This window comes from Pseudonaja textilis, chromosome 1 (genome assembly GCF_049901715.1).
Source record: "Pseudonaja textilis isolate UNSWEBS1 chromosome 1, rPseTex1.2, whole genome shotgun sequence".
Lineage (NCBI taxonomy): Eukaryota > Metazoa > Chordata > Lepidosauria > Squamata > Elapidae > Pseudonaja > Pseudonaja textilis.
Window position 1 is genome coordinate 126,681,579 of NC_141990.1, and position 123,649 is coordinate 126,805,227.

General features: G+C 39.8%; 1 protein-coding gene across 2 annotated transcripts; it reads right to left on the bottom strand.

The window, feature by feature from the left end:
• Positions 1-32,641: 32,641 nt before the first annotated feature.
• On the bottom strand, positions 32,642-115,449 carry MYOM2 (myomesin 2). 2 transcript variants are annotated; one of them, XM_087916417.1, is made up of 37 exons: positions 115,359-115,449; positions 104,209-104,342; positions 102,502-102,633; positions 99,418-99,559; positions 98,512-98,669; positions 97,421-97,513; positions 89,496-89,584; positions 89,355-89,405; positions 86,565-86,729; positions 85,250-85,411; positions 82,618-82,759; positions 81,709-81,908; positions 80,007-80,054; positions 77,732-77,859; positions 74,576-74,759; positions 71,881-72,055; positions 70,903-71,024; positions 69,439-69,626; positions 67,978-68,104; positions 64,344-64,522; positions 62,282-62,396; positions 60,874-61,030; positions 60,665-60,771; positions 59,264-59,308; positions 58,468-58,604; positions 54,984-55,128; positions 54,819-54,878; positions 52,263-52,330; positions 50,950-51,063; positions 48,478-48,565; positions 45,652-45,690; positions 43,642-43,747; positions 40,481-40,644; positions 40,136-40,172; positions 40,004-40,026; positions 34,660-34,715; positions 32,642-33,598 (listed from the first exon to the last, which is right to left on the bottom strand). In XM_087916417.1, the coding sequence occupies exons 2-37, from the start codon at positions 104,313-104,315 to the stop codon at positions 33,290-33,292; spliced, it is 4,362 nt and encodes a 1,453-aa protein (XP_087772543.1). In that variant the 5' UTR covers positions 104,316-104,342; positions 115,359-115,449; the 3' UTR covers positions 32,642-33,289. The 2 variants fall into 2 exon arrangements, with proteins under 2 accessions (XP_087772543.1, XP_087772548.1); XM_087916422.1 differs by having other exon boundaries at positions 115,355-115,444.
• Between the last annotated feature and the right edge of the window lie 8,200 nt (positions 115,450-123,649).

Consider the following 123,649-nt stretch of genomic DNA (forward strand, 5'->3'; position numbering starts at 1 on the left):
CCACTTGGGCGAGGTTGAGATCTTTTCTGGCCAGCAAACGCCTCTGTAGTTTTAAGTCTTTGACTCCACATACGAGTTGATCGAGTAACATGTCGTCCAGGTAATTTTTGAACTCGCAGTGGAGAGCTGCTGTCCTCAGGGCGGCCGTGTATTGATTTATGGATTCCCCATCTGCTTGCTTCCTCATCCAGAAGGCAAAACGCCTCGCGATCTGTGAAGGTTTAGTGGAATAATGATTTGAAAGTGTTTCCAGCAGCTCTGGCCATGGAACGCTCTTGATTTCTCATAGGAGGGCTGTTGCGGTATCGAAGACTGCAGCTCCGCAGTAGCTGAGGAAATATGACTTAATTCGGTGTTCCGCTGCGTCAGCCAGACCGATGGCATCAATATAGTGATTGAACCGGTTTCTATAAGAGTCCCACTTCTCTTCATCCGGTTTAAAGGGCGGAAATGCTGGGTTAGCGTTCATATTGGCGCCTCAGACAAGGGTAGACTGCCCTCTCTCTCTGGGTATACGAGGCCCAATACGTGCTCACGTGAGCGCAGGTGGCTGTGGCTGCAGCGGTTCACCTGGCTCAATGACTTCAGCTCTGTGCTAGTGAGCGTTAGAGGCTCTTGCTGTAACGCTGTGACTATCAGCAATCTTTTGAATCTCGCGCTCCCGGAAAGCGTTGGCGGATGCACTGACAGAGATTCAAATTTCGCGCTCTCTGGGCGCGTGGGTGGCTGCGGACACAGCGCCGGGCTTCGTTGAGTTTCGAATTCAAGCGACAGCAGTTTGAATTCCGCGCTCTTTTCCGAGCGGGCGGCTGTAGCTTCAGCGCCTGACTTCACTCTCTCTCTGTAGCTTTCTGTGCGAGCGGCTACAGACGCTTCACTTTCACTCAGCTAACTAGCGAACTGACCGAGCTCTCTGCTTCGCGGCTGCGGTTCAGTTGCCTATCGTGATTTCAGCTCAATGGAATGCTTCTGGTTAGCGATCCCACCTTCGTCGCCAGTGTTATAAGTTAAAGGAATGAGAGGCTAAACCAGAGCATTCACAAGTAAAGGCTTTATTCAACTGAATAAAGGGCTGTCGCGTCTGCATACTAACAAGCAGACATGCTCAGCGAACAGCGGCTGGCTCGACCTAGCAGCCAGCTTTTATAGCCGGCTGTCGAAGGGAGCCAGCCAATGGGAGCTGTAAACGCCCCCGCAGTATGGACTGACTTGATTGGGAACTTTGGTCAGTTCCAAGGACATAACAATCCAGATCATCATTGTCCCAAAGGTCCTTTTGCAAAAGGCAACTGGACTTTCTTGGTTTTCCTTGAAGACATTTTGCTTCTCATCCAAGAAGCTTCTTCAGTTCTGAAAGAACGGAGTTTACTATTATCATTAAAGTTTTGGCCCTGAAGCTTCTTGTCTTAAACCTCTCCATTCTGGCTCTGGAATCTGCTACACCAACATCTTAGTTTGTACAAAGCAACAAGGTGCAGCATTCTTACTTAATCCCTACAAAGGACTTTTATTTTCTGGGCATACCTGCAAGTTATATCTACAATGGAAATGAAATTCTTTTGAAATAAAGAGTTGTCTGAATGAAATTGCAGTAGATCCCCCTGAAGCAGTAGTACATTCTGAATGTGTTATTAGCTACACAATTCAACAAAGTTTAGAAAATGATGGTGGGAGGAGAAATTCCATTTGCTCAGTTACATCACTCTCCTGTTGAAATAACTGTATTACAGGATGTTTTCATAAAATGGGGGAAAAGTCATTCCTCATAGATGTTAACAAGCTCTTAAATGTAGATATTGTATTAATACCGTACTTATCTATGCTTGTAGCAAAAGTGAGACATGCTTTATTTTCTCAGGAAAAGTGGCGTAATTTCTACTCCACATTTCCTTTGCATTATATTGGTGCCACCTTTGTTCAATGAAAGGTTCAAATAATCAAATTTCCTATTGAAAGTGAAGTATAGTCCAGAATGTTTATTTGCATCCTTCCTTTTCTATAACCATCATTCTTTGTTATCAAAACTGGCTGGTTCCAAGTTTTTCAGTGCCCCGAGCATAAGCTTTTAAAAGTCTCTCAGAAGACCTTATTTATCATTTTTTTAAAAAAATTATATGGCTATCCAGCTCAGTCTCAGTGACTCGGGGCCACTTATACATTTCAAAACCCAATGTAAAAACAATAAAAAGCAATAATGACTCTCCCCAGTGACAACAATCAAATGAGCCATTTGATGGGCTCCATCCCATTCTGGGGTGCCCAGGCCTGTTTGCAAAACCAGGTTTTTATGTTTATATTGTGAGGTACAACTTGTATATATTTCAGTCTTCATTTATTTCCATGTTGTCATTGAGATGGGTTAGAATTATGCCTGTTCTGTCCTAGACTTTCCCAAAAAACCACTAAGCAAACTCTGTGTCCCAGCAAAACCTCTTTTATTAAATGAATGTGAATTTACTGCATTCACATTCAGCCAATGGCCTGGCAAACCGTCTTGCAAAGGTATAATTATTAGCTCAGACCTTATCTATCTTGGAAAGCTGCCCCGTAAATATTTCCACACACAGTGCTGACAAGTAAGGGCTGGCCACAGAATCTCTAGGTTACACAGACAGATCTTTTTGAGGCTGGAATGAATGAACAAACAAATTGTTTCCTGCAAAAGCCCCCTCCCATTTCGCTCTTTTAATCCTTATTGGGAGGGCATTCATCATCCACCTGTGGCCTTACTCCCATGTCAACCCTGAGTTCTTATTTGTTCCTTCTTTTTGAAAGCTCTGCGCATGCACAGGCTGGGAACCAGTTCCAGAAGCTCCTCCGCCTCACTGCTGTCTGAGCCCGAAGGCAGCCGATGACTGCCATCCTGCCCTGGCCCCATCTCTGCCTCTGACATCCTCACCTTCCTCAGCCTCCAGGACTGCCCCAGGTTCCTCCCCAACCTCCTTGCTGTCCAACTCTGCCGCCAGCTCCGCCAGACGCCGGCAGGCCACAACAATGCCGAGGACAGAAGGTCAGTAATGACACAGATGATAGTTGTTCTGTCATTTGTGGTTGTTCATAATTTCTGGAGCATTGGAAGACTAATCAAAAATGTTAGTTTGGCCAGCTCAGCACCTTTTACCATCTTCACCAACCAATCTTTCATTTTAGGTATCCAAATCTTTCCATCTTTGTGCATATAATAATCTTGCTGCAGTTATCATATGCAAAAAAAAAAAAAACCACAATTTTCCATGACTTTTTTTTTTTACAATTCTGTGCTCATCAAAAAGTCATCTGGTCTCAATTATATATTAATTTTTAAAACTTTCTGAATCTGTGTGTTTGAAAATATTTGAATCCAAATATTTCTTTCTTTTTTACACACCCATAATAACATTCCCCTTCTTGTTCTTCATATTTCCATCATGTACTTGAAGTGCCTTTATATGTGTTAGGAAAATTCTCTTGTGACATAAAACAATATATTGTTCTGTAAACTTCTCTCTAAGATTATAACATGGTGTAAATTTCAGTCCTTTCAACCACATATTTTCCCATTGTTCCCTATATTGTAACCAAAAATTTTAGCTCATTTTATCATACATTCTTTCATTTGTTCTGTTTCAAATATCAATAGATGTTTTAGCAATTACATGGTCATCATTTGTAGATAATTCCATTTCAAACTCAGTTTTACAATATTCAAAACCATAACCTTTTTTGTCAGGTTCTTTATTATTACAATGACCTGACATCTATTAATTAAGCACCAAGTCATATATACTTATTTCTTCTTTTCTCCTTCAGCAAAAATTTCCAAGTATGAATTTAGCAATAAAATTAAAGATGTAGATACCTGTAGTAAAATAGTACTCAAATATCACCTTCATACATACATGAATACACATATATTTGTTACCTTTGTATGCCATCTAAATCTAAACAAACTATTAAAACACCACAATGACCACAAAGGTAAATATTGCCAAGGTTATGATTTTCTGAGATGTAATATATAACTGTGAAAGTTGGACCATCAGAAAGGCCAAACCAAATAAAAATTGATGCCTTTCAATTGTGGTGCTTGAGAAAATTGCTGAAAATTCCTTGGAACACAAGAAGAACAAATCATTCAATTTCAATTGAAGGAAAACCACAAATGAGAAAACAAAGAAATCCAGAAGGCCCAGTGGAAGTACTAATAAAAGAAGCTAAAACCTTGGTACTTTAGACATACCATGTTAAGCAAAGAGCCATTGGAGAAGACCTGATACTTGCTAGCATATAGGCAAGCAGAAAAGAGTTTACAGGAAACTTATAATTGATAGGTCCATGAAAAGTTGGAAACAGCTGAATCACACTAACAATGCTATCTACAACAGAAAACTGTCGGATGGATTCTAACAAGATTTTTTTAATAGCCAATATTTCTACCAGCTATCACTACTACCAAAGACTGACTAACTGACTGACTGACTTACTTACTTACTCATCATTCATTCATTCATTCATTCGTTCGTTCATTCATTCATTCATTCATTCATACACTGCCTGTCTCACTATCCAAAGTGACTCTAGGCAGCTTATAATATAATATGGTTTGGAAGCCCAAACAAACCATATTGATGTAAGAATTTCAAAAATGTCTCTTCCAGGTAACCTGGATCTACAATTAATTGCATCCTAGGTTGACCTTTGAAGCACATTAGCTAGCTTGAATCATCCAGAGGGGCAGCTCCTGAATTAGCGGGATTTGCCTAGCACAACTGACACCAAGAGAAGAGGTAAAAGCTTGATACAATAATAGACCCACAACAACCATTTGCTTTACTTAATCCCCTTCACAAAGACAATGTGGATAGGCTGCTTAAATAGCATCTATTTGGGACATAGTGCCTCAGACATTTGCTATAACTATTATAAGCAATTTGTAACTTTTTAAAAAATATTTAATAACCTGACATCCCCAAAAAGGTAATCATCCAATCTCTTTTTAAACAGTTCCAGTGTAGGAAAGTCCACTTCCTTCTAAGACACAGGTGTCGAACTCAATTGCATCAAGGGCCAGATTGTGATGTATCGCAATGTTTTTTGCCTCTGCAGAGCCAGGGTGGGCCGGGCCTGCACATGATGCATCCAGCCCATGAGTCACCAGTTTGACAGGCCTGTTCTAAGAAAATCTGTTCTACAACATACAAAATAAAGTTACAGTAACTGGGCATGGCTAGTCTAGTAAAGAGAAGAACCAGGGGAGACATGATAGCAGTTTTCCAATATTTGAGAGGCTGCCACAGGGAGGAAGGGGTCAAGCTATTTTCCAAGGCATCTGAAGGCTAGACAAGGAATAATGGATGGAAACTGAACAAGGAGAGATTCAACCTGGAAATAAGGAGAAATTTTCTGACTGTGAGAACAATCAACCAATGGAACAGCTTGCCTTCGGAAGTTGTGGGACCGTCATCACTTGAGACTTTCAAGAAGACATTGGACTGCCATTTGTCAGAAATGGTGTAGGGTCTCCCGCTTGGGTGGGTGTTGGACTAGATAACCTATAAGGTCCCTTCCAGCTCTGAATATCTGTTATTCTATTTGACACTGATTGTTAGGAAATGTTCCCTAATATTCAAAGAAAATGTACTTTGTTGTAATTTAAATTTGCTGTTTCTTGGCCCATCTTCTGGAACAACTGGGAGCAATTCTGCCCTTCCTCTACATGATGGTCCTTCATATATTAAAAAATAATGACCTTCCTGTTATATTTTCCAGGCTAAATATACCAGAAACCTTCAACTATTCCTCATAGGGGATTTTTCCCCTAGGCTTCAATTTATTTTGATTGTTCTTTTTTGGGGCAATCCTTCTAATTTGTCAATATTCTTCCTAGAATGCAGTACCCAGAATTGAAAACAATATTTTATATGCCTTATTACTGCAGAGTAGAAAGGAAGAATAACAGATTAACCAAGTTGAAAATCTGTTATCAATCAACTAATTGACCTATCACCTGTCTACTGTAAAAAAAAAAAAAAGCAGTTCATACGTAATCCCAAAAACAAGTTAATTGTCAAAGCCCTTTGATAATGAATTTGGGATATCACATTACCCTAGAATATTTTATGTGCAAGGGCTATTAGTTGACCTCCTTTGGAGTAGAAAAACTTCAGTATCATGCCCGCTGTGTGTTGAGTGATTGCTAAAACAGCTAAATACATTTTCCGTACAAGAGACTTAGGAAAGATGATGACTAAAGCTTGAAATTAGATTTCTTTGTCACTACATGTCAGGGAACATATGTGTCTGTCATTCTGGGAGAGTTGCATTGGTGTTCTATTTATGTTTCTCCAAATATTAATTTCTGGCTAGGGGCACTGAAATAGCAAAGCACGAAACAGGAAGTCGATCAACCAAATCGGCATGCAGGACACAAACCTCCACACAACACACAGTTGGCATTTGGGAGGTGTGAGCATTGGCCCATCTTCAGCCATCTGCAACTTACACATACCTACCAACCCTTTTGCAGGCTAAGTGTTATGACCCAAGGTTGGCGCATAAGCAACATGTGCTAGGCAGAGGCTTATCTACCTTTACTCAACCACTATCCCCTGCAAATCCCCACAATCCAGCAATTCCTGGTCCATTCACAAAGTCTCTGTACACAGTTTGCACATACAGTCAAAGAACAAGGCTCGAACACATATGCATGCAACTGCTTAGTGCAGCTTCCCAGCAATGGAAGTCCAAGGGAGCCACACCGCTTCGGGAACAAGACAGGATCTCAAACTCGGCAAAGTTCACAATGAATGCTTTGGAACTTCATGGCATGGAGAGACCACTGGGAGCAAAAAAGGAACAGAGTCACATTGCCGTTAGCCCATTGACATCAAGGCAAAGAATCAAACATCCATCAACAACAGGGAAGATTCTGGAGCAAATTTTTTCTTGGAACTGTGGGGAGTGTTGCCACGAAATACAACATTTATTCCTGACAAAAGTTCTTCCCCACAGTGTCTCCTTATATGCTACTCTCCTGGTGATCCACATAAGGAGAGGCAGGGCACCCTCCTCCCAAGTAGTTGGCTCACCCTGTTCTGAGTCTGCCTCCTCTCTATTCTCTGCACTTGGGGATCAGGTGAGGGAAGCATTTGCTTGTCTCCAGAGCTCTGTCCCTCCTCTGATCTCCTGCCTGCCCTTTCCATCTCCTCCCCACTTCCTCAGTCAATCTGCACCCTCTCTTCCTCCCCACCCACTCTTCCGAGGCCCAAGGGACCTGGGGCTGCCTCATCCCCAGCTTGTCTTTGCTTTAGATCTGTGGAGGACGTAAATGAGAAGATCGCTCATAAAGTTGTTGTTTTTTCATCATTGTCGCAACTCCATCCAGTTGCTGTACAAGGCAGTTGTCAAATAAGGACTGCCATAGGAGACTTTATTGAATATTTTGATTAAGTCAAGAGGTTTACCTCTGATTATAAAGAAGGAGCTCAGGTTGATTTGGAATGAATACATTATACATTGCTGAATTGCCTTGATTGGATAGTTTAGGTATTGCTTCATAGTTTTGCTTAGGTACATTTTACTCTTATTGGCCTCAATAAATACATGTTACATACATTATTTATATGTCTGTATTTTTGTATTTACAGATTCACAAATATAAGTATTTATATCTATGTCTTATATTTGGACTTATATGGTTTTGGAGTAGGGGTGGATCTAGTCCATTATCACACTATTAGAATCAGTTTTTCCATGAATAAAGGAGCTGAAATAGTTTGACTTGAAAAGATTATACAAAAGCTGCTTCCAGAATATGCTAAATTTTGCTGATAAATCAACAGTTTGACTCACTATTAAGAAGCTTTGGACATAACATCATCCACACTCCTACGTTAACATTAATTTAGGAGGATGATAGCAGCAGTTTAAGAACTTAAAAAAAAACTTTCTATGCCACATGCTATCAGTATATTAAAGCCAAGTTCTAAACCAAATAAATCATCTGGGATACAATTCAATATTAATTGGACTTGGACTAATTGATCTCCATGTCTTTTCTGAGAAATAAAACAAGCTCTTTGTGTCTCCCTCGAAATGAAAAATGCATAGCTCCATTTTAATGACATTTTAAACATTTCCATTTAAGAAAAGATGAAGTATTAATCTAGTATGTAGCTGCTCTTCTGCAAAAGCAAAAATATAGGCCAACAAATCATGATTTAGAAAGGCAAGCTCTTTTATTCTTCTGTAGCTGTAGATTGGCAAAGAAATGGGGAACATCAGGAGTCCACTTTGCATAATCAGCAGCTGAACATTTTTTTTAGCATTTTGTAATTTTTACTGATTTCATTGAAAATAGGCCAACTTAACCTCAACTAGCCATTGTAATTTCTCAGCCAATACAAGCTTGGATAAGCCCTTTGGCAGCTGATACTAGTTTTACATTTTGGAAGCATGTTGAGGGATGCAAAGAAATGAGGCTGATACTAATAAAGAAGAATATTTGTAGCTCAGGGTTGAAATAGTGCTCTCGGGGCTTGGTTATTTTCTTGTAGACATTTAATTACCCAAACTAGGTAACATCATCAGTGCTATGAAGCTGGATTGTTTTCCTGGATTCGGGAAAGGAGTGTTAGGAATTTTATTAATGAAACAAAGAAAAAACAGTGCCTGTTGTCTAATTCCAAGTATAAGCAACTGGTCATAACCAGCAACTGTGGTTTCTAAATAAGGACATACATTGTTGCCCGCCTCAACGTATTATTCAGTCAGTTCTTGTACAATTCTTGGCACAATGGTCAGAATGCAGTACTGCATCCAAACTCTGCCCACTGCCAGGAGTTTGATCCTGACCAGCCTCAAGGTTGACTCAGCCTTTCATCCTTCCAAAGTCGTAAATTGTTGGGAGAAATAGGCTGACTCTGTAAACTACTTAAAGAGTACTGTAAAGCATTATGGAGCAGCATATAAGTCTAAGTGCTATCGCTAGTGCTATATTGGGTTATGGTTAGAGACATGTGGGTATGTGCAGTAAGGTTCATCTAAAAGATATAAAAACATGAAAATTTATAGTAATGAGATTAATCAATAATTCTACATCTTTTGTTGTTGCCTACATGATAGTCGACCTCACAGGCAGAACTTCCTTGCTCGATGAGGGAAAAAATCTGCATTTCAATGCATGCCACTTGTTCAAATCGATGGATGTTTTTCAGAACCAAGGATGGTCTGGGACCTGCTATATCTAAGCTACTGATGCACAGAAACAAAGAGAGGAAGAGTTCTGGAGTTCCTGTAGGCAGGGTTTATGTGCGAAATGTTATTGTTTCCTTGGCATCAACTTTGCAAGAATATCTGCAGGATGAGACACGGGTTTCTGCTCCATTCATTTTTCAATCTCACATCTTTTAATTGGATCAATGCAGGTAGACCACAACTGAGCCCCAAATTTCCACTGCTAAGTTAGATAGTCATTAAGTGAATGTTATCTCATTTTACAACCTTTCTTGCCCCAGCTGTTAAAGTGATTCACTGCAGTTGTTAAGTTAGTAACAGGGTTATCAAATGAATCTGGCTTCCCCATTGATTTTCCCCATTGATCACATGACCCCAGGACACTGCAACCATCATAAATGGAGGTCAATCGATAAGCATCAGAATTTTAATCACGTGCAACGGTCAGGTGAAAAATGGACATCACTCACCTTTTTTCAGTCCCATTGGAACTTTGAACAGTCTCAGAGATCCAGACCTAAACCACAATTAGGATACCACTTGCTCCAGGTTCCAAATGATTTATTAGGCCAGATTCTCAGCACACAGTGAGTTCCATCAACAAAATGGAATAAAGTTGGTGCTGGGAACTTTTGCCTCCCGGCTCCCTTTGAATGCTGGAGCTGCACCCTTCTGCACACTGGAGCCACAAACCATCCGGGAGACCCAGTCAGCTGATCACCAGGACACCAGCAGACTTGATCAGCTGATCGTCAGCCAACTGGTAGTCCATCGGGATCAGCTGTTCATTGGCCAACTCTGTGTCGCTCACCGCTTGCAGCCTCCAGTGAAGGTCTTCCCACTACCCACCTCCTGTGCTGGGGTCCCTCCCCCAGGTATGGCAAACCCCGGAGCAAGGTTTGACACAGTCACTAAACAAATAGTAGTAAGCCAAGGACTACCAGAAAATAAAGGAGGTTACAAAGTTGTACTTGGTTTATTTTTTGTCTGATCTTCATTAAGGTGTGCTAAATCTTAAACATTAAATAACCTGACAGCATACAGTTTCAAGGATGAAATGTCATAGAGTACTATGTTCATATAAGAACAAGCTTTTCTAAAAAAAAAAATCCACCCTGAAACAAAATATCTGAAGTAATTTACTATGTCTTCTATGGTGTGATACAGAAGATTGGATCCGAAGTGAGATGTAACAGTTTTGCCAGAGATATAATTCTCTTGAATTTCTTCTTTTTTATTTCTTTCCAACATGTATAGAGACTTCAAACACAGATGAGAAACCATTCCAATGTATTAAACCTGTCAAAGAGAAGAACACCAAGAATTCAAACTTTGAGGAAAGGAAACATCCAAATGTATGGATTGTAGAAATCAGCCCTGAAAGAAATATCTGCGGTATCATATAGGTTTGGTAAAAAATAATAATGCCTGCCCAACTCAGAACACTGGATTGTGGCATCGCTAAGAAATCTTTGGGCACAAGTGAAAAACATAAACAAAAAACCTGATATGCCTGATATTGGTAAGAAATGTAATATTATTCCTTCATGAAACAATGAAAATTGTCAAGGAAGAAAGGGAGGGAGGGAGGGAGAGAGGGAGAGAGGGAAGGAAGGAGGGAGGAAGGAAGGAAGGAAGGAAGGAAGGAAGGAAGGAAGGAAGGAAAGTTCTGAGTAATCCAAATCAAATTTGGAAGCCAGAGGCATTTGTGGGTGGATTATTAAAGAAGTCAAGAAAGCCTTGTGGATTAACTCCTGCCCCCTTTTAATGTATATGATACATGTAAAAAAGAGGCAAAGCTTCAATTATGCAGTCATAGCTTTACTTCTTAATTCCCCATTTCCACCCCACAGACACCCCTGCTTGAAACATAAAGGCCGCTCCTCAGAACCAACTTCCTTGGTTTTTCCCCTGGCTTCTATGTTTTGGAATCCTGAAAAATTGTGCATGCTCTTAAGCTATGGGAGACATAGGAGGTATGGTTAAAAAACAAAACATGTTAAATTATTACTAAGATACAAAAATGTTTGAACACGAATCAATTTTAAAGATGGTAATTATTTTCATATCTAATTTACTAAAGAGAGGGAAGGAAGGAAGGAAGGAAGGAAGGAAGGAAGGAAGGAAGGAAGGAAGGAAGGAAGGATTCCACATCTCATTGGAGCTCAAACTTGTTTGAGGAAGAGGAGGAGAACTTCAATCTCTTTTTTTCCACCACAATACTTTGAGCAGCATTTTGCTTACCTGTAAAAAGGCTCAGACAGATCCTGCTCCTTACCCTCTGACAGCGTTCAGACTAACGATCCCATTTTGGCATAATGAAATCTCCAAGGGTTTTGGTCCTTCAGAAATTTTCCATACCAGAGCAGGCCAAAAGAAATATTTTCTTAGCTGAAACTTCAAAAATTGCCTGCTTAAACAACTACTGCAGCTCAGTATATCAGGTTTTAAAGAGAGGCAGGCTGACATAAACTTTCTGAAGCTCCATATCGTTCCAGTAAATTGTAGTTGTGCCAGATCCTAAGGGGTTTTATATCTCTGCCATAAACAATATGGATTTTTAAAAAAACACAGAGGAAACCTTTCTTGAAGGGTTTGTCCTTCCCTTTTCTCCCCATTTTGCAGTTCAGTGCTGGCCTTCTCAAAGCTGATGTGTCCAGATGCAGTCATTGCTTCTTCCTGTTCTTTTTTCCTAGGTGAATTTCGGCAAGTTTGTTGTAGCAATTATCCTCAGAAGATAAAGGTGCAAGTTAAGATCTTGAAATATACTGGGAAACCTGCAAAAACATACACTGCTCTGACAGAAAACTGCACTACTATAAATAATACTTATCATCAAAACACAGACATCTGAACAGCCTGCCTTATAATGTGATCAGACAGAGAGGACTGAAGGGAGGAAGCTGTTTTTGTGCTGAAGGAAGATTTCTGTAATAACATTGGGCTTTTTCATAAAACATTATTTGCAGATGAATAGGCCTTGATACTGCTGAAGGGACTTTCTTGGATCAGGATTTCACAATTAATGCAAAATTAGCTCTTGGACTTCCCCAGGCAAAGCAGAAGGCCGGTTCAAAGGAATGGGGGGGAGAGAGAGAGCTGGCCAATATATTTATCACAACGGGTGGATCATTATATGGCACTGAAAGCAGGATGTCTCAGAGGAACTGATAATCTTCGGAGAAAAATGTGCTTTATCATTTCCACTGGCAGTGGAAAATAACAAAACAACAGCACCAAACGTGCCGTTCCAGATGTGTTGGATTATAACAACCAAGAGCCCCAGCCATCAAGGCCAGTGACAATATCTGATTCCTCTTCCTTCCAGCTGTATCCATTCAAGCTGCTCCAGATAAGATTACAGTACAATATTAAAAATGTATCATAAGTGGTCCTTAAAAAAAAACACCTTATAATCTTGAGTGCCATCTACTGGTCGAAAGATAGGATATCAATCTTAGAAGGATGCAAACTTAGAAGGTGCCTGTGTATTTTTGTTCTCTGTTTTTCCAATCCCTTTTTCCTTATTTGGATATGTCTTTTTTTAATATTATAATCTTAAGAATAGAGACTTGGCTTTCTTTTTTTAAAAAAAATGATTAGTTAGTCGGAGGTCTTTCCAGCTAAGGGGTGGCTAACATACAACAGGTTCACAATCCTATATGAACCCAAGAAAATACATATACATGCACACACACACACACACACACACACACACACACAAACTCTCAGGCAGAGGAAGACTAGAGAAAGAATTCCTAATCATTCAGACACTATCCCGTGATCATTCTGTTTCTTGCACACTCACTACATAAAAATGTATTAATTGAAATGTGATTTCGGTGATTGGTTGATTGATTAATTGATTGATCATGTGCCATCTAGTAAACGTTGATTATTTGCAATCACACTGATATATTTTATCCAAGATTATCTGTCCCCACTTTGAGCTTTCAGATCTATTGATGGTAGAGAGATGGTATCAAGGTAGATTGATACTGGCTCGAATTAATAATCAGAGGGGACAATTTTGAATTAAACTAAGGATTGATAAAATTGCAAATATGACAGATAAAGGTAATTTGGGAAATGAATATAGAAATGAGATGAGAATTTTAAATAATATTGTAAAATAAGATAAGAGAATACTCTAATTAATGAAATAAGTTATAATATGAATTGGAATTGGATAAGTTTAATACTTAATATTACTAAGGTTAATGTGATATGAAATTGAACAAACAAAATGAATAGGTACATGAATAGGTCATGTTTGTATTGTATTGAAACCTGGAACCATACTGCTTGCCAAATGAGATTTTTTTTATTTTTATTTTAAAAAAGAAAAATTGAGGAGGAAATTGAACAATGAAATTATTAGGTATGTCTAACTGATAAGGTGGATGGCATTAGGAGAGAGTATTCAAATGCTGAAAATAAGCAAGGAACGATTTTGACTTAATTTGAATGTAGATATTAAGAGATTATTAAACTTGCTTATACTAAAATGCATGATATATTGATGCCACACAGTTAATGCATTGTTGTGTATGTGTAGATTGAAATAAAACACTTTTATTAAAAACAAAAAGATCTATCAATGGTGCACTCCTTCACCACTGTAATTATAATTAATGCTATCAGGCGCAAGTGACCAGGAACAGGAGTTTAGTTCAAAAAACTTCAAGTTTATTCCATGCTACCTATAGACAATAGCAATAGCAATAGACTTATATAGCAATAGCACTCAGACTTATATGCCGCTTTATAGTGCTTTTATAGCCTTCTCTAAACAGTTTACAGAGTCAGCCTATTGCCCCCAACAATTTGAGTCCTCATTTTACCCACCTCAGAAGGATGGAAGGCTGAGTCAATCTTGAGTCTGGTGAGTCTGGTCAATGTGCCAAATTGCAGGCAGCCAGCAGGCAGCAGAAGTAGCTTGCAGTACTGTACTCTAACTACTGCACCACCAAGGCTCTAGACAAGAATCTGTTTTACTAACAGTCAAGGCAATAGAGGGGCTGGACTTAGGTCTCTTATGGGAGCATAGCAACTCCAAACTGATAACATGCTTGACCCCACCCTTGAACTCAGCCTGGTCATTTCCTACACATCAACCTTGCTACTAGTCATCCACTTCTTCTCTTTCCTCCCACTTCCCAAAGGAGGTGGGATTTTGCCTAATGTGTTCAGAACGTGATCATTTTAATCTGGTGCTTTGTTCCTCAAGTGAGAACTCTGTTAATTTGTTCCATCATCCATTTGTTTTATTTTCGTGGCTACCCATAGCAACAATGATGGTGCTGTAAAATCGAACCCATGGACCATTCCACTCCAAATGTTGCAATTGTTAGAATTTAGGAAGAAACAACAGTCCCCACAGTTGAAGATCTCCTGAGATCGCCTGAGATCTAATCCTAGGTGCATCCACTAGAACAAGAAAATGGAAGTTGGGCACATGTTTGAGGGAAGACCATTTACAGGACCGTTCTAGGAAGTGCTAGAAAAGAAGGCTCTATAGTTCAAAATGGTTAAAGTTACTAGGCACATTTTGTCTTAAAATTTTAGAAAGACTGCTGAGCCATCTTGCTAAAGTGCTTAATCTAAGTACGGTGAGACCCAAGATTCTAATCTGATGGTCTTCTGCAGATCATTAAGATTAAACAAGTTTAGAAATTTGTCACGTCACAAATCTTTCCTTAAAAAAAAAAACCAGACTGTAAAGGAGAATAAATGAAATTGTTTCACTTTCACCCCTCTACTTGATTCTCTCCCGCATGCTGCGATCTTATCTTCAGAACGTATCAGTGAAGGAAGTTTGACAACTGAGCTCTGACCCACAAGGAGAAAGGAGAATAAGGCTGTAAAATAAAAAAAAATAAAAACGTGAGCCACCAGGACATTTGATGAGAAAATATGAAGGAGGAGTTGATTGACATGATTGCTTTTCTTGAGAGCTAGTCATTGCTTTGAAAGCACGCTGGACATTGTAAACTGGAACAAATGTATGAAAAAAAAATACAGAATAACAGAATTGGAAGGGACATCTTAGGTCTTCTAGTCCACCCCCGTTTCAGATAAATAGTTGTCCAATCTCTTTTTAAAAACCTCCCATGATGGAGCTCTCACAATTTCTGAAGGCAAGCCATTCTACCAATTGATTGTTCTCACTGACAGGAAATTTATTCTTATTTTTAGGTTGGTTCTCTCTTTGATTAGTTTCCATCCATTTATCCTTATCCCGCCTTCAGAGGCTTTGGAGATAAATTGAAGCAGGAAGAATTCTGATTCCCCTTCAACACATCAACACTTTAACTGTATAAGCATAGGAACAATTGTCACTGTTTTTTTTTTTCTTATAGTGTTTTCTCTGCCCTCTCTCCACAACCTCAAAATCAGCGTATATTTCATCCTAGTTATCTTATTAAAAACAAGTGTTGCACTTGAGATATTACTTGAGATATTACTCTGGTAATATTGTAGTACTTACTAACTACAGCATACTAAAACATTGATATCCATTTCATGTATTAATAATCATGTTTATACTTATATCTGTTATCTAATACATGCATGACAAACAAATAAATAAAAATGAATAACATAAATAAATAAAATGAAGCCTTGGAGAAAGACCTGAGTCTTCCATTCCTGGGCCAACATTTTTACCACAGAACAAAGCTGGCTCTCTTATTTATTTATTTTCCCAATGGCTTCGGTGGGCAAGCTTAGTGATAAAATGGTGGCATGGGTGAAAGCAAGATGATATTTTGAATTCGGTGACCCCATTTTTTTTTTCATCAACAGGAGGATTTTTTTTTCCCCAGAAATCAATGCATTGTTTCCTGCCAAAATTCAGAGGGAAGTTGCATTGCTATTTTGCAGTGCTGTGTGGCTAAAAATCAGCAGCGTGATATTTGAGAACTCCATGAAGAATACAGCATAAACTGAATAACAAGAGTAATAGAGTTAGAAAGGACCTTGACGGTCTTCTAATAGAGGAAAACCTGGCTATAAGTTGCCTATTCCATTCTAAATCTAACACCCAAAAGACATAGTGGGTGGCTTCCCTGAGCAATGTTGAACCTCGGCTACCATATACAGTACCTACCCTCATGTCTCGATGGTGGGAAAGTTTTTCATTTGTATTGACATGAAAAGAGGCAGCTTCAATCAGATGTTTTCCAATTCAAGATGTCTGACATACACCAACATTGATAATTATGCTAATTAGCACAAAGTAATTTGCTCTGTAATCATGCCAACAAATGCTGGAAGAATAGAAAGGGCAGCACATTTGCCTAGATAAAGAGGGTTTTATTTATGAGTTTGCAGCCTAAAGATAAAAGCATGTCATTAAAGCTGTATATCATATCATTGTTTTGTCTGGCACGTTGTAGCAAGTAAATGATCCCACACATATAATCAAGAGGGTTCCCTGGAAAACCAATATGGGTATAAATGAATGCTTCATTATGAGAGTTTATTTTCTTTTATAAGAGCTGGCAAATTCAATTACAGTCCATTTTATAATTTGGATATGTTGTGATATCTTGAGATTTAGAGGAAGGAAAAAGGGGAAGGGAAGGAAAAAAGGAAAGGGGAGGAGAGGAGAGGAGAGGAGAGGAGAGGAAAGGAAAGGAAAGGAAAGGAAAGGAAAGGAAAGTGTTGGCCTATATATTTTCTTAGGTATAGATCAGGCTTCTTCAGCTTGGTACTATCCGAGTCCAGGAACTTTTGGGTTACAGCTTGCAGAAATCTGATATAAATGCATCTAAATTTAAAGTCCCAAGAGAAGAGAATATTTGGAGCTCAGGGCTGAAGTGTGCTTGATGCTCTCTGAACTTGATTGTTTTCTTGCAGACATTTCATTTTCAAACTAGTTAATGTCATCAGTGCAAGTGGGGAGCAGGGTTTGTTCTCTTTTTATATATTGGTGCTTTGCTCTATTTGAAGTTTGCAGAAATAAAGAATACCAATATCATCATTTTAAACTGCTCTGTGGATACAGTGGTATTCACAGTGAAGTCTTGAATCGCAAAGCCTTTTAAACATGTCCTTACATATGCAAAAGTCAGAAAGAACCTTCCCTGTGTTGGAAGTTAAAACCCACCCCTCTCCTAGAAAAATGCAATATTTTAGTATATATTAAAAAGGCAGAATATTTCCACTAAAAGAGAAGTAGAAACTCAGATAGGCAGAAACTCAGCCCCCCTATCTTTGCTAATGGGCCATTAAGGTCTGGGGCAGTCTATTCTACATAACAAAGATCTACCTCCTTCAGGTAGACCTATAATAGGAATCCCAAAGCCCTTTCATTGTATCATCACCCAGCAAGAGTCAACCAAGCCTGGGGCTCAAAAGACAACCTACCAAGTTACCCCTGCATGGCTCCATGTGAGTCTGACAACCAATTAGACCACAAGCTCAAATTCAAAGCCCAACAGAGGGCATAAAACCTCAGCACGCTCAGCATCTCTTCCCTTGTTTTCACCCAAGATCTTCAAGCCATGTGGTCCTGTTCATCAATAAACTTTCTTTCTAAGCAACTTCCATGATTCCAGTGTCTTTTTCCCAACTTAGAATTGAACCCAGAAGGATATTTCTTCCAACATCTAATTAGACCTTGCAATTACATTTTTTTTCCTTCTGTTCAATCATATCTGATTCTTGGACTCTGCCTGGACAAGTCCCTGAAGTTTTCTTGACAAGGCTTTTCAGAAGTGATTTGCCATTGCTTCCTTCCTGGGGCTAAGATAAAGTGACTGGCTCAGGTCACCCAATTTGTTTTGTGCCCAAGGTGGGACTAGAACTCACAGCCTCCCAGTTTCTAACCTGATGTTTTAACCACTACACCAAACTCATTCTGAGTGATTACATAATGGAAAGCGAGTTGTTTCATCTCTTCCTCTGACCGGTATTCTCCCATAAAGGCATGAAGACAGAATGAAATATCTGACATTGGACAGCGGGACTTTGCATATTGGAATCCCACTGAAGCAGTACATATGTATACAGTATACATGTATACAGGTAGTCCTTGAATTACAATCATTTGTTTAGCAACCTTTCGAAAATTACAAAGGCACTGGGAGAAAAAGGGACTTATGACTATTTTTCACTCTTGTGGCTATTGCAGCTTCTCTGTGGTCATGTAATCAAAATCCGAATGCTTGACATGTATTTATGACAGTTGCACTGTCTCAGGGTCAGCTTTTCCTAACCTTTCTGACAGGCAGAGATCAACAGGGAAGCCAGATTCAGCCGTGTTGCTAATTTAACTACTGCAGTGCTTTACATAACAACAGTGGCAGCAAAGGTCATAAAACTTAACAATGATCTTGCTTAGCAATGAAAATGTTGGGCTCCGTTGTAGTGGTAAGTCGAAGACTACCTTTATCTGTATCAGGTTTGGGGAAATTCCTTGGTCCAATCGCTATTGCTCTCAACATTGTTTACTCTGTATAAGAAGCACTTTCTAATCCCTGGTTAGAGTTTTCAGAATGGAATAGAATGGAGTGGAATGGAGTGGAGTAGAGTAGAATAGAAACAGGAACAGAAACACGAACACAAACAGGAACAGAAACAGAAACAGAAACAGAAACAGAACAGAACAGAAAAGAATAGGAGTAGAAAAGAAACAGAAACAGAACAGAACAGAATAGGAGTAGAAAAGAAACAGAAACAGAACAGAACAGAAAAGAATAAGAGTAGAAAAGAAACAGAAACAGAAACAGAACAGAACAGAACAGAATAGGAGTAGAAAAGAAACAGAACAGAACAGAACAGAATAGGAGTAGAAAAGAAACAGAACAGAACAGAACAGAATAGGAGTAGAAAAGAAACAAAAACAGAACAGAACAGAAAAGAATAAGAGTAGAAAAGAAACAGAAACAGAAACAGAACAGAACAGAATAGGAGTAGAAAAGAAATAGAAACAGAACAGAACAGAATAGAATTAGAGTAGAAAAGAAACAGAAACAGAACAGAACAGAATAGGAGTAGAAAAGAAATAGAAACAGAACAGAACAGAATAGAATTAGAGTAGAAAAGAAACAGAAACAGAACAGAACAGAATAGGAGTAGAAAAGAAACAGAAACAGAACAGAACAGAAAAGAATAAGAGTAGAAAAGAAACAGAAACAGAACAGAACAGAAAAGAATAAGAGTAGAAAAGAAACAGAAACAGAACAGAACAGAACAGAATAGGAGTAGAAAAGAAACAGAAACAGAACAGAACAGAACAGAACAGAAAAGAATAGGAGTAGAAAAGAAACAGAAACAGAACAGAACAGAAAAGAATAGGAGTAGAAAAGAAACAGAACAGAACAGAAAAGAATAGGAGTAGAAAAGAAACAGAACAGAACAGAACAGAATAGGAGTAGAAAAGAAACAGAAACAGAACAGAACAGAATAGAATTAGAGTAGAAAAGAAACAGAAACAGAACAGAACAGAATTGGAGTAGAAAAGAAACAGAAACAGAACAGAACAGAATAGAATTAGAGTAGAAAAGAAACAGAAACAGAACAGAAAAGAATAGGAGTAGAAAAGAAACAGAAACAGAACAGAACAGAACAGAATTAGAGTAGAAAAGAAACAGAACAGAACAGAACAGAATAGAATAACAGAATTGGAAGGGACCTTGGAGGTCTTCTAATCCAACACGCAGGAAACCCTGTACCATTTCAGACAAATTCTTCTTAAAAACTTCCAGCGTTGGAGCATTCATGAGTTCTGGAGGCAAGTGGTGATGCCTAGTGCCACATTCTCATCATTTTCTCTCCTCCAGTCTTCCTTTCCTTCCCATCTTCCGACAGTGGAAGAGATCAATTTACCATACGCAGTGAGTGGTCAGGCAAGATAGCAATCACATGTCCCAGTGACTAAAATGGTAAGTGGATTTCTTTCTATCTGTCTTTTTAAAAAAGGAACATTCTTGATGACTCCTGCGAAAGGAAAGATACTCGGCAAATACTCCACGCTGTGAAGATTTTTGTCTCCTAATTCCAAAGAGTGTGAAGTGAACTCACGGACGAAGATTTGTTTCAAAAGAACTTCTTAGATTTTGGTTGATATGGGAATCAAAAGTTAACTGATGATTGTAGAAATATAATGCAGGTAGTCCTTGACTTATGAATATAATGGACCCCAAAGTTTCTGCTGTTAAGCAAAGCAGGTGTGAATTGAGCCGTGCCCCATTTTACGACCTTTTTTGCCACAATTGTTAAGTGAATCGCTGCAGGTGCTAAGTGAATCGTGTGATTTTGTTTTTTAGACAAACCTGGCTTCCCCCATTGGCTTTGCTTGTCAGAAGCTAGCTGGGAAGTTTACAGGAGGTGATCATGTGATCAGTGCTATTGTCCTAAATACAAAACAGTTGCGAAGCACCTGAATTTTGGGGCAATGGTCATAAGTATGAAAAACTGTCATAAGTCACTTTTTCCAGTGTTGTTGCAACTTCAAATGGTCATTACATGAATGGTGGTAATTTGAGAACTACTTGTAGTAATATTCATTTTTGGAGAGAATTCGTATTTAGCTTTTAACACTTACTAGAGCCATGGTGTGGCAGTGGTTTAAGTTCAAAAGTACAGGCCAATTCTGCCAACTGACAGCAGCTCGATCCTGACTAGCTCAAAGTTGACTCAGCCTTCTATCCTTCCAAGGTCAGTAAAATGAAGAGCCAGATTGTTGGGGAAAATAGGCTGACTCTGTAAACAACTTAGAGAGGGATATAAAGCTCTATGAAGCAGTATATAAGTCTAAGTGCTATTGCTATTGCTATTGTTATTTCCCAGTGTACAAAGGTTATGTACTATTGAGACTAAACTGTTATATTCCGCAGCTTGGTGAAACCATATTCATCTAAATCTTTTTTAAATCAAGCCACCCACATGGAATGCTATCCTCCCGGAGTTAGTTGGCCCTAACTTTGCTGTTTTTTCACAAGGCCCTTTGTTGTGCTGGCACAGTGGTTAGAGTGCAGTACTGCAAGCTATTTCTTCCAGCTGCCAGCAGTTAGGCTGATGTATTTGTACACATCAGAATTCTTTCCATTAGTGAATCTCCTAATGGTGGTGCAGTGGTTAGAGTGCAGTATTGCAGGCTAGTTCTGCAAACTGCCAGCAGTTCGATTCTCACTGGCTCAAGGTTAACTCAGCCTTCCAGCCTTCCAAGGTCAAGTAAAATGAGGACCCAGATTGTTGGGGGCAATATGCTGACTCTTTAAACCACTTAGAGAGGGCTCTAAAGCACTGTGAAGTGGTATATAAGTCTAACTGCTATTGCTACTACTTAGTACTATTTGCCAGTAAGCACAGGGATCTAGAAATGTGGTAAAGCCAGTGAAGCAGCTGAATGGATTGTTTTGATGAATGGGAATATCTCAGCTGTGAGTTTTATATATTTTGTGATGGCTTTTTTGTATATTTTTCCTATTGTTTTGAAATTGTTTTTAGATTTGTTTTAATTATTCGTAGCTGCCCAAAGCCATATATATGAAATGACTGCATGAATCTGAATAATACGTACATCTGTGTGTGTGTGTGTGTGTGTGTGTGTGTGTGTGTGTAGGGGTGGGATTCTACAGGTTCGCACCTATTCGCTAGAACCGGTTGTTAACATTGTAAGTAGTTCAGAGAACTGGTTGTTAGAAGAAATTACTGGCCTAATCCTGTAAGGAAGGCAGGAAGGAAACATTCTGGTGTTGCTTACAGACACTGCCTCTCCGTTAAACCTTAATACATTCTTGGCAGGACTAGACTTCCTGTCAAAGGAACCTCTCTGGAGTTTTCTTTCCCTCTTTTGCCAGTACTTTGCTTGTGTGGAATGTCCATTCAAAGTTACAATGGCACTGAAAAAAGCGACTTATGACCATTTTTCACACTTAAGACTGTTGCAGCATCCCCAGTCTTAAGATGCCAGGCGTGGAGATGCGTGCCTCAATGTGAGTGATACTGAGTTGGCCATGCCCAGCCAGTCACATGATGACCAAGCCACGCCTACCAACTAAGCCACACCCACAGAACTGGTTGTTAAAAAATTTGAATCCCACCCCTGTGTGTGTGTGTGTGTATATATATATATATATATATGGTATTCTGCTTTGCCACCCAGATGAAACCTAGCTTCCTAATAAATGATAGCCAGCCATTCACCCAAAGCCAAGCCGCGCTAAAAGCCCCCAATACAAAATTCCAGTTTTGCCAAGTTCACAGATTTTGAGTATACCACTGCTGCAATAGTTGTAAGCATGAGGACCAGTTGTAAGTCATTTTCTTCAGTGCTGTTGTAACTTTGAATGGCTGTTAAACAAATGATGGTGAATTGAGGACTACCTGAACTTCCAAGTCCAAGTCCACAAAGTCTCCAAGTTTGGCATGTAAATGTCTAAAGAGATTCTTTGTCTTTCAGGTCATGGTTGTTCCAAAGGTGCTTTTTCAAGAGGCAACTGGACATTCTTGTTTTTCTTTGAAGGCATTTCACTTCTCATTCAAGAAGCTTCTTCAACTCTGACTGGATGGAGGGGAATGGAAGAATTTATATTCCTTGCAGATGGCTGGTCATTTGCATTCTTTTATGGGGTCATTGATGCCAGTTGGAGGTTTTTCTGTATCATCAGTTGTGCAAATGTGTGTGGAGCCTTTTTGGAACTGTTGAAAGGATTGTGTTGTAGACTGGAAATAGATGATGTCATATCCTTAATCCTTCCACTCTCTGCCATCCAGTCAGAGCTGAAGGAGCTTCTTGGATGAGAAGCAAAAAGTATTCAAAGAAAAACCAGGAAGTCCAGTTGCCTCTTGAAAAAGTTCCTTTGGGATGGTTGGGCATGTAAAGCAATAGTTTACATTTCTGTTTCTTATGGCCAGTTGCAACGGCTGCATTGGGAGCTGCTTTACGGCCATCCTCACTGGAAAATAGAGCATCACATAGGTAATGCCTTATGGACTGCATTTTGCATTTCACTGAGTGAAGTCATCATCCAGGCGCTTTGTCAAAAACAAAAACAAAAGACTTCTCATCTCCTGGAAGCTATAATTTTCTGGCAGAAGTATAATGCTTTTAATAATCTCCCATTCCCCAAATGACACGTTTGCATCAAAACGACCGGAATGAAAAGAATTGGATTGTTTTTCCTGAAGCTTTCTTCTGTAACTTTGTTCTTTCGATGCCACCTAGAGGTCTCACACTCACAAGTTTTGGAAATATTCACTTTATTTTCTCCATGTACTTTCTTCTTCTTCTTCTTCTTCTTCTTCTTCTTCTTCTTCTTCTTCTTCTTCTTCTTCTTCTTCTTCTTCTTCTTCTTCTTCTTCTTCTTCTTCTTCTTCTTCTTCTTCTTCTTCTTCTCCTCCTCCTCCTCCTCCTCCTCCTCCTCTCCTTCTCTTTCTCTCCTCTTCTCTCTCCTCCTCCTTCTCTCTCCTTCTCCCTCTCCTTCTCCTCCTTCCCCTACCTCCTCCTCCTTCTTTGAATTCTCTGAAAAAGTTGATTACATAACCCCAGGATCCTGAACCATCATAAATACATGCCAGTTACCAAGCATCTGAATTTCTATCACATGATCATGGGGAATGCAGCAATGGCCGTCCTTGTCCATTTTGTCCATACAGTGTGTGATTTTATCCACTGTTGTGAGCCAGCCTTCACAAGTAGCAAGAAGACATTAACTCAAGAGTAAAACAACCCCCCTTTTTATAACAGGGCAGTAACAGTCTTTTAATCAAACGTAAGTAGTCCCAATAAACCTGGGTTTAGCCAAGAAATCCTAATTGCTTGCTGTATACTAGAAACGAATGGTTTTCCATGACAAAAGGCCACTCACAAATGCCTCCTATTTATTTCCCAGGCAGGGAGAGGCTGGCTATCGTCTGTGTCTGCTTCTCCCTGAGAGCCAGCTTATTGTTTTCCTTTGCTCTCCTCTCTTTTCTTCTCTGTGCATACATGCATCTGAGATGGGCCCCACTCAGCTCAGGCCCCAAAGACGGCTGCCTGTCCACCTGGGGGAGGACAGAAGGTCCCGGCTCTGTCTCTGTCTCTGATGCAGTTTCCTTATCAGAGCCTTCCAAAGGCTCCAAAGCTGGCCCAGGCTCTCCCTCAACCTGTGGTGCTATTCTACCAGTTCGGCCTGGTTCTGGCATACTGGTAGCGCCAAAGATCAGTGGAGACTGAAATGGTTCTCTCTGAGGAGCTGCTGTTGGGCCCACCTGCCTGGCCGGGCTCCCATACTGACCTTTTATTCCCTGCTTTTGAAGTGCAGCTGCTTTGTGCGGCACAGCAGATTGCTGCATGTCAGCTGCTGAAGCTACAGGGAGAGTTCAGGAGTGCAGGAGGTGAGTAGGAAAACCTCTGTGCATGTGCAAAGTGCACATTTGGCACACACACGCGCACCCACCAAGCCACACCCACCGAAACGTTGATAACCTACTTTGCAACCCACCACTGTCCTTAACCTCCTCCTCGTCTGACTTTGCAGCTAGCTCTGCTGGCAGCCAATGGGCCACAATACCCACTTCAGTCCTGTCGAACTACATGCTTCCTAAATCCCAAACATTTTAGCTTTTGTTCATAGAGACATTTTGGTTGCCATCTTGCCTCTTTTATAGTAATAGAAAAGAAACATTATTTAATATACCACTAGAGACTACAGGCAGTCCTCAACCTGCAACCACAATTGAGCCCAAACTTTCTCCTCCTAATTTCTGTTCATGTGACCGTGGGGATGCCAAAATAGCTGTAAGTATGAAAAGTGATTGTGTGTCACTTTTTCCAGTGCTGTTGTAACTTCAACCGGTCCCTGAACAAACTGTTTGTAAGTCAAGGACTACCTGTAATCAGGCTATTACGGTATGCCTTCTCTGCGCACAAACCTTGTTTTAAAAGAAATCCAAATAAAATAGTTTCCCTGAATTCTAAGGGGGTGCGGGGTAATCTAAGTGGCTACTATAAAAATCTTCAACCTTTTGAAAATAACATTCCGGCATGTACTAATTTCTTTACTTCAGCAAAAGATTAAATGTCATCATAAATTCTTTCCCTTGTACCTGAAAGGTAATGGCTGAAGTTTACTTAGTTCACTAAAATGGGCTAGCTAACAAGATGAGTTTAACCTTGTCTTCAGGGGCCCAAGGACACTTCTCAAAGGCTGCTAGAATGCAAATTGTTGTAGTTGAGCAATGAGAGGCTAGACCAGGGCATGGATGCAACAAGACTTTATTGTAGCAATAAAGGACTGAACGTGTTAGCTCTGCCTGGAGCAGGCTCCCAGCGATCAGCAACTGGCCGGACCCTGCAGCTGGCTTTTATAGCCGGCTGTCGAGGGCGGCCAGCCAATGAGGGGCAGCAAACGCCCCCGCAGCATGAACGGACCTGGGTGGGGACTTTGGCAAGTTCCAGGGACATAACACCCCTTCCCCCCAGATGCGAACACGCATAGTCACTTAAATAAGCGGGCGGTCTGTGCTGGCGCCCCGAGCATCGTAACTCCGGTGGGTTACTAAGTGTCTCAGAGTTCAAGGAACCCGGTGGGGTTGGTGATGGGGTGCAGCCTCGCTCTGAGGGTTGCACAGGCACCGGTGTAGTGCTTCTGGTTGGTGATGTCGTGGCCCCGTCTACTGGTGCCGGTGGTGGACCCATCGGGCAGTCCCGGTCTACTGCCAGCTCCTCTGGTCCGGATGGCGGTGGTGTAGAGGCTCTGGCATGGTCTACAACGGGAGCTTGGTGTAGCACCTGAGGATCGACTTGAGCCCCCGATCCGACGCTGGTGAAGGTACGCTGTCGCTTCCTTAGCTGGTCCAGGTGTCTTCTCCAGATGCGGCCGTCTTCCAGCTGGACTCGGTACGACCGGGGGCCGGTGATGGCTACTATCACTCCTGGAATCCACAGTGGGTCTCCGGCATAGTTCCTCGCAAATACATGTTCCTGCAAGACAAAATCTCTGACCCCCGTCACTGAAGCAAGAGGGGTGTCAGGGCAATAGTGAGGGTGGAGCCTATCCAACACAGTTCTTAGGCGCCTACCCATTAGAAGTTCAGCAGGGGATTTGTTGGTGACCATGCAAGGGGTCGAGTGTTGACTAAGCAAGAAACGGGAGAGTCTGTGATGCCAATCTTCTTTGCTGAATCTGGCCAATGCTTCTTTTGTGGACCTCACGGCTCGCTCTGCCAGTCCATTGCTGGCAGGATGGAAGGGGCCGTGAAGATATGTCGGATGCCAAGATTTGTGGTGAAACGGCTAAATTCTGTTGAGGCAAACTGGGGGCCGTTATCCGAAACAATGGTATCTGGTAGCCCATGTGTTACGAATAGGCGAGTTAGAGCCTTGGTAACTGCTAGCGTGGTGGTCGTGGATAGTTGGGCCACGTCAATCCATTTTGAGTATGAATCTACGACCACCAAAAAGGTTTTGCCGTGTATTGGACCCGCTAAGTCAATGTGTAGCCTTGACCAAGGTGCGTTGGCGCTCTCCCACTTTGTGGGGGTGGTGACTGGAGGGGAAGGTCTGGATTCCTGGCAGGGTTGGCATGAGCTTACCCACTTGACGATGTCGTCGTCCAAGCCAGGCCACCAGACGTAGCTCCGTGCCAACGCCTTCATCCGGACGATGCCCGGGTGGCCCTCGTGTAGTGCCTCTAAGACTGGTGTGCGTAGTGAGGCCGGAATAACAACCCGGGTGCCCCACAACAGGCAGCCCTGTATGCTAGACAGCTCCTGTTGACGGGTCTTAAAAGGTGTGAATTCGGCTGCGAGGTTAGGGCCCGGCCACCCCCTCCTCACCCAGTCCAGTACCTGGGCGATGGTTTTGTCCGTCTTGGATTTGGTGGCGATGTCGAGAGCGGTGACAGGAAGGTCGAGCTCGGTGACATCGAAGATGGCATGGACCGGGGCCGGGTCTTCTGCTGGAGCTGGCAGGGGGCAGCGGCTGAGGGCGTCTGCGTGGCTTAACGTTTTTCCTGTGCGGTGGATGAGCTTGTACGAGTAAGCCGCCAGGAATAAAGTCCACCTCATCATTCTGGGAGACAACACTTGGGGAGTCTGCTTGTCTCCGGAAAGAAGACCCAGGAGAGGCTTGTGGTCCGTGATTAGCTCAAAGTTGTGGCCAAATAGGAATTCATGAAATTTCTTAACCGCGGCCACTGCGGCTAAAGCCTCCTTGTCTATCTGAGTATAGTTGCGCTCTGTTGCTGAGAGCATTCTGGAAAAGAAGGCGATCGGTGCCTCAGAGCCGTTGGGTAGTCTATGGCTTAATACGGCGCCAATCCCAAAAAGGGATGCATCCGCGGCTAGTACCAGTGGAAGGTGTGGGTCAAATTGAATAAGGACTGCGTCAGATGTGAGCAGTGATTTGACTGCGCGAAAAGCGGTGTCTTCCTTGTGTCCCCAGTGCCAGGGTGCTTTTTTATCTAAGAGCCTGTGTAGAGGCTCTGCTACCGATGCTTTGTGAGGTAGAAATGATGCATAAAAGTTCAATAATCCCAAAAAGGCTTGTAGCTCGGCTTTAGTGGTTGGCGTGGGTGCCTCATGAATTGCCTTGACCTTGGACTCTAGGGGGTGGATGCCTGAGGCATCAATTCTATAGCCCAGAAAGTCCACCTGTCTAGTGGCAATGGCACATTTTTCCTTTTTTAATTTGAGGCCATGCTGTCTGAACCTGTCTAACACTGCTCTGACTCTCTGGAAAAGTTGGGGTCTGTCCCTGGCTGAGACCAATATGTCGTCGAAGTAGGGTACTACGCCAGGGAGGCCCTGTAGTATACGCTCCATGAGGGATTGGAAGATGCCAGGGGCCACACTTACGCCAAATTGGAGACGCTTGCACCGGAAGGCACCCCTGTGGGTCACAATGGTCTGCAGTTCGGCTGTCTGGTTGTCAACAGGGAACTGCTGATACGCTTGTGACATGTCCAATTTGGCAAAAATGTTGCCAGGCTCAAAGGTATGCAATAAATGTTGAATGACCGGGACTGGGTACGTGCTAACTTGTAGAAAGCAGTTGATTGTTGTTTTGTAATCTGAACAAATTCTCAGGCTGCCGTCCTTTTTAAGGGGTGTGACAATTGGCGTTTCCCATTTGGCGAAGTCTGTCGGCTCAATGACCCCTTGCTTTAATAATTTATTGAGTTCTGCGTCCAGTTTAGGCCGAATGGCGAATGGGACTCTACGCGGTTTCAGCCTGACTGGAACCGCTTGGGGATCAACTGCAAATGAGATGGGGGTACCCTTATAACACCCCAACTCATTGCTGAATATGTCTGAGTAGTCAGTAAATAAGGAGTCAGTGTCAGAAGCTGAGACAGCATGGACTCCTGTTAACCCTAGGCCAAGGTGGGGGGACCAATCAAGCCCCAGAAGACTGGGGAGGTTGCCGTTAACTACCACTAGAGGCAGGTGGCCTTTAAAAGCTTTAAAATTAACAAGGAACTTGCCTTTGCCGAGCACTGGAATGTCTTTTCCCTGATAATCCCTCAAGGAGATCTGGCACTTCTGGAGCTGGTTTCTGGATAGTCTGGGCTGGATTTTCTTGAGGGTGCTCCAAGAGATGATTGAGAGCGCTGACCCCGTGTCAACCTCCATACGACAAGGTTTACCTTCTAATAAAATGGAAAGTGTTATTTTACTAATAGAGTGACAGGTGTGGTTAGCATGGTAGCAAGTGTGACAATTTAGTACTTGCCTTTGAGGCCCAGAATGGGAAAAGGAAGGAACCTTTTGTGCTGAGTTGTGCGCAGCCTGGCAGACTCTGGCGATGTGGCCTTTTTTGTGGCAATGGTTACAGATGGCACCCTTGAATTTGCATGTAGCTCTCGAGTGAGGTCCGCCACAGGATAGGCACAGGATGATGTGTTTGGGTGCACTGTTGGTTTCTTGCCTGACTCCTGCCTGTGGTTGTTTGGCGTGGGTGAGGCGGTGGATGTCTGTTTGGTCACTAGGGTCGTCTTCGTTGACTACCTCTTCTGAATGAACTGTGGCGCAGCTTTGTTTGGGAATGGGACCTTGAATTTCAGTGGCTGACTGGGTTGCCAGCTCTGCTGCCAAGGCTTCCTCGACGGCCTGGGATAGATTGAGGTCCTTCTTGGCGAGTAGTCGCCTTTGGAGGTGAAGGTCCTTGATCCCGCAGACAAGCTGGTCGAGGAGCATGTCATCAAGATAGTTCCCGAACCCGCAGTGGAGGGCTGCAGTCCTCAAGGCGGCCATATATTGGTTGATGGTTTCTTTTTCCGCTTGCTTCCTCATCCGGAAGGTGAAACGCCTCGCGATTTGTGATGGTCTGGGGGAGTAATGATTGGTGAGAATCTCTAGCAATTCTGCCCAGGGAACATTCTTTAACTCACGTGGAGCGACGAGTGCTGTGGCTGTATCAAAAACGATGGCTCCGCAATAACTGAGGAAGAATGACCTTTTTCTGTGCTCCCCAGCATCAGCCAGACCGATAGCGTCGATATAGTGGTTAAAACGATTCTTGTATGACTCCCATTTTTCTTCTTCCGGCGTGAACGGTGGGAAGGCTGGGTTGGAGTTCATGATGAGGACTCCTGCGCGTTATGCTGTTGAGAAATCTCTCTGGGATAACAAATGGCACTCGTGTTCTCGTCAGGCTAGTGACTACAGCTCTGGAGTGGCTCCACAGAACCTCTCTGCTCTCTCTCTGGGCTGCAATTGTGGCTAAGCTGCAACGGCTGTTGGCAGCGTTTTGATTTTCGCGCTCCTGGAGAGCGTAGGCAGTGTCGGCTTACCGCCTCTGATAGCGCTTGAATTTCACGCCTGTGTAAGTGTCAGTGACTCGGAATAACAGCACCGCGCTGTATTCCGGCTTGAAATTCAAACGACAGCCGTTTGAATTTCGCGCTCTTTTGTATTGAGCGGCTGCGGCTCGCAGCACTTCACTTTCCTCTGTAGCTTGCTAACAAGCGGCTACAGACGCTTATTACTTTCGCTTTTGCTGACCGAGCTCTCCGGCGGCGCGGCTGCGGCTCAGCGGTTTTAGTGATTTCAGCTGTTGCGAATTGCCTCTGGTAGCCATCCCATCCTCATCGCCAGTGTTGTAGTTGAGCAATGAGAGGCTAGACCAGGGCATGGATGCAACAAGACTTTATTGTAGCAATAAAGGACTGAACGTGTTAGCTCTGCCTGGAGCAGGCTCCCAGCGATCAGCAACTGGCCGGACCCTGCAGCTGGCTTTTATAGCCGGCTGTCGAGGGCGGCCAGCCAATGAGGGGCAGCAAACGCCCCCGCAGCATGAACGGACCTGGGTGGGGACTTTGGCAAGTTCCAGGGACATAACAAAAATAATAATTGGAGTCTCTATTTTTCTCCCCAACCTGCCCCCTCTGTGTATGCAGGGGGTGTTTGCTAAGAGAATATCATCAGTGAATCTGGATTACTTTAGATCACGGTGTCAAACTCGACCGCATCACAGGCTGGATCATGACATATTGCAACATTTTTTTTGCCTTTGTGGAGCCCCAGGTGGGCGTGGCCTGCATGTGACGTATCCGACCCGTGGGCCGCCAGTTTGACAAGCCTGCTTTAGATCAACCTCAGTAACTTTAGGATTTGATGACTTCAACTCCACACAGCCAGCATAGGGAATTCTGGGAGTTGAAGTCCACGCATCTAAAAGTTGCTAAGGTTGAGAAACACTAGATGAGAGATTCATCCAGTTTGCTTCTTTGATTGATTGATTTAAAAAAAAAAAAATGCTACCTTTTTTTATTATATAAATAATTCAAGGTGGTGAGCATCCCTAATACTCCTTCCTCTTCCTATCTTCCGCACTACCACAATACCACGAGATGTGTTGGGCTGTGAAGAAGTGATTGACTCAAAGGCACCCAGATAGCTTTCATGCTTAAGATGGGACTAGAACGCTCAGACTTCTGGTTTTTAGGCCAGCATCTTCACCACTACACCAGACTGGGTCCATTATTCTTTACTCAAGTGCGCTCACCTGCTACTTGCATGGAACCATCCCTCTTTGCCTCCCTCCCCCACTTTGCCAACACCACTACTGGTCCACAAAGCCAAAAAGGTCTCATCTGCATCATCTATATTATTATCTACATCTATCTATCGTTTATCTATCATTTATCTATCATCTATCTATCACCTATTTATCACATCTATCTATCTATCTATCTATCTATCTATCTATCTATCTATCTGTCTGTCTATCTATCTATCTATCTATCTATCTATCTATCTATTATCTATTATCTATCTACCTATCCATCCACCCATCCATCCATCTATATCTATATCTATCTACATACCTACCTATCTATATCTATCTATCTGATTTATTCACCATTAATCTAGCCTCAAAGCAATTCTATTAGAGGACAATAGATGTATGTACGAAGAATGTATGTTCCAGGCAGGTTCCCTGCAACTCCTAAATTTGTCTCCTTTTCACAAATAAGATAAAGGAGTGTGTACCATCATCAATATTGGAATAAGAATAAACTACAAATTTGGTCATTTCCTGTAGGTGAAACGTAAGGGAACCCATCTTATTTTTTGCTTCAGGCATTAAAATGTATTGGGCTAGCTATGCCATACACAAACATATGAAAGTATCCATTCAGAGATTACACTCCATGGAAGAATAAAATTTCACTTCTGAAAGAGATAGGTGGTTAAGAACTGTGAGAAATAAATAAATAAATAAATAAATAAATAAATAAATAAATAATTCGCATCCTTGTCTAATTTTCTGATACAAAACCAATGAATCATCCCACTAAAATAATGTGAAATTTCTGGCTCAGTCTACAAAGGCAGAGAGAGAAGGGGAGTTGACTTCCTGAAAAAGAGCCAATCGAAAAGCAAAGGTGTCTGTTCCTAACCATGATCATGCCAATAGGGTGAAGATGAGTTGTGATGTCATGCCATAAGCTCAGTACTTTTGCATCTAAGTTGATAATGTGTAGGGTTTGCACCACAACATACATCAGTGGTTTCTGCCTATGTCACCCAAAGACACCTATGGTTGCAAGTATAACAGCAATAGCACTTAGACTTATATACCACTTCATTGTGCTTTACATCCCTCTCTAAGCAGTTTATGGAGTCAACAATCTGGGTCCTCATTTTATCCACCTCAGAAGGATAGAAGGCTGAATCAACCTTGAGCCAATCAGGATCAAACTGTTGGCAGTTGGCAGAATTAGCCTAAATACTGCATCACCCTAGGCTGCTACCAAGTACCAGTTCCTAGGTTCTAACTTCTTGTTGGCCATACTATAAAAAGAGGAAAAGAATGTGGCTAAGTAAAATGGAGTGACTCTGAGTATCCATCATTCACTTGTTTTATTGTGAGTCCATGATCTGCCTTCTGCCAGCTGTGAAACGGCAGCAGACCATAATTAAACAGCCAAAGGGAGGAAACGCCACTAAGTCAAGAGTCATTTGGTGCCGAGAGAAAACAACAAGGTGACTTTTGGAGATTTTTATTAGTGCAAAGCAGGGGGGGAACAAACAACTGTGAAACTTATGGTTTAAATGAGTCCGTGGTGATTGTAAAGTATGACTAAAGATTTGCTTGCACTACAAAACAGCAATGCCACAAAGGATAACTTAGAAGGTCACGTGTTCAGTTCCTCTGATTTATTTCCAGCTGCTGTCCTGGATTTGTTGACATCGCTGCAGCGTTTTGAGTTCAGCAGGGTTTTACAAAAAGCCACGAGAGTTCACAGCTCAGATTAAAAAGTGGGGTTCCTGATCTATAGCTAAGCAGTTCCCGGTTTCCGCTTTGCATGACAGAGCATTGCAATTCATGGATAGAAAGAACCATGATCGAAATACATAGACGCTCGTGACAGCTGCCGTAATTATTCCTGGCAAGCCGTGAGACACTCCTATTCAGAGTGATGTCATTGCCAATTGTGATGGCATTATAAGTTGGCATTATAAGAAAAAGAGACCAAGATCAGAAAAACTTCAGAAAAACAACACATAACTGTCTCCTAAACATCGCCAGTTTTCTTTTGCAGAACTACTACACAAACAAAACTACAGCTTCTCTCAAGCCTTTTGTTCATCAAGCACACTCGTTTTCCAACATATTTCTTGTTGGTTATGATTATTCAGCTGGTTTCGCAGGTATCTCTCTTACTCTATCACTTGAGTGAGGTTTAACGTCAGGTATCTCTTCCCCGTGCTTATACACGCTGATGGTGACATCGACTATCTCACCCCCGTACTTGTTCTTGACACTGATGCTGTATTTTCCAGAATCTTCTGATGACACCCCCTTAATTACCAAACTGGCATGCTTCCCTTGTTCCAGTTTAGCTATGTAATGATCGCTCAGTTCAAGTTCCCTGTCATTCTTAAACCACATCACTTCAGGATCAGGACTACCAAACACCGTGCAAGTCAGATTCAGGGTCTAAAAGAAAAAGAACAAGAAAAATTATGCAGAGGTTTTAGACAATGGGAAGTATTACTGGGAGGTTTAGGGAAGGGGAAGAATTTTAGATTGTATATAACAGTGGCCCTCAATCTTTGGGGCATCAGGGACCGGTTTTGTACAGAGGTTTTTCCATGGTTTCGTGTGCTGCCTGCATTCCGTGGATGGGGCTTCACTTTTTTGTGTGGTCTGGTTGCTGATATGCCACGGCCCAGTGCCATGGACCAGGGGTTGGGGATTTCTGGTATATAAGAGAATCCAAGAGAGGATGAGAAAAATTTCTTCTATTTATTTAATTTCAGGCCCAAGCCGTTGTAAATTAGCCTCACTCTGCCCTGGCACTGATTGAAGACATATTTTTGTGTGTGCTTTTTGTTTCCGTGTTGCAGTTCATTAAAACATTTGGGCATTTATTCACAATTTCTTCTTGTCTTAGGTGTAATACCAAAAGGGTCAAGCATATTCTTCAAAGATAAATTCGCATTAGATATAACTGCCAGTTAGCATCTATTATAGACATGTATAGGATGTATCTTCTATGGATTGGTTGATAATGTGCTATTGAGTCGATGTAAATTCTCAGTAACCACATAGATGGATTTTCTCCAAGACAGTCTGTCCCCAACCTATTTCTCTGAGTCTTCCAATGGGATACCCATTGGTACCATAACTGAGTTCATTCATCTTGGTTATCATCATCTTCTCTTTCAAGAAGTGGATTTTCACGGTTTGTCTGAAGTATGATGATTTGAGCCAGGTCATTTGTGCCTCGAGAGAGCTCTGGTTGATTTGTTTGCTGATTCATCTATCATCTCAATCTATCAATCTATCGATCATCATTTATTTTGTGCTATCCATGGTATTATCAGGTGCTTTCTCCAATACCAAATTTAAAAGTATCCATATGCTTTCTATCCTGCTTCTTCAAAATCCAATGGGTTCATACTACTCAAATGTTCTCAAAGGAGGCCCTTTTTGCTGTATACACCAAAAGCTCCTATTCAAAAATAACTAAGCTGACCAAGGGGTTTTATCCATACCTTGTCTTCCATTATGGTCACAACATCCGGCAAACCACCAACCACTTTCCCACGATCTGTGAACATACAAATATAAAGTTACTATGCTCTGTCTAAGTGCTCCGGCTACTTCAGAGAAAAGACGCAACAATAGCAATCCAAGATAAAATAGCACTGGGTCCTTCTCAAGCAGGAGCCCAGCTACCCTAACTCCATGCTTTATGTAAAGCCATGGCCACTACAGAAGACTGTTTTGTGGCTCTAGGGGAGATGGGCAGTTAAGAAATATGAAAAAGAAAGAAAGAAAGAAAGAAAGAAAGAAAGAAAGAAAGAAAGAAAGAAAGAAAGAAAGAAAGAAAGAAAGAAAGAAAGAAAGAAAGACTGCAGCATCCAGAAGAACCCCAGCTGCCTTTGCTACACTCCAAACTTCACTCCAAATTAGGAGTCTGTCCTACTCTAAACAGTGCTTTAAACCAGGGGTCTCCAACCTTGGAAACTTGACGACTTATGGACTTCAACTCCCAGAATTCCTCAGCCAGCTTTGCTTTAACCCTAAGGGTTATTTAACCCAGCTTTAAACCCTAAGCAGCCCTCAAAAGAATTGGCTGAGGTTCAGTGGTAGGATTCTAATTTTTTTTACTACCGGTTCATTGGGCGTGGCTTGGTGGGCATAGCAGGGGAAGGATACTGTAAAATATCCAGTCAGAGGTGGTATTTCTGGTTCTCTGAACTACTCAAAATTTCCGCTACTGGTTCTCCAGAACTGGTCAGACCCTACTAAATACCACCTCTGTTGTGGTTACCTTTGTCACCCATCTCTGAAAGGGGAGTCTCAGTGCGAAAATGAAGCAAGCCTTCCTGATCATTTCTTTTTAACCATAGTAGAGTGCCTAGTTTACATCTATCTGTTTAGCAGGCTTTCTGTATAGATAATAGTGGGGGTGGGTGGGAAATCACTGATTCATTCAGTAGTAGCAAAGAGTTGCTATAGGAAATCTGAAATGACTGTATATACTCATGACTAGAAATGGAATGACCATAAGGTTATCGGAATGCTTCATCAAAATGGCAACAGGCTGCATTAGAAAATGTCCAGAACTCAGTGATGAAATAAAACTCACAGCTGAAAGCTTCATGTTAGGTGACAATACTAAATACATTATAGTCACAGACAGAGATCTGGAGTTAGATAGGAGCCCTGAGATGGCCATGTTTGCTGGCAATCTGAAATTGTTTAAGGTAATTGTATTATTTTTTTTAAAAAAAGAAACAAAGGCATCCTGGAAAGTTATGATGTATAACTGGGTGAAAACATAAACCCAGATGTGGCAGCTGTGAAAGGGTAAATTCTAAAATAGAATTGTAATCAAGCTTTTATATAAGTCTATGACACAACTCAATTTGGAATATTGCACTCAATTCTGAGCCTGTAGAAAGTGTACAAAGAAGGGAAGCAAACATTATCTGGATTCAAGGAGCTGGGGCCACTGTCACAAGGAAAGTTTCAGCTTGTAGAAAAAAAAAGGATGAATAAGTAGAACCTGATATAGCCATATAAAATGACACCTTTGAGGAAGCTGAATGAGAGAAGATTCAAAAGATATGAAGTCTTTCATCATAGGTAAACTAGAAAATTTGCTAACTCAGGATGCAGTGATGGCTATAACTTTGGTGGCTTTATGCTTCTTAGAAGGTAGGATTGCCACTGGTTACTGATTAATTTGGTTCTTGATTATCTATTATTATCAGAGGCATGTATACCTCTCAATATCGATTGCTATTTGGGCAGCAGAGTTTAGTACCCTTGTCTCTTTCAGGGGAGCTTCTTATAAGCAGCAGTCTCATGGATGTCCCATGGAGCATCAAATGGACATTTCATCAAAATACCATAGCAAAACATACAGCATCAGGACACAAGTACAAACAGGATGGGATTTGCATGTTGATATTACAGCGCACACTTTGCTTTTTCCCAAACTCTAATGTCCCTAACTAATCACCCATTGTAGAAGTAGAATGTCGATGTAGATCTAAGGCCATGAGATCTTCTTAAATTCTTAATTGTGATTGGGGCTGAGGTGCCAGGTCTGTTAACAACTTATGAAGATAATCACCTTATATTTCTTATATTTCTAGACTTCTCATAACTTCAATATCTCACACACTGTTTTGTGTTTCTCATTAAAGGTAAAAGTAAAGACTCCTCTGTCCAGTCATGTCCAACTCTAAGGGGTTGGTGCTCATCTCTGTTTCTTGGCCAAGTACGCCAATGTTGTTCAAAGATGCTTCCGTAGTCATGCGGCCAGCATGACTCTACATCAAGGCACACAGAATGCCCTTCCCACCGAAGTGGGACCTATAATCTACTCACATTTGCACCTATAATCTATTCACATTTCAAATTGATAGGTTTGCAGGAGCTGGGGCAAGTAACGGGACCTTGCCCCGTCACATGGTGCTTGGGATTCAAACCTGGGATGTCAGTTTTCCAGCGGATTAGCTCAGGATCTTTAACTGCCGAGCCACCATGCTCCATGTTTCTAATAAGCATTATAGCAATAGCACTTAGACTTAGATACCACTTTGCAGTGCTTTACAGCCTTCTCTAAGCAGTTTACGGAGTCAGCAAATTGGCCCCAACAACCTGGGTCCTCATTTTACCCACCTCGGAAGGATGGGGGGCTGAGTCAACCCTGAGCCTGGTGAGATTCGAACTGCCAAATTGCAGGCAGCCAACAGGCAACAGAATTAGCCTGCAATACTGCATTCTAACCACTGTGCCACCACCACTCTTTTTATAGAAATTTGCCCGCACCACTGTTGGTTCTTAAACACAAATTAAAATAGGTATAGAGTTTGAGGATTAACACTGATGCTTATTTTCACCTGTTAACTCACTTCCTAAAATTTTTCAAGTATTTAGATTTCCACCTGCTGGGTTACTAATCATCCCCCAACTTTTTTGCACTTCCATGAACAAAACAAAACCAGATGTTTATTGTTCCCTGGAAAATATCATATGTGCTTTACATTGAGTTATGTAGGTCTCTCCAAAGGCATACCTAAAATATTCCCTTTCAAACAGGAGTGAATTTTATCCCAACTAGGTGTATTCATTTGGTTCCCCAAACATACCTAGCTTGTGTAGATAAACTTGACAGAACCCCCTGAAGTGTCACAAGTGGTTTGTCAGGGAAGTAACAGATATATTTATCCCCACTTAAGAATAATACCATGCCAGCAAATGGAGAAAGGAACAGAGAGGACAGTCACAGTGTGCAACTGACAAATTATGGTGAATTGTTTTCCAGACTGATTGCCTAAAGTGCTTTAGGAGCAAAGGCATTGAAGTGAAATATCATAGTGAAATATCATAGCAGTATTCTTTCTAATTCTCAGCGCTCATTGCTTTTATCTCAGTATTCCCTGCTTTGCTGCAGAATTGGAGGGGGGGGCTTTAAATATCCATTTGGAAAGTAGGGTGATCTGCCATTCTAATTTTCTTTGGTGTCAAAAAAAAGGCTTAATATCATCCTATCATAATCCTTGACGTATCCTTTTGAAAACTTCCATAATTTTTCAGATGTATTGCCTTAGGGCAGCTCTCTTCTTTGGAACATTTTTCAAATAAACTGCCCAACCAGTAATACCCCTATGGAAAGGCAGACAAGGAAGTGAAAAACATGCCTTCCCACAAACATAATCTATCCAGACCAATGTAAAGGTTGCCATCCAAGAAACTAATGCATCTATCTTTCTAAAAGAGAGGTCCCCGATCCTAGGGCCGTGGCCCGGTACTGGGCCATGGCCCATCCAGTACTGAGCTATGCAAACAGCAGGTGAGCACAAGTGCAAGCAGCTCCACTTGTGCAAATGGAGTTCCACTTATGCAAGTGGAGCAGTACATGCTCATGTGCGTGCCTGCCACTCACACAAAACCATCCCTTCTCCTATCCTGCACCCACCAGTTTACAAAGCCAGAAAAATGGAAGACCGCTGTTCTAAAATATTATGAGCTTCTGAGCAAGGGCAACCTTGATTCTGTATGCATTTGCGCACACACACAAATCCTTACCATGATCATTCTTATTTCAAAAGAGGGGATAATAATAGCAACAGCACTTAGACTTGTATACCACTTCACAATGCTTTTACAGCCCTCTCTAAGCGGTGTACAGAGTCAGCATATTGCCCCCAACAATCTGGATCCTCATTTTGCCAACCTTGGAAGAATGGAAGGCTGAGTCAACCTTGAGCCAGTGAGAATCGAACTGCTGGCAGCCGGCAGAATTAGCCTGTAATACTACACTCTAACCATTGCGCCACTATTAGGGGATTCCCTAATGGAAAGAATTCTGCTGTGTACAAATACATCAACCTAACCATATGAAAATGGTCAAGGTTGATCCTTGCAGTAGGTCAACTTTGTAAACAAATTTCCAGTTCATTAAGAAACAAAAATGTCATCTGAAATTGCATTTTTTTAAACAAAAAGATGACGAACGTAAGAGCACTTCTGCACTTACTATTTGACAGTCCTCATGCCTCCTAAGTCATTTCTATTTCTATTCTCACAGTTTTTGTTCCATTCCGTCAATATGATGTTGTGGGGTGGGGGAGATCTGGTTATTTGTTGATGTTCAATTACCAAACAAATGAATTCTTTATTATAGCCAATGGCTAGCAGTTAAAATAGCTTTCTGCAGTAACCATCCATAGCATAATACAATAATAAGAGAGAGAGAGTAACGTTTAAGCAACAGGAGACTGTATGAGACAAGTAGACCTATTGAAAGAAATTGCCTATCAGTTTTGCTGGCATCCTCTCATTATCTTCTGCTGACAGGGCACCAGCAAAACTGATAGTTTTGAAAGTTGCAGTCTTACACTCTTTATCACTTCTATGTTTGTCTACACCTGCTTTACTATATATACATTATTGCTTGGATGTTCTAGTTCTAGACTATTGGATGGCCCTCATTCATTCATCTATCTATCCATCCATCCAATAATATCAAATTATTAACTAGATAAAAGAGGGGAAATCAATTTCTGAATCAAGATTTGTATTCATGTTTCTTGACCGAATGGAAAAAGGGACAGTCCCGGTTAGTTTAATGTGGGTCAAATTGTTTGCCAATTCACTGAACCAAAGAAGCAAATCTGGTTATTTATATACACCTCGTATTTCTACCACAATCATTGAGCATATTTGATGAGAATTGTTCTTTGTATATGACTTCACCTTTTTCATCAATTTTACAGCCAAAACTATCCTTTTCATTTTTACTAGAATGCTATATCCTGTTCTTCCGTATTCATACTGAATATTCTTTTGTTTGTTTGTTTACTTTCAAATACTTACTTTTCTCAGCAAAAGCAGCTGCCCTAAAGTTGAAAAAAATGGGGAAAAATTAACATCCCAGTACAATGATATTGATGGCCAAAATAAACCAATTGCAAAGTTTATGTTCAAAGCAAAAAAAAAAAATCTTACTTGAGCCGCTGGAATTCTTCATAGGCCTCATCGAAAGCTGCAGTGAAACATTTCAGCATGTTAGGAACTTGACTTTATGAGTTGGCACAAATGCGAGCATATGTACTTGCCTTGCTTTCCCGCCACCCACAGCCTACAGTGAAGTATAGAAACATCAAACAAAATCTAAAAGGAGGGATCAAAGTCAGTCTTGATGACACGTGGAGTGAATAAAGATAATGCATATTCCTGGAACATCTCGAGCACAGAATTGGTGCTTATGAATAAACCAAAGAGAAACAGGGCAATTTCCAAAATACTTGTTTGACAGGGATAAAATGTTGAATGGGTGGTAAGGATTCCTACCTTGCCCAGATAGATCAAGGGTCCGTTTGTGGGTTTCCTTGCCATCAGACAGCTCAAAAGTATATTTCCCTTTATCTTTTTCGGTAGGCTCACATATCTGTATCCATGCGACTTCATCACTACCACCAATTCTCATCTTTTCACTTGAAGAAACCTTAGCTTCCCTGGGTAAACCAAGAGACTGCATTCAAGCAAATATGCATCATTTTGATATACTTGCACATTACAAAACAGGAGAGGGATTGTCCGACCTGCCACAAGACATTGGCGGCCCGCAGGAAGAAACATTGCAAAAGCTCATGTGACAGCAACGTAACACAAGCTTGCTCTAAACAGAAACGATCCTTGGCTCCATTTGTTGAAAAAGATATAGTTCATTAGAGATCAAGTGTATTGCAGTATTGCAAAACCAGACCTGAAAATCATGCACCCAAGTCCCTAAGTTCTACTAAAGGTGGATTTTCAAGAGGCAATTGGACTTTCTGGTTGGTTGGTTTTTTGAAGACGTTTCACTTCTCATCCAAGAAGCTTCTTCAGGTCTGGGTCAATCCCTGTAAAAATGCTGAAGGAGCTTCTTGGATGAGAAGCAAAGTGTCTTCAAAGAAAAACCAGAAAGTCCAGTTGCCCCTTGAAAAAGCACCTTTGGGACAACTGTGATCTGGATCACTGAGAATCTCCATAGATATTCCCTAAGTTCTACTTTTTCCTCCCTAAACTGTCTTCATTGTCCCATCAGTGTAATCAATCAGGTTCAGGCAAGATGTTTTCCTAAAGGTCAGTCCAAATGTAGTTTCTTATGTGGCCCCCCCTCCTTCTTCCAGCTGGGTGACCTTGAGGCAGCGTCTCAAGGAGATATAACACTTACTTTCGTTTCCGGAAGCATTCCCTCCTTCATTCCCCCTCCCCACAGTTCAGGGCAGTCTGTCATCACATAACAGCAAAACATGAGGAAGCACAAGATGGCAGCTGACCGGGATGTTCCTGATTGTCTTAAAGCTAGTTTCAAGCAGCCAGAAAGCCTCAAGCAAAAGTTTAAAGGCCACATGACTCCTAAAAAAAATGTCTGTGGGAAGCTGGCTTTCAAAAAAGTGCCAATAAATGCCACCAGATATGTTCAAATCCTTTGGTGTATCTTAAACAAGCAAACACATTATAGTTAAAGCTGCAAACGTACCCTTATTGAAAGATTGTACTGAAGTTGGAGTTCAAGAAAAGTTTTCTACACTTTCATTATTGGAGATATGTGAGCTATTTGAATACCAAGAAATCTAATAATAATAATAAAAACTGAATTTTCTTCAGAGTGCAGCCTCAATACAATCTTGCAAAAGGTTGGGGATTTGCAGACTTCAATCAGAAGAACTATCTTTGACCAAAAAGCCATTGAAGCATTATATCCTCTGTACCTATAAAAAGAAGAAAATTCTGAGATATTTTTTTTTAAATGAGCAAGATTCTTTTTCAGAAAATAACATCTCCACTTGGCCTTTCCTTTAAATTCTTTCCTCTTTCATTTCTAATTTATTTCACACTTATTTTTGTTCTATCTGTAGTTCAATGTAATAATCTACATGAAGCTTAAAAGCATTTCGTTTTGTTTTGCTTTGGCTTTTTTAAGGAAAAGCATCTCTCTCCTAGGGAGATTTCTATTACTTCTGCTGTTTATCATTTATAGTGGTTTCAGGATGTATCTTGCATTTTCAGAAAAAGAGAGAAAAGACAAGGAAGAGTATCCGAATATTCTAAGAGGAAATAGAGGAGACTAAAAAGATGTTCAACAGGAGGAAAGCAAGCAAAAGCATGCCGCTGTATGACTGGTTAATCCAAGTTTCGTGAGTCGCAAGCAGGAAAGAAAGAAAGAAAATGAGACATTCAGCTCTGGGTTGAAGCATCGTCCCCAATATCTGCAGATAGGGCTGGAGAAAAAAACCCCTTTGAAGTTTGGTAGAACTACAAACACCTGTAGCCAGGTAATTCTGAACTTTATAGAACTGAGGCTGCATTCAGAAGCAAGGTGCTTGCTGTGAGATACTTAGCTGAAGAATCAGAAGCCCTTTCTGCAAGCATATGGAGCAACCATGAAAAATTCAAAGGAAACCTGAAATTTTCGTCTGACATTTTCAAGTTTAAAAAAGGCTCTGGGAATCGTAACACATTTTACTTAACTTCATGCTTTTGCTAACTGATAACTTTAGGTGGGATGACCTTTATATTGCTTTGCATATTTAATGCTTAGGACACAATAGCTTCCTGGTAAGTGTGTGAGATCAAATCAGGAAAAGAACCATTCTCATTGAACAGTCCTGGCAACACAGGTGTCCAGAAGAAGAGCAATCCAAATTGATGGGATTTGACCTATAAAAAACCTTGATGTATAAAAATGGCTAAAGATGTAGTGCAGGGATGTCAAATTTGTGACGACATGTTGTCATCGCATGACATATTGCAACTTTTTTACCCTTCACTTAACTGGGGGTGGGGGTGGCCAGTGGATGATGCATCCAACTTGTGGGCCGCGAGTTTGACATCCCTGATGTAGTGAATAAAGTGTTGTCTTAGAAACCAGTAGATCGTGAATTCTAGTCCTGTCCTGGCCATGAAAGCCAGATGGGTGGCCTTGGGCAAGTCACTTACTTTCAGCCCAAAACACCTCGTAAGGTTGTTGCTGTGGGGAAAATAGGAGGAGAAAAGAGTATGAAGTGTGTTTATCACCTTGAGTTACATTTATAAAGGAGAGACAAATAATAATAAATAATAAGCATCAACTTCCTCAGCCAAACAGATCTGTAGCTTGGAGCTCTGTTAGATCTCTGCTTTCCAGTGTGTGGAGGATTGGCTGCTGTGAGTGGCTGCTGACTTGAAGATTTGTTCCAGGCTCCCTGCTTTGCAAGGTCCTAGGATGATTCAGGGGTGACTGGGGATTGGCAGGCAAAGCTGCCAGCTGTGCTGATGACAGTGTGAAAACATAGATTGGCTCATTTGCCATGCAAAACTTATCACAGGGGAATGTAATTTATTCCTTTAAAAAAAAAGTTAGAAATGACCATCTGAGCTGTAATTTTCCTGCCTGCATAATCACCATCATCCCCAAAATGAGTTTTCAATAGCTACTGAATACCAGTTGACGTTCATGCAGGATTTAGAACTTTGTTCTCTCTTACTTGTGATACCAGCTTGATTTCATTTCCTCCATGTAATATTTCAAGAAACACTGCAGCCTTATTCCTTCTGGAGTACAGTGGATCTTCAAAGGAGAAGCTGATTTACCTGCAGTCAGAAAAATGTTGTTTATAATCAGTTTTAAATTCTAAGGTCTAACCCCAGGGGTGTCAAACTCACAGTGTCACATGACATATCGGGACTTTTTCCCCCTTTACTAAACTGGGTGTGGGCGTGGCCAGTGCATGACGCATCTGGCCTGCTAACCAGGAGTTTGACAGCCCTGGTTTAACCTCTTAAATAATAACAGCAGTTTCTTAATACAGTGGATATCATGCTCGAAATTCACATTTTGAACCCATAAACACTTGTGCTGAAAGTTTTCCATAAAATATGCAACACCTTAAAACTGTAGTACAAGAGTCTTTTGTTACATGTAAACATAAATGACATTTATTTCAAAAGTTGTTACTGGCCTTTGCTGATCAATTTTTTAAAAAAAAAATCTGTCCAATGCCCTCTCTTCAAATTACAAAGTATTATCTCCATTATCAAAATGTACTCATTAAGAACATTTACTACGTAATGATGATAAATGTCAAAAATAAGAAAATATTATTACCATCTTCTGATAGGCCTTGTTTATTCTTATAAAGTACCGGTAAATGCCAATTTAGACATATATTTCTATTTAAGGGTGTGATACCAAATTTAAAATGATTTTGTATTGAATCATTGACTAAGAATGTGGTAGTGCCTGATAAATTATTATTTACAGATATAACAAACTGAATTGTCCTAAGCTTACTTCAATAAATGAAGCAAAACCTAACAGATGGAAAAATATTTTACTCCTGCTAGAGAGTAGCACCTTGCTGATTCTGTGTCACCTCTGACCAGTAGTGGGATTCAAATTATTTTACTACCAGTTCTTTGGGTGTGGCTTGGTGGGTGTGGCAGAGAAAGGATACTGTAAAATCTGCAGTCAGAGGTGGTATTTGCTGGTTCTCCAAACTACTCAAAATTTCCGCTACCAGTTCTCCAGAACTGGTTAGAACCTGCTGAATACCCACCTCTGCCTCAGACCCAGAATTGCATCCTTTTAGGACTTGGATTCTAATCAAATTCTAGCTACTTAGATGATATGTAAGATTCTCTATGTAAACACTCTAAGATTTTATAGTTATTTCCTAAAACCTGGAAATACAGAATAACAGAAATACAGAGCTGGATCTTGGAGGTCTTATAGTCCAACCCCCAACCATGTACCATTTCAGACAAATGGTTGTCCAATCTGTTCTTAAAAACCTCCAGTATTGGAGGGCCCATAACTTCTGGAGGCAAGTTATTCCACAGATTAATTGTTCTAACTGTCAGAAAATTTCTCCTTGGCTCTAGGTTGCTTCTGTCCTATAGAGTGATCTTCAAATACCACTTTTTAGCAATTCAGAAGGCCATCAGACTTGGCCTTTTACCCAGGTGCTAGGATAGTATGAGGATACCTGAAGCTGGTGGTGAGGTAGCCTAAGGAGATGATGGGTGCCAGGTTTTTATTTTTTTATTTTATAGTTTATGGTAAAGGTAAAGGTGTCCCTGCTAATTTGACTCTGTTAGTCATTGCCAACTATAGGGGATGGAGCTCATTTCCCTTTTAAGGCCATTGACCCAGTGCGGTCTGAAGACATTTCTGTGGTCATGTGACCAGCATGATGTCACAGAGCACTCTTAACTTCCTACCAAAGTGGAACCTATTTACCTACTTGCATTTGCATGCTTTCGAACTGCTAGGCAGGACAGGAGATCACCCTCTTGTGTGGCACTCGGGTCTCGAACCTGGGCTGCCAGCTTGCTGGCAGACAAGCTCAGCTTCTTAACCACTAAGCCACCACATCACTTACTTTATGATTTTATAGTTATTCATTTTATTGTTGTGAGCTACCCAGAGTTGTGCTTCATCTTAAAGGTAAATCATACAAATCTAAATAAAACAAATAAAAGTGACATTTACTCACCACTGATTCTACTCAATCCCTGGATAATATCATCATATACTGAGGAGAAGAGGAGAAACAATAACCAATCAGCATAGAACAGACTGCTATGTGGTATTCATAGGAGAAAACATTAAGGTAAACATCAAAAATACAGTAAGAGTTATTTCAGAAAACCTTACAGTTTGTATCTCTTCCTTTTGCATTTTCCTGTTGTAGTCCTCATAGAAGTAAAACACATAGATAAGCCTAATGAGACCAAGTTAAGCTTTGCCTCTGGTATGTCGTGTCCAGTGGTGGGTTTCTAAATTTTTTCCTACTGGTTCTGAGAATACGCTTCCTCAGAGGTGGTATTTGCCGGTTCTCCGGACTAGTTAAAATTTCCATAACTGGTGTACCAGAACTGGTCCAAATCGGCTGAATACCACCTCTGGTCATGTCTCATTGGTGATTTTGATAAATCTCATTCATCCTTTGCTGCCTTGCCAACCAATAGTGTTTTTACACATGGGTATACATTTAAAGTGGCAGCAAAACGGAGGATCCTAAGAGGAGGAGATGGTAGCAGTTGGATCAACTGCTGAAGGAACACAACATCTGGAAGCCAATGATCAAGGACACAAGTAAAACCCTCTTTGGAGGATCACTAACTGGACATGGTCAGAGAACAATACAAGGCAATTGCTGCCTCAGAGAACAAAGGCCTAAACTGACTTATGCTCAGGAGCATAGTCTGCTCTAAAAATAAACACTTCTGAGGGGCATCTTTTTTTTAATAGTCTGAATTTATAAAGCTGACAGTACAACCTGGACAACAGCTGCAAGTGTCAGCATTCCAAATAACAATCTCTAAATTAAAAGACTCTGAGACTCTCATCTTCTCAAAAATCCATGTTATTAGAGATGCCATATTGGCACATCTGAGGGAAACCCGAAACTGAGATTTCTGGGTTTTCCCTAGCCCAAGGAGAATCTAAAATCCAACCCCTGCACCCAATAGGTCATCACATGGGCCAATCATTACTTAATTCCAACTGGAGACTATCCCCAGCCCCTCCCTTCCAGGTGCAGAGTAGCAGGTCCTTGACTTTCTGAGAAAGGAATATTGCTATGGCTACTCTTCCGCTGCTCCTTGAAATCCCCCTCCCAAATTCCTAGGCACTGAATGTGGCAGCCCAGAAGCCTCAAAGAAAAATGGTTTCCAAGCTGACAGCAAGTTTTAATTCCTATTGCTAATACTGCTGCTGTTTTCATTAAGTAGGAAGTATATTTGCCCAAACAACAGCAGGGCACTTAGTCTCAAAAAGAATAGAACTGCCATTTAGAAACACAGGAAGAGTTTGGAAATAAGTAGAGCTTTCCGATGGACATTTTTTTCTATTTCTGGATATCAATATCTCAAAGGTCAATAACGACAAAGATGTGTTCACATGGCCTATTCATTATTTGGCATCCTGGGACATTTGTTATAATTCTCTATCCTTTTTTTTCTTCTTCTAAAGAATAACTCATTTCCCCCATCCTGTTTTTCTCCAACATTTGCCACTGTGCAAAGAATCACAGGGCTAGAACCTCACTGGGTAGCATAAGATATGGTACCCTCAGGAGAATTGAGATGTCAACAAGAGAAGGGGGAGATTGGCATTTGTGATTGACCTCCCAGCCAACTCATGGATGAGTAAACTTCTTTTGTGGCTGGGAACCTATCAGGAGTCAGAGTGAAGCACTCTGGAATGGCAAAGGTCAAATAGCTTATCCTTCCACAGACATTCCTCTTTCCAGAAAGGGTTGCTATGGTGGATATTAGGTTGTAATTGTCCTGTAGAACAAACCGAGGCTGCTGCTAAGGTTTCTTAACTAATCCAGCTCCCATATTCCCATGCCATATGTTGTCCAATAAACCACTCTATATTTCATGAACCATCTGGTTCACACAATAATGTGAGACAATGACTGAGTCTCTTCAATTCATGAATTACAAATAACTTGCTTAATTTTTAACTTAGAGTATCTTAGTTTAGGTGTATCAGCAGATACCACATGAATGCTACTCTGAGATATTGTAAATATTTCCATGAGGTTGTCTCAAGTGACAGCAGGAAGTTACAGACCCCAACATATCTGAAAGATGCCAAGCTTTTCTAAAAACTTGTATTTTAAATGTAAAGGCATCAGAAAACAGGCTCTGAATCTTGTGAGGTGCCCATACAAGAACAACCACAACAGATGGAGAGCTATGGTGCCATGTTACAAGACAATTGTGGAGAATTTGGAATCACCAAATAAGTTCTTCTTCTTCATCCCTTCTCAGTTGTGGAAATTGCCAAGGGGGTTGTGGGTAATTGCAATATTAGGCATATGGGTGCATGAATGTCAGCAATTGTATGTAGTTCTAAGTAGTAGGAGCCAACATATAAACCATGGTGATGGCAATGTTGAACCAGGTTCTACTGGGTTTCTGACTTCTGCTGTGCTTGGTAAATTTCCTTTCTCTGTCCCAAGTCAAAAATCCAAAGGCTGCCACTTTCGTTTTTAAAGGAAAGAACCATTCTTGATGGTTTGAGGGAAAGTTCTATAGGGCCATGAGAAATATTTCGTAAGACCTGTCTACACCAGATGCAGCATAGAGGAATATTCACATTGCATAATTTAAGAGAAGGGAAAATACTACTTCATTCCTATAATCTTCAGTTTTAGGATTTTCCATGCCAATCAGTATGGCCACTGGAAAGACACTTGTGGCAGTGGCATTCAAAATATCTGGAAGGCAATCAGATATCATCTTCTAGTCAACTGTAGCTAAATGAAACTCTTTCTCATGCTTCGGGATAAATGATGAATCATTACCTTTCCCTGATATGTCAAGTTCAGAAATATCCTGGCCTCTGTCATCTGACAGTGTTGCCTTATATTCACCTTGGTCCTTTTTGGACAGCTAGGGGGAAAAACATGGTAACATTATTATGACATGAAATTTAATGAAAACCATTTACAGTCAAGCTACATTTCCTCTATCAGAAAGCAAATTTCGTTTGAATTTTGCCTGAGCAGAAGTGACATGAGTAGATTCCCAATGTGGGCCTAGCAAGTTGAGGCAATTATTTAACACCTTTCGTTTAAAATGAACTAAGCTGACTATCATACTTCTTAATTCAGAAGGCATCCTAAATGAGCATAATTTATATAAATCATAAATGACTTGATAAAGTTCAGGGGTTTACTCATTTTGACAGAAAGGCAATCAGGTATTAAATGCTGATACAGAAGCACTTCTGAACATGTCTTCTCATTTTCTGTTTACATCCATTATTATCCATTTTCATCTAAAACAGAAGAAATTATCTAGCAATTGCCACCTTTTAAATGAAGTAGAGAAAGCATCCATGTCAGCATAGTCATTTGGAAGCCTTGAAGTCAACAATAAATTTCATTTATAATTCAGTCAAAACTTTTAGCCCAGTGATTTAAGTTCTGGACTTGAATATAAATTTTATTTTCCCAGAGAAAGCAATTGATAATATATGTGACTTTGATTAGATCACATCAGTAATTAGGACTGATCTGAGAATGCATGAAGAGCAAGTTTCTATCTTCCTTACTTCTTTCCTTCCTTCCTTCCTTCCTTCCTTCCTTCCTTCCTTCCTTCCTTCCTTCCTTCCTTCCTTCCCTCTTTCCTTCCCAAAATGTTAAATGTTTCAAATGAGGTCATTAAAGCAGGAGCTACAATGTCTTGCAATCAAAAGAAACTGCATATATTAAACAAAAAATAGAAATCTAAAAGTTTGGGCAATCTGCTAAATAGGGTACAGATCTTATTTTGTTACATTAGCTACACCTTTTTGATAATAAGGAAACTAGAAGTCAATAAAGGTATAATTGTAAAAATTGACTAAAGTTAAAAGGAAATCATAAAGCAAATAGAACTGCCTATGTACCACTGAAGAAAGAGTACCGCAAAAACAAAGCTAAAGAGCAAGTAAGCCCAGAGACATATTTCCAGAGAGTTGAAAGAGGTGTCATTGAGCTCTTTTGCCTCTTTTAAATAGGTTTTCGGAATGTTTGTTGTTTCAAAGGGGCAGGCAAACATTTTGACACAATTAAAATGTGGTTCTCCAAGTCTGGTTGTGGCTTTTATAGTTAAGTACATCGTTGTTACTAAAACTTTGGTAAATCCATCACATTCTCTGTCTTTACTGAGGGCAACATTTTTATCCACAGGTAGAATGGGAGGCTGTCCATGGTTTTACGTATCTGTCTCCATAAAATCATAACATCATGGGGCTGGGAGAGACCTTGGGAGCCTTTAAGTCTAACCTCCTGCCCAAGGCAGAAGTTCTTATACATCCGGGACAAATGGTTGTCCAAGTTTTTTTTCTTGAAAACCTCCAGTGATGGAGCACCTACAACTCCAGGAGACGAGCTCTTCCATTTATTAATCTTTCTCACTGTCAGGAAATTCTTCCTTAGTTTCGGATTGGATCTCCCACTGCTGAGCTTCCCCATCCTTAAAGCCTTCTTGTCCTGCCCTCAGGTGCTACAGAGAATAAATCAATCCCTTCTTCCCTGTGACAATCCATCAAGTATTGAAAGACTGCTGTCAGGTCTCCGCTGAGCCTTCTCTTGATTAGGCTAAATAGTCCAAGTTCCCTTTAGCAATTTAGCTTCCAAATCCTTTATTCTCTTTGTAACTCTTTTCAGAACACTTTCTAGGGCCTCAACATCATTTTTGTATCGCGGCAACCATAACTAGATGCAGTATTCCAAGTGTGCCTTCACCAGTGCATTATAGAACAGTGCTGTCACTTCCCGAGATCTTGATAATATTCTCTGTTGATGCAGCCTAGGACTGCAGTGACTTTTTTGGCAGATGCAACGCACTGTTGGCTCATCCTCAAAGTCTTCAATATGAAGGCTATTTACTTATTAACACAATATTTGTATTAATAACTGAAAAGGTTTTTGTGTAAGCTGGCTGACATTTGTTTAAAAATATAACCTGCACCTCAGTGGTGGGATTCAAAAAATGTTACTGCCGGTTCTGTGGTTTAGTGGGCGTGGCAGGGGAAGGATACTGTAAAATCTCCAGTCAGAGGTGGTATTTGCCGGTTCTCTGAACTACTCAATATTTCCTCTATCAGTTCTCCAGAACTGGTCAGAACCTACTGAATACCCACCTCTGCTGCACATGCCATGGCACAGGAAGAGGAAGTACTGAACATTAGCAAGAATGGAACTTTTACTTTTACACTTTCAGACTATCCAGGAAACGCTATGGTGTTGAGGTACCCAGCGGTAAAATTCGGTCCATTGTATTCATACCTTTGGAATAGTCAGGCAGCAAACACCTTTTTGAAAATCAGGTGGCTCTTTGACATTCACCCCAGCTCCATCTCGGTACCACTGCATAAAAGTCTCCTTCTTGGTATTTGCGACCTGAATAAGGACAACAGTAAACACAATGAAAAATCCCATCCCAAGAGCCAGATGCCATAGTTAGTTCTCTGAGGCCTGTTGTGGCCTTGGTAAGTCAAAAGAAAGCCTACATTATTTTCCCCATTTTGACTTCTGGTAGAAGGGAAAGGAAATCTGTGTAGCGGTGAATAAAGACACTATTTTTATATTCAAAATTGAATTTTTGCTCAGTTGTGTAGGTGTGTGCGGGATTGCTCCTCTCCAAAAACAACAGCAAACTTCAGAAACTGTGCAGCCAGGTTGTGAGATGTGTTCTATGTAGTCTTTATTTTAAAAATACAATATTCCTGTATCTCTGCATAAATGAGCCTGCAGCTAGCAGACTTTAAAAAAAAAAAGAATGTTTGAATCAGCAGGTGAGTTCCTGCTTCTCCCCTATTACAGTGCTGTTTTGTGGCTTGTCGTAGTACCACAAATAGTAGGATACAAGTGGTCTTTAAAGGATCACCTGTTTGTCTCTATAGAAAGTTACCATCCACCCCTCTCCTAGAAGAATGAAATATTTTGAGAAATATTAAAGGTAGAATACTATATTTCCCTGGATGAGAAATGGAGAAATATGCTCTTGGAAAGCAGCCCCCACCTTCCTTAATACCCCACAGCAGATGTCAGCACTTAAGAGATAAAGAGATAGCTAGCTCTATTCATAAGCAAATTCCCTGCAGCAAAGTCTGAATAAAGATAGGATTAGGATAGGATAGGATAAGTATCTAAGTTAATCAAATAAGGTCCCTTTCAAAAGTTATAAAGTATTTTAGTGTGTATATATGTATGCATTTGTGTATATGTGTGCATGTGTTTATGCATACTTTTAAGAGATATTTAGCATTAAAGATAGGCAGAATTAATACTTTGGTGCTGCAATGCGGAATTTATTTATTTATTTATTTATTTTACATTATTCTGTAGTACTTCATGGGATTTACTCAGAGATAATATATACGTGATTATACTGCAAATACGCTTACGTTTGATTAGCATAAGCAGGAGTTCATTTGTTTTAGTGTGTTAGCTTGTTTTGTTGTTTCTCCAAATTACAAAATGCTTCATAAATAGGGAGCATACCTTTGTTTTAAATTCATACTCTAGTTGCAATAAATGACATCTGTGCCCCTTTGGAAAGCAATTTTGTTAAAATGCATCCAAAAATAATTGCTCACCTTACACAGCAGCAGGACTTCACATTCATCAGTAACTTCCCAGTGCAAATACTCCTCAAAATGAGGACCTAAAAGAAGGAGGAATAAAAAGGTAGATATGTCATATTCAGATCCTCAGAGAATTAATAAATACGGCAGGAAAAATACAACTGGAAAGAGATTGCTCATTAAGTGAAGAGACCTAGTTTGTCCTTCCAGTCCTTGAATAAATGGTCACGTAAGGAAAGCTACTTATGAAATGAAAGATATCCTTAAATTTGGGAGTAGAGAAAGTTTGTAGGGCTGGTCCAGTTCTTCAACAGAAACAAATAAGTGTTTGAGAAATGCTAGTTTTCTATAAAGACTTAGGCAGAATGTAGCCGGGGTCATTATTCCATTTTCAAAATGAAGATGTTAAAATTACAATCCCACAACCAAATTACAATCCCACAACTTTCTCTATTGAGGAGAAAGCCATCATATGTTGAATACTGATTTATCAATTTTAAAAGCTCCTATGGCTATAAAGGCACTACAGCTCCAAAAAATTTTTAAGAAAACAGCTCAGTATAGGAATGTTGGCCTTCTTTCCTATCTTACTAAACATATTCTAAGCTCACCCAAAGTTAGCTCTGAATGATGAACTGAGGAGATGTTGAATTCTCCTTTGTATGCCCCAGAAAGTCCCTCTGGCAGAATCCAAAGGATCTGAATTCACTGTCTTATTTTTCTCTGGATTTGCAGTGCATACATTATTGCAGCTGGGTGTATGAAAATGTTACGCGCCAGAAACCCTGTGAAACTTTCCAGAGATTCTGTTAAGGAAGAAACAGAACTACTGGAACAACGTATCTGAGAGCTCTTGGGAAATAAAAGACACTCCCTATTATTGACATAACAACAGAAGAAAATATGTGCAGATGGATGTTCAGGGGAGGCTTTGGAACGGGAATAAAATAAAGCAATGAGCAAACTCTGAGGTTCCAGGTTCATATGGAATCACAGAAGCTATCTTTAAACATTGGAATGATAATAGCTTGTAATGTTTTGCGTGAAAAGGCAGGGCAATTAGTGAACACAGGACTAGAAAATAATTATAGGCGTAAATTGTAAAGCTTAAGGAAACCAGAAAAAGGTCTATTTTGGTTCCATCCAGCAGTTTCTTCATATTACTCAAAGGCCAAAGACAATCCTCATTCTGGGTAGCGGTGGGTGGGGTGAAATGCACAGTCTTACATTAAATTGTGGTTATTTAATAATTATTTTTATAAAAGTTAGTTAGAACAATTAACCAGTAGAACAACTTGCCTCCAAACATTGTGAATTCGCCAACACTGGAAGTTTTAAAGAAGAGATTGGACAACGATTTGTCTGAAATGGTATAGAGTTTCCTGCCTGAGCAGAGGGTTGGACTAGAAGACCTCTAAAGTCCCTTCCAACTCTGTTATTCTATTCTATTCTATTCTATTCTATTCTATTCTATTCTATTCTATAGTATCTGTGAATAAAATGTTGGCTTTTCAAACATAAGGAAGGAAAGGAGGGAGGGAGGGAAGAAGGAAGGAAGGAAGGAAGGAAGGAAGGAAGGAAGGAAGGAAGGAAGGAAGGAAGGAAGGAAATTTCTAAAATATAGGAGAATTAAATGCTTGTGAGACAAATAAACAAAAAGACAGAGTGCCAAATGTTATTTTTTCCTGCACTTTAAAAACATTGACTTGGAGTTATATTTTCTGTATTCTGCATGAAACTCCTATATTACTTTTTAGTTTTGCCTTCCAAAAAAAGAGTTTGGGAGCAAATCATAATCCAATGTTATTACCATTAAACTGCTTGCCTTATGGTAACAATGGCAAATGCTTCGGGTGAAGCAGGAGAATACTGAATGTATTTACTATAGTATGGACATATGTTAGACATTAATCATAAAGAACATAAAATTGACAAAAGAATATAATCCAACCACATTAAATGTGGCCATTACCGTTTTCTTTTGTAGACCCAATTGTGCAAAGCATTGATTACTATAAAGTGTTCCGTAAACCTCCCTAATCCCAGCCTGAATTAAGGCTATGCATTGTTTTTACAGAATGTTCCTGCCATCAAAGAAAGGAAGAAAGAAAGAAAGAAAGAAAGAAAGAAAGAAAGAAAGAAAGAAAGAAAGAAAGAAAGAAAGAAAGAAAGAAAGAAAGAAAGAAAGAAAGAAAGACTGATCTCATTTTAATGTCAACTAAAAAGATACTTCTTTGGTCTTTTTAGCTGCCAGAGAAAGGGACTGGGGGGAAACAAGGCATTCTTGAAATGCCTAGATATCAACTCAACAGCCCAAAGTTGTCGGAGCATAAGAAGGTTATTGGAGAACATGATAGATGACTTTTGGAGACTGATGTGTCCTATCAGAGAAGTCACATCCAGGGGGTAGGGGAAAGACCAGGGTCAAGGGGGAAATGTATGATGTGATATAGTACCGGCTGTACCCAGCAACGCACCAACATGGCAAGTTCCAATAAACCAATTTATTTTTTCTGAGATATAGCTAGAGACTTTTGCTTTGAATGAGGGGGATTTGTTGACATTTACCTTGTTTCCTTAGGAATTCTTTTCTCTGCAATTGGGCCTCAGCCAAAATAGCCTTAAAAGCTAAAAAAAAGGACAGAAGAGGTGGAATAAATGTATCCATCAGATATTCCAAAAGACAGAAAACTTATCATATACAGACCAGGTCAAAAAATTTAGGCGACTTACCATCACCAATCAGAACCAAAGAGGATTGGCCCTTGGCTTTCCCATCTTGAAGCTGAACCGTGTAGGTACCTTCATTTTCAAGAGTAAAGTGGTCCATAACCATCTCAATAGTGCCCGTTGTATGATCGCACTTAATCTTATGTGTCTGGAAATTAGAGAGATCAAAGGTCATCTCAGGTATAGGATGGCTACAGCCTAGAATTGTCTCAGAATGAAACAGGCTGGCAGAGTGACTGAAATCTTGGAGACAAAATTAAGTCAGTGGGAATTATAACTATATTACCTTAATCTCTATTAAGGAGTAGACAGAGTTTAAGAGGCTGCGTTTATTTATTTATTTATTTCATTCGTCAAACAAAAATTACAAATTTGAACAAGGAAAATGAGAACATTGAAAGGCAACAGGGACAATAGGCACATTAGTGCACTGATGCACATCCCCTTAGGGACCTCTTAAATATGAAGAGAGATCCACAGAAGTTAAAAATGGTTGCATCCTATGGATCAATCTATGGATCTGTCCACACTATTTGCCACTTCTATAAAAACAGGGATTGTCCACCCCCACCCCCATTCTCTCTCTCTCTCTCTCAAAAAAAAAAACCAACAGATTTACTTATCAGGTTTTCCCCTTCACCATCTCTACCCACTCCTTTCTTAGACAGTATGAGAATGGCTATTGCAATTTTACAGTGCCCCAGGCTCCATTTTAGATACTTGCACAGCAGGGAACTGATTTATGCATATGCTGTATGGCTTTTGTTTAATCTTATGTATGTGAAAAACAATCATAGCTATGTTAGTCCACAGGGGATGAAATCCATGACTAGATTAAGGCCACATAAAATTGTTCCCAGGAAGGGCATAAAAAAAAATCTGTCAGGAATCCTGCTGGGAACAAATGTCAATTTCTTTCCTCTAGTGAATTGCTAATAGGATGAATACTACCCTAATCAAAAGTGAATATTCAGATGAGTCTGTAGGATGGAAGCAGCATATAGTGCTTGGGCCAAATCTGCTTTCAATAAAGAGTAAAAGCAGAGAATCCTACCAAACTCCCAGAAAAGCTATTCTGTCCATAAATTGATATAGAAAAGAGAAATATTAACCAGGAATGTTTATTGGGAAAAGACACAAAGTCAAAATGGTGGATGCAACCAAGTAACGAAAGATCCAGTCCCCTTTTAACAGACCCTGAAATATTCTTTAATGAAAATAAGGACTAGGGGTGACATAATAGCAGTGTTCTGATATCTCAGGGGTTGCCACAAAGAAGAGAGAGTTAAGCTATTCTCCAAAGCACCTGAGGGCATGACAAGAAGCAATGGGTGGAAACTAATCAAGGAGAGAAGCAACCTAGAACTTTCCTGACAGTTAGGACAATTAACCAGTGGCAGGGTGGGGCTACATTGCTGGGTCACACTCACAGTTATGGAAACTTTGACCTAGGACAGGGGCCTCCAGATTTGGCAACTTTAAGACTTGCTGGGGAATTCTGGGAGTTAAGTTGCCAAGTTTGGACACCCCTGCTCTATGGGAGCCTCTAACCTTAACTGTAATCTTTCTGCACTGGGATTAGGAAAGTTTGGGCCACTAGTTATGGTTGAGTTATAATTCCCAATAGGCCTTGCTGGATGTGCCAATGAAATAGAATGCTGGGAGGTGTAGTTCAACAAATTATGGTTCTCCATCTTAGCCAAAAAGAAACAGACAATTTATTGTTCAGGTAATGTTTGCATATAGTACTTCTATTTTATAGCCACAGTTCAAGAGATGGAAACTACTAACTAGAGATATTAATAACATTCATCTTCTTTTAATGATACTATATATATATATATATCAAAGGAAAAGCAAAATAAATGTGTTTCACTTAGAATCTTGTTGAAAAGTATTGATTTGGTCCAATGGCAAAAAGAAAACTGTATTCTTAATCTAAAATAATCAGGAACTATCTGCAGGATACAGTATCCACAGCTTACTACTGTTCATTTAACAGTGGTTCAAAGTTACAATAGCCTTGGAAAAAGTGAGTTATGTCCTATACTTGCTCTAACAATTGTCATAGCACCCCTATGGTCATGTGACTGCAATTCGGGCATTGGCAACCAGTTGGCATTTACTATCAGTTGCAACCTCCTGCAATCACATAATCATAGGTTGTAACCAATACGAAGCTGGATTCGCTTAACAGCCATGTGATTTGCTTAACAAGTGATTTGCTTAATGACTGCTGCAAAAATTGTCATAAAATTGGGTCCAGCATAATTTATGAACCCAGTGGCTTATTATGGAAAGTCTGCATGTAAGATGGAGACTACCTGTAAGGTGACCAATAGTCCTCTTTTAGGGAGGACAGTCCTTCTTTTGTAAGTTCTGTCCTCTCTCGAAAAGTATCCTCCTACATGTCCTCCTTTTTGATATTTGAAGGCTAATCTGTAAATCTCCCTATTTGATATTTCTGATCCGTTATGAGTGATGTGATGTATTTGTATTTGACATGACGATTCGTCAAGGCTCGGTACAGTGCGGCAAGATGCGATTATGAGACGCATGTGCTCCACACAGGAGAATTTTTTTTGAGAGAGTGCGCCGCGCGCAAGTGGCTTTGTTTTTTTTCTTCAATTTATTTGTGTCCTCCTCATTGTAAAAAAGTTGGTCACCTTACTACCTGCAAAGAATCAAGTTCCTGACCATGGCCATTGTATAGTAAGATGAAATTAAATGGTTTTACAGCAGCCATAAATACATATGTGAATTTTCTACAAAAAAATATGATTAATCTCCAAATGCAAATGTCTCCGTATGGTGTGCTAATTGGAGAGGTTAAAATAATATACGGTACTTTGAAAATAAAAGCAGTGGCTCCAATGCCAAAGCTTTTGTAGCATTGCAAAAAAATACAGAGGTTAGAAAAGAAGGGAGAAATTAAAGAGTTTATTCGCACTGGAAATGCAAGCAACAAAAATCAACCATTACTGTCAGTCAGGATTAGGACTCCACTAAGGGTATGAAAAATAAGCAAGTTACAATTTTCTAATGCAGAATGTTTCTTGTTTAGACCTGTCTCCATATAATAGAACAGTGAAATGAAATGAAAGGATGTTTCATGAGACCTAAAAAGCTTTTCATATAACTAGCATTATAAAACCTCTTCTGTGAAGAAAGGGAGGAAAATGTATGTGCATTTTAAAATGTCTTGGTGCTACTAAGACCACTACTATTTGTACATTTAATTCCAGGAGTTGAAATGGAAGGGAAGGGAAATTTTTCGTTAAATTGTGGTAGGAAGAGGAGTTTTTTTAATGCTGCCATTTAAAACATTTTAATGTGTAATTGTCTTTTTAAAAAATATGTGGAGGTTGTTCAGTTATAATGTCACAATATATATACACACAATAAAATATTGCATTCTTTCATGTCTGAATAGAACAACTACTCCCAAGTTTGCTTTATATCATCCAAATGATATAAATATACTTACATCACTATTGGAAATTTCACTATCATTGATTATAAATCGATAGGTGGCCTCAGGTGAAAGGCTCTCAGTCTGAATCCAGAAACGCACTTCTCCTTTGTCTAAAATCTCATAGGCTAATTCAGACTTCAAAGGAATAGCTGGAAGAAAACAGCATATATAAAGCAACTCTGTGAAGACCTATCCAAGTGCCAGTAGAATGGTGCTTCTAAAAATCTTAATCAATGCACAATAAAAATACAATGAAAACTTTAGAACTTTTCTAATATATTTTCACAGGTGTGCTGAGTCTTTTGTGCTCTCTGAGTGTGGTGGTTTTCTTGCAGACATTTCATTACCCAACTAGGTAACATCATCATTGATGATGTTCATCCTCATCTCTACACTCATGATGTTATCTAGTTACATATGCAAGAAAATAACCAAGCTCAAAGAGCACCAAGGACTCCACAGTTCAACCCTGAGCTATAACTATTCTCTTCTACCTGTATCACAGGTATGTATTAAAGAAATTTCTGCATGATTAAGAACACAAACTTCAGCTGCATTTATTGCACCATTTACACCTCTTAAATACATAATCCGGCAAATATTAGATATATTCCATCTGACTCCATTCATCCAAATTCATTTGCAATAGTGAAGAAGATCTCCCTTAAACAGAAGCTAATATTTGCATTTAATTAATAGAAGGATAAGCAAGCTGTTCTACCAAAAAGGTTTTATTGCTTTACTTCAATCACCGTGTACAAATGCATTACTTCAGGGACTACACATTAGATTCAGGCCTCCTACTTACTCGGATTCTTGATTTCGCGGCTTAGCATCATCAAACGTCCAAGCTCTGAAATGAAGAGCAAATTTTAATCTATTGTTTTAATATATGTTGTTCATCAAACTAAACATTAGTAAAAAAAAAAAATGTATGAGCCCACACAATACCAAGAAACTTTAGCTGAATAAAGGAACATGTCTAAAAATTCAAGTCTTGAAAAACAGAAGATAAGAAGAGGCAAAGTTTGGATTCTGATATCATGACAAACCACCCTATGGTGGGATCAAACCTTGATCATAAACTATTTTGTGATAGAATCAAGCTTAGCTGCAAACCTTGTATATAACCATCCCATGCCTTCCCTTTGGATAAAACCTGAAGAAATACTATCTTTACGGATTCATTTTAGTTGTATCATCCAACCACCAAATGCTTAATTTTAATCATGGTCTAACAGAAACAAACTACCCTTCAACCTCTGCTTTCAAAACTGGATTATTAAAGCAACTATAATTGATGCTGGCTATAGCTCAAATAATGAAGCAATAATTTATTGAACTTCTTACTGCTCCACTAAAAAGCAAGGAAAATACAATAGTCCAGGAAATGAAGACTCATTCTCATACTAAATCATAGTTTATCATAATAGTCAAAGGCAACATAAGAGTTTAAAAATAATGATTTTAATTATAAAGAAATGCACTAAACTGAAAATGTGAGGTAAAATATCCACAGGTTCAGTAATGTTATCTGCCAACATAATTCCATAGAGTATCATTTTTTAAAAGGGGGTCTCATTTCATCAAACGCATGAAATCTGGTGGAGAGAATTTTTTTTTTTTTTTTTTAGTATATGTAGTAACTGTCAGTAAGCTCTCACAAAAATTGTGCAAAGCACTGGAGACCAGGATTAACTTGACTTAACATATTAAAATTGCTAATAAAGTCTTGGGAAATGGAAGTAATTGCAGGGTCTGCCAATTTTCAAATAACAAAGAAATGACAAAATTAACTAGTGAAACATTGAAGAAATGCGCAAATGTTTTGCTCTCATTTCTATCTTTATTAAAAGCAAGCCAGCCCATTTAAAAGTTTTACTCATCTATAGAAACAGAGAGATATTACTCCCTATGAGATACAAAAGTTAGTAAAGGTTGGCTTTGAATACAGTAATGTCTTGAAGGAATAATCCTTTAAAACTTTGTGGTTATAACAAGGAAACCCTATGGAAGACTTTGATTGTAAAATATTAATGCATATTTACAAAGCAAAAATGCCAATTCCAACAGGCTATTTATTTTATAAATAGTTTTGTTTCCTTCTAAAGAAGTATCAAATCCTTTCAGGCAAAGAAACAAGAAAATGTGGATGACAGCTTTAGTCAAATGTGCAGTTCAAGAAGAAAATACAAAATTTTGTTTTTACCTTCTTCATCCATAATGAAACTAGATGAGATCCCATCAGTATCACTAACAGCAACCGAGTAAGTTCCCAAATCATCTTTGTCAGGATTTTTAAAATAGAGTTTAGAGCTGAAATATATGTTTTTAATTTAAAAAAATAAAGTTAAATTAGTATTTTGCTAAAAGGAATCATACTTTTAAAAACAGTCATAAAGGACCTGATGAACTTACTGATCTCCAAGGGTTTCAATATTAAATTTATTGGGATCATCTATCTCTTCATAGAATTTACTCCAGGTAAAATGAGAGGCATCTGTAATTTCTTTGCAGTCAAACTCAAGATAAATATTGCCTTCTTCATCCACACCAGCACTGATCTCCTTTGTATCTACAAGATAGAATAGAATAGAATAGAACAGAATTCTTTATTGGCTAAGTGTGATTGGACACACAAGGAATTGTAGTTAAAAATATAGGCATTGTTCATTCTTCCCAAATCTGGATCCATTAAGGTCATATTGCCTTTAATTAGTCCAAATTTTCTCTTAATTGTTCCACAATCCTGCTGCAACCTGAAAGAATTCATAGACATTACAAATCAAAAAGAAAGGCAGCTTAATTTTAGAATTCTTTACAGAAAAATTAAAAAACAGAGCGTGGCACAGTAGTTAGAGTGCAGTATTGCGGGCTACTTCTGCTGACTGCTGGCTGCCAGAAATTTGGCAGATCGAATCTCACCAGGCTCAAGGTTGACTCAGCCTTCCTTCCTTCCGAGGTGGGAAAAATGAGAACCCAGATTGTTGGGAGCAATAGGCTGACTCTGTAAACTGCTTAGAGAGGGCTGTATAGCATTGTAAAGTGGTATATAAGTCCAAGTGCTATTGCTATATTAACAGAATCAAATGCCAGAGACAGGCAGAGTACAAAGAATGGTGGCATTGCTTGATTTTGTATCTGTGCAATACTCCTAAACTTGTTATCCCTGTAACAACCTCAGTGCCTGCCAAGGTTACCAGCATGCTTAACCATACCAAGTGACCTGTCATCTCATCTTCTGCATTGTTTGAAGAGATTATTGGTGCTACATAGTATAGATTTCTGCATCTTGCTATGGCTCCTCATCCTTCTGAAGGTATCATTCCCAGCAAATTCCCTGTCTTAATGTGCCCTGTGGCAAATTTGAAGGGGGAAATGGATGGTTTTGTTCTTTGAAATGAATCCACAAATCTCTTGATAAGCTGGAACAGAAGGAACTTGAGGTTAAAATAAAAGATGAATGGAAGCTTTTGAATACCATGTTTTAGATTCCTTGATCCTTGCATATTCAGCCATGTTTTAGGTAATAAATTTTGGGTAGCAGCTCTGTGTTTTCTGGAAAACTTCTCAACTTTGGGTACTCCATGGCAAGTGGTCATGTTTATGGTCTTTTCCATGGTGGGAATAGGTGTTTCTACTATATTTGGCTGTGGGAACATCTGGGCGAGAATGTGGTTCTGATCAATTTTGATATCAACCTACCAACATTTGCAAACATTAAATGGCTGGAAAAGAATGAAAGATTTTAAAAACTCAGCTTTAGGAGAAAACAAATCTGACAGAGTGAGCTCTACATTTTAGAATAAAAAATCTTATTTCTTACCAGGCTTAGCCTGTACAAGAACAGCTTCAGAAATATCAGATGCTTTCCCTATGCCAGCATCGTTCACTGGACGAACTCGAAATACGTAGCATTTGCCTTCATGTAGCTCTGTGACCTAAAAGGAGATACACAAGGAAGATGTAATAGGATACATATATGGCTGATGAAACTTAAGAGATGGTGGAAGAGTTTCCTCTGATACTATAATGGAATGTAGTGAGGAGGTAGATTCCCAGGAGGGCAGGGAGTAGGATGTCCAGGTGTTATGCATGAGAGAAAGAGGGTGAAGACAGCCTTTCCCTAATAATTCTCAGAGTACAATATATGGTAGATGCAGACAGATGATGTTCAGTTTGGCAAGATTCTGTCTATAAGTGTGGAACAGTAAAGGAATCTGCTTGGAACAATCACCACATGTCATATTTGGTTTGGGGCCTGACAGATTCCCTCCATCAAATGCATTTTTGCAAACTTGGAAATCCAAAATCTTCTCTAGCGGTTCCCTTATCTTACGCATGAAAAAGAAATTGTAACAAGAAAAAGCAAACAGAACACTGATTAACAAAGGGCTAGGAAAGCCACAGTAATGAAGGAGAAATAATGAATAGCTGGCAGTTAAATGTATTGTTTAAAAGATAACAAATAAAAAAGTCAGTTGACATTGGCTTTCATGGGCTGTATCTGTTGGACAGTGCTGTATTTCAAAGGTTTAGTGACCATGGTCTGGACCACTGATTTCCTGATGTTTCACTAGGAACTGTGTCTGGCCACGTCCACAGCAAGATGGTCTGCTATACCAGCAGCCTCTAACCTTTCTGGTTTAGCAGACGGGTGGAGGTGGTGTTAGTGGCAGTGGCAGGGGGAAAGGGAATGGTTTCAGGAGCACAACTGTGTGCTGCTTTGCATGTGTACACACGTACACTTGCCCACCAGTTCCAAATTGAGTTGCAGCCTGGCACCGGGCCATGGACTGGGGATCAGGGACCTCTGTGCTACACAAATCAGAAACCTGCCTGGATAAGGATTCAATAAGGACACAGCTACTCAGATTAATCAATTAAAACCCAGCATGTACAAAGGAAAAAAATCAGGAATCAGCACTTCAAAAATGACCAATCAGGAGTCATCACAAACAAAGGACCAGTCAGGAACCAAGACTATCAAAGTGACCAATCAGGATCGGGCACAAAGAAAGAGATAGAGGTGAGCCTTTACCAATCTGTGCCAATTCGAAAATAGCTCAGCCAAAGATCAATCAAAGTTAGGACACCTGGTTATAAAGACAGGACCCAGGTCAGTCATTATTCAACAGCCTGGGATCATAGTAGACTATCTTGTTTCTGAAGATACTAAGCACAATTTTGGTGAAATGTTAGGAAATATGTTGTTTAGATCATAATCACTAAACCAGGGGTGGGATTCAAATTTTTAACAACCGGTTCTATGGGCATGGCTTAGGTGATGGCCATGGCTTGGTGGTCATGTGACTGGGTGAACATGGCTTGGTGGTCATGTTATTGGCTGGGTGTGGCCAACTCAATATCACTCACATTGAGACACACATCTCCTCGCCTGGCCTCTCATGACTGTGGGGATGCTGCAAAAGTCGCAAGTGTGAAAAATGGTCATAAGTCACTTTTTTCAGTGCCATTGTAACTTTAAATGGTCACTCCACACAAGCAAAGTACCAGCAAAGGAGGTGTAAAAACTCCAGAGAAGTTCCTAGTCCTGCCAAGAATATAAAAATGGGTTAATGGGGAGGCAGTTTCTCTAAGCAACACCAGAATGTTTCCTTCCTGCCTTCCTTACAGGACTAGGCCAGTAATTTCTTCTAACAACCAGTTCTCTGAACTGCTTAAAATGTTAACAACCGGTTCTAGCGAATAGGTGCAAACTGGTAGAATCCCACCCCTGCACTAAACCCTGCAGCTCAAACCAGCCCAACCAAAACAAGTAAATTGTTGATGACATACTTATTTTAAAATATATTAAGCATATATGTTAAGACTAATGTAATTACAAAATTAAGCCAAAAAATACAGCCAACAGAACATTTTTGTACCTTTAAGTAATGGTGCGGTGTTGGTTTCTCATTGAATGTGGTCCAATGTTCCTCTTCTTCCTCTTTGTAGTCAACAAAATATCCAGTAACAGGGCTGTTCCCAATATAAATAGGAGCTTTCCAGAGTATTACAAGGGAGGTATTTCTAATCTCACAAAATGTAAGATCATAGGGAGGACCTACAATAAAGGATAAAACATCTTATGTAAAAGATTTTTTTTTTAAGCCACCTAGGACCAGAGGTCTGCTGGCTACCAAAGGAAATTGTCTGCAGGAAAATGGTGCCTCTGGGCATCTGAATGCCAACCTTTGGTTTAGCAATACAAGCCACAAAATGTGTCATACCTACCACCCTCCGTCACCTCCACAATATTGCTGATATGACAAAACTGATTTTTGCATAAAAGAATGGTGTTCTGAAAAACCCCAGTGTATTAAAAATTATTTAATCCTAACTTGAGACTTTTTTCACCAATCAGTAGATTCAAATTAAAGTATGCATAAGCTTGAAATCTGTTCATGTGGCTCTAATATTTTAGAGCTCATGGAGTACATAGGATATATGAACTCCTTTTTATTACAATTTCAGTTTGGGAGATCAAACACATATATTGACCTATTTTTAATCCAAACACAATTTCGGTATGCAAATGGGGAGTTCCTTAATGGATAATCTGGATCTAAATCTCCCATCAAATCGTAGAAGCAGTTCCTTACTTTGGACAAACGGCTAATGCTTAACCTCAGTTTAATATCAATCAAATAATTCATATTAATTAACTGTTATAATGCTCAGATCTAAGAAGAGAGTACTTTACACGTTAGGACACCATTTTTTTAAAAAAAACAGGCCTCTTTTCTCCAAAAAGAAGACATATGAATTATCTGGAGCGTTGAATGGTCTTTTAGATCTTATGTATACATTTTGCAGAAATGGTCTTTCATCACTCATCATTATTTCCTTGACTACATAATCTTGTTTGTTTTACATCACAATTTGACCCTATCCTGGGTTAATAATGTAGACATCTAAAGATGGTCTTGTTGTAAGCTACAAAAGGAATGATAAAGCTATTCCAGCATTTTTCAAATCATTTCCATGCAGAGGTATTAGGATTAGAAGAGATTGAATAGCCAGTTGTCCGAAAGGTTACAGGATTTCCTGCTTGAGCAGGGGATTGGATTAGAAGACCTCCGAGGCCTCTTCCAACTCTGTTACTCTGTTATTTCCTGAAGGAAGGAAGGAAGGAAGGAAGGAAGGAAGGAAGGAAGGAAGGAAGGAAGGAAGGAAGGAAGGAAGGAAGGAAGGGGAGGGAATAACAGAATGACGGGAAGGAAGGAAGGAAGGAAGGAAGGAAGGAAGGAAGGAAGGAAGGAAGGAAGGAAGGAAGGAAGGAAGGAAGGAAGGAAGGAAGGAAGGAAGGAAGTTGCATGATTATGATGACACTGAAAGAGTTGCCCATGCAATACAGCTGAAAACTCCAGCTCATGTAGCAGGAGACAAGATAAGACCAGAGTCCCAGCAAATGGGAAACTTTCCCATTGCCAAAGCCTTGGAGCTCCAGCTGTGTCACCACAAGGTGGAAGAACAATATTGTTGGAACTCCACGGCTGATATCAGATTGGCAGAAAGGCCATTGTTAGGGGAGGGGGGGGTCTTAAAAGGAAGGAAGAACCCGGTACCATCTTTTGAGTCGTTCTGGTTGCGAACCTAGTAATGCCAGTGCAGCCAGCTCTCCATATTAATATTTATATCTCAGTATTAAAATAGCATCCTATTAAAAGAACAAGAACAGATTTCTACCAATCTCCCTATTTCATTATTCAATCCCTTTTATTCAAATAATGCAGGACAAGGCATGCTGTATATCAACCAAATATTTTATCTGTTCCAGATGCATCCGTTGTAGACAAAGGGACTGCTTGAAATTCAACAGAAGCCTTGCAAACATGTACAAAGGCAATAATCTATAGTAGAAGGTGAGAGGAAGGATTCTGGGCGGTAAACAACAATTCCCTTCCTATCAGCATGAGATTTGTTGTTTTCTTGACAGCTTCATTCATTTTGGATCAAAAACTTGAGCCTGAAGGCATATTTCCACAAAACAGAACAAGCAAACATTAAGCATAAATTGATGTGTGCTTTGCTTAATTATAGAGACAAACAAGCAACCCAAAGTTAACTTGGGTTAAACTTGGAGATTGACTAAATTTTACCTTCGACCTTTGAAAACAAAGCAGGACCTGAGGATAATTTTTCCCTTCAAAAACTATATGTCCCAAGTTCCTTTGGTGTTTTGAATATTGATGCAAACATTTTTCTGTGCCTGATCGTGTTTCTCATACTTGAAAGCCAAGTGAGTTTAGAGGTTTCAAGAACTGGCTCACCGAGTTTGGGAAGGTAAAGGCAGAATAAAAATAGGGTTTTGGGAAATGGGAAGGAAGGAAGGAAGGAAGGAAGGAAGGAAGGAAGGAAGGAAGGAAGGAAGGAAGGAAGGAACGTTGGTTGGTTCTGAGTCAATCCAAAGCAAACTTGGAGCAGGGGCATTTGTTGGTGGAATATTAAAGAAATCAAGAAGACAGCTGTGAGCTTGTGGATCAGTGGTTCCCAACCAATGGGCTGGAGACCACTAGTGGTCCACAAGAACATTTTGGTGGTCCGCAGAGAAATGTCACCCCCCCAAAAAACAATTAATCCAGGCTGTGTGAGAAGACAAGGCTGAGCTGCCCACCTGGCCCGTGGGAACACAAGGCTTGCGTCACTTGCATTGCGAACAACACAAGGTAGTGAGAGGAGTGGGGACAGGGCAGAGGGAGGGAACTTGCCCCTCTTGCCCCACGTGCCTTGCATGGCCACCGGGCTGCTTCTTTCCACTTCTTTCTTCTTCTGCTTTTGGCTGCACACAAGGAAAGCAGCAAAAGTCTTTCTTTCTCTCCCTCAAACTCTGCCAGATATGAGTCTTTGGGACCCTGCAAGGCATCCTGCTCCAAGAGGCTGTGCCGGAGTGACAGAATTTGGGGGAGAGAAAGAAAGACTTCTTCTGCTTCTTCTGCTTTTCTTGCATAAAGCTGAAAGTTTCTCCCTCTCTTGCCCCCTGAGAACGAAGCTGGAGACTGTATCCTGCAATCCCAAATAAAGAATGATCAATTGGTAGGAAAATGGGGTGGGGAATTTTCCTGCAGGATTTTGTGGGGATTTTTTCAGGGTCTCTGGTCTGCAGGATTTAAAATTATGAGTTTGGTGGTCCCTGTGGTCCAAAAGGTTGGCCACCCCTGCTGTGGATGAACTCCTGCCTCTTTTTAATGTATTTGATACATGTAAAAAAGAGGCAAAGTTTCAATTATGCAGTCATAGCTTAACTTCTTAAATCCCCATTTCTACCCCACAGACACCCCTGCTTGAAACATAAAGGCCACTTCTCAAAACCAACTTCCTTAGTTGTACAGATGCTAAAGCAAATGTATCTTCCCCTGGCTTCTAAGTTTCAGAATCCTGAAAACTTGTACATACTCTTAGATATGGGAGACATAGGAAATATGGTTAAAACATGTTAGATTATTACTAAGATACAAAAATGTCTGAACACGAATCGATTTTAAAGATGGTAATTATTTTCATATCCAAATTACTTACCTGGTTCTGGCATGTTCCAAGCCTCACATTTGTAAAGCTCGCTGGGTTCAGACGATTTCCCTACACCAGTAATATTTGCAGCAGCAATCTTGAATTCGTAGTATGCATTTTCTTGCAAATCCTCTACCTTTACAGAAGCATTACAGAAAAAAATCCAAAATTAATGTAGGTAATCACCATATGACCTCAGAATAAGAGCAAATCAATTAAGAACTGTTTATTTCACTTGGACTTAACTCCTGCAAAGCTAAATAAACAAGATTTGAAAAAGAAAGTGAAATTGATTACAAATATGGTCAAATCCTAAAAGATTGCAATTAAAAAGTAATAATGGAAAAGCGACCTATGATGCCTTAATGCAGAGGGCCCCAACCTTTTAGGTGCCGGGGACCAGTTCTGTGGAGAGAGGTTTTCCCACGGACCAGAGGGGCCCTGGTTTCGTGTGCTGCCTGCATCACACAGATGGGACTTCACTTGTTTGCATGGTCCAGTTTCTGGCATGCCAGGGACTGCTACCGGTCTGTGGACTGGGAGTTGGGGACCCCTGCCTTAAAGGATCAGATAGCTTTTGGCATCATGAGTATTTGTAGATGATAACCTAAAATTGAGTCAGCTCTTGTTCAGAATTGTTCATATTCCAATAAATTAATTTATTTATTTACATATTTACATGCTCCGCATCTCACAGGAAAATTTCGGCAACGTACAATAATCTTGAGCAACCTACAGCTCTGTCTATCTATACAGGCTTTTCCTAGACTCAACTCAAACAGTTTCCATAGGATCAACAAATAGCCTTATCACTGAGATAACCCAAGCTTTTAATGAGAGATTGCTAATTTAGAAGGTTGATGCACAAGAGACAGGTTTGATAATCTGGGTCATCAAAGGACGCATAATTATCATTTAGTCTCAAATCAGGGAGGAATTAAATTGCGTTGTGTTAACTTTCTGTAGGTATTTTTTTCTTCCTTGCATTTTCCCACAAGCAAAGTGTCCACTTTGTTCAGATCAAACCAGTATTGATCCATTGGTTGTGACAGGGACTGATACCATTGAATGAAAGTACAGAACGGGATGGAACAGGAACCAGAAGCAGAACCAGAACAGAACAGAATCAGACAAATCAATAAGCAAAGAAATAAGTATTGAACATTTACTTGTTTTCTTATAATGTGTGTGTATATGCATATATGTGTGTGTTTGTTCCACATGTGATATTATTTCTATGTGTATGGTATGCTCATCAATATACTGTAGTTAATATTGTATTTGTGCTTTGATAAAGAAAAATGCTATTGTTAAATATGATTATAAAATGTGTAGTGTGAAAGACAAAAACAAGATACTGCTTAGTTATGTTATGGATTCTGGTGTGAATTGGTTCATCACAGCTGATATGAAATTGGCAAAATCAAGCAATTTTGGCGGCAAGTATTTAGAGCATTCAACAATACAGACCTTATAAATCCTTTCTTTAATAAGGGAAGAGTTGACTTCATGCCAGTTGTGGTGTTCTGCCTCCCGTTTGTCTAGGTAATAACCCAGAATATTTGATCCACCGCTGTATCTTGGAAGCTTCCAGCCAATGGTCATGGATTGGCCATCACAGTTGAGAAGGGTGATGCCATAAGGATAGGACGGGCAAGCTATAAAAGTCAAGCAAACTTCTGAATAGTTGATATACAAAGCAATAACATCACATGGTTTTCTTTTATACTTTGATTACATTATGATGAATTTATGGATTGACTTGTCTAAGAAAATGGTGCCTTAATAATGCATGTTTTCTAAGTGGTAAGACCCTGGGGACTGTCCATAATAAATATACAGAATGGCATTTTTAAATCTAAGTATATTATAGTATATCTTATAAGTTACATAAACTTAAACCAAAATATTACGTTTGCCTTTCTCCAAACAATATTTTCTTCCTTCTGTGTCTATGACTTTGCTTGCCAAAATAATTCACCATGAAGTCTTAAATATCAAAATGCGGCTGTTCTCTCCAATTTCAATTTCCCTATTCTTCTTTGGTATTCATCTCCTTTATAAGCCAAGCCCCTTTCCCCATAGCAGGTACCCACATTTTCATGTAACAATGACTTATCATGTGGAAACCTACAATTATGTGAAAAGTCCCCATGCTAGCAATGCATGGAGGTATCAAGATGTGAAAAGTTTACATTTTGAGAGTATGGGTAGTTCTTGACTTATGACCACAATTGAGCCCAAAATGTCTGTGGCTAAGCAAGGCAGTTGCTAAATGAGTTTTGTCCCATTTCGTGACCTTTTTGTCACAGTTGTTATTGTTAAGTGAATCATATTGTTGTTAAGCAAATCTGGCTTCCTCCGTTGACTTTACTCATTGGAAACTGACTGGGAAGATCACAAAAAGGTGATCCACATGACCCCAGGACTCTGCAACTGTCATAAATACATCCCAAGTGCCTGAAATTTTGATCATGTGTCCATGAGGTTAAAAGTGTGAAAAATAACAATAGTAATAGAATTTAGACTTATATACCACTTCACAGTGCTTTACAGCCCTCCCTAAGTGATTTTACAGAGTCAGCCTATTGTCTCCAACAATCTGGGTCCTCATTTTACCCACCTCAGAAGGCTAAGTCAACCTTGAGCCTGGTGAGATTTTAACAGCCAAATTGCGGGCAGCCAGCAGTCAGCAGAAGTAGCCTGCAGTACTGCATTCTAACCACTGCGCCATCATGGCTCAAAAATGGTCATCAGTTTTCAGTGCCATTGTAACTTCAAATGGTCCCTAAATGAATGGCTGTAAGTCTACTACCCATACTGACTACTGCTATTGGCTGTAGTTTCTACTGTATGGTGTTACTATTACAGCTTCTAATGGATCAGACCACTTCTTAATCTTTGAAAGTGTACACTTGACCAAGTCCCACTTACTGAGGGCCGCCTGTACTGTGATGGAGTCAGACTCCTGCGAATTTTCACTCATCCCCACTGCATTTGCTGCTTTCACACGGAAGATGTATTTCTCTCCTGTTGTCAGGCCGTGCATGGTGAACCTGAAGAAGAAACAGGGAGGTGAGCTGCTATTGCTGCTTAATTTTAAAGGCATCTGCTTGGACTGTTACAAAATGAAAAAGCTTCCCCTGTCCATGCAACAAACAATTTATCTGTGCAAAACAGCAACGAGATGGAAAACTATGAATCTAGACACTTGGCCATGCTGCTTTTAAGACAGGAAGCCTGATCAGGTTGTCTGTTCTGATATGCCCAATGGGATTTTTGCAGACTGTTGATGAGGTTCTTGCTTACACAGACAATGGATGGTTCAGAGAAACTGTACTTGGTTTTTTTCAGAGAATATTCCTTTATTTCTGTCTTTGGGACAGAAGACAGATCCACATTTTCGGCTTGTCCTGTTGTGTTGTGGGTATGGGCAATTCACTCACCACTTCGCGAGGACATTCTGCTACTTCTACACCATTGCAAATGCCTTTGTTTTTCAGCTGTAATTCAGTATAATTCACTGTTTTCTCACCTGAGCTGTCTTGAGCCCTTTAGTGTGGATGATCCCCAGCATGTCATTCCATTCCAGTAAGAGGCCCAGCTGTGATTGGCTGCAAAGCTGGCAACACCCTCCCAAAAGCAGCCAGTCATTTTCCTATGTATGCAGCCCTCCTGCTGTATTCTCTGCTATTTTATTTGATTATTTATTAATTCATAATCTTGTGGTTTCTCTGATGATGGCCCATTAAATAGGTAGATTCTCCTCATCCTAGAACAGAGGTGGCCAACGGTGAACTTCAACTCCCAGAATTGCCCACCAGCCACGCTTGTAGAAAGGACTAACCAAAATATATATACATGCATATGTGAAAGAGCAAGCAATTATTTAAAACATTATATTGCTTTTACCTGTTATACTTGATTGGCTTATGGTTACAGGATTCCCAATGATTTGATCCTACCACAGAATAATCAAGGTAATAGCCGATCAGATCTTCTTCATGTTTTGGCTTGTCCCAGTTCACAATAACAGAGGTTTTTGTGTTTCTTGTCGCAACAACACGTCCAGGAGCTGATGGCGCCACTGCAGCACAAAGAAAGGCACTTACTCTCTTCATAACAATTAACACATTGGTGTATGTTTGTAAGACACCCAGAGTTGCTCTAGATGAGATGGGTAGCATATAAGTCTAATAAATAAATAAGTATTATAACCAATTTTTTTCAAGTCTACATGTGACTTTCCTAGCAAGTATTAGAAGATGCCATTATGCTGAAAATTCAAAATAACAATATTTTACAGTTGGTTGTACTTTCAGCCAGATGTTTAGATTGAATGCAGCATTTTTACCCACTTATCAAGTCCTTCCCAGATTCCTGAATTGGTCTAAAACATTTCTAAAGGCAGGGAGAATGTAATTTTCAAAAAAAAAATGATCTTGATTTCCGAATTATCAGTTGATCTAGCGATTTCCAAGATGAAAATAAGCCCAGTATCCCCCTAAGATATACATTATGTAAATGTGACCTTTGGAGAAATTCACAAGGCTGACCTTGGGGAGAAAAACTCATTAAAATTCTTCCTCCCTCATTCACTGGGATCTGCCTCTGTTTGCACACAAGAAAGATCAGGGAGAAGATGGAGCTTCTCCATGACAACTAATTCTCATTTCAGTGGCAACTGGACCTGTCCTGTGGGTTTCAAAAGTGCTGATGTCTGAGACACATTTGGAACCTATGGCTCCTTTCTTAAAACCCTCAAACTCACTGTGATAATGGCCATGTCTCCCACAAAGAAAGAATGTGCTAATCAAAATCTCCGAGAACCGCCACTGAATAGCACAAGTCAAAGCAAGTCAAGTGGATATATTTTGGAAAGCAATAGTTCCTAGGAAATAGTAGGGCCATGATTTTTACTCTAAGCTTTGACAAGTAATCTCAAAGTATCCGTCAATTTTATGTTGCAAAACGTAAGGCTTTTCTCTGCTAAATTAATACTCACGGAGCCTTTTTTTTTTTCAGCATTTCAGCACCCTTATTCTCTTTACCATGGTTTCTGAAACCCCATTTGATAGCTATCACTGAAGATCAGGCAGTTTAGAACCATTTTGAATGGAAATCATATAAAATCTGCATTTTAAGTAACTAAGTTAAGAGTTTTTTTTAAAAAAATAAGGAAAACCCCCAAACTTTTTCAACATAAAGAAAACCTGGAAAATTAGGTCTTATGCACTTTATACCCCTGTCTTGCCCAGCTGTGTTCTTTCTCCCTTCAAAGCAATCAAGCTGCCTGGCTTTGGTCACCAAGAGTGTGCTATCTGTCACATATTTTAAGTATATTTGCATTTATCTGACATATGTATATGCTGCCTTGACTCTAAGCCAGTGGTGGAATTCAAAATTTTTTACTACCAGTTCTGTGGGCATGTCTTATTTGGTGGGCATGGCTTGGTGGTCATGTCACTGGGTGGGTGTGGCTTAGTGGTCATGTGACTGGGCAGACATGCTTGGTGGTCATGTGACTGGGTGGGCGTGGCCAGCGCAATGTCACTCACATCAAGTGGTGGCCCCTCCCAGCCATTCCTTGTTACCCAGCCTCAACTTATCTATAGTTGTGTAAAATGTTGTTCACCTTTTTTGACTTTATTATCTGCATACTATAGATGTACTTTCATGGACCACTGAAAGGAGGAAATGGCTCACATGTTTTACTCAAGAGTGTCATAGGCAACAGGCTTTTAAGGAGCTGCCACAAAGAAAGGGGGGAGGGAATGTATTTTCCAAAGCACCAGGAGGCAAACAAGAAGCAATGGATGGAAACTGAACAAAGAGAGAAGCAACCTAAAACTAAGGAGAAACTTTCTGACAGGGAGAACAATTAACCAGTGGACCTGCTTGTCCCCAGAAGTTCTGGGTGATCAATCACTGGAAATTTTTAAAAGACTGGACAGCCTTTTCTCTGAAATGGTATAGGGTTCCCCCCAAAGTCCCTTCTAAGTGTTATCCTGACACCTTTCCCAGAGTTTGGCATCCTCAGTTTTCCTGCCTGAGCAGGGGCTTGGACTAGAAGACCTCCAAACTCCCTTTCAACTCTGTTAAACACACATGTATTTATGCTCTGGACTGTAGACATTCAATGCATGTAAACCCTGAAAAATATGTGGTAGCCCTGGGCAAAAGAAAGGCAGTAGAAACCCCCCAAAGTCCCTTTCCGCTCTCTTATTCTGTTATTTACTATGCAATAGGGTGAAAATGTCTGAGAAAAGGAAAACAGAACCATTTTCCAAACCTGAAAATCATAAAACTCAAAAACTCAAAGGCAAAAAAAGAGAAAAGAAACAAGAGGGCACTTTTTTGAAATTCCTACCAAAATAGGAAGATGAGTCAAATCATAGGGGGTGGCCAGTTTATGTTCTTGTCTAAGGTGTATACAGCCAGCCTTGCAAATAACATTTTTCTTCCATTTTCTCCCATAATAATAATCCTGAAAATTAAGCAATGCTGAAGGTGGGCGACTGGCCCAGGGTCAGCCAGACTTCCATAGCTGGAGACAGATTTGCTCCTGAGTCACCCTAGCCCTAATCCAACAGGGAACATTCCTCACCAATGGCCTCTTTTGCTTGAATAGGTGCTGTTATTTCAGATGGATCACTAATCCCATGCTTGTTGGCTGAAAAAACTCGGAAAACATAGGGTTTCCCTTCCGCGAGATCAAAAACCGCATAACGAGGGGATCGGACTGGCACTTGAGCGTTGACCCTCTGCCAACTCCCACTGCCAACAACAGACTGTAAAGAAAAGAACAAGATCATTACTGCATGTACAGAGCTGCAAATATCCTCAAAGTATTTGAGTTAAAAGTACTTGAATTAATGAACGATAGCTACATAATCTTCTGTTTCTTACATAATCTACGAGATGTGATAGGGAGGCTCATGGATTTGCTTGCTCTAGTTGAGTGACTGTGTTTGACTTTAATCAGCAATAAATTCCTCCCCTTTATACAAATAGTTTGAAATAGATTTCATTCAAGCGGGGATTTTGATTTCTGACCATTTTGATACCATTTAGAGCAATCTGAAAAATAAATATATTGTGAATCTTGCTCAATTCCGGGTATCATGTGATTTTTGTTAGCCCAGCTATTCTAAATTAGTGATTCTCAAACTGGGCCACTTTAAACTAGGTGGACTTCAATTCCCAGAATTCCCCAGCCAGCCTTCTGGAATTTGAAGTTCACAAATTTTAAAGTGGCCAAAGTTGACACAGCTTTGTTCTAGAGCAGGGGTCCCCTTGGCCTGTTTGTGAGTGGCAGGTGAGCATATGTGCATCTCCATTTGTGCAAGTAGTAGGTGCCCATGCTCACACATGAAGCTCCATTTGGGTGAGCGGTGTGGGTGCATTTGACCTCCATTTGTGCAAATGGAGCTGCGCACACTTACGTGCACCTGCCACTCGCACAGAAACATCCCCTCTCATCCCACCCAGCCCCCAAGCTGGAAAGGTTGAGGACCACTGTTCCAGAGGAGATCATTAGTTTAGTCAAGGCCAATCCTGAGCATATTTTCCAGAAATAAAAGCTGCATATCTAAGACAGAGATGGGTGTATCAAAAAGGCTTTTTCTGAATCTGCACCCTTCTAAGTGTTTGGGTTACACTTATTTATCTATTCAGGGATGGTAAGATCAGAGCAAGTACTAAGTAGTTTTTTACTATCTGCTTAGATAACTCCAAGCATGCCAGATTTTTTTGTAGAAGGAAGACTAAACTGCTTCAGCCTCTGTGCTGCTCCTATGGCTTGACTACTCCCAAGTCTTAGCTATCCAATGTTCCCCACTATGAAAAAAAACACTTTCCCCCCAATCCTCAATGTCAGTATTATTTAATTAAATGTAACTGAAGATTTTTTTTTTCTGGGATCTCTTCAATCACCCCTTTTTCAAGAGATTGGACAGCCATTTGACTGAAATGATATAGGGTCTCCTGCTTGAGGAGGGAGTTGCAATAGAACAGGCGTCTCCCAACTTGGCAACTTTGTGGGATTCAGCTCCCAGAATTCCACAGCCAGCATGGCTAGCTAAGGAATTCAGGGAGTTGAAGTTCAGAAGTCTTAAAGTTGCCAAGTTTGGACCCTGGATTAGAAGACCTCCAAGGTCCCTTCCAACTCTGTTATTCTGATAATGTTCATAATTTTATCTTTCTGCTACTGGGCACATTATTAGAAATAGATAAACTTTATTGTCAATTTTATTGTGGGCATGCATTAAAAAAGAAAATCTGTTGCCTCTTCTCAAAAGTGTACAAATACATACACACATACATACACACACACACATGTATATGTATATATATATATATGTATATAAGAAAACATATATATATATGGTATTCAGCTTTGTTCAGGTATTTTCCCACGTCATTGTAGCTGTGCTTTTAAAGTTGTAGCAACCTTTCGGCAGAATCTCATCTGCCATCATCAGGCTTCTGTACTGTGTTCGTCTGTGAGTCAGACTTTTACAGTTGTTTCAGTTTTAAATTTGGGGGTAGCCTACTGCTGTGCCAGAATGGTTTTTTCTTCATCCTGATTGGTTGGGAGTCTTGGTCTGTGTTTATTGGTCTTGGAGTTTGCTGTGTTTTGCTTGATTGGTGCTTCTAATATCTTCTGTCTGTTCTGTGGCTTTTCTTGTGTCTTGATTGGCTGGCAACATTGTGTTCCTGTATTGGAGGCATTTAGTGCAGCTTGGCTCTGAGTAAATGGACGGCTATCCTGCCCTACATAAGAGGTACTACAGACAAAATTAGTAAGATACTACACAGGCATCACATCAAGACTGCCTTCAAAACAGATAGAAAAATAGCAGCCATCCTTAGAAACCCCAAAGATAAAATTGACCTGGAAAACCAAGGCATATATGAAGTCCCCTGTGCACCATGCCCAGCCATATACATTGGACAGACCAATAGAAGAATTAGTACACACCTGGATGAACACAAAAATGCAGTAAAAAAGCTGGAACATACTTCCTCACTAGTCCAACACATGAAAGCCACAGGTCATAGCATCTACTTCAATGGCACAAAAACCCTAGCCACTATAAAAAAAACCCAGCCACAGAATCATCAGAGAAGCCATAGAGATTGAAAAAAGACCTGAAAGCATGAGTAGAAGAGATGATTCCACCCAGACTGTCAATTATTTGGAAGCCTGCACCCACAAACAAAAAAAATCTCCACACCACTAGCCAGGCAGGCACCTGGGCACAAACAGATCCCCCCTAATACCTCCAGCTCAAGCACACCTCAACCAGGCACCCAGATGAAACCTAGCTTCCTAACAAATGATAGCCGTCCATTTACTCAGAGCCAAGCTGCACTAAAAGCCTCCAATACAGGAACTCAATGTTGCCAGCCAATCAAGACACAAGAAAAGCCACAGAACAGTTTTTTGAACTGAAACTGAAACCACTGTAAAAGTCTGACTCACAGACAAACACAATACAGAAGCCTGATGATGGCAGATGAGATTCTGCCGAAACGTTGCTACAACTTTAAAAGCACAACTATAATGACGTGAGAAAATACCCGAACAAAGCTGAATACCATATATATATATATATAATCACTGTCCATCTTGAATGCATATTGGAAAGAGGATGCTTGAGACTTCACAAGGTTGCTACTATATGGAACAAAACTGTGACAAAAGGGGGACGTGCTCCTGAAATGCCATCTAGCCAAATGCCGCTCTAAGGCACGGTACCTTCTCGATGAAATATGACAGTGGGTCTCTGCCACGAGGAACAGGTGGGTCCCAACTGAGAACGACATATGTTCTGCTGGTTTCTGAAGCATGCACGTTGGTGGGAGGTCCAGGGATTTTAACATCACCTAGAAGAGTAATACACTCAATAACTGTTCTGCGCCAGATGAATCTCCCAGGCTAGCATTGATGCAAGAACTTGTCTTTCCAAAATGTCTCATTTAGAGTGCATTGCTCAGCTATTAAGTACATCTACATCAACTTTGTGATTTATCAAAGCTAATTTGTTTCCAGTTTGTGAAAACCAAGCAAGAAGAGTAGCAGTTATTTTTTCACAGCTGGCTTTAAAAAAAAAGAAAGAAAGAAATGGAAGAGGGAGGAGGAGGAAATATTGCATTCAACTCCTAAGATTTTTGTTTTACTTTGATCATATCTGAATCGCTTTCATGTGCGGTACTAAAGGCCCTAATAAAGTCTTCGTGCTTTATGCAAATAGGAGACAGGTTGATCAAAGTGAGGAGCCCGAGAGTTTCTGCTTCAGAAAAATGAGCAAGGAAAAAAATTTGCATGAAGGACCACAGCAATTAAATATAAAATCATACACCCCCCCCAAAAAAAAGTGGGGAGGATGGTGTAGAAACCTCTCCTAGTTTATGAATGACAATGAGATAATATCAGGGTAATATATGGCACAGGAATGAGTTGTCATTTTCCTGTAATAACTGTGGCTGCTCTCCATTTCTCATCAAAGATCAGCAGTTCAAAGGGAGGATGGGAGTTTTAAGATCCACCTGGAATGGCTCAGCTTACCTGAGCTGGTTTAATTTTCGTCCTAGTCAGAGAAAATCCCCAGCAGCACATATTTTTTTTAATACTATGACTATTGGGACCACTCTTGTAGGTATCTCCACACCTGTTTTCTTTCTGAAAGCTTAGTCCCAAAATATTTGGTAGATACAATATGTTTGTTTATTTACTTTTTTATTTGTTTGTCAAGCATGTATTAGGTAACAAATATAAGTATAAACATGATTATTAATACATGAAATGGATACAAATAAAAGGGAACATTAGGACAGGGACGGTAGGCACGTTGGTGAGCTTATACATGCCCCTTACAGACCTCTTAGGAATGGGGTGAGGTCAATAGTAGACAATCTAAGGCAGGGGTCTGCAACCTGAGGCTCTGGAGCCACATGCAGCTCTTTCAGCCCTCTACTGCAGCTCCGTTGGCTGATCCCACCACTGGCTGGCCCCTCCTCTCCCTCTCCATCACTCCTCACCTGGCCTAAGAAGGTAATGGTGATGGCAGGAGATAGAGACTTGCTCCATATTCCAGAGCAGGAGGTGACTGGGTGGGCATGAGTGATGTTGAGTTGGCCACGCCCACCCAGTCACACTGGTTTTTAAATTATTGGCTCCCAAGATTTTCTTTTCTGTGAGAAATGGGTCCAAATGGCTCTTTGAATGTTTAAGTTGCAGACCCCTGGTCTAAGGTTAAAGTTTTTGTGGTTTAGGGAAGAAACCACAGAGTCAGGTAGTGTATTCCAGGCATTGACCACTCTGTTGCTGAAACCGTATTTCCTGCAATCGACAAAAGGAGTGAAGGGGAATAAAACCTGTGACTTGATTTGCCTTAACTATTATCACTCATGAGCATTTTCTAGGCACCGAGAGAAATATCGCTTTGCATTTTAGCACATTGTTCCTATACATTTTGTATTGCAATTTGAATTGGGAAGAAAATAAGTCCCATGCTGATTAATTAGACTTTTCTGGCTCTCTAAGTTCCACATTCAAAAGGGAGAAAAAAAAAGGGTGTTTTTGCTCTGAGAAGACAAATGTTAAAAAATATTTATACTGTGGTCTTATACTGCATCAGCAGGTATGATTTATTGTGCTTTAAACTCTAAAGCACTTCAACAAATTGCAGTTCTTAAGAAATCTGGTGGAAAACCAGAAAAATTAAAGTAGCAATTCCGGGATATCCTGATAATGCAAACACGCAGAATGCTTACCTGCACAAAATGAAAGTGGAATTTCCTGAAACTCAAAACAATAATCACTCAAGAATATATTAACTTAGTTCTCGGGTTCTCCTCTTAACTAAATTCCTCATGTGGGCAATAAGAGAGATGCACATGTTTAACTCAATATTAAATGTATGAAGAAAGGAGTCTAGACAGAAAAAGAAATCTGAATGTCAGCCGGAAGTCAAAAGTTTTGTTAACGGCCACAGAGGTACTGTGAGTAGGTCTCTGTGGAAGTTACGTACCTTCAAAGTCATGAAGGATAATGTCCCTGCCTCCTTCCATGTGAATAGCTGAAGGTAGGGGAAAAAAACAATATTATTTATTTGTTTGTTTGTTTGTTTGTTTGTCAATCGCTTACAAGATAATAGGTAAAAGTATAAACATGAGTAAGAATACAGGAAATAGGTACAGATAAATGGGGACAATAGAACAGGGACTGTAGGTACGATGGTGCACTCATGCATGCCCCTTACAGACCTCTTAGGAATGAGGTGAGGTCAATAGTGGATAGTTTGAGGTTAAAGGAGTGGGGGTTTGAGGATGTAACAACAGAGTCAGGTAGTGCATTCCAGGCATTGACCACTCTGTTGCTGAAGTCGTACTTTCTGCAATCGAGTTTGAAGTGGTTTACATTGAGTTTGTATCTGTTGTATGCTCTTGTATTGTTGTGGTTGAAGCTGAAGTAGTCATTGACCATTGATATTTAAGTTTCTGTACTAATAGAACGCCTTCTGAAAATTACACTGCAACATCTTTTTAGTATTTTGATTGCTTCTTGCTATCATGGGTTTTTATATCAGCAACATTAGTCAAAGTTAGATTTTGAAAACTCTAGCATCTGGGGTTATTAATTCAGATGAGTGCTCTCGTGATGCTAAAGATAAACAAATCCTTAAAAGATCACCTTTTTATTCTGAACAAATTCACCATCTGACCAGAAATCCCTGTTGCTCAGCACAAAAATGAAGCATGTGTTAGGCATAATATAATTTTTCGGTGGAATAATAAATACTTATTTACATATCAAAGAGCTGGACCACTGCAGGTAATCGTCGACTTAAGGCCACAATGGAGCTCAAAATTTCCATTGGCAAGCAAGGCAGTTGTTAAGTGAATTGTGTGCCCCATTTCTTCACCTTTTATTTGCCACAGTGGTTAAACAAGTCACTGCAGTTGTTTTCGTGCGGTTGTTACATGAATCTAGCTTAATGACCCATTGACCTTGCTTGTTGGAGGCCAACTGGGAAGGTTACAAATAGTGACCGCATGACCCTCAGGACACTGCAACTGTCACAAATACATGCCAGTTGCCAAATGCCTGGATTTTGATCACATGACCATGGAGATGCTACAGGGGTCGTTAAGCGTAAAATTGGTCATACGTCACTTTTTTCAGGGCTGTTGTAACTTTCAACAGTCACTAAATGAATGGTTGTAAGTCAAGGACTACCTGTATACAGAGTGTGGGAAAACTGTTGAAAATTATTAACCATAATAGTTTACAATGAGACCTCCACATCTCTCTCTCTCTTTCTCTCTCTCTCTCTATCTCTCTCTCTCTCTCTCTCTCTCTATCCCTCCCTTCCCCCCTCTCGCTCTGTGTGTGTGTGTGTGTGTAGACATAAATACATTCATACATGGAAACATGTGAAAGAGGCCTTCATTCTGCAATTGATAGACAATAGCTAAAATGATGGTGGTGTGGTGGTGGTGGTGGTGATGATGATGATGATGATGATGATGATATATACATACCTACATACATAGGCTGAAATCATAGCTCTTATTTTAAGTAGCCATAAGGAAGCTGCCTGCAAACCCAATTTATGGCCAGCTCAGAAATGAAATTTAACCTGCCCCTCTCACTTAGCAGCAAGATTCCTCTTTCGTAGGTCTGCTTATAATTTCCCCTGAAGAAATATGGCCAGCATTCTTTTTCCTTACACTGTGACCTCTCCAGGTCCATGGGGTCAAGAGCTGCCACAGCATCAGAGGATCTTGAGGGCCGACTGATCCCTGCCTGGTTGACGGCCCTCACTCGGAAAATGTAGGAACGCCCTTCCAACAAGCCAGTCACTGGATATTTGCAGATTTTTACAGGAGCGTCATTGCATTGCACCCAGTTTTCGGTACCCACTTCACATCTGCCAATAATAGAAAGATGGAAAGAAAAACTTAATTTTTGAGATTTTCTAACAAAAAAAGTGGTGAGGATGATTTCTTTAAACTGGTGAATCAGATGCCAGATAGAGTTGAAATGAAGTAAGTATAAAATAATAGGCATTAGGATAAAATATTGTAACTCCACATGTATGCAGTGAGGAAAAAGGAAATTGTTGTGGATAGCTCATGGACATGGGCAACCACAGGGATGTTAATTGGCTTCCAAATAGTAGGCACAACCAGGTAGTTGTGGTCCTGCAACCCTGCTATTTTGAAGCCAGTGACTTTTGCTTTGGATAGAAATAGCAGTTAGACTTATATACCGCTTTACAGCATTTTATAGCCCTCTCTAAGCGGTTTACAGAGTCAGCCTATTGCCCCCAACAATTTGGGTCCTAATTTTACCCACCTCGAAAGGATGGAAGGCTGAGTCAACCTTGAGCCTGGTGAGATTTGAACTGTCAAATTGTAGTCAGCCAGCAGGCAGCAAAAGTAGCCTGCAGTACTGTACTCTAACCACTGTGCCATGGTGGCTCAAAGGCCATAAATTCCATTGAAATAAAACTTGAACAATATTATACTAACTTGCAACAGAAAGCAAAACCTACATCAAATTCAAAAACTGTCCTTTGAGCACTGATAATTTATTTGAAATACAGAAGAATCAAATGCTATTCCTTCCACATATACCTGTCCACAAAATAGCCGATCACTGGAGCTTCATGGGTTGTATTTGGTGGTTTCCAAGTAACAATAACATAATCTCTGTTGGCATCATGGCAGCTCACATCCATTGGTGCCCCTGGGGCCCCCATCACTAGAGCATCAGCGTCTAAAAACCCAAGAAAAGCTCAGATAAAATCACCCTCATATAATGTAAATATGACACCATAAATAACACTATTGGATGACAATGGGGTTTCCTTCACAATCAAGTAAATTCACTTTTTTTTCCCCCCATTCTTCAGTTGGAGAAAAGCACACCAGCGTTAATTATGCTATCTTCATTAAGAGAGAATATTTGCAGCTCAAGGTTGAAATGAGGGGCCCTTGGTGGTCTCTGAGCTTTGTTGGTTATTGGTGGGAGGCTTTTTGGTCGGCTGTTTATTGTTGGCTTATTTGACAGTTCCTTGATTGGGTATTGTTTACTTCTTGATTGTTAGTTTGATGTTGTTCTTGGTGTTAGTCTATGTTCATGGCGATTGCTAGTGAGAAGGTCTTCTGGTCTTTTTTGGCTTGTTGATTGTCTCTTTTGCATAGTATGTAGACATTGCTTATGTAGATATGTCCATTGATAGCCAATTTGTCAGAGCAATCAACACTGACAGGGCAATTTATTTGAAATACAGAAGAATCTAATGCTATTCCTTCCACATATACCTGTCCACAAAATAGCCGATCACTGGAGCTTCATGGGTTGTATTTGGTGGTTTCCAAGTAACAATAACATAATCTCTGTTGGCATCATGGCAGCTCACATCCATTGGTGCCCCTGGGGCCCCCATCACTAGATTTTAAATTAAGAGCAAACCCTGTACCTTACTAGCACTGATGATATTACCTAGTTTGAATAATGAAATGTCTGCAAGAAAACCAAGCTCAGAGAGCACCAAGGACCTCTCACTGTTTTCATTGCTAATCCCTATTCAGTTTTAATAATAAAGACATCGAATGATACTGTTCTTACTGTTTTAATGCGAGTCATGTTATGGAAAGTGATTAGGGGATTCGCCAGACTGAATTTTCCCTTCCACCAAACATCGCAGGTTCTCAGGAAAAATATTCATCAAGAATTTTCCTTAATAAAGGAAAAGCCGGGCTGGGTGGGGAATGGAGAGCCGTTGAATTTTAAACAATGGCTACAACAGTGACTTTAGACATCTATCAAATCTTTCTGTCTCTATTACTGTCTCCATGATGGTTCAGATGAGACAAAAGTAACTATACAAGGACATGTCCTTTAAAAATATTTAGTGAGGCATCTTTTTACTTCCTTAACAAAATCTAAAGATTCCTTTATGGAAGGACATTTTCAAAGATTCTATATCCTAGTTCAGACTTTACTCTGAAATTCTCAATGGCTTTTTATGTAAATTAAGTTGCTTTCAGCCAAATTTGCTGAATTATTCAACAGAATCAAGAAGTCTGCTAATACAGAACATTAAAACAGTAATAACATCATAAAGAAGAACCTGCATATACCAGTAGTTGGCCCTCCATATCCACCACTTTCCATATTGCATGCCCATAACATGAAAGTGTTTTCACAAGTCATATTGGCTTCGTATACCAATAGTCTAAGGATTAATTGATGGATATATGAAATTAGCACACTAATCCTTTTCAGATATTTTGGATTCCAACTCCCATTAACCCAGGCCCATAGATCTAACAGCAAGATATTTTAGGAGTTGTGTTACCAAACATTTGACTGAAGTTAACAGTGGGCAACTTTAGCTTTCTCTGGTTTCCCTGGCTGAATTCTCCGGATACCATCTTTATTCTCCTGAGGTTGGATTCTTCCTAATCTTGAAGAGCACGGAGCAATATTGCAGAGAAAGACAGCATAGCTCCAGGGAAGGCAGAAACAAGAACTACTGAGCTTTTTCACTGAGAACATTGGTGCTTCAGGCAGAGCAAGAAATGAGGGGGGAAACACGGTCCTACCATACATCCATGCAAAAACAAATGGAACAGCATGGAAAGCTTGCAAGTACAAGCCATTGGGTGTCAGTTGGTGAGCTTTGGTAAATTCCACTGAAACCAACCAGACTTGTTTACATGATGGTGAACTTATCATCAAAACCAAAATGTCAAGGAATGTACATCCGCTCAACTTTATAGTTTCCATCTGCTGAAAACACTAGCTGAGATTTTTAGCTCAGACTAAAAGACTGTATAGGAAGAAGGTGTTCCAGGTGCACTTCTGCCCTTAAGGATTGAGGTAATCCATCCCAGATTTGCTAGGGATTTATCCATGTCAGGATGAGATCAAATTACAACCCTCATGCCATTTTATATAGTCATTTCCCATTTTTTTTGTCAAACCAGAAAGGCAACTATTCTCATTTTCTTTTTTGTGATACAAATATGGCAAAATGCTTTGCTAACCATGAATGTGCTCTTGAAGTTGACCAGACCAAAGTTTTGCCCATTCATTTTAAAATCACCCAAACAATTTTGCAAGCAATGTAGTCAAACATTTCAAAGGAAGAGATTCAACATTTTTAGAAAGCCAAAAATTCTTCACTCCCTACCCCTTCTGTTCAATCTTCAAAAAGAATGAAGCAGGATTGGCTCCTAAATAGCAAGGCTGCCATACCTCTGACAAACAGAAATGCACTATATTCATGCACTCCGCCTCTGGAAATTATGCGCAGGGTGTACAAGCCTTCATCATCTTTGTGCAAATGAGAGAAAGACAGTGCTGCTTGTCCATCACCATAGTAGGGTTTTGTCCACTTGGATTCCTTGATTAGCACATCTGAAAGACAGGTTGCACTTCAGTACGTGTTAATAAGATAGCAACAATAAAGATATATTCTGCACTGGAATCTCCTAATCAGTTATTTTAGAGCAAATATACTGGGAAGAAGCTATCATGTTTCAGATGGATGCTATTTCTAATAACATATGTACCTATAGGCTAGTTTTGTAATGTTTGGTGTAGTCCTCAGACACTGTGAAGGATCTACTAATCTGTATCAATGGTACCTAATCTGAAACTTTACAATTTGTGTATTGGGGGAGACACTATTGAAGCAATGTCACAAACATTTTGTCAAGCACCTGTTTCAGCCGACATTAAAATCTTCCAAACTCTATTGATTAACAGAGATGGGATAAATCACTTGGGGGGGTTTTTCTCACTAAAGTCAACAGGATTTAAATATGTTTGGTTTGATTTCAACTGTAGTCAGAATCAAGAATTATTTCTTTACATGCTTTTGATCCTTTCCAAAAAAATTCACTAACTGTAATATATACCAAAACTGGAAAGAGGCAAAAAAAAAGTCAGTGTTAGGTTTAATTTGAGGCTTCTTATAAAAATTTGATTTGAAATCTTTGGGGCATTCCTATCAATTAGCTTGTGATTCTTAGAGGTGAGAGGTTGCAACTTAACATTAACATAAATTAAGCTTACCAAATAGTATGTTTCATCTCAGCTAAAGTAATTCCTATTATTTTGTTTTGTCCTATTACCTTACTAATTGACCAAGTAATTATGTTTGGACTTTTGTGGGGTTTTGAGCCTCCACAGCTATTTTGCTTAGATACCCCTTAATCAATGAACCTTATATTTTTAGGTTTTGAGCTCTGGAGACATATTCTAATCATACTGAAATAAATATAGAATAGAATAGAATAGAATAGAATAGAATAGAATAGAATAGAATAGAATTCTTTATTGGCCAAGTGTGATTGCTTACACAAGGAATTTGTCTTGGTGCAAAGACAAATTTGTCTTAAACAAATATGCAGAACAGTTTAAGAAATATAAAAAACGCCATTTGGTTAAGTGGCAACTATTAAGTTTGGGATGCAGAGCTCATGAAAAGCTGTCACAAATTCCAGCAATCCTTGGAAAATTCAGAAACATAAATATAATTTTTATTAATAATTATTAAGAATCTTACCATCTCTGTACCATTCAACCCGAGGATGGAGACGCTTCAGTTCTGGTGTGACCAAGATCTTACACCTTAAAGTAAGTGTTTCCCCCTCCATCCCAAAGGTGACTCCAAACCTCTCCAAAAACTGAACTTCAAAATGTGTGTAACAGATTTCATCTGGCAGTGGCACTGGAAGCAAACAAGAATGAGGTTAATTGAAAAGACAATTGTTGAGATGAACCTTAGAAATTATTTAATATCCATCAACGTGCTTTGATATGTTTAGGTGTCTTTGAAGTGAAATAATGGGAATCGAGATTGCATTGCCTGTAGCATTGGCTATAAAGCTGAAAATAGACTTCCTCGTCCTTACTTCTCTTTCAAAGCCAACTCAAGGTAGCAAAAGCAACCCCAAACACATGGGGCTTGCCAGATTTCTCCTAGCAGACCACTCATTCTTCTCAAGCCTTCAACAACTAGATGGCATGGGCTTGGTACTAGTGTAGCTGGGTTACAAACATCCAGATTACACTTAGAAAACAGCAAGTAGTTGAGATTATTTAAATACTGTTCCTGCTGTGTTTTTAGCATAAATAGCATAAATAGGATATGCATGAAGACATTCTCTTCCCATTAAATCTCTTGTGATCTATAATATTAATCTGACGTTCTCTGCCTAATCATTTTCTTTCAAGTTATTACAAGTTATTTATATTAGACCAATGTATTAGACTTGTGATCTACCAGGAACATTTTTTTGCAAATTTTATTTTAATCAACTTGCTGTTTTCTATAATCTGAATAGCTTTGTAATTAGTCTTCTTCACTGTTAGAATTGTGTATTTGGGGCAATTAATGTTATATTGTTTTGAAATTTTATTTCTTCTTTTTAAACAGTAACACTTGATTTACTTTATCTCTTGTGAGATTAGTTTATCCCCCACAAGGAAGAGTTATGTACCCAGAAATGTAAGCTCTAAGTTACATAGCCAGGAAGTTGCATTACATAAACTATTTTCATTCATTTATCCTTATATTGCTGGAAAGCCAACAGTAGGCATGAGAGCCTTAATTCCAGGGTTAAGAAAAAAACACCTCTGCAAAATTGATGATGGTAGCAAGAATTACCAAGGCACAGCTCTATTACCATAGCACTCATGGACACCTAGATAGCAGATGTTATTATATAGTTCAATAATTTCAGCCTTCTGGTCAGGTTCTGCTAAATTGTGGCAAAGATGGGATGAGGGGGATACTAAAGAAACAGCCTTGTTTCTTTAAAATTCTCTTTCTTTCAAGGTTTTTAAAAGGATATTTTTATTTTGTGCCTGAGTTGGAATGATAAGTAGTCATTTTTATTTTTATTATGATTTTTGCTTATGCTCTATAGGCTAGCTAGGATAGTGTTAGCAGTTAGGCTCTTCTATAAGCTCCTGGAAAATATCTTTACCTATGTGGCCTAAGAAGATTTCTCTGTCCCTCTGCAGACTATACCAGATATGTTTAAAGTTTCAAAGGGACATGCACAAAGTCTGGCTTAAAAGATGTTACCTAGTTGGGTAATAAACTGTCTGCAAGAAAACAACCAAGCACAGAGACCACCAGTGACCCCACAGCCAGGGTTAGAACAATGAACTCAGGAAACCAAAATATGAGCCTAATATGTCCCATTTTTAAAATTATTGGTGTGCAAAAGTGCCATCACTTTTCCAAGTTAGAAGCCAGAGATTAAAATGCACTAAATATGCATATTTCTTTTTACATGTTATGGATTTTGCAACTTGCTAACTAACATAGTTACTTTGTATTTTACTTTGATTTATTTTCTCTCCTTTAAAAAGATGTTCAGGTTTGTTGGTTTTTAAAATTCCTAAACTGATAAACAAACTCCAGATAAGAAAAAGGATTGTAGTACAACTTTGGGTCTGGTTTATCTTTTGTTAACTCCAAGCAACTTTTTTTTCTTACAGTGTATACCCCTTCTGATGTCAGACCTCATTTTTATGAACATGTGTGATATTATGGGATGCAAATATGTAACATGTTTGACTACACGTAACCGATTTCCTATGCCAAGGGGAAGTTATTTTTACCCTGTCCAATCAACTTTCCTCTTGCACTTTCTTTGTTTTGTTTAAAAAAGGAGTGAAACATGGAGCTTGAGGTTCTCTCTCTTCTTTTTCATAGAGAGATCCAACTTTATCAAAATAACCTAATAAGCTGCTTTTAATGATCTCCCGACTCGGTTGCTTATTGGGAAGGTAAACAAACTGAGGCAGAACCTAACATTGCTACAAATAAATATTAGAAACTCTAGACTCTCTTTCTCTATATGGGTGGGTGAATGGATAAGAGACAGAGAGGGAAGGAGGGAGAGAGAGAGGTAGATTCTAAAGACAGTATCTTTGCTTTTTAATTAAATCTAAGACTTGATTTTAAGTGCTTAAAAATAAGTGGTTTGGGGGGTTGGAATTTCACAAGACCTTTTTTCAGAATAGGGAGAAGGTTTAGCATAAAAAAATAAAGTCAAGTTGATAAGACATTCCTGCTCTTAATCCTTATAGACGTTATTTAGAAAGAGCCTTTATCCAGGAGAGAAACCCATCATAAACTGAAAGTAGAGTGCAAGTTAATAAATAGGTCAAGTGCTTCTGATCCGCTGGTTTGAATTTCTAGATTAAAACCAACACCTTGAATTGAGCCTAATGCTGTAGTAAACTTTTTTGGCCATCTTTTATGAAGTTTCTAGGGGGAGAAACATCTCTGAGGCTTATTTCAGGTCCAGAGTTACTTCAAACTACAAGGAGAACTTACAGCGATAGGGAAATATTCCAGCAGGGTACGGTTCTTCATCCCCTCTGTATCCTAGAAGAAAGCGACAACGTTACGAACCACGTCATTCAAATATATCCCCACGTTTGTGTCTGTTTCACATCATCCTGTGGCTTTACTCACTTCTCACAATCACAGCGGCGTTGGTTGAGGCTTGTCCGTGTGCATTTGTTGCCACTGCAGTGTAGGTAGCTGTGTCATCATAGTGAGCCCTAAACAGCATAAAAGAACAAATGATGGGTCGTATCAAAGAAAATAACTGATATTTCCCTTCAAATGTGGATACATGTGTGTTGGTGAGGGGGGTGTAATCTAGGAGGCAAACAGGATTTTACCACTACACAATCCCACTACAGACCTAACAGAGCCTTTCTATGGTCTGCATGCAGGAGGAACAATTGTCAAGCATCTGGAGAGACAATTTAATGTTTAGTGAGTTTGATTGTGTTGGTTTCTAACAGGTAGAGTTGCTTTCTTCTATGTTTTATTACATTAGTTCCATAACTGAGATTCAATTTACTATAGAGCAGGCTTTCATCAAACCAAGGAAAAGGAAAACACTACATTTCACTTGCTGTATAATAGTAGAGAAATGTGGGCAATGTGAACTATATTTCTTTGTGTGTTATTATTATTTTTTCTTTGTCAGAGTAAATGAGATCTATCCTTTCTCTTTCCTGCCATTTCCCCTGGTTCTTTCTGCTCAATAAAAGTAAGTCACAAATGGCCAGTACAATTGCTTCCATCACTCTCCCCTTTGTCCTTTATCAGTATCTCTCTCTGAAAATGAGAGGCCATGGATTCAAGGCACCTTTGATCAGGACTGGATCAGCTGTAGGTCAAGCTATTACTTCTCGGGCAGGCAAGTTACTGTAGCTTCTGTCCCCACCAAGCAACTTAAAATAACCTTGCAAGTACAGATTAAAAACAGTTTTGATGAGACTACAAGATGGCATCCAGAAATATCGGCACAGAAAGAAACTCTGCCCTTTGTTAAATTAGTATCACGGGACATCTTGATGTTTGTTGACTTCCCAGACATATTAATGGCTGAATGAAGTGTTATTAGGAATCCTGTGTAGACCCACTAGAATTCTATTCATAAAGGCGAGGCCTTTTCATCCAGTGCCTTAACATCTGATATTAGAATCAAAATTGTCCACTGCAACAGATGACTTGCTAAGAATAATCCAAAATATAGGTCCAAGCACTATCAAAAGCTGATAGGGACTCATGTTACAATTCTGTTTCCACCTAATCTCCTGCAAAAAAAAAAAAAGCTTTTTAAAACTCTTTGATTCTTCTACTGATATAAATGAGAAGATGTGGCTGCATCTGGGATCATATTACTAAACTGTTTGCTGGGTAATAATAATCATCTTTGTGGGTGTCTCTAAAGTTTCCACCCCTTTGATTGAAAGTTTTAAGTATCAGATTTCCTCTCCAAAGTTCAAGTGAAGGGAGGAAAGAACTCTTAGATGTCCAGAAAAATGAATGTGATGTTACTTTCATACTTGACTGGGGATGTTATACAAAATGGCTTGAAGGACAAAAAGTAACATAACAGAGCTGGAGATTTTATGCCACAGAGCTGGAGATTTTGTGGCGCAGGCAAGGTTATTTTCTACAAAAGAGAGAAGGCTTATCATAACCCTGTTTTAAATGACAAGAAGGGAGTGAAGGAGAAGGAAAAAGACAAAAAAAACTTGAGGAAAGACCTCATAGTCAGAGGATTTAGGCATTTTGACACCACTCAAGAAGTGGCATATTCATTTCATTTTGAGAATTCATTGTTGACTCGCTTTAGGTATATCTAAGGACTACAGCTCCCCCTAGAGGAAAATCTTCAGTTGTGCACTGCTTTGTGTTCTATTCGAAGTCACAAAACCTCGGAAAAAGTGTCTTACGTTACAAAAGTACATGATACGATCGCTATTAAAAAAAGCATGAGGAATAAAGTTTAAATTAAAAGGATTTCTTTTTTTAAAAAAAGTTTGTCAAGGAGTCTCAACATAGCTAGGAATTAATCCTACTCTGAGCCTGGGGCTGCCTTGTGTTAGATTTACTCCATTTGGAGTGAATTTTTCAATTTAATGTTGCTGGAATGGTAGAAGGTAGAAGAGATTCTGGGGTTTACCGATAGGATAGCAGAAAACCTCATGTGGTTACGGTGTCAATATTACTAGAACTCTGTTTACTGCTGACTCACTTCAGCTCAGACATGTTAAATTTCCTTGAGGAAAAAAATGAAAGGCCTTGATGATAAGCAGCTCTTGCAGCTATCACACCTGAAACATCTTGTAGCTAAAGGATAAGCACAGTCAATAATGTGTATCAGAAAAGGAGGAATATGAAAAAGACCACATAGATTTCAATTGTCCACACTGGACCAGAAAGACTTCCTATGTATTTCCAGAAATCTATTCCATGGGCACTGTTGTTCTCACAGTGGGGTTCTGTTTTTTTCTTGCTTCCAAGTGGAATTAGTAGAACTGGGGTAGGGAGGGCATTTCTCTTGAGAAAACAACACAGGTTTTCTCTAACATTAATTCCCTAAAGTATTAGTGCGGTCATCCTTTCACTCAGGCTGCCCTGACTGCATTGCAGAAGAATCACAGACCTGCATCATGGGGAGTCTGGCCCAGAGAGAAGCCTGAATGTTAACATTCATAAAAGCAAATTAGTAAGAGAGAAAAGGAAGGGAGGGAGGGAGGGAGGCATAAAATCAGATTATCCATGTGAGAGAATAATTGAATTTCATGACAGAATAAAATTTAACTAGTAAATATGTCCTTCGGTCATTCAGTAAATACCAGGATCTGACTAGATGGTTCAACCTTTAGGCATGCTCCTTGGTGATTGTTAGGCTCCCTGCCCAGTTATTTTATTATGTGTGCACACACATGCACACACGCACACACGCACACATGTGCATGTGTATTAAAAGATAGTTTTGTCTTTTTCTTTTTATGGCAGCTATCCAATTTATAACCAGGCAACTTCCACAATTGCAAATACAATTATTAGTGTATGTTGCTTTGGCAAATATGTTCCATTCTGAAATGCAGCCATATAATGAGATGCAGATGAAGTCAATGGATGCTGGATATTTATAAACCAGAGCAAAAGAAGTTGTACTGGAATCTATACGCATAATGTGCCTTCTGTAAAAACAAGGAAGAATTAAGAGTTGGGAATGAAAGCAAAGCCATTCTGTCCTCTTACTTACATTCAAAAGGAAGTACATGAACATTTTTGGGGAGTCAAATAAGATCCCATATTTGGAAGGAGAGAGAAATAGAAATTATAGATAATAATTTATCTATAATAAATTATTATAGATAATATAATTCTATCACCTATCTGGTAGGTGATAGAAAATAAGGAGAGAAAGATAATAAGTAGGTAGATAGGTGATGATAAAGATAGTTAGCTAGATAGCAAGATAACTGGATGGGTGGGTGGATGGATGGATAGATGGATAAGAGATAGATAAATATAAATGATAGATAGATATGGAGAAAGAGAGAGTTGGAGAGAGAGAGAGAGAAATGAGAGGTAAAGATATAGAAATAGATGAGAGAGAGAGAGATGGAGATAGAGATATATAGATAGACAGATAAGAACTAGACATACAGAAACCTACCTGTAGTGATGAGAGAGATAATAAAGAGATAGGCAGACAAATAGAATAAAGAGATAGAGAGATATAGTTTAGTGATTTGGATTAGATAGGTGATAGATAGATCGATACAGATAGATAGATAGATAGATAGATACCGTGTTTTTCACAAAATAAGGCTGGGCCTTATTTTTTTTTGACCCCCGAAAAACCGGCTAGGCCATCTTTTCGGGGGTGACTTAATTCCCCCCCTTGCATCCTTGGGCAGGCAGCGACAGCTTGGATGTTGACCTCAGCGTTGGTGGGGCACTTCGTATCAGGAGACCTTCTGCCACCATTGCTTTCCCTTCTCCCTTGCTGCCATGGCGTTTAGAGCAACGGCTCTTTTGCTTGGCAGGCGGGCGCGCACCCGCGGCTTGCTTTCCTGGCTCTGCCCAGCCCTCACGGCTCTGGCACGGCCCTGGCGGGGTGAGTGGAGGGTCCAGCGGGGAGGTGCTCGCTGCCTTGGTGAGAGTTCCGCTGCCAGGCAGGAGGGCCTGTCTGTCAGCTGCACTGGGCGCCCCAGGTGAAGCTCTTCACGCTCTGCCTGGCACCAGGCAGGGATGGCGGCTGGGTGCTTCTCCCGGGGTGGGTCGATCCTGCGCTGCGGACCCGTGAGATTCGCCTCCCCACATGGGCTTGGGCTGCCCTCTTGGGCAGGGGAGGCTTTGTCGTACCGGTAGTAGGGTGTCATTTTTAAAAGAATTGGCTTTGCCTTCGAAGGTGAAGGGAAGCCGGCAACAGGACCGCCTGAAGCCGAGTGTCTCTGCCGGGCTCCCGTTGCAGGGGGGACCCCTGGCTGGCCACACATGGCTGCGCCAAACACCGTGGCATTGCTCTAAATGCCGTGGCAGCATGGGAAGAAGGGAAAGCAACGGTGGAGGAACGTCTCCTGACACGAAGTGCCCCACCAATGCCAAAGTCAATGGAGGCTGCACCATATCCAGATATGCAACAAAACTACATCCTAGAAGCAAGCCCCCCCGCCATTCCCCCCCATTTCGCATGTTTAATATAGGCCTTAATTTGGGAGGAGGGGCTTAATTTGATTTTATGCCAATAAAACATGCTGGGCCTTCCTATTGGTGGAGGCCGTATTGTTGGAGAAACACAGTAGATACTGATAGAAAGATAGATAGATAGATAGATAGATAGATAGATAGATAGATAGATAGATAGATAGATAGATAGATAGATTGATGGATGGATGGATAGATAGATAGATAGATAGATAGATAGATAGATAGATAGATAGATAGATAGATAGATAGATAGATAGATAGATAGATAGATAGATAGATAGATAGATAGATAGATAGATATGGATAGATAGATAGATAGATAGATAGATAGATAGATAGATAGATAGATAGATAGAGAGAGAGAGAGAGATAGATAGATAGATAGATAGATAGATAGATAGATAGATAGATAGATAGATAGATAGATAGATAGAGAGATAGATAGATAGATGGAGAGAGAGAGAGAGATGATAGATAGATAGATAGATAGATAGATAGATAGATAGATAGATAGATAGATAGATAGATAGATAGATGATAAAATCAGATTGACTAAAGTTTAAAAGCTTTAGATTTTGGGCCAGATATAAAAGTCCACTGAGACATCCAATTGCACCGATAAAAAGGTACCCAGTTGTCCCTTTAAAATGATGACATGGTGCCATCGCTTTGGCTCCTAAGGAATGTTTCCACTGGAGCCAAGGAGCACTCGTATGTTCCTAGGAATGAATGTCACACTCACATTAGATGGAAAGGTTTTCTCAGCCTCCGCTTCAGAGACCCGGGAAGATGAGAGCCAAGAAACTGCTCAGCGGCTTTAAGTGGCTACATATCAGATAACTTGAAACTCAGCTCAGTGGCATGAACAGCTGAGAAGAATACTGAAATACGTAGAGAATCCTAACTGTTAGATATCCTGAAAATATCAGGCCGTTATTCAGATATTTAATAACTCTCTGTTGTGTGTAGTGGGGGGAACAGGAACATTTGATGTAGCCTCCAAAACAAGGAAAAGAGCATGAAGAAAAGAGCCCCATGAAGGGAAATGTCATTCAGATATTGGCATTCAACTAAATCACATCCTCTGATTTGTAGCTAATTTGGCAGTTAATTCCAGGGACCTTGGAATTGGAAGTTGCTTGTAGCAAAGATCCAGGGATGAATGCCACACCACTAAATGTGTAGCAAACTGTAACTGGATTTGGATATAATAATGGGCCAAAGGGACGACAACTTACATCAGAACCATAATCCACAGCTAGGGAGGGCGGCTCAAACTCTTCAAATCCTGCTCTTCCAGACTGCCCATTGTCCCTACAGAAAGGAAAGCATACTCTCCTTTCCTTGGGGTTTCTGCTATGGGAAAGACAGGGAAATTTCCATCAGTTCTGCACCGGAACAAGGAGAATTAAATCTCAAGGCACGGCACTTCCTTTTTAAAGATATATATATTTATTGTTTCTATCTCTTTATCTCTATCTCTCTCTATCTTTATCTCTATCTCTATCTCTATCTATCTATCTATCTATCTAATAAGAGGCAGTAGAAACTAAATTCGGAAACGGAAAGAGAAATAATGAAAGAGAGAATAGAAAGTGCAAGAGAAATCATGGCGCTTTCTGATGGAAATCCCGGGTGAAAAATGAATGCCATTAACTAACATGCACACATAGGCATACACAGGGATTCTTTTATTTTATTTTTTTAATAAAGCTCACAAAAGTGAATATAAATGTTTGGTTTAATGGATAGGGACATGGTGCGTACTGTGTGATTGTGATTGTGTATGGGTGCAGCCTGCATTGTGAATTTACAGGCCAGTTTGACCTCCCAGTAACACCTCTCCTCATCCCCTAAAGAAGGAAGGATGGAAAGATGGATGGATGGAAGGAAGGAAGGAAGGAAGGAAGGAAGGAAGGAAGGAAGGAAGGAAGGAAGGAAGTGTTCCCATCCTCCCCCTACGAGCCAAACAAAGACCTTTGCCTTTGTCCAGAGCTTACCTGGGGAAGAATATACATATACATATATAGAGAGAGCAGAGTTTCTCAACCTTGGCCATTTTAAAGATGTGTGGACTGCAGCTCTGTACAGGCTGGGGAATTCTAGGAGTTGAAGTCCTCACATCTTAAAGTGGCCAAGTTTGGCTGGAAGGTGAGTCATGGCAACTGAATGTCATTTCTTTTTGGTTTGAAACGTTTCACTGCTTATCCAAAAAGCTTCTTCAGTCTGAGTAAGTTTGTTAGGGGGGACCCCATATGTGTTCTCCTGGGTGATTTCATTTCTCAACTAATCTGGACAGGCTCATTAGGTGAATAGATAGAGAATCTAGAACTGTTCCGCCTGTCGTCCGATCTAAGCAGAGTACACAAAATTGTCTGCTATAACATCTTGCCTGTCCACAACTTCTTCAACCTCAATCACAATAATACACGGGAAAACTACCAATACAAACTCAAGGTAAACCACTCCAAACTCGATTGCAGAAAATACAACTTCAATAACAGAGTGGTCAGCGCCTGGAACACTCTACCGACTCTGTTGTTACAGCCTCAAACCCTTACAACTTCAACGTCAGTCTGTCTACCGTGGACCTCACCCCATTTCTAAGAGGTCCTTAAAGGGGGCGTGCATAAGTGCACCAGCATGCCTACGGTCCCTGTCTTACTGTCCCCATTGATCTGTATTTATTCCCTTGTTCTTGTTTATGTTCATACTTATACTTGTCATTCTGTACATGTTTGACCAATAAATACAAGAACAAGAAAAGAAAAGAAAAGAAAAAAGAATCATTAAGAGTCCTCCTAAGTGGGTCTTAAGTGTGTCCTCCTTGGTGAGCCTGTGATGTGATCTTGATATTCCTGGGGACTGATGCAAAAGTAGCATATAAAATAGGGACAAGTTGTGTCTGAGGCTACACCTCTGTTGAGGGAAGGATTTTCCATTTTGGCATTAAAAAAATTATTTCACTCCTCTCTCAAACCATCACATAGTCAAAAAGAAAAGATGTCCAGTTGCCATTACTCAACTTCCAGACAATGGATGACTGGATGACTGAGAATATTTATCAACATATTGTCAAGGTTGAGGAAACACTGCTGTCCAGAGTGGATAGATCTGACCCAGCCAGGATCCCTTTTGCTTATGGTGCCTTTTTCACGGGTGACAAACATTTGGATGTAAGCATTGGGTAGTGGCCAGAAAGTTAACTTTCACAAAGAACCCAAACCACAATATGCATTCAACTATAGGCAGATCTCCCATACTCCATAACTGACAATGAGTCCTGTGGATTTTGATGGGATTGGGTTTTTTTGTAAAAGAAGTGTCAAAATTGCCTTAATAACTGCTCCATCAGAGACACGTACCTGTTTATATCCAACACATGCACTCCATATTTGCTTTCGATGGTATACTTCCCGGGCTCACTTGCAGGAGTAATCAATTCTTCATTTTTGTACCTGAGAAGCAAAACCAAAAAACACAAAATCAAAAGCTCGCAGCTTATGCTGAAAAGCAAATTGCAATGTAATTCAGGCAAAATTGATGGCACTCTATTGTTTGACAGGAAAGACACTCGCTGTTGGCTTCATTTTTGATGACTATCAACATAAATAGAAATAGCATTAGAAAACTATTGCAGAAACAAGCAAGAATATCAAAATCACCATGAGTCTTCGGCATGTCTTGGGATGTGATCTGTTATATAACTTGACATCTCCACAACAAAAGGTGGCACTTTGAAAAGCCATTAAGTTAACTTCTGTCTTGAAGACCTACTAGGAAAGCTGTGCCCCAGGAACCTGAGCGGGAGGAAGCTAACATTTCCATAAATTGGGAAGTAGCTCAATTATAACTTCCCAAAGCAGTGTTTCAAAACCCAAACTAGTTTTACATTAGTTTACACTAAGCCAGAAGTAAATTAGATCAGCTACCAAACATGATTGACACTGTGGGATTTTATCAGGAGCTATGCAAAGGTTATACACAGAGGTCCCCTTGAGGTACCCTGAGATTATATTTACAGTTTTATTCTTGCTGCATACACCCATAGTTTCAGTCGAATGTCATTTTCTCTATTGAGTTTCAAGCTTTTATATTTTCATATCCTAATGAAGAAGCATTATCAAAATCACTTTGAGACTTAATGATAGATTGAAGAATTATTCAACTTTGTCCAGAAGGGCATATAGCACTCTGCCCCCTGATATTTTCTCAATGAACATCTCAGCGTGCAACCCATTTCAAGCTCTAAATTCTCCAATCAATGCCTTCAAGACTAAAGTCGGAAGCTTCTGTGTCATTCATGTTAAGTCAACGGCATCTCTCCAGAATGTCTTTGAGGATTATAAAGGATTCTTAAACATAGCCAATATAAAAGTGACATTTAATAGCTGGGTTATTACATGAATAACACTTAGCACCATCTTGAGATTCCTGGAAAGAGTCAAAGGCTTACCATTGTACAACAGGGGTGGGAAATCCTTGGACAGTACAATAAAGCCTGACGGACATCCTTTCCCACACAGTATGAGATCTCAGCCGCACTAAAAATTCCGGAGCTCGGATGATGCTTTCTTCAGCCACATACCTTTCCAAGGCCATTTTCTCCTCTACCTGTAAAGCAATGGTGGGGAAATCACTCACTAACCTGGAAAGAGCCCTTCAGTTCATGTATTAAGCTAAGTTATAATTTTAAAGCATTTTTAAAAAAAATTTAGAAAAATCTATAGCCCACATGTTCATGTTTTTTTTTAATAATCCCTGTGGACATAACTCAACTAAGATGTGTTATTTTATTAACCAAAATTAATTCATTTAATTCAAACCATCACTAAATAAATAGTTAGAATATTAATAAATGCATTTAAAACCTCATTCTACAGACCCTGGAAAGGATTCCAGAAAGAATCAAGCCATGGTGTCAGTTAACCTGAGTTGTGAATGACAGGTGTGAATTTGGGCCAACTTCCACTGTTGTCATAATGAGGTTGGCTTGATTCATTTTGCCTTGACGTTATGCTAGCAACAATGTTTTGTAAATTATGGAATACAACAGGGGTCTCCAAACTTAGCAACTTTAAGACTCGTGGACTTCTAATCCCAGAATTCTCCAGCCATCATGGCTGGCTGGGGAATTCTGGGAGTAGAAGTCCACAAGGCTTAAAGTTGCCAAATTTGGAGGCCTTGGAATATAGTATAACATGCCAATCCAGCCCTTGTGACTTATTCAACAAACCATGGTTCAAATAAATGATGGCTTAACATGAGTTATGAACCCCAGTGGTTCAGCCTGTTCTGGTAGGAAAGCAAGTATTGGTGGAGATTGTTTTCTGCTAATAGAAAGGAATTGAAAATAAGGTACCATCCTCTGTATGGCAACTTTATCCAATTGTTCTCTAGCAAGGAGTCGGGCTATTCGAAGCTCATCCTCTAAAGCAGCCAAACTCTTGACGTATCGGATCCTCCTCTGCTCACTCCAGTGCAAAGACTTTTGCTCCTGACTCCTGCAAGATCCGAGGGAAAACTAATTAGGTTTCACCCAGTATCAAACTGATCATACTGTTACCAAAGTACCGCAGGAGGTCAGGGAAAGTTATGAAAGTTATCCCTTTGACAGTATTAAGTTGGACAAACTGAAACCTGGTGTAGTGGTGAAGGCGCTGGCTTAGAAACCAGGGGACTTGGGAGTTCTAATCCCACCTTAGCAATGAAAGCCTGGCCACTTTCTGTCTCATCCCAACCCACTTCACAGGGTTGTTCTTGTGGGGGAAATAGGAAAAGAAAGGAGTATCAAGTAAATCCACCACCCTGAGTTATTTACAAAAATAATAAAGGTGGGATCAAATTCTAATAAATAAACTCCATAGAAGTGACTGAGAACTTTGCAAGCTCTCTTTAATTATAAGTAAGTTGTACCTTTCCTCTAAGATGCATCCATGTACATCCCATTTTATCCCCCCAAAATCCCTTGTGGGTGGTTACTGTGATCAAGATCATACGGTAAACAAGGAAACATCCAATGAGGACATAGTATTGTCCAGATTTAACCTAATGCTCTAAAAACATCAGACTATCTTGACATTCTTTGGTGGAGAATCCACTATCACAGGGAAGGAATTCATCAAAAAAGCAGGAAAGTCCCTAGTCTTTGAAGAAAGATGCTTTGTGGTGTCTTCACAGAGAGTTTTACACAAAGCAGCTTCCCAGGCAACAGTTCCTCCTGTCTCCCACTCTTCCATCTTACTTGACATCGAAACACCTATGTTAGCCAGCCTTCCTCTGCTTTACATAACAACAAATATGCAGCAAAGACATTCGAATTAGTATTGCCATAGAATAGACTGGGGCAAATTTAGGTAACACTAAATGGATTGGGATAACATCACGTCTCTACAATACACTTCTTTCCAATGGAATAAAGTACAGGTCCAGCATCTCTTTTGTGATTCTGGGAGCGTGTTGGAGGTAGGGGTTAAATATATTTAAGGGGAGAAGATGGTATATCTATTTTACCCCCAAAGCTTTTTAACTTCATTCCAAAGCTGATTATCCCAATAATGTCATGATGTCACTGGCTGCATCATGACATCACTGACTATGGGAGAAAGAAAAGGGAGGCAGGAAAAAGAAAGAGAAAAAAAGAGGAAGGAAGGAAGGAAGGAAGGAAGGAAGGAAGGAAGGAAGGAAGGAAGGAAGGAAGGAAGGAAGGAAGGAAGGAAGGAAGGAAGGAAGGAAGGAAGGAAGGGGATCTTGGTCCATCTCTAAAGAAGCAAAAGCAATAAGAAGAACATTTAGACACCTACATAAATAACTTGGAATTGCTTCAAGCACTAGAGGGATATTTTAAGTACTAAAAATACCATTTCAGATTTCTCAAATAGCAAGACACGATTCAGATATCTGAATAAATAGCCCAGCCTATCCAACTCATTTCTGAGCCATACCCTGTGTGCCTGTATGTTTAACCTTCTCTAAAATAAATATGAATTTAAATGAGCAAAAGGCTGACAGGAAAATATTTTCAACCCTGTTACCTTTTCTGCATAGTTAGTTATGAAGCGTATTTGAAGAGCTGATGCTACCATACTGTTATAGCAGAGCTGCTATAAAAGATTGATGGCAGACATGCTAATATGGTTTGTCAGTGTGGTGGTCAGATAAGTCTCTCTCTCTTACTCTCTCTCTCTCTCACACACACACACACATACACACACACACATCCCACTTTCTCCTCTAGGGCATTCCTAATGTGAATGCCAACACTCTTTTTTTCCCAGGAACCACCCTACTAGTGGTACCGAGGCAGTATGAGACCTAAACAGGGAAGTCTTCCTTGTCATGAGAGCCATTTTGCCTCATGAGGAATCCCAGGTGATTTTTTTTACATTCTGGACCCAGTTCCTCATGGAAGACCAAATCACTAACTATAGATTGGTCACTTGAACCAAGGTCATCATTCACCTTCCTTGCAGAAGTAAGACTGCCAAGAGGAAACATGAGGATCCTCAACTGACCTGCAGAGGAATGGGATGCAGATATTGCCATAACTTTACTTTTCATAACACAGTGGGAGCAGGTCACTGATATATTTGCTGTACGGAATGTCAGTGGGCACACAGCCATTCACACAAATAGGAGTAGAGTTGCCCTGAGGACATCTCCTGGCTTCAACTGAGAGATCACCTTAAACCTCCCAAGTGATTAAGAGAGAACAATTCTCAAGGTATGTTTTTCAATCCTTCAGCATTTAGGTAGAACTTTGCCTGTTTGCTTTAAACCGAAAAGCTGACTTGTGTTTAAACCAATTTTAAAGCCTATTTCTAGCATGGGAACATATCAGGTGTGAGATTTAAGAGACACCCAATGCTTTGGAATTCTAGATCTAATAAGTTAATGAAGAACTTGCTATGCTGCAAGTGTACAGCTGCATGTTGACAGCTCTCCCCAGAGCTCTGAGGATTTGAAAACTATCAAGATAATTAGTTTTCTTTCTTTTTTGAAGGCCTTTGGGAGTTAGAGCAAGAGGGCCCTAAACAGTTTTTATAACAATGTTCCAAGTAACATTTAGGATTATACCTGGGACTCCATGCCTGTGAAGCTATGGAGATAAGCATCACTCCCCATGAACGTTAGAAGAAATCAAAAAAGTTGCTGTCCAAGATCTAGCTGAGTATTCCTACTCAACGTGTCAAAGTGATCTTTGCTTTTTCAGCAACTCTGAAAAAAATCTCTCTATTCTTTCTTTTTCCTGATGTCCCTCCCAATGGATTTCTCCTTTATATGGACCAATTGCTACTCCTCTTCTTTTTCACCCACCTTTGCTAGATCTAAGCATGTCAATCAAGGACATTTTCTCCACATGCCAGTTTCCTAAATTGCATAGTCAATCAGTAGAGAAATGTTTGGTCCTGGATATCTTTATGGTTATAGCTAAAGAAAGTTTTACCTTTCCTGGTATTCCTGTGAGGCCACTTCCTGTGAGGCCACTTCAGATGCTGTATGGAGCTTCCGGGCACAAAGTACGCATGTTGTTTTGCCTAGGCTGGATGATGTTTGGTAGGCCTGTCTAGAAGCAGCCCTTCAAAATGCAGAATAATACTTCTAGTAGCGGTGATCATAATAACAATGGCAGCAACACATTGAACATGTTTAAACTTTCTATAACTTTCGAGGCAAAGAAAAAAACTGACCGCTGACGAATTTGTATACATCACCTATTCTTACATTTCACATCTGCCTTTGCCTAGCTTTTAAGTAGGAGAAGATAATCTAATAGGATGTTTTATTCTGGGATGGTTAATTCTGATTCTAATATAGACCATACTTCCCTGCTAAGAGGAACTAGGGTTCTGTCAAAGATTCAAATGGGAACAGAATACAGTGATACTTTGGTACTCAACTGTTTTGAAACACATTGAATGTGGTACTCAATGCATTTTCACATGAAAATTTTGTCCCAGTACTCATCATTTGTTGCACAAGCTGGAACTTGTCAGTGTAGGCTGCCTTGTGACTCATTACATTATTCCTTATGGGAAAAAAAGTTTGGTACTCAACATTTTTGGTACTTATCACACCTCACAGAACCAATGAATGATGAGTACTAAGGTACCACTGTAAGGAAAATTCATGAACATTCAGAATAATTTATCAATAAATTCACTATATTAAAAACAATAAATTTAATATCTCTTACAGATATGGTGAAAATGTCAAAGTTTGTGTTCTACAAAAAAAAAAAACAATTTTCATTTTCTCTATTCTATTTGCTAAAATAATTCCTTGTTATACATAAAAGAAAAAAGCCGATAATCCCTTGCAAAATGATGGACAGACTGAAAATAGGAGCTGATCCTTTTCAAAATATGCCTGCAGGACCATCTTGAAACTTTGTTAAAAAAACATGTTGCATTGTTCTTATAACAGCTCTTCATCACTCTGGTCCCAATACCAGCATACACATTTCCTAATGTCATCCATCCATAATAAGGCAAAAAGTAGAAATCTTCAACTACAGTTTTTATAGTCATTTCTTAGAGATGTTGTAATGGACTATGTCCTTCTACATCTATTATTATTATTATTATTATTATTATTATTATTATTATTATTATTATCCACAAGTGTATTGTAATCCTGACAATACTATGAATTGTTGAGTAAATCTATGAACCCTACCCTGGATCTTCATTCAAATGAACTCTTAAAACCTGGTATTCCCCCAGGGTTAGGGTTAGGGTAAAGATTGGGTGGTGGGTCCTTGGTGAGAATGTTGTGAATTGAGACAGTGTTGGCATTACTGTTTTTACTATTTGTTTTTACTATTCTTATTAACTTGCTTTCAAGATTGTATGCCACTCAGAGTCATAACAGAAAGAGGGTTACAATTGAACCTTACACATGTGATAAGTAAATAAATTGATTGGACACTTCCAAGACTAAACTAGCCCACAATTTTCAGTTGCATCCTGCTATACCTTTGGAAAGTCAATTTCAATGCTCCCACAAAAGATATCAGAACAAGAGACCAATTGTAGATCCCTATGTAATAATACCATAATGTTTGTTATGATTCACTTTGATTAATTGTATATATCAAAAGGTATGCAGATGTGAATTACTTTCATGTAGGAACAACAATGATGCTCCTTACCTCCTTGCTGAATATTCCTGGAGCATCTGTCTAGTATCACGGCTGCGATAAGACAGATCAAAATGCTTGTGCGATTTTTGGTAGAACGGTACTCTCTTAGATGACATGATTGTATCTGCTACTGTTCACTATTCCTGTAAATTAAAAACATTTCAATTTGATCAGAACTTTCTGGCCACTTCATCACATTCTTCAAACTGAAATGGACTATGTAAAAACATTCATTGTTGAATGCCAGTGGCTGCAGCAATTAAAATAACAAAATATGCCATCAAAATATATTGGATTAAATGTTTCATTTCACTTTTTAGGAGATGAGCATTTCAATCCTAAGAATGCTTATAAATCCATCAATCAAGCTGCTGCTCAACTCACATAGCATAATATCAATGTCTTAGGTCCAATGCACTTCATTTCACCATTTAATCCAGTGGTGGGATTCAATTTTTTTTACTACCGGTTCTGTGGGCATGGCTTGGTGGGCATGACAGGGGAAGGATACTGCAAAATCTCCAGTCAGAGATGGTATTTGCTGGTTCTCCGAACTACTCAAAATTTCCACTGCCGGTTCTCCAGAACTGGTCAGAACCTGCTGAATACCACCTCTGATTTAATCATGTAATAGTTACCATCCCCAAAATTTGGCCTAGGAATTTAAATCCACAGTCAAAAATCACTCTGTACATGTTTCATGCTTTTGTCCACAATTAATTTCCACATAGAAACTATATAACTTTTCCAAATTATAGAACTGAAATCATATTTACAGTTGCATAAGATTTATTCCTTACCATTTTTGAAGCAGCATGGTTTGCTATATAACTATTTTATTTTAGTCTAATTATACTAATATTACTAGACACCACTCAGTTATTTTCCCTACAAAACATGGCCTCTATATCTTATACTTCACTTAAACAATTTCTCATTTAGTTATGGTCATCATACAATAACCATCATATCTTTCTGTAGTCACTGTAAAAATGAAATGATGTATCATCAACATCATTTTATCATTTTTATTTTCCTGTTTGATTTTTTAATGGATTTGATGGGATAACTAAAATTCATTTCACCCCTTTACTTATACCCATGAACCTTCAAAAGGTTTTTCATGTGTGCAAATACACAGTCCTTCAGTAATTGCTGTTTTGCTTTATTCTACCAAGAGGTACAATATTTAAAGTGCATCTACAACTCTTTCTCCTACTGGATGCAGGAATTAGGGAGATTGGCTAGATGGGATCCATAACCAGTGGCTAGAAAACATGGCACATTTGTGGGGTTCTTGGTGCTCTCTGAGTTTGGTTATTTTCTTATAGACCTTTCATTACCAAACTAGATAATATCATCAGTGAAAATGATCATCATCATCATCATAAGTGCACTGATGAAGTTGCTACTTGGGTAATGAAACATCTGCAAGAAAATAACCAAGCTCAAAGAGGACTCACAGTTCAACCTACAAATATTCTCATCGATTGATACATGGCAGATCCCTTAAAACAGGGGTCCCCAACCTTGGCAACTTTAAGGCTTGTGGACTTCAACTCCCAGAGTCCCTCAGCCAGCAAAGCTGTCTGAGGAACTCTGGCAGTTGAAGTGCACAAGCCTTAAAATTGCCAAGGTTGGAGACCCCTGCCTTAAAAGATTTTTCTTCCAAAACCTCCCTATAATCTATCATTTGTTTCATGGGCAGGTAAAATATTTTATAAAGCAAAATCTTTTGATTTATAGATCTAGATATGTCTTCTCAATATAACTTTAAAAAGTTAAATATTTCACATATTCTGCTCCCCTCTCTGACAACCTTTCCTACTTACAGTACATCTAATCTGGATTAAGATGATGAGCCCTGTCTTCTGGAATGCTTGTAAAATATTTGCTTGGCTTGTTTTAAATATTCTATAACTCAACTCCATCATTGTCATCATTAGCATCAAGCATGACTGGATGTGATCATGTCTAAGATGGGTGGAAGGAACTTTACTGTTTTATGTTGATGACAGACATTCACTGAATTAGACGTAAATTAATTCCCAAGCATTAGAAGAATTCACTTTGCTAGCATGAGTCCTATTTCTGTAGAGTCAAATCCAATGTTGCATACTTACTTTCATACTGTATGTATATGTGTGTGTGTGTAGATAGATATAGATAGATAGATAGATAGATAGATAGATAGATAGATAGATAGATAGATAGATAGATATAGATATATGTACTACGGGAAGATTAAGAATGTGGTATTATCGCCAAATCCCAGATAACAGAAGGAATGCCTCAAATCTATAGCAAAATATGTGTTATTTAACTTACTGTTAATGTATATTTACTTCCCCAAAGACAGAAAGGCACCTGAGGATTATTCTGCTTCAAGTAATACACTTACATGGCCAGATTTGAGTACCAGCTAGCTTGAATTAGAAAAAGGGGTACCATTTGCCATTATCTCAAGCAGGGAACAACTTGGATCTGGGCTATTATAATGGTATGAGAGAACAGCCTTGGGAGACAGGAGGAAGAATCACAGCCTAGACAAACTCTGAAAGAATGGTGGGGATGGAAGAAATACCTCAGAAGGGACCCTTCCTAGTTTTCTAACTAGGTAAGCGAGGGAGAATGTACTTTCAGACTTGCAAGGTTCTGTTACTCCAAGTACTAAAAATAATATTTGTACTCATGGTTGGTGCTTCTTTTCTGGACTTCTTGTCTGAAGAAGGGTCTCCTGCTTGAGCAGGAGATTGGATTATAAGACTCCCAAGGTCCCTTCCAATTCTGTTATTCAGGACTTCTTCAAGAGCTGCTATTCCAGCTCTGATGGCAGATGAGATCAAGGATGATGACATAAGCAGTATTGCATATCAAAACACAAGCCACACCTCTTTGCTATTTGCAGACTGGTGTGGCCTACATCTCCCAAAAATATAGAAGCTGGGATGAGACTCTGCTTACTTTATGCCAGCAAAAGCAGTGTGAACCTGCAAATGCCACCACACTGTCCAGATTTAACCTGTACATTTCATTGAACAACAAACTGCTTTGCCCCCTGTCCTAAATGGTTAGACTTTACTGCCACAAGCAGCATGGCATACATTACATTCTGCACTTACAGGTGATCAAGTTACGGTGCTTTTCCATAGGTCAGCTTCTACAAGGATATTGGAGCTGGATCGTGTTCACACTAAAAATTAAGACTCAGGCCCTTTGATAGAATGTAATAATTGACTTCCTCTTTATGAAAGACAAAAGGCTCATTTTATTTCCAAGCAATACGAGATCATTATAGATGGTTCCCTTGGGGAAAAGAGAGGTTTCTCTGAATCTTCTACAAACCACCAGCTAAAGGAGGCAATGATATAGAATGTCCATACCCTTGATTCATATAAAGTTTGAGAGACAAACTCTATGTAAGCCTCCATAACTACATACATTTATCCAGGCATTACCTAATTTGGAAAAAGGTAAGGAATTACTATCTAAATATTGAAACTTTTCATTCTAGAAGAAGTGTGGAACTGGTGTATTGATGTTCATAGTCATATCTAAAAATACAGTCTTGAAGAAAACGTCATGCAGACAAAGGACTGTGTTATGCAGTCAATATTAATCTAGGAAATATATCTAGAAATATTTCAAATACAGATAGTTATTGGTTTAAAGCTGGTTGCTTAGTTCAAAGTTACAATGGACCTCCCATGGGTACTTACCCTGGTTCTGAAATTCTGATGGCCAGACACTATCTGTGGTCACATAACCTCATGTCAGACACTCAACAACCAACACATAATTATGGCCGTTGGCAGCATCCCACAGTCATGTGACCACGTTTTAGGATGCTTTTGCTAAAAACTGGCATTTACTTCTAGAATGTTGGCAAAACCAGCCCATAGTGAACCATTGGTTGGCTCAATGACTGCAGCATTTGTTTTGGCAGCCATCTTAGGTCATAGAATTGGGACAAATCGGTGACTAGTTTTAAAACCATCAAAACTTATGGCCATCATGCACAGGGTCCATTACAGTCATAAGTCAAGTACTACCTGTGTCTTTAAATCCAGCTGCATTAATTGCATGGAATGCTCTAGTTGCCATACCACAATCCAAAGATGAAAGTGGTGTTAAAATGCAGAGTGTAACATGCTACAATGTTCACCAACTTTACCTGCAGGCATTTTCCCTTGAAACAGTTCAGGTTGACAATTATCAAGGGAGAGAAAAGTTCAGCAATTGTAGATACAAACCAAGAATCCATGTTTGGTATTCCTCAGGAGAGTTCCTTTTCTGCACTATAGTCAAATGAAGTCTGTTGTGATGCTAGACTTTCTGTCTTCAAGCAATGAATCTCACTAGCTATGACCAAAAATTGCCATAGGCAAGTTACTCTTCCTACTGCAAGGAAAAGATGAGTAGCTGATAGCCAGTTGGTACTCTCGGATCATGTCTGAAAGGACCAATTATGTAGGGCCAAAATGACTCAGTTTCAGGGGCAGTTGAAACACATCAATTTTTCACTAAGCCCAAATTCATTAAGCCCAAACCTTGATAAAACAAATGAGATATTTAAAAAAATGCAGGCCCATTGTGCATTGTGACCACTTGGTTCACTTAAGCTGAAAAAAAAATGGGAGAAAAAACATAGTTTTTGGGTTTTTTTTTTAAAAGTGCTATGACAGTGAAAACTTATGAAATTATAATAAATCAAATCTAGATCTTTATCACTAGAGGCCATCAAGGCAGAGATCCTATAGAATTTAGAAGTCCATATTTTGAATGAATTAAAACCTAAAGAATGATTGTTAAACTTTCAAATGGTGAAAACTGTTGAGAACAAAACCTTCTTTCAAAAGAAAAACAGTACACAGGAAATCCATGGGACCATTTTATAAAACAGCTTCTCTTGGACAGATGCCAAGGCTTGAATCCTACCAAAAACGTATTAATTAATTCCTGTGCAACTGTTTTATTGTTTTGGGTTGTTTTTTTTTCTTCAAAATCAGTGGATTAGCTTCATCAAATTTTGAGATAAATTTAGATGGCTTGACACTTCAGCTTCTGGTAGGAATTTCTTTCACCAGTTCCAGTTTGAAGCAACTAACAAGAAGCTATTTCTTTCTCTCTAAGCAAACTGCAAGGAACATTTTATTTTTAGATAGTATATAAAGAGGAAAGTGGGGGGGAACTGTAACTGTAGAGTGTAGGTGGAAGAATGAACCTGCACTTGTCTGTTTCATTCATTGAAAATTTGTACATGTCTATCATATACACTGTATATACATGCAAAATTGCTGTTCCATGCAGACTGCACAAGCAAATATGCATGCATATGTATCTATATACCATTACAGGCAGGGGTGGGATTCTACCAGTTCAGACCAGTTCTATAGAACCTGTTGTTACGATTCTGTGCAGTTCAGAGAACCGGCAAATCACATCACTGGCTGGCCCCTCCCCTCCCCTCCTGTCAGATTTCTGGTTTCTAGATAATCTAAATCACTGTTGCCTCCACCCAGGAGGCTTCCCTGAGGACCAGTCAGGGGTGGTATTCAAGGGGTTGGGGGTGGGGGAGAAGTGGCCTGAGAGCAGAGCTGAACTTTCCTTAGGACTGAAGCTTCTATTTTTGGTGCAGACTCAGGCAGTAGATTGCAGAAAGGTAGATCTCTGAGTGAATCTGTGATTCTGCAAGCAACTCAATCTGCTGTGCCTGATTTTGGGTAAAAGTTGCTCTCTCTCTCTCTCTCTCTCTCTCTCTCTCTCTCTCTCTCTCTCTATATATATATATATATATATATATATATATATATATATATATATATAAAAATCAATATTTACATAAATATACCATATTTACATATAAGCCACACCCACCCAGTCACATGACCACCAAGCCACACACACACACAAGGAATTGGACACACAAGGAATTTCTCTTGGTGTAAATACTCTCAGTATAAAGAAAAGATACATTAGTTAAGAATCAAGAATCATAACGTACAACACTTAATGAGAGTCATAGGATACAATCAACAATCAAATCATACTAGGAAACAGTCAATATAAATCGTAAGGATACAAGCGACAAAGTTACAGTCCTACAATCACAAGTGGGAGGGGATGGGTGATAAGGAGTGATGAGAAGATTAACAGTAATAGTAATGCAGACTTTGTAAATAGTTGAACAGTGTTGAGGGAATTATTTGTTTAGCAGAGTGATGGCTTTCAGGAAAAAACTGTTCTTGTGTCTAGTTGTTCTGTGTGCAGTGCTCTATAGCATCGTTTTGAGGGAAGGAGTTTAAACAGTTTATGTCCGGTATGTGAGGGGTCTGTAAATATTTTCACAGACCTGTGCAGTATACAGGTCCTCGAATGAAGGCAGGTGGGTAGTAATTGTTTTTCCTGTAGTCCTAATTATCTTCTGAAGTCTGTGTCTGTCCTGTTGGGTTGCAAAACCAAAGCAGACAGTTATAGAGGTGCAGATGATAGACTCAATAATTGCTCTGTAGAACTGTATCAGCAGCTCCTTGAGCAGTTTGAGCTTTCTGAGTTGGCACAGAAAGAACATCCTTTGTTGTGCTTTTTTGATTACATTTTTGATGTTAGGTGTCCATTTTAGGTCATGTGATATAGTAGAACCTTGAAATTTGAAGGTCTCTACTGTTGATACTGTGTTGTCTAGCATTGTAAGAGGTGGTAGTATGGGAGGTTTCTTCTAAAGTCTACCACCATTTCTACGGTTTTGAGTGTGTTCAGTTCCAGATTGTTCCAGTTACACCATGAAGCAAGTTGTATAACTTCCTGTCTGTATGCAGATTCATCGTTGTCTCGAATGAGACCAATCACTGTTGTGTCATCAGCAAACTTCGGTATTTTAACAGATGGATTGTTTGAGATGCAGTCATTGGTATACAGGGAGAAGAGAAGTGGAGATAGCACACAGCCTTGGTGGGCTGGGGTGGGCTGTGCTGATTGTACAGGTATTGGATGCGATTCCGCCTAGCTTCACCTGCTGCTTCTTGTCTGTTAGGAAGCTTATGATCCACTTACAAGTGTGTTCAGGTACCGCTAGTTGGTTTAATTTACTTAGAAGAGTGTCTGGAATGATGGTATTGAATGCTGAACTGAAGTCTACAAAGAGGACCCTTGCGTAGGTATTTGGAGATTCAAGGTGTTGCAGAGCCATGTTAACAGCATCATCTGTCAGTCTATTTGCTCGGTATGCAAACTGCATGGGATCTAACAGCGGATCTGTGATGGTTTTCAGGTGGGGCAGCACAAGCCTTTCAAAGATTTTCATAACTACAGATGTTAGAGCAACTGGTTTATTTATCAACCACAATTAAGCCCAATTTTTTTTTGTTGCTAAGTGAGACATTTGTTAAGTTAGTTTTGTCCCATTTTACGACCCTTCTTGCCAAACTTGTTAAGTGAAACACTGCGGTTGTTAGGTTAGTAACACGGTTTTTAAAGAAAATCTGGCTTCCCCATTGACTTTGCTTATCAGAAGGTCACAAAAGGTGATCACATGATCTCAGGACCTTGCAAGAGTCATAAATATGAGTCAGTTGCCAAGCGTCTGAATTTTGATCACATGACCATGGGGAATGGTCATAAGTCACTTTTCTCAGTGCCATTGTAACTTTGAACTATCACTAAATGAACTGTTGTAAGTCAAACACTACCTATATACAAAAATGTGGAATAAAGAAATAGAAAATAGTCTTTGCCTTTTTTTCCCACTCAAATGGACATTCTAAGACAATCTCAAACAGTTAGATCACATATAAATGAACAGGAAAAATGTGCCATGCGTACAACATGTTTTCTGGTAAAAGAGATGAGATTAAATACTCATTGATTTTGTGCATTCACACATACCTAGGGAGCAAGACAGACTTGTTATTTTTCAGTAGATAAAAACTGAATCAAAGAGGGAATTCAATCCCTTTACCATGAACCTGGACTCTTGCAATGCACATTACACGGGGTTAGCCTTGAAAAGTAGCCAGAAACTTCCGCTGGTACAGAATGTGATCCCGGGGGTAATTTTGTGCTACCAAAGAAAACCTCTGCTGTGCAAGCTACATTGGGTGCCAGTTTGCTTCCGAGTCCAATTCAAGGTGATGCTTATGTCCTTTAAAGCTCTGCGTGGCATGGGGCCAGGTTAGCTACAAAACCGTCTTCATTTCTACCACCCAGTCAGGCAGGGAAGTTATGTTGCGGACCCCATCAATTAAAGAACTCCAATGGCAGGGCCCAGGAAGACAAATTTCTCTGCCATTTACCCTGCCTTGTGGAATATTCTCCCCTCCCCTCGGAGGTGAGGCAGCCCTCTACAGAAAAGTATGAAAACATGATTCTGTGGCTCACATGTTGAGCCCAGAGGAACACACCACTGTCGGGGTGGTTAGCAGCCTTGAAAATCCTCCCTTCACTTTTCTGAACCAATTTTAACATTGTTTTTTAATTATCCTTGCCTCTTTTTAAATCTTAACTTTTGCATACTGTTGTGGAGCGGCGGAGGAACGAGGCTGAGCCAGAGTGAAACGTAAAAGGCTTTATTGCTATGAATAAAGGGTTGCCGCGTCTGCCTCCTAACTAGGCAGGTTAGCTGGCGGCAACGGGGCTGGCACTGCTCGACAGCCGCCTTTTATAGCTGGCTGTCAAACGGTGCCAGCCAATGGGAGCGGCTGGTGCTCCCGCTCAAACAGCGGACCTGGTTGGGGACTCCAACCAGTCCCAAAGACATAACACATACTCTTTTTAAGTTTTAACATTTTATTTTATACCACCCAGAGTGAGTATGTGAGGCGGATGGGCATTCCAACATGATAAATTTGTGATAAATGAATAAGGTGATAAATAAATGAGTCCTTGGTGCTCCCTGAGCTTGGTTCAGAGGTGGCATTCAGCAGGTTCTGACCAGTTCTGGAGAACTGGTAGTGGAAATTTTGAGTAGTTCTTGGAGAACCGGTAGTGGAAAATTTGAGTAGTTCAGAGACCCGGTAGTAGAAATTTTGAGTAGTTCAGAGAACCGGTAGTGGAAATTTTGAGTAGTTCAGAAAACCGGTAGTGGAAAATTTGAGTAGTTCAGAGAACCAGTAGTGGAAATTTTGAGTTGTTCGAAATAACACCTCTGACTGGCCCCACCCCTGTCTATTCTCTACCTCCTGAGTCCCAGCTGATTGGCTGGGTCTTCTTTTGTTGCCCTGCACAGGAGAACGGAGCTGGAAAGCAGGTTAGTGGGGTGGAGAGAGAATGGGAATTTTACAGTATCCTTTCCCTGCCATGCCCAGCATGCCACACCCACCAAGCCAAGCCACACCCATAGAACTGGTAGTAAAAAATTTTGAATCCCACCACTGGCTTGGTTGTTTTCTTGCAGACATTTCATTATCCTGTGCTAGCACTGGTGGTGTTACCTAATTCGGTAATGAAACATCTGCAGGTAAACAGTCAAACTCAGAGAGCACCAAGGACCCCACAGTTCAACACTGAGCTACACATATTCTCCTTTACTGATAAACAAAAAAAACCTTTTGGATTCACAAAGTAGCCAGGAAGATGATTGATAGGAACACTGGAAACATAGTGTGGCTCATAGTCTCACTATTCATTGGCAGGCTCCTAATCAAACCCTCCTCCTAACTCTACCGGCTATGTAGAACAGGACAGGATGGTTCCCTACTACAATTTGGGGTTCACAGGGTGCAGATTTTTGATTGTTCCTGTTTTTAAAATGATCACCTATTCCACCCAACACACTGGCCCTGATAAATGATTGGATACATTGGGCTGAATTATAATGTATTTTTATTTATTAAATGCATTGACTTACCACAGGGTAAGTCTAATGAAGATGAAAAGCTTACTGTCTCACGTAAAAGAATACGGCGGATTGAAGTTGTCACTGTGACACAATAATCATGCAAGTCAGGTATACCTATCATTGCCTCCAACTTATGGATAGAGTCACTTTTTTAAAAATCACATCTATAGGAAAAAGTTATGCAGCTGCCCTTTCATCACATCCTGGGAATTTCGTTTAAGAATTATGATGAATGGATAGACACCTTTAGAATGCTACCACTAAACTTAAACATGCTGACAAAAGGCAATATTATTCTACCATACTCATAGGTTTTAATTAGTCCTGGAGCTAGGCTACCCGGCAACATAATTTAGATTCAGCTGAAAACACAACCCATCCAATCCCATGTATAAAAATAGGTTTAAAGCCCACAGCAGTCCAAGATGCAGATCCCAAATGCACTCTGAATAGTCTGCATCCTTTTGGTTAGACACTAAAGGATGTGTTAATCAAAGGAAGTCACTGCCACACATCCCCAATTTATGCTAGTCCTCACGAGGAAGGGTTTTTTTCATAGGCTCCTTTGCCTTTTTTTCACGTAATTCCGTCTGCAGCAAGCATCGTTTAAGAAGCAAAAAAAAAAAAAATCAATTTCTTCCACCCATCAGGAGTCCAAGATTCTTTTTTTTTCTTTTTTCAGAAAATACAAAACCATATCATGGAGTGAAGGCTAGAAAGCATCAACAATCAGAAATCCATCTTTTCAAAAAGAAGACTTCAAATGCAACGAAGGAAGAATCGAGAGGTTTCTATGGGATATGGTTGTGAGTTTCAATAAGTTTCATTTGTTACTTGAAAAGGATTCCTAGATTCATTCAAATGAAAACTTTTTATGATTTCACTAGGTTTCTAACTTTGGCCTTAACAGGTCTGTAGATGGAATGAAGTGGTGCCAAATCACTCAATAAAACACAATGCTTTTCCATGATACAAAGAAATAGTTTCTCCTTGCTTGCTTCACTGACAGATCTCGAGTTCAAGACTCTCCCCAGAAATCTGCCTATTAAACTCCTGATGGATTCTTGGGTAGCAGCTCTAAAGCTCCTCACACCCTATTGGCTTTAATTAAGCCCCTCAATAGATACACACCCATTATGTTATTGTTGGTTTTTGTTGCGATTGTTTTTCTATCTCTGCCCTTAAATTAATAAAGTCACTCAATGAAGAAACAAAAAAAAAAGCAGTTTAGACAACCTGTGTTTCCTTCTCATTGGGACCACGATATATTATAAATGTATAATATATATAAATAGATTTTTCTAGAAAAGAAAGACTTACTTACTTAATTAGATGTCAAGACTGCAGAGCTGAGTGGAAGGCAGTCTGGCTCAGCTCTGGGCAAGGGAAAACAAAAATAATGTCTAAAGGAAAGCTGCTGCCCCTTTCCTCCCATTTATGGGTAGCTATTAATCTATATATAGAACCGATTGAAGAGCTCTCACAAACCAGAGATGGGTCTTTTAAGCAATAAACTATGACTTAGGTAAGTGGGGATGTGCTCATTTCCCACCTTTGGGGAAGCCTTTGTTAGAGTGAATAGAACTTCCTATCTGTGCATTTTGTTGATATACAGAAAATGTTGGCAATCAGCCTGGTATATATATAAAATATTATATATACATATGTATGTATGTATGTATGTATATCATCTCAGCGAAAATATTTCACAATTGTACATATCAAATAGTTGGGGCGGCTCTGATAATGGTGAAAAAGACCAACTCCAGTCATTAAGTTTTGAAAATCTGATTAGTGTGGAGCCAGGATTTCTCTTGCCCTCGGAGTTGTAAGCTGATCCTCCCCGAAGTCTCTTTAAGAGCTGCTTGGATTATAAAAAAAACATTCTTGCCATATGTTAAGTCACATCATCTAGGTTTCTTTAAAAAAAACTGTGTGAACACAGGGAGAGATCAAGCCTTCCCAAGAGATCACTGCTCAGCTCTAGCTTCCGTCAGAGATGCCAGGCCTTCACTACTGCTAGCTTGACAAAGCACACTTTTTTCCCCGGTTAAATCCAGCTGCTGTCAAAACATCTATCTGTATCTGAGGAAGATGAAAGAGGAAAGCACAGAATGAGAAAAAGGCACATATGAGAATTTGGGTGAGCTAGTGACCGCAGATACATTAGCGATAATATTGTAAGCCGCCCAGGTTTACCATGCGGTAAGATGGGCGGCTAATACATTTTGCAAATAAATCAAAAATTAAAATAATGGAACAAACCATCTTCAATACTTCCAGTCTCGTAGTTCCAGTGGAGTGTTAAATGCAGGCATAAAGCGGGGATGCGAAGCATGTGGCCCTGCTGATGTTGTAAAGAAGGCATCCTAGCATCCCTCATCCTTGGTCATATTGTTTGGGACATGTGGAATCCACATTGTGGATATAACAGCTAAACATCATTTGGAAGCCAGCATTGCATTGTGACTTAAAACCCAAACCCTAAATATACATTTAAAAAGAAATGGAATTATAGTACAGTCAGATACCCATATATACAGTAGACAGAATCAAGTAGTCCTTGACTTACAGCAATTCATTTAGTGACCGTTTGATGTTACAATGGAACTTATGACTGTTTTTTACATTTACGACCATTGTAGCATCCCCAATAGTCATGTGATTAAAATTCAGCCACTTGGCAACTGACTCATATTTATGATGGTTGCAGTGTCAAGCAAACTCGATGGGGAAGCTAGATTTATTTAATAACAGTATTTACTAACTTAACAACTGCAGTGATTCGCTTAACAACTGTGGGAAGAAAGGTTGTGAAATGGGGCAAAACTCACTTAACAGCTGTCTCACTTAGCAACAGAAAAATTGGGCTCAATTGTGGTCATAAGTTGAGTGCTACCTGTATTAAATTCAGTGAAATTTGCTTCTGTGGGTGTCTATGACTACAGCTGTTATCACAAATTTAACCTGGTTGAATTTGGGGCACAGTGCTAAGGAATGGTACTTAGGCTCTTGCTAGATTGTGCCCAGCTCCAGTTAAATTGTAAGAAAAGACACAGAAAGAAGAACTATTTGCTATTCGTGTAATTTGAACACTGGGTTTCCAGTCATAAGATATTGTCACACCTGGAGGTGCAGAAGAGAGGAGATGAGACGCACAAAGATGAATAGCAGAAGTATAAATAAACTTCATTTGGGATTCCATATGATAAAAGTGACATTCCCTGAAAATCGAGATGGCTTATGTAGAATCATAAAACTACAGACTTAGAAGTGGCCATTTGGGCCCTTCAGTCAAATAAAATGCATCTTTCCACAGAGTATCCTAAATCTGGAGCAAGAGCTTTCTGCAGATTCAAGTCTCTGATAGAATCATGTCCATCGTTTTCCATTTGTCTTATCTGGCCAGAATTGCTCTGGAGCAACCTCTGTAATTTTCTCGTAATATGTGCATGGTTCTGTAGATGCATGCAATTATATCACTTTATGATCAGCTGCAAGTATCATTCTCAGAAAAACTGGTTTTCAGTTTATCTATGGAACTTCTCAGCCATCCAGGTCATGGTTGTCCCAAAGGTGCTTTTCTTTCAAGAGGCAATTGGACTTTCTGGTTTTTCTTTGAAGACATTTTGCTTCTCATCCGAGAAGTTTCTTCAGCTGTGACCGGATGGTGGAACGATTTATACTCCTTGCAGACAGTTGGTCATTTGCATTCTTTTAGTGGGTCGTTAAGATCACCTGGAGGTTTATCTGCATCATCAGGGTCACCTGAGTGGTACAAATTGGTGTGGAGCCTTCTTAGAACTGTTGAAAGGACTGTGTTGTAAATTGGAGATAGATGATGTCATATCCTTCCTCCTCTGTTGAGAGAGGACTGCTCAGTTTTGACATAGATGGCCTCTTTAACCCCTCTTTCAAATCAGTGGTCCTCTCTGTTAAAAATATGGGCTTTGTTGTCTTCAAAAGAGTGGCCTGTGTCTTTGAAATGTAAATGGACTGCTGAATCTAGTCCTGATGTATGTCAACTCATAAAACATTTTGTATACACATGTCATAGTTGACAACAGAAAGAAGGAGGGGACTTTCTAAGAGCAGGTGGCAGTGTGGAATCAAAAGTACATTCCATTCGTATTTTCTTCAAACACTGATGAGAAGACTGAAGCTTCTGCCACACAAAAATCTAATTGGAGAGCATGATTGATGACTCTTGGCTATGGATGTTTTTCATTGGATGATACACCAGAAGGGGGGGGGGAGCAGGATCAAGGGTGACAGTGAATTACGTATCTCAGAGTTGGCTACAGCCAGGTAAATGCCGGACATAGAATGTTACCTTGCTTGGTGGGTGTGGCAGGGGAAGGATAGTATAAAATCTCCAGTCAGAGGTGGTATTTGCCGGTTCTTGGAACTACTCAAAATTTCCGCTACCAGTTCTCCAGAACTGGTCAGAACCTACTGAATACCCACCTCTGATCTGTAGAAGGAACCAGCAGATACTACAGATAATTTTAGGAAAGGAAATAAGTCCAGATGTATCACCTACAGTCTATAAGGGTTGAGAAGGTAGATGGCTTACATAAGAGTGTGTGTGTGTGTGTGTGTGTGTGTGAAGAGGATAAAATGATCTGATGTACTGAGTACATAAATGGTATTATTTTCCTCTCTTAATAAACAGTCCATAATAATTGATATATATTTACTACATCTACATTTTTCCTCTAATTCCACTCTATTTCCTCCTAAACAGGATGGAATGCATGCCAGCAAAGATCCAGAGTATTAAAATCCATTTCTGAATATTAGCCATCACTTTCAGCTTCACTAAACGCTGAACCAGGCTGTAAAAACCACATCTGCTCTTGAGTGGGAAAATAAAAACAGCTGCATTCTAAATTATTGATCTTATGCTCTGGTCAAATTTTTCCCTGGCAAAACATATTTCTGTCATCCGCTCTATAGTCATCCTATAAACCAGGGTGCAAATTTTCACTTCCATTCAGATTTTCCAAGTTGTGCCCATGTCAATTGCGCAATGGCTCTTAGCTGTGCAAGACATTATGCTGAGAAGTATTTTAATGATTTGTATGCGGTGGATCCAAGAGAGGTCAACAAGGAAAGGTATAGCGTGGGGTCCAGTCTCATTCCAGATTCCTGGATAGGTTATATTTCAGCAATTCTCTTTTGAATAGTACAGCATGTTCTCTCCCACTGCTAGAAGGTCAGCTTTATGTTGCCTTGCCAGAGAGAGTTTCTAAAGAAAGAAGAAAAAGTCTTTAAGAGATTTAGTTAAAGCTTAAAGTACTGGACTAACAACCATTGTGAAAAGGCACAGCTATTAAGCAAGCATGTAAAGTGAGACAGTACCCAAACTGGTAGACAAATAGTACCTTACTCTACTGGGAGTAAGAAGCTTTGTATTTGTAAACAGCGGACAAGCTATATAGTAGTCCTTGTTTATCACCTGCCTTGTTTAGTGACCATTTGCCATTATGAAAGTAACTTTACAACCTTGCACTCATGCCCTTTGCAGTCTGCAAAGCAAAGGAAAGCTAGAGTAAAATCATAAGCATAATTGCGGTTTTACTTGGCATCTGTTTCACTTAACATCGAGTTGCCAGTCCCAACTGTAGTCTCTCAACAAGGACCATTTGAATTTGTCTAAGACACGCAATGAATTAATTATAAGCATGATGGGATGTTGTTGGGATTCCCAGGAAGGAGTGAGTGTGTTCCAGACAAGCAAAGGAGAAGGCAGTTTGTGGGAGAGAAAGAGAGTGAAGACGGCTCCTCCTTAATAGTTTCCTCCTTAATAGTTTCCAAAGTATGTAATTTATGGTCCAAGTACGGTCACTCTGCTTTAGTTTGGCAAGATTTTTGTCTAAAGGTGAAGAACAATAAAGAAATCTGCTTAGAAACATTGCAACCTGTCCTTGGCTTTTGTAAATGTAGCTCCTTAATTGCTTGATTGACAGTGGGCTTTTGCAAGCTTCACCTCAAATGCTGTGAAGACCCCAAACCATTTATTCAGAAAAGATTTTCCTTGATCACAGTCTGATTAAAAAAAAAGTCAGACAACAATGGGAAAATCCACTGAAGAAAAACCTTGGAAAGTAAATCTCTCCTGGCCCATGTTTTGTGGAATTTCCTTCACTGTAGTTTGTTTTGGTTTTTATTTCACCTCTATCTGCTCATTAGGTTTGGACTGTATTGCTTTCTTTTGATGACTATTTTTGAATAAGTTTTATCTCCAACTGAGAATCACAATCACAAATGTGAGTCGGTTGCCAAGTGGCTGAATTTTGAGTGACATGACCATTCGGATGCTGCAACGGTTGTAAGTATGAAAATGGTCATAAATCACTTTTTTTCAGAGCTGTTATAACTTTGAACAGTCACTAAATGAATGTTTACAAGTTAAGGAGTGTCCGTAGATCATAATGTAGATTTGTGTTTCTAAAATGTTAAGGCATGCGGACTTCAAATTCCCAGAATTCTGGGAGTTGAAGTCCACATGACTTAAAGATGACAAATTCGAGAAATACTGACATAAGCAAATGCCAAACACCAGCAAAGGAGAACATTTGTAGCTCAGGGTTGAAATGAGGGCTCCTTAGTGCTCTCTGAGTTTGCTTGTTTTCTTGCAGACATTCCATTACCCAACTAGGTAACATCATCAGTGCTAGTCAGGAATGCTGTGTACTGTCAGTTTATATTCTGGTGTCTCGCCTGTCCGTGTGGATGGAAACTGTCTTAGGCAATGGTGGAATTCATTTTTTTTACTACCAGTTCTGTAGGCATGGCTTGGCCCGCTTGGCGTGGCTTGGTGGGTGTGACAGGGGAAGGTTACTGCAAAATCCCATTCCCTCCCAACCCCACTAACCTGCTTTCCAGCTCCGTTCTCCTGTGCAGGGCAACAAAAGAAGACTCAGATGATCAGCATGTAGGACTCAGGAGGCAGAGAATAGATGGGGTTGGCGGAGCCAGTCAGAGGTGGCATTTGCCGGTTCTCCGAAACTACTCAAAATTTCTGCTACTGGTTCTCCAGAACTGGTCAGAACCTGCTGAATACCACCTCTGGTCTTAGGGATTCTTTGGTTGGGCTGTTACTGATGGCTCTTTGGCAGTTTCTTGATTGGGGTATTTCTTGTTTGATTTGTGGCCTGAAGTTAACCTTGGAGTTAATCTATGCCTGTGATGGCAAACCTATAGTACGAATGCCCGAGGTGGCATGCAGAGCCCTCTCTTAGCACGCAGCTCAGCTCCGCCACTCATGCACATACGCACCTCCCACCGGCCAGTGGTCTTCAACTCTTTGCCACGCATGCACAGGGGGTAGGGTGCGCACACAGGAGTCACGTGCACATGTGCAGGGATTGTGGGAGGGTCACACACACACGCACAGGGGTGGGGAACATGTGCAGAGGGCACACGCGCTGCATTTTGGGGGTGAGTGCATGCTTTGGGCACTTGGTGCCGAGTTAAAGGTTGGGGCTGGTTGATTGCCTATTTTGCATAGTCTATAGATGTCTATGTGTCTATTGATGGATGATTTATCAAAATGACAGGCTTGTAAAAATCCCCTGGCAGTTTTGGAGTTGGCTTGATTTAGGATTGTCACATTTTCTCAGTTGACACTCTGGTTAAATCTGTCTATATACGCTGTGAAATTAAAGATTTTTTTTTCCCCCAGATACCTGTCAGAGCATGTCCTAAACACGTCCAAAGGAAGGTAGAAAGTTGGAGAAGCAACATGGGGAATAATAGAGCATTGTTGAAAACTGGCCGCAAGAAAAACCTGAAGGCACTCCTAGGCTGGCTCAGCCTAAAACATAGCAATTATTTAATTAATAGTTCTACTTCATTTTGCATTGTACAGGTACTTCCTCCAGTTCTAGCTTTAGGAAAGATTATAGGATTAAATCTGGAAGAGGTTAGAGAAGGGCAGGAGTATGATTAAGTGATAAGAAGCAAAGTCTTATGAAGATAGATCAAGGGAACTAAGTTTGTCTAGGCTTGAGAAAAACATGGTTGTAAGGGAGAATATGATAGCATTTTTTTCAACTTCATGAGGGATCTTCACACAGAAGAAGGTTGTGACCTGTCCTTTATCCTCCCAAAGAGTAGGACACGGAGTGGAAATTTTTGTAACTGTTCAGGAGACAGAGAGTAGACCTAGGAGATAAATATGCTCATTCAAGAAAGCCACAAGGTCACAAAACACATGTCACAGAAAATCAATGGATGAGGTTGCATTTAGGTCCTTATAGCCAAGTGTTGGGAGTCTTGAAACTAAAATGACAGAGAATGCTTTATGGCATTTGAAGAAAATGTAGATACAACAAGTATTAGAGAAACTGGATAGAAAGGAAATTACCAGTGTGGGTGTATCTAGATATAAACTCTAGCAAAAAGACAGTAAAGGGCATGATAGGAGCAAAAGAAAAAGTACATAGAATCCCCTAGTAGAGTAATCACTTTCTCTGAATCATTCCCAAAGGCAAGTAAGTACTGGAAAGATCTAACAGTGCCCCTACTCTCCTGTCCCCTAAGGAGCCAAAGCTGACCTTCAAATGGAAAATGAAATTAGAGAGGCACTGGGAAAAGAAACAAGAATAGTAATTGGTGACTTCCATCACTCTCACTTAGAATGGAATGATCAACCCTATCAATACATCAAAGAGGCTAAGTTTTAGATCTCCAGTATGATTGTGCCCTAGAACAAGTAATGAAAGACACAACAAAGTGAGATATAACACGAAAAGGCGGGGGGGGGGAAATATAGGTAGTCCTTGACTTACAACAGTTCATTTAGTGACCATTCAAAGTTACAACAGCACTGAAAAAAGTGGCTTATGACCATTTTTCACACTTATCACCACTGCAACATCCCCATGGTCACATGATTTACATTTGGATGCTTGACAACTGACTCATATTTATGACTGTTGCAGTGTCCTAGGCTCATGTGATCCCCTTTGCAACCTTCTGACAAGCAAAGTCAATGGGAAACCAGATTCCCTTAAGAACCGTGTTACTAATTTAAAAACTGCAGTGATTCATTTAAATTTAAATGTGACAAGAAAAGTTGTAAAATGGGGCAAAACCCACTTAACAAATGTCTCACTTAACGACATAAAGTTTGGGCTCAATTGTGGTCATAAGTTGAGACCTACCTGTAGTGATGAGAGAGGGAATAAAGAGATAGACAGACAAATAGAATAAAGAGATAGAGAGATATTGTTTAAATATTGATTTGGAGGAGATAGATAGATAGATAGATAGATAGATAGATAGATAGATAGATAGATAATAGATAGATAGATAGATAGATAGATAGATAGATAGATAGATAGATAGATAGATAGATAGATAGATAGATAGATAGATAGATAGATAGATAGATAGATAGATAGATAGATAGATAGATAGATAGATAGATAGATAGATAGATAGATAGATAGATAGATAGATAGACAGATAGATAGATAGATAGAAGAGATTAGAGAGAGAGAGCAGCGAGAGAGAGAGAGAAATACTACTATGGTATAAGCAATAAAAAGAAGCAACAAAAAGGACATAAGGCAAGCATTAAGGCAAACACATTTATTCAGATAA

What these genes read in the sequence shown, in the direction of transcription:
- MYOM2 (XM_087916417.1), bottom strand. Translation starts at nt 104,315, where the DNA reads ATGTCATCTAAGAGAGTACCGTTCTACCAAAAATCGCACAAGCATTTT. An exon ending in GGTTGAATGGTACAGAGATG is followed by an intron (nt 85,412 to 86,564) that starts GTAAGATTCTTA and finishes CCTGTCTTTCAG; the next exon opens with ATGTGCTAATCAAGGAATCC. An exon ending in AAGTCCTGCTGCTGTGTAAG is followed by an intron (nt 51,064 to 52,262) that starts GTGAGCAATTAT and finishes GTCCTTATTCAG; the next exon opens with GTCGCAAATACCAAGAAGGA.